The sequence below is a fragment of the Populus alba genome, chromosome 4 (assembly GCF_005239225.2).
Source record: "Populus alba chromosome 4, ASM523922v2, whole genome shotgun sequence".
Taxonomy (NCBI): domain Eukaryota; kingdom Viridiplantae; phylum Streptophyta; class Magnoliopsida; order Malpighiales; family Salicaceae; genus Populus; species Populus alba.
The window spans coordinates 6,693,590-6,802,746 of record NC_133287.1 but is presented as its reverse complement, the minus strand read 5'-3'; the positions used below and the strand labels follow the sequence as shown (position 1 = coordinate 6,802,746).

Here is a 109,157-nt window from a genome sequence, read left to right as displayed (position 1 = left end):
TAGTTAGCGGGAAAAAAAAAAAAGAAAAAAGGAAAAGTTTGGGAAATGAGAAATGAGCTGGGATGCTGCACATATATTATACATATTATTTATTATATTAAGATACAAGTCAACAATAATAAGTGTATATCAACCCCTCATCATATTATTATATTAATATTTTAATATAAAAAATATTTTTTAAAAAAATTAAGAAGGCAATTGCCTCCTTTTACTCTTACGTGGCTCCGCCACTGGTTGAGAGAGATGAGGGAAGAGACGGGACGGCTGGTGGGAGAGACTGAGAGTTTGTGTTGATGGCCAACTATGTGACCAGAAAATGGATATGGCTGATTTGGGTTTGTTTTAGGGCTGAGGGGAAGGGGAAGCCTTGGCTGACGAGAGGGGAAAATGAAACCGAAGGGAAAAGGCTAGAATCGGGGAGAAGGGAGTGTAGGTGCTGTGGTCGGGTGTCTATGGGGGCACAATGGCTGAGATGGAGAAATGGAGGGGCTCACTAGTGGCTGACGTAGGAGAAGAAGATGGGGGGAACGGGCGGCGACTATCTTTTTTTATTTTTTTAAGAGAGAAGGGGGTCGTGGCTCAAGAAGAGAAAAGGGTTTACGATTTTTTATCTTTAGAGTTTTTTTTTAGCTCCATTTTTTCTAAAAAATTACCCCTTCTTGTGAATATTTTTTCCCCTCTCTTAGAGGTTCACTTATATAAAAGATCTTTACGCGTGTTCTTTAAAGAAAAATTACAATAATTATTGTAAAGATTATCTTTTATAACTAGTATTAAGAAATCCTATACAAATAATATTTTATATTACAATGATTTATTTTCATAATCAGCACGAATCAAATTATATATCCATGATATTTTTATATTGCAATAATTATATATGATTCAATAATTATCTTCCTTAACATATTGGTTTTTTAATATTAGCCATGATGTTCTATGTTATCGCCACATGTAAACCTTTATTTTATTCTATTTTTTATTTTTAAATTTTTTTTTAAAAATATAAGTTAAAAATTAGGTAGCAATACAAACTATCCATAAATCAGCAGTTTATGTACACAGTGCTATCACTGAACATGGAAAAGAACTGCGAGCTGAGGCAAGAGAAAAAAATGGCAATGTTTCATTAATGGAAGTTGTAAATGCTACCGCCACTATTCCCAGGGCAGTAGCTTCATTGTTCAAACTTTTTATTTTATAATTATTCATTAACAAATTCCTATAGAATATTATCACTCAAATCAGAGTCCAGCGAAAAAGAACTTTGAAAACCAAAAAGCCTTTGCTGAGCAAGTTTTAGTTTGTCCCTAGATAAATGCTGGGTCCAATGTGAAACAGATTGCACGAGGCGTTTGATGGGGGATGAAGGACAACGATGGGAATTAATATTTACTAGTTACATGCCCCGCGCGATGCCGCGGGTCAATTATTTTTTGCATTTTAAAAATAGTCAAGATTTAAAAGTGTTAGGCTTTTTAGTAAAGTTATACCAAAAAATCTCAGTTTTGGTTTCATCGCTTGATCCAAGAATAATGTTTATAATATTAATAATAACATTAAACTTGGGTTAACCCTTAGCATAAAAGTGTCTGGACTACAATACCAGATCCAATAGCATTGGACGTGAGTCTGGTTGCAAGGCCATGTCATAAAAGTGTGATAATTAAATAGATTAGTTAAAAAAAAAACCAACATGAAAAAAAAAACTAATGAAAAAAAAAGAAAAAAAAATGAATTAATTGGGTTAACCCTTCAAATCAGGTTAACCCGTCATACCTTGAATTCACATTATGAAAGTTTGATAATTAAAAAAAAAAACAAATTAATGGGTTAACCTAGAATTAACTGGGCTAACTCGTCAAACCAGGTTAACCTGTCAAACCCGGAATCCGTGTAATGAAAGTTTGATAACTAAATAGAAAAAAATTTAACATTAACAATTTAAATTAAAAAAAAATTAATTAAAAAAACAAAAGGCATCAGCCTTTTCACTGTGGACTGCACTTTGCAGTCCACAGTCAAAAGGCATAAAAAAAAAACTAAAGGTATTGGCCAAAAACTACTTAGAAAAAAATTTAATATTAATAACATAAATTAATTAAATAAAATTAATTAAAAGAAAAAATAAAAGAAATAAAAACCTCTAAGAATAAAAAAAATACTAAAATAGAAAGATATTTAATATTAACAAATTAAACGAAACGAAAAAAAAAATTAAAAAAAAAATTCAAGTTAACTCATCAAACCAAGTTAACCCGTTAAACCCGGGATCCGTGTCATGAATGTTTGGTAACTAAATAAAAAAAAAGTGAACATTAACAAACTAAACTAAATAAAAAAAATTAATTAAAAAGAAAAAAAATCTGGGTTAACTCATCAAACCATGCTAACCCGTTAAACTCAGGATCTGTGTCATGAAAGTCTAATAACGAAAAAAAAAATTAACATTAACAAACTAAATTAAACAAAAACATTTATGAAAATAATAATAAAAAAATTGACGGGTCAACCCGGAATTAACTGGGTTCACCCGTGAAACAGTTAACCCGTGAAACTCGGGATATATGTCATGAAAGTCTAATAACTAAATAGAAATAAATTTAACATTAAACAAACTAAACTAAACGAAAAAAAATTAATTAAAAAAAGAATAAAAAGCAAAAAAATAACTTGTCAAACCAAGTTAACCCGTTAAATCCGGTAAACGTGTCATGAAAGTCTGATAACTAAATAAAAAAATTAAACATTAATAAACTAAATTAAACAAAAAAAAATTTGTTAAAAAAAAAACAAAGGAAGAAGCAAAAAAAAATCCCAAAAAACATAAAAAAATACAGCTAAAAAAAACTAAGACAACTTAAAAAAAAAAAAACGCCTAAGGAATCGGTGTTTTTACTATGGAAATGAAAAAATTAATTAAAAAGAAAAAATCAGAAAAAAAAAAATCTGAGTTAACCCATTAAACCTGGAATGCGTGTTATAAAAAAGTTTTAGATGGAAAAAAAATTTATCATTAATAAAAATTTTTATTTTTAAAATATCCATTAAAAAAAAACAAAGAAAAAAATGAAGAAAAAGAAAAGCAAAAAGTAAAAAAAAAAATCTAAATTAATTGGGTTAACCCTCAAACCAAGTTAACCCGTCAAACCAGGAATTCGCGTCATGAAAGTTTGATAACTGCATAGAAAAAAAAAATTGACGGGGTTAGCCCATAATTAATTTGGTTAACCTATGAAACCAGGAAAAAAAATCTGGGTTAACCCGTTAAAACCTGGAATGCGTGTTATAAAAGTTTGAGATACAAAAAAATTTAACATTAACAAAATTTTTTTTTAAAAAATATCCATTAAAAAAAAAAGAAAAAATGAAGAAAAAAAACAAAAAGTAAAAAGTAAAAAGTAAAAAAGTTTAAAAAAAAAAACAAAAAAAAAGACAACTCAATTAAAAAAAAAAACAATGAAAAAAAAGACTTAAAAAAAAAAACTAAAAACTAAAAAAAAAAAAAAAAAACAGCAGGGATCAGTGTTTTACTGTGGACTGCACTGCAGTCCACAGTAAAACACAGATCTGTTTTAGTATATTTTACAATCTATTGAGGAATTTTATAATTGTGTCATTATTATATTTTTTATTACTTGGAATATTAGTATTTCTTATTTATTAGTTAAAGTTAAATTAGGATTTTAGCTTCCAAATTTGTTTGGCGTGTTGCATATCAATAATCTCCTAGACGTTAGTCATTCAAAGCATATTATTATTATTATTATTGAAATAAAGACTTTGAATATTCTTCAAGATTGAGTGCCTGTCTTGTCTTGAGTTTCCAACATCAACTGTGTCTCTCTTGGTTTGGTCTTTCAAGAACAAACGTGTCTCTCTTGGATTTGAAGGTTATTTACCTACTTGCTTTTCTAAAAGATCCGACATCTAATGTGAGCTAGTCAAAATTTGCAATAAATAACGCTAAAAATAATGTTAAACACGCAACAATAGAAATAGAAATAGCTGTTCTGGTGGGTTAATTTGGAGTAAACGGCACCATCCTGTGGTGCCGTGAAGAAGACAATCGTGTGCATCACAAGACCCACCATTGCAAGATTTGATACAAGAGAAAACAAAGCCAGCCCAACCATCAAAATCTGCATCACATGCAGGATCATATCATAAAATGAATAATAACAAATTTTTTTTTTTATAAAAAAAACTGTTACTAAAAAACTCAAGCAAAGTGCATTATAGATGATTAATGCAATGCTTAACTTGAAGGCAATTTTATGTACATTTAATTCATGGGGTTATTTTAATTCATGGGGTTAAAGATTATTAATTTATACTTCTCTCATCTCTAATTAATTCAATGAAAATGAGAAAATAAATATGAGAGTGTTTTCCAAGTGCATGTCTCCTTCACTTTCAACCCAAAACTCACCAACAAGACACCAAGATTACATCACACAAAAAACTCAAAACAATATTGGCCGAACAGTTGAGATGAGAAAGAGATCACAAAGGCTTGATTTTTGTACAAAGCCTAGTGATATTGGAGGATTATAAGAAAAAAAAACGTTTTTTTTAATAATTATATATTATGTTTACTTAATTTAGGATAATTTGTTTCTTTTATGATTTTTTCTTTTATTTAGTTTAGAAATCAAGTATTGATGAAATTGTTAATTTTATTTTTCGTTGTTTATTTATAATTTTTTTTTGGATTTTCTAGTTTGTTTAAGTTGGTTTTTAAATTTATTTAAGATATTTTAAATTTTTTTAAAAATTAAATTGTAATAAAGTTTTCATTTCATGACCTCAGGTTCTTATGTTTTTACCCAATTTCAACAATTTTAATCTATTATTATTATTACTTGCAGCAAGTAAATTATTGGTACATTTCTTTAAAAGTAAGTAAATAAATAATAAACGCTTGCCTTACCTTACAATACTTTGTAGCCTGCTTCATTCTCTCCCACGGTACATCCTCTACTTATATAGTGCTTGTTTTTGTTCTCTCTCTCAAGAGGGAGAGAGCAATGGAGGAGGCAGTAGTTCTGTACCTATCACCACATCGATTGGCTTGAGTCGGTTTTATTTATTTATTTATTGTTAATTTATTTTTTATCATTGCATTTTTTATTTGTATTATTAAAATTATATTAACTAATTAAATCCAATTAAATTAATGACTGGGTCTCGATTTTTTTCTTCTCCCAGAACACTTATGAAGTGGTAGTCCGCGGCACATTGCATATATACCACCTATGAAGTAGTAGCTACGTGTCAAGGAAAGATAAATGCAATTGTCTTCTTTTGCCTTGAAAATTTAGAAGATGTATCTTGCGTACTAAAACAAATGGATTCTGACGTCCTGCTATATTTTGTCCTGCTCTAAGAAATTTAGGTTTAACTGGTAGGTTGCTGCGATTTTATTGTTCTGGCAGAGCACGTGTTCACCAAGATGAAGACTTTGAGTGCGATTATGAACAAATCATTGAAAACTTTGGTGGAACAACATGAATCTGACCCTATATCAAGCTCAGATGCTGTTTGTGACCTTATACCTTACTTTTTGAAACTGCTCCGCACAGATTGCTTTCTCTCTCTCTCCCTCCCTCCCTCCTAGTACACACAAAGGTATAGGAAAGGCCACGAGCAGCCATGGAGGAGGCCATAGTTCTGTACCCATCACCCCCTATTGGGCATTTGATATCTATGGTGGAGCTAGGGAAACTCTTATTGACCCAAAAACCTTCCCTTTCTATTCACATACTCATCACTACTGTGCCCTATGATTCTGGCTCCACTGCCCCATACATTGCCAACGTTGCTGCCACCATTCCCTCTATCAAATTCCACCATCTTCCTACTGTAACCCTCCCTTCTACAAAAACCACCCATCATGAAGAACTCACTTTTGAGGTCCTTCGCCTCAGCAATCCTCACGTTCGTGAAGAACTAGTGTCCATTTCAAAAAACTACACCATTCATGGACTTGTTGTGGACTTCTTTTGCTGTGCTGCTCTCTCTGTTGCCAAGGAACTCAATATCCCTGGCTACCACTTCTCCTCTTCTGGTGCTGGTGTTCTCGCTGTTTTCCATTATTTCCCAACCATTCATAACACCACCACAAAAAGCCTTAAAGATCTAAAGTCCCTTCTTCATATTCCGGGTGTGCCACCAATTCCATCGTCTGACATGCCAATACCGGTACTTCATCGCGACGATAAGTCCTATGAGAACTTCTTAGATTCCTCAAGAAGCTTTCCCGAATCAGCAGGTATTGTTGTAAACACTTTTGAATCACTTGAAGCCAGAGCTGTGAAAACATTATCAGAGGGATTCTGTGTACCCAATAACCGCACACCGCCAATTTACTGTATCGGACCATTGATAGCCACTGAAGGTCCTAAAGAGGATGCAGGCACTCGCAATGGTACTACGCTGGAGTGTCTAACATGGCTGGACTCGCAACCAGTTGGAAGTGTTGTTTTTCTATGTTTTGGTAGTTTGGGGCTGTTCTCCAAGGAACAGTTAAGAGAAATAGCTTTCGGGTTGGAGAGAAGTGGCCACAGGTTCTTGTGGGTGGTTCGTGTTGAATAAACTCAATCCAGAAGCTCCTAGATGGTCAAGGAAGGCAACCAGCCACCAGCCACCGACCACCGACCAGCCGTCAGCCACCAGCCGCAGCCGCCAGCCGCCAGCCGCCTCCACACCCACAGCCGCCAGCCGCCTTCACACTTGAAGAAAGTTTGAATTTTCGTATTCTGTTTTTGTGTATAAATAGAGTGCCCAGCTTATGTTATATGTGTGGAGAGAATTGAGAGGAACACTAGTAAGAGAAAGAGAGAGAGAGAGGGCGTGTAATTGTATTAAGCTTTTGTGTTGTAATTGTAAGCTTCGGTTTTGTAATAAAACAGTGTGTTTTTTATCTCCCTCTGAGTGTCTCAAAGCCACCACCCAGTGGTTCTCCCACCAACAATTGGTATCAGAGCCCCGTTCGTCGGAAAACAGAAGAGTTTTGGGGTATATCCGAATTTTCAAAGTTGTCAAAACCAAGTTTTGATCATTCCACAGTGTAGAGCTCATCAAGACGAACTCACTTCCGCAAGAATCAGCCTGATCGGAGGATGAGGTAGCTCACACGCGCCTCCTGAAGATTCTGCCCAGAAGACCACGCGCAGCCACGCGCGCCAGAGGTTGAAGACGACTGACGTGCACGCGCGCCATATTCAAGCCGCGCCGAGCCGTTCACGCTGAGTCCTAGCCGAGCCACAAGCCGCGCCGCACTCCGAGCCGAGCCGAGCCGCGTTCCAGTCTGAGCCAAGCCGCGAGAATATTCCACAGAATATTCCCGGTTCAACCCAGCGAACCGCCCGCCGTACAGAAGTGGTTTTTTGACCGGTTCACCCATTTTCTGACCCGATTTCAACAAAGTCAGACCGGTTCCCTACTATTTGGACCATTCCGGATCGATCTACAGTGTCCGTTTGGCCAAATTCGGCTCCCAAAAAGGCGATATAGTCATTAAAAGAGCAAAATGACTACAGAAGGTACACATACACTCATTCCAAAGCTGACCAAAGACAACTATGATAGTTGGTGCATCAGATTGAAAGCATTCCTTGGGTCACAAGAGTGTTTGGATATTGTACAAACTGGTTATGATGAACCAGAGTCCAAAGAAAGAGAAGATGCTTTACAAGAGGCTCAGAAACAAGCCTTGAAAGTCAACAGAAAGAAAGACAACAAAGCCAAGACCATCATCTACCAAGGTCTTGATGAAGATACATTCGAGATCATAGCTTCCGCTGAAACATCACATGATATATGGGAGGCTCTCCAACAGAAATACAAAGGTGCTGACAGAATCAAGAAGATTCGTCTTCAATCTTTGCGAGGTGAATTTGAGTTATTGCAAATGAAGTCCTCGGAGTCTATTTCTGATTATCACACAAGGATTATGGTGATAGTCAACCAGATGAGGAGAAATGGAGAAGCCATCATCGATGCTCGAATTACTGAGAAAATTTTGAGATCCCTAGATCCAAAATTTGATTTTGTTGTTGTCGCAATTGAAGAATCCAAAGATGTGGACAAGTTGACGGTTGATGAGCTTATGAGTTCTTTGCAAGCTCATGAGCAGAAGATTGTAAAGCGAAATGGAGATAAGGCAATTGAGCATGCCTTACAAGCAAAACTGTCTCTCAAGGACAGATATGAGCAAGGGGAGACTTCATCAAGTGGATACACCACTCAAGCAGGAAGTCAACAATCCAGAGGAGGATTCCAGCAATTCCAAAGAAGAGGTTCTTGGAATACAAGTTTTAGAGGAAGAGGTGACAAAAACACCACCAGAGGAGGCCGAGGACAACAAGCATTCACTCCCAGAGGAAGAGGAGGCGGTTACAATAACCGTGACAAGAGGAATATCAAATGTTATAGTTGCAATCAGTTTGGGCACTATAGCGCTGAATGCCGATGGAAAGCTCCGTTGGAGATACGTGAGCAAGCTAACTATGTAGAGAAGGATGACAGAGAAGAAACTGCATTTCTTGTCCAACAAGGACTTGATAAGAAAAAGGAGGACATATGGTATCTAGATACTGGAGCCAGCAATCACATGTGCGGCTACCGAGAGTTATTTTAGTAATCTAGATGAGACCAAGCAAGGTCTAGTTACTTTGGAGATACCACAAAGGTTCCATTCAAAGGTAAAGGCAACATCCCAGTCAAGATGAAGAATGGCGATTCCAGCTACATCGCCGATGTATATTATGTCCCAGCCATAAAACAGAACCTAATCAGCTTAGGTCAACTTTTGGAGAGAGGCTATACTTTTTACTCGGAGAATTGTCATCTAGCAATTAGAGACAACAATTGGAGATTAATGGCCTACGTGAAAATGTACAAGAATAGGATGTTTCCTTTAAACATCCAGTATGATGCAACAAGGTGTTTGAGCGCCATCACCAACAGTGAAGAATGGCTTTGGCACCTGAGGTTTGGACATCTGAATTTCACGAGTTTGAAGATGCTAGCAAGCAAGAAGATGGTTAAAGGTTTGCCTCACATTGATCATCCAGAAGAAGTCTGTGAGAGTTGTGTCCTCAGCAAACATCACAGATCCAGTTTTGCCAAAGAAGTCAACTGGAGAGCAAAGAGGCCACTGGAGTTAGTACACACAGATGTGTGTGGCCCAATAACGCCTATGTCGACTGGACAAAATAGGTACTTCCTCACTTTTACTGATGATTTTAGTAGAAAGACGTGGATATACTTTCTGAAGAGGAAGTCAGAAGTATTCAATTGTTTTAAAGATTTTAAAGCAATTGTGGAGAAGCAAAGTGGTTACATGATCAGAACCGTAAGATCTGATCAAGGTGGAGAATATACAGCCAACGACTTTGAAGCCTATTGTACACAACAAGGCATCAGACATCAAACGACACCAGCTTATACACCACAGCTGAATGGTGTAGCAGAAAGGAAGAATCGCACGATTCTTGACATGGCCAGAAGTTTGCTCAAAGCAAAGAAGCTGCCCAAGCAATACTGGGCTGAAGCTGTATCATGTGCAGTGTATCTGTTGAATCGCTGCCCAACCAGAAGTTTGCAAGGAGTCATTCCAGAAGAAGCATGGAGTGGTCACAAACCAAGTGTTACTCATCTACGAGTCTTTGGTTGTGTGGCATATGCAAAGATCCCAGATGCAAGAAGGAGAAAGCTCGATGATAAGAGCGAGAAATGCATCTTTGTCGGATATGGTGAAAGAAGGATGGGATACAGACTGTATAATCCCATCACGAAGAAGGTGATTACGAGTAGAGATGTTATCTTTGAAGAAGATAAATCTTGGGAATGGAATGGTGATCAAGAAGCAGTCAGATGGATCAACACTGATTTGATCCTTGAAGGAGAAGAAGTACCAACAGTACTTGTCGAAGAACCGATTGTGCCAGCAGCTGAACCACAAAGTCCAGTGTTTATACCAGCAGCTGAACCACAAAGTCCGGTACACAGTTTCCCTGTATTCAACAGGAGGAACACACCAGGAGCATCATCATCAACACCACCATCAGCATCCTCGTCAGAAGGACCAAGAAAGATGCGGAATCTTGAAGAGTTGTACGATACCACTCAGGTTATGGAAGATACAACTCTATTTTGTTTCCATGCAGATAATGATCCACCAGAAAAGAAGAAAGCAATAGGTGTCAAATGGGTCTACAAGAAGAAAGCCAAATTAGTGGATAAAGGCTACAAGCAGAGAGAAGGCATTAAAGGAAGAAGTATTCATGCTTGGCATGACATCCCTCGATTGAGTTTAAAGGGGAGATTTGTTGAATAAACTCAATCCAGAAGCTCCTAGATGGTCAAGGAAGGCAACCAGCCACCAGCCACCGACCACCGACCAGCCGTCAGCCACCAGCCGCAGCCGCCAGCCGCCAGCCGCCTCCACACCCACAGCCGCCAGCCGCCTTCACACTTGAAGAAAGTTTGAATTTTCGTATTCTGTTTTTGTGTATAAATAGAGTGCCCAGCTTATGTTATATGTGTGGAGAGAATTGAGAGGAACACTAGTAAGAGAAAGAGAGAGAGAGAGGGCGTGTAATTGTATTAAGCTTTTGTGTTGTAATTGTAAGCTTCGGTTTTGTGTAATAAAACAGTGTGTTTTATCCCCTCTGAGTGTCTCAAAGCCACCACCAGTGGTTTCTCCCACCAACAGTTCGGAACCCACCTTCTGATAACAAAAGCGTGGCACTATCGGCACATCCAAACATTGATTTAGACTCATTGCTCCCTGAAGGTTTCTTGGATCGAACCAAGGAAAGGGGACTCGTGCTGAAGTCGTGGGCTCCGCAAGTAGCGGTGCTGAACCATCCATCGGTAGGCGGGTTCGTAAGTCATTGTGGATGGAACTCGGTGCTGGAAGCAGTTTGCGCAGGCGTGCCATTGGTGGCTTGGCCACTATACGCAGAGCAGAGGATCAATAGGATCTTGTTGGTGGAGGAAATGAAACTTGCATTGCCGATGAATGAATCTGACAACGGATTTGTGAGTTCGTCCGAGGTGGAGGAGCGAGTTCTAGGGTTGATGGAGTCGGAGGAAGGTAAGGTGATTAGGGTGAGAGCCATAGCCATGAAAATTGCAGCACAGGCCGCATTGAATGAGGGCGGTTCTTCTCGGGTGGCTTTGTCTCAACTTGTTGAGTCATGGAAACACAAATGATTTTATTTTTCCACATGTTTAGAGGCTGGAATCCACTAAGAAACACGAAGCACCGTAAGGAAATCACCACAACTCCCGCTCATGCGCGGTAGCTGTGAAGATGGTGTTTATCCTGTGAAACTATATCCTTCCTTATCTCAAGCTCATGCCATCACCTTGGCTGGCACTCGTGCCTCCTTTGATCGTTGGCACCATAGGCTGGGTCACCCCAGTTCCAAACTATATTGTCTTCTCTTTTTCGTAGTTATAACTTAATTGTGTCCCCCTCTAAGTCTTTATTGTCCTGCGTTTCTTTTCAGTGCAATAAGTCGCATAAATAGTTTTTAAGCGTCACTTTCCTTACGAGTCATGCTTCTCGCATAAATATTTTTTCTTTAAAAAATATTAAAGATTTATATAATCATTCATTTTAAGATTTATAAAATTTATCGAGGAATGTGCAAGTTTTCTGAATACTATGTTAATCTAAAAAAAACATCAGATAACAATGCACACATGATGTATGTCTTTAATAGGATTGGAGTTTGTTTGCTTTATAGAGAATGGAACCATCCTCTTCACACTCTTAATCCTCTGCAAGATCATAAGCTCATGTTTGGTTTGCTTCTCTCTCTCAAATCCTTGAATGCCAAGGTGGGTTCCACAAGGCTTTCGCTTTTTTATTTTTTTCTTTTGTTGTTTAACTTTTTCTTGCTGTTTTGTTTCTGGGGTTGCTGAATTTTGATCAAAGATTCGATTTTTAGAAATGTAGAATGGTCACTGAATATGATCCCACTAGGTTTTGTTTGTTAATTTACTCATTTTTGTGATGTTATGTAATATTTGGTTGTTTTTTTTTAAGCTGTAAATTTGAGCAAGGGCTCTATTTTAGGAACCGTGGAGTGGTGATCGACTGTGATTTTGGTGCATGTTGATCACTAGGATATGTGACATTTGCAAGCTCTTTTGTTACTTGGGTGGCTCTAATTTTAAGAAACATGGTGTGGTGATGTTGCAAAAGTGGAGTTGTTGCTTGTTAGGACATGTAATATTTAGGATGCTCTTTTTGCTCGTCCGAATTTTTCTTAATTTTTTTTTCTAGTTAAATTCTTTTTTAAATTTCATCCATCAATATTTGATTTTGATTTATTTTTAACTTAAATTTAATCCCTATTCTTTTTATTAATATTTTATTTTTTACAATTTCATCCCTTAACATTTTATGATTGAGAATTTTACTCTATTATTTTATTAAGGTTTGTTTTCTATGAAGTTAGTTAGTTTTAGGCTTATAACAAGGATCATGAGTTGTAGATATTAATACGGGTTGACTTTGATTTATTTAGTTTTTTTTTTTAATTTTATTTTTTTTAATTTTATCTATTAAATATTTTATTTATTAGAAATGGCTGTCCTGTCATAGGAAATTCCACAAAATAGCTGAGGCAAGAGAAAAAAATGGCAATGTTTCATTAATGGAAGTTGGAAATGCTACTGCCACTATGCCAAGGGCAGTGACGTCATTGTTCAAACTTTTTATTTTATAATTATTCATTAACAAATTCCTATAGATTATTATCACTCAAATCAGAGTCTAGCCAAAAAGAACTTTGAAAACCAAAAAGCCTTTGCTGAGCAAGTTTTATTTTGTCCATAGCTAAATGCTGGGTCCAATGTGAAAACAGAGTGCACGAGGTGTTTGATGGCCATGGGGGATGAAGGACAACGATGGGAATTAATATTTATTTATTTATTGAGGAATTTTATAATTGTGTCATTATTTTTTTTATTACTTGGAATATATTATTTCTTATTTATTAGTTAAAGTTAAATTAGGATTTTAGCTTCCAAATTTGTTTGGCGTGTTGCATATAAATAATCTCCTAGACATTATAAGTTATTCAAAGCATATTATTATTATTATTGTTATTATTATGATTATTGAAATAAAGACTTTGAATATTCTTCAAGATTGAGTGTCTCTCTTGGATTTGAAGGTTCACCTACTTGCTTTCTAAAAGATCCGACATCTAATGTGAGCTAGTCAAATTTTGAATAACGCTAAAAATAACGTTAAACACGCAACAATAGAAATAGAAATAGCTGTTCTGGTGGGTTAATTTGGAGTAAACGGCACCATCCTGTGGTGCAATGAAGAAGACAATCGTGTGCATCACAAGACCCATCATTGCAAGATTTGATACAAGAGAAAACAAAGCCAGCTGCCCAGCCATCAAAATCTACATCACATGCAGGATCATATCATAAAATGAAAATTAAAAAAAAAAAAAAAAAAAACTGTGACTAAAAACTCAAGCAAAGTGCATTATAGATGATTAATGCAATGCTTAACTTGAAGGCAATTTTATGTACATTTAATTTTTGGGGCTATTTTAATTCATGGGGTTAAAGATTATTTATATTTCTTCTCTCATCTCTAATTAATTCAATGAAAATGAGAAAATAAATATGAGAGTGTTTTCCAAGTGCATGTCTCCTTCACTTTCAACCCAAAACTCACCAACAAGACACCAAGTAAATTATTGGTACATTTCTTTAAAAGTAAGTAAATAAATAAATAATAAACGCTTGCCTTACCTTACAAAACTTTGGAGCCTGCTTAATTCTCTCCCACGCTCCATCCTCTACTTATACAGTGCTTGTTTTTGTTCTCTCTCTCAAGAGGGAGAGAGCAATGGAGGACGCAGGAGTTCTGTACCCATCACCACATCGATGGGCTCGAATCGGTTTTCTTTATCTTTCTTTGTTAATTTTTTTATTAATTTTTTTTATTATCATTGCATTTATTATTTGTATTATTAAAATTATACTAACTAATTAAATCCAATTAAATTAATGACTTGGTCTCGATTTTTTTCTTCTCCCAGAACACTTATGAAGTGGTAGTCCGCGGCATGTTGCATACCAATGAAGTAGTAGCTACGTGTCAAGGAAAGATAAACGCAAATTGTCTTTTTTTGCCTTGAAAATTTAGAAGATGTATCTTGCGTACTAAAACACATGGATTCTGACGTCCTACTATATCTTGCTTACATTATTATTTTCACTGTCCTTGATTTTCTCCTGCTCTAAGAAATTTAGGTTTAACTGGTAGGTTGCTACGATTTTATTGTTCTGGCAGAGCACGTGTTCACCAAGATGAAAGACTTTGAGAGCGATTATATAGTAGGTAGATGAACAAATCATTGAAAACTTTGGTGGAACAACATGTATCTGACCCTATATATTTCATGCTCAGATGCTGTTTGTGACCTCATACCTTTCTTTTTGAAACTGCTCCGCACAGATTGCTGGCTCTCTCTCTCTCCCTCCCTCCCTCCCTCCTAGTACACAGAGGTATAGGAAAGGCCACGAGCAGCCATGGAGGAGGCCATAGTTCTGTACCCATCACCACCTATTGGCCATTTGATATCTATGGTGGAGCTAGGGAAACTCTTATTGACCCAAAAACCTTCCCTTTCTATTCACATACTCATCACTTCTGTACCCTATGATTCTGGCTCCACTGCCCCTTACATTGCCAACGTTGCTGCCACCATTCCCTCGATCAAATTCCACCATCTTCCTACTGTAACCCTCCCTTCTACAAAAACCACCAATTATGAAGAACTCACTTTTGAGGTCCTTCGCCTCAGCAATCCTCACGTTCGTGAACAACTATTGTCCATTTCAAAAAACTACACCATTCATGGACTTGTTGTGGACTTCTTTTGCTGTGCTGCTCTCAATGTTGCCAAGGAACTCAATATCCCTGGCTACCACTTCTCCACTTCTGGTGCTGGTATTCTCGCTGTTTTCCATTATTTCCCAACCATTCATAACACCACCACAAAAAGCCTTAAAGATCTAAAGTCCCTTCTTCATATTCCGGGTGTGCCACCAATTCCATCGTCTGACATGCCAATACCGGTACTTCATCGCGACGATAAGTCCTATGAGAACTTCTTAGATTCCTCAAGAAGCTTTCCCGAATCAGCAGGTATTGTTGTAAACACTTTTGAATCACTTGAAGCCAGAGCTGTGAAAACATTATCAGAGGGATTATGTGTACCCAATAACCGCACACCGCCAATTTACTGTATCGGACCATTGATAGCCACTGAAGGTCCTAAAGATGATGCAGGCACTCGCAATGGTACGACGCTGGAGTGTCTAACATGGCTGGACTCGCAACCAGTTGGAAGTGTTGTTTTTCTATGTTTTGGTAGTTTGGGGCTGTTCTCCAAGGAACAGTTAAGAGAAATAGCTTTCGGGTTGGAGAGAAGTGGCCACAGGTTCTTGTGGGTGGTTCGGAACCCACCTTCTGATAACAAAAGCGTGGCACTCTCGGCACATCCAAACATTGATTTAGACTCATTGCTCCCTGAAGGTTTCCTGGATCGAACCAAGGAGAGGGGACTCGTGCTGAAGTCGTGGGCTCCGCAAGTAGCGGTGCTGAACCATCCATCGGTAGGCGGGTTCGTAAGTCATTGTGGATGGAACTCGGTGCTGGAAGCAGTTTGCGCAGGCGTGCCATTGGTGGCTTGGCCACTATACGCAGAGCAGAGGCTCAATAGGATCTTCTTGGTCGAGGAAATGAAACTTGCATTGCCGATGAATGAATCTGACGACGGATTTGTGAGTTCGGCCGAGGTGGAGAAGCGAGTTCTAGGGTTGATGGAGTCGGAGGAAGGTAAGTTGATTAGGGAGAGAACCATAGCCATGAAAATTGCAGCACAGGCCGCATTGAATGAGGGCGGTTCTTCTCGGGTGGCTTTGTCTCAACTTGTTGAGTCATGGAAACACAAATAAGTTTATTATTCCACATGTTTAGAGGCGGGAATCCACTAGGAAACACGATGCACCGTAAGGAAATCACCACAACTCCCGCTCATGCGCGGTAGCTGTGAAGATGGTGTCTATCCTGTGAAACTATATCCTTCCTCATCTCAAGCTCATGCCATCACCTTCGCTGGCACTCGTGCCTCCTTTGATCGTTGGCACCATAGGCTGGGTCACCCCAGTTCCAAACTATTGTCTTCTCTTTTCCGTAGTTATAACTTAGTTCTGTCCCCCTCTAAGTCTTTATTGTCCTGCGTTTCTATTCAGTGCAATAAGTCGCATAAATTGTTTTTTAGTGTCACTTTCCTTATCAGTCATGCTTCTCTTGAATATTTGTATGTTGGGACCATCCCTGGTTCCTTTTATCGATGGCTACCGCTATTATGTACTTTTTATTTATCATTTTACCAAGTACTGCTAGTTTTTTCCTATGCATAACAAGTTATGGAAATATTCTGACAACCTTTCTAATAATGGTAAGAAAAGAAAAACTTAAAATTACATGACAAATCATATACTAAATTTACTTTACTAGTTGTCTAGGATTTTAAAAAATCTCTTATTTATTGTAAAATGGGTCCCTAATACAAGAATTTTTGGCAAGATACATTGCAAGTGGTGTAACTTGGCTGAGGAGCCAGCATACCATTTACCTCAATTGATATATATTTTTTTGTGTCAATTCTTTTTTCTTATTTTTTTAAGAACACTTTACTTTTTTATTAGCAAAAATAAAAATAATAAAAAAATAAATTAGAAAGAGATATGTATCCTCCGTAAAATCCGACAACAACAAATTATATGAAAATGATTACTTTGTAAAATTGCCATGATCATCGACAATTTCTGTCAAGATACAATATATGTAAGAATCATATACACATGTTTTTAATCCTGCTTGATTTTGCGTTTTTAAAAGTGTTTTAAAAAAAAAATATATTTTTTAAAAATTAATATTTTTTTGGTATTTTGAGCTCATTTTGATTTATTATATCTGTCGCATGTCACTCGCGCGACGTTGGCTAGGAATTTTTCGTTTTGTTTTGCTTTGATTGGTTCGTTGGGAGTTGCCACCAACTATTTCATTGAGGGTTACTAGGAAACCCGCATGTACTGGTCTTGTTAGAGATTTACGAGTAAAGGACTGGTTGTGACCAAGAAAGGTATTAGGACCTACCTGTGGTAAGCTGCTTCGCGATTTGATATAATTTAAAAGGTTTTGAAAGTTGTCTTGCCAATGATTTCTTAAAAAAGAAGAAGAAAAATTCTCATTGGTAAGGAGATCCTTATCTTATCAGTTAAAAGAACTTAATTGCTCTAGCATCAATAAAAACAAAAACAAACTTTTCTATTTAATATCAAGAATACATCTTACCTATAAGATTATAATCCCGAATACCAAAAGAAAAATATTTTTTAAAATATGAACCAAATTCAATGCAAATTAAAACATTTAATTTTTTCATTCTTTTTGTCTTTTTAGTTTTTTGTCATTTAAAAACATACATAAAACGAAAATACAAACACACACACATCACCCTTTTTTACTATATTTTCTCCCACATCCACAATTACATGTTCACAATGTAAATGTGCGTCATCAGAGTAAATATCTAAGTTGTAACTTGTTGTACGCCAACCAAAACCTCTCCAAAAAGCCATGGCCAACCAACATCAACATGAACATCCCTCAAACAACCAAAACACCCAAATCCTTCCACCTCCACATCCCTTGTCCCACACACACCACCCTCAACCACATAAGTTCTACTTGGAGAGATATCCAAGTTACCTTTCCTATCATGATCTTTGAGCTCGTCTTCTCCAAATTGGATCTGTTCAAAGCCTTTTTATGGTAAGAAAACCAAACAAAGCTGGAAGATGATTTGGGTTTTGTACCCTTTCCTCTAAAGACTCAACTGATGATCTACTTCGCAACTTAAATAATATTTGGTTTGACTCTTACAAGTTGCGGGTCAACTTATCAAGATTTGAAACAAGACACACCCAAGGCAAAATCCCACAAAATCCCCTTAAACTTGTAGCTAGACTGAAAAACCCACGTTTTAGAACAAGAGATCACTGAACCTATGCAACAGTTCTGCAAACTATGGATACCCCGCACCATCTAATGTCTGCGCAAGAAACTTGTCTTCCTCAAAAGCCACCTAAACTTGATTCGATGAAAGGAACTGTCATTTACTCTCCAAAACCACAAGACATATCATGGTTGAACAATTGTTTGCTTGCATCTATATCTGTAGGTGCAGACTATGGAAAGATTCAAGATGACCTTATTAGTTGTGATATTCAATCAACAGGAATGAGGTTTCTCGGTGCTTCACAAGTTCTACTCCTATTTGAAGATCATCCCTCCATGATGCATGCTTTTGAGGCTGACTTGCCTTATTGGGACAAATATTTTGATGATATAAGACCATGTCTTTCTACGGATTGTGCCATTGATAGGTTAGCATGGATCTCCATACAAGGATTGCCAATAGTTGGATGGAACATAAATTGTCTAGCAACTTTTCTCACATCCACAGGAGATATTATTGGCTTTGACCGTTTAGGTCTTAGACGCTCAGCCCTTGTATCTTTACGTTTATTGCTTGGTACAAGAAGTGATGAAGATACAAGGAAGACAATCATCTTGCACATTGATGGGGAAGATCATACCATTCGTATTGACGAAATCGACAATCTTCAGTATCCTATGGTTGACTCAATTTGCTACTCCATGGACACCTTCCATAGTAACTTAGTTTTAGAAGATGGGTACACAACCTGTGGCTCTGAATCTAGTTCGGACGGAACTATAGCAAAATTTTCAGTTGAATCTACTCATAACGTGGGGCTTGATATGGGGGAGAGAATGAAATCTTTTTCAAATTGTGAAGAGGCGACAACTGACAAACCACACCTAGCTGGTGATACAGCTTATAGGGAGGCTTCCTATTCGGCTCCAACTAGGCTCCAAGACCATAGCTCTCTTGTCATCATAAATGCACTACAACAACTAGGGGGTAAGCCCACTTCCCAATAATGTCTATTGATCTTTTCCCTGAAATTTTAGGATATACTCAAAACTTAAATCACCATGTCAGCACCACTAGCAAGAATGCTGCAGATGTTAGTAAGGTGCAAGACTCTAATGTTCAAGCTCATCATTTGGTGGACCTTGGTCATGCTACTTTGGGCCACCCCTTTACGTTAGAAGCCCAGCTTAGTTTGGGTATTTACTGCTCTGACTCCCTTGACAGTACCTCCTCATTTTCTTGCTCCAATTATGACTTGGCCCATGAGCCAATTGAAGATACATGGCCCCAAATGGATGAAGCAAGCCAACCCCTAAAGTTGGGTTCTACTATGTATGCCAACTGCAGAGATCTTACTCAACAGGACAACAGTCAAGTGAAATTTTGCTCAAGACAAAGAAAGACAAAACTTTTAACAATTCATGGGACTTTAAGAGACACACAGACGACATAGAATAATCTACAAATGACTCAGATATTAACATGGGGAATAGATGCCATTTTTAAAATTTTAGGGATTCTCATAAACATCTTTGTATAACAAGATTTGTGCAATCAAGAGATGAAGAAGCTACTGTGAGTTCAGAAGATCGAGAAGTTCAGGGTATGGTCCAGATTAGGGAAACTTTTCTCATTGGGAACAATTCCAACCTTTATGCTTTTGAAGGAGATATTCGAAAACAACTTCAACAAGAGGAGGCTGACTGGAGGGCTATCCAGTAAGTCCTTTGTTTCCTTTATTTTGGTTAGGATTTTTTTTCTGTTTTCTTTATAAAGGTTCTCTCTTGGAACTTATGTGGACTAGGTAGGGCTGGAAAATTACAGGCTGTGGGTAAGCTTATTGATATTCATAATATTGATGTGTGCTTTCTTTTAAAAACAAAAATTAAGACTTGCATAGACTCTTTCATTTTTCGTGTTTGGAACAATAGCAATGTTAATTGGGCTTGTAACGAGGCTGAAGGAAGTAGAGGAGGTATGATTGCTCTTTAGGATGATACTAAATTTTAGGTTTCATCTGTTGAATATGGTTATGGGTGGATTGGTCTATACGGTCAGCATATGCAAAGTGGTTTTATCTGTGCTATTGTTGGTGTTTATGCCCCTTGTTCTATGTTAGAAAAATGGGATCTATGAAAGAACTTGTGTATCCTTAGACATGCCTTCCCTATCCCGTGGTTGATGGTGGGAGATTTTAATGAGACTTTAAATCAGATTGATAGAAGCAGTGGCTATCTTTATATCAGGGGCTCTTCAGCTTTTAGGAATTTTTTGGATTCTTGTCACCTTATTGAGTATCAACTGGCTGGAGGTTACTTCAGTTGGTTTAGAAATTGCTTGATGAGCAAACTAGACCGTGCTTTCTCATATGAATCCTTTCTTCTTCAATTCTCCAATGTAATGCTCCATTGATTACCCAGAGAAATGTCAGACCATTGCCCCTTGCTTGTGTCTGACTGCCTCCTAGAGAGTGGTTATCGGCCTTTTAAATTTTTGGACTGTTGGCTTCAATTTCCTAACTTCAAAAAAATTATTAGAGGCTTTTGGTTTGATGGGTGTACTGCATTCCCAGGACGCTTCAGATTTATTAAGAAGCTTAGCTTTGTAGTAGCTTCACTTCGGTAATGGAACAAAGATGATTTTGGTGATCAGGAGTACAAGCTTTAGGTTGTGATTTCCCAAATTGATGATCTAGAGAGAAAATAGGAGGCTGATCCTCTATGTCCCTCAAATCACCTCAAGCTTGAATCTCTTATAAAGGATAAATAGATCTACAATAATAGAGTTGAATGCAAGTGGAGGCAGAGATCTAGACAATTGTGTTGCAAACTAAGGGGTCGTAATACCAGGTTTTTCCATTTGATATCTAGCTTTTGAAGAGCCAAATCTCACATTATGATGATCAATCATAAGGGGGCTGAACTCCGGTCTATACCAGAAATCAAATCTGTTGCTGTTGATTATTTTTATAATTTGTATAAAGCTCCAATGGGGAAGAAAGCAGAGATGGGTCTTGTAGGTTTTAATATTTTAAATTCAAAGTTATCTCTTTGGCTAGAGCGAGATGTGACATTGTATGAAATTAAAAGATGTGTGTGGGATTGTGATGGTTCTAAAAGTCCTGGTCTAGACAGTTTCAATTTTAAATTTTATAAGCTTGCTTGGGATTTTATTGCAGAAGACTTATTGGACCTGATCACTGAATTCTTTAGAACAGGGTCTATGCCGAAAGGGGTTAACCTCTCCTATATCATATTGGTGCCGAAAAAAAAGGTTACCTTGGAATTCAAAAAGTACTGCCCCATTAGTTTGATCCATGGTATTTACAAGATTATTGCGAAGATTTTGTCCAGCAGACTAAAGGAAGTAATAGGCAGCTTGATTAGTGACAATCAGACTGGTTTTATAGCAGACAGACAAATTATTGATGGTTTTATGGTAGCTAATAAAGTGGTTTATGATCTAAAAAGAAGTCGAAGATCGGGTCTCATATTCAAGGTTGATTTCCAAAAAGCTTTTGATTCAGTTTTATGGGATTACATTGATGAGGTGATGACTTACATGGGTTTTGGTGCTAAATAGAGAGGGTGGATTTCCTCTTGCCTGTCTACTAGTCAGGTTTCAGTCTTAGTCAATGGCTCTCCTTCCCTAGAATTCAAAGTGGGGCGAGGTATTAGGCAAGGTGATCCCCTATCTCCTTTTCTTTTTAATATTGCTGCTGAAGGTCTATCTATTCCCTTTCAATGTGCGGCAACCTCAAACATCTTTCAGGGTATTGATTTTGGCTCTAATAACTTCTTAAGTCACCTACAATATGCAGATGACACTCTTGTCTTTATGCCAACTAGTTTGCATGCCCTTTAGTCAATTAAAAGAGTCTTAAGGTGGTTTGCTCTATGCTCAGGCTTACATATTAATTTTTTTAAGAGTTCTCTTATAGGAATCAGTGTTAATGACTCTTGCTTGGATGAGTTTGCAAAATCAGTTTACTGCAGGCATGATTCTCTTCCATGTAATTACCTGGGAATGCCTTTGGGGTCTAATCCTAGAAGGATTTCAACACGGAAACCCGTCATTGATAAGTTTTGAAAGAAACTCACTTCATGGAAAGGGAGAATGTTAAGCATGGCTGGTCGCATTTGCCTTATCAAAAGTGTGTTGAACTCCCTTCCTTTGTACTTCATGTCCATCTTTCTTATGCCAAAAGGTGTGTGTCGTTTACTTACTTCCATCCAATGAAAATTCTTATGGTCGGGAACTGTCAAAATGAGAAAAATTTGCAAAGTCCAATAGAGTGTGGTTGTTAGAGATAACGATATGGGTGGCCTTGGGATTGGGTCATTGATAGCCAAGAATAAAGCAATGCTTTTCAAGTGGATTTGGAGGCTCTCTCTTCTTTGTAATGAGCTATGGAAGAAGATGATATTCATAAATTCAAGCCGGTGTTTGAAAATGGTTTCCCTTTTTTTAGTAGAAGATTCTATTGTATCTGGAGGGATATCACATCCCTTATGACCTTAACAAACTCTATCTCTTCAGCTTTGGCCAATAATTGTAGATTTATAGTGGGAAATGGCTCTCTAACTCGATTCTGGTCTGATGTTTGGTTTGATAGCTCTCCATTGAAAGTCATTTACCCACGACTCTACATTCTTTCCACTAAACCAAATGCCATAATTGTTGATATGGGAAATTGGGAGCAAGGGGAATGGAAGTGGGAGTTAGCTTGGAGGAGACAATTGTTCCTCTTTGAAACTGAGCAGGTGGTCTACCTTCTCTCATCTCTAGAAAGCTTTCGACTAAAGGCAACAACTTCATATAAGAAAGTTTGGTCCTCTTCAACAGATGGAGGTTATACAATTAAAACTTGTTCTTTACTTATTGATAGAATTGTGAATCCAGGGCTTAGAACTTTTAAGGCTTTGATATGGCAAAAAAGGGTCCCTCTTAAGGTTCAATCTTTTCTTTGGCTAGCTGTTCATAATAGACTATGCACTAAGGATTTCTTACTTTGCCGTAATATAATCCCAGTTGATCAAGCCTTTTGTATCTTTTGTGAAAATGAGATTGAGACTTCAAATTATCTTCTCCTCCATTGTAGACCAGTGTGGAAATTATGGATGAAGTTCTTGGATTGGTGGGGTATTAGTGGTTGCCTTTCCTGCTGTGTGGATGATCTTTTACATCAATGGCCCAACCTAGTGTTTGAAAAATTCCAACGTAAGGCTTGGTGTATGCTTTCTTGTTGTGTTAGCTGGAGTATATGGCTTATGAGGAACAAGGTAATCTTCAATGATGGAACTGCGACCTTCGAAGACAGTTTCTCCTTAATTCTTTATCACCTCTCAAATTGGCTCAAGTCTACAGATAAGTTCTTCATGGCTACTGGCACTACTTTAATTATAGGACCTGAAGGTATTATAGATTGGTCTAACACCAAATCAAGGCTTTAAGCATGGCGTATTAGCTTCTTCAATCTTGATGTTCTTTTTTGGTTATGTATTTGTTGACTTTCTTTTCCTTTCTTTTTGTGTTGGCTTTTTGTTTTTGTGATTCTTTTTTCTTTTCTTTTATGCTTTTCTTTCATTTATCTTGTTTTTGGCTACTTTCTAGTTAGCCCTTTTAATATATCAACTTATTCCAAAAAAAACATGTTCACAATGTAATAAAATATAAAATGCTATCAATAATTTAAATACACGTTTCAACATCTAAAAAAAAAAAAAAAGGACTCTAAAACATAGCTGGAAGATTTCTTGGGAAAAGCTAGTTCGTGGGAGACGGAGCAACCAAAGGGAAACAGCTAGGGGGGCCTTAGTCTGTGGGTGTTGTGGTCGGGTGAGGCTAGCTTCGGGTTTGTTGAGTGGAGAAGTTAGGAGACGGTTGCTGTGGTTGGTTGAGGGAGAAGAAGATGGGGCTACGGTGTGGAGGAGTTTGACGTCTGTGTTTAGGAGGCGTTTGACTGGGGAAATGGGGAAGAAGATGGTGAGCGGCGGCTGGAAGAGTAGGGTTGAGGGTGAGATAGCCAGGCTTTGGTGGAGAAGAAGATGGGGCGGCTTGGGGGAGAAAAATCCAGCCGGGTTGGGGGGCAGCTGTTTGGTTAGAGATAGATTTAGGTTTTAGGGTTTTTTTTTTGTTTTTTCTAATGTTTCAAAATTTCCCTCTTCTGTGTGTGTTGTGTAAACCAGTATTTATAGGTAAAAATATTACTAGGTTTTCAAACTTGGTCCCTCAACTTCTTCTTCTTTTTTTTTTTTTTATAAATTTGATTTTTCTTATTAACATCGACTCGAATGAGAAAAATCAGTGATTTTAAAACTAATGCGTTAAAAGTCAAACACGCTCCAAAGATCTTTAAAAATTTAAATTCTTTTGATACAATGCTGAAAATGCTAAAAACGATACAAATATATTAAAAAAACATATTTTTTTGGGTTTTCATTGTTTTTCGCTATTTTTTGAAAATTTTATAAAAAATATGGGTCAAAAATTGTGTAATAACAATATCAAAAAACAATTTAAAAAAAAATATATATATATATTTTTGAAGCAAAATGTTTTTTTTAAACAATTACTACCATTTTCAGACATCCTCTTAATCATTGAACATTCATGGCATGGAGAGTTCCACACTGCCTTGCTTGCTCGTCTCTTTCTTATCTGCCACATCAATGGTTGAACATTTGAGATTAGAAAGAGGGGAAGGCTTGATTTTTGTACAAAGCCTAGTGAGGAAGGCTTGCTTTTTGTACAAAGCCTAAGTGATATTGGAGGATTATAAGAAAAAAAAGTTTTTAATTATTATTATTATTACTACTTAATTTAGGATAATTTGTTTCTTTTATGATTTTTTCTTCTATTTGGTTAGAAAATCAAGTATTGACGAAATTAATAATTTTATTTGTCTTAGTTTATTTATAAATTTTATTATTTTATTATTTTTTTTGGATTTTCTAGTTTGTTTTAAATTGATTTAAGATATTGTAAATTTGTTTTTTGAAGTAAATTGTAATAAAGTGTTCACTTCATGACCTAAGATTCTTATGTTCTATCCTATTTCAACCATTGTAATCTATTATTATTAATATTATTATTTGCTATTGTCGTGTTACTTGTGTTATCAGCAAGTAAATTATTGGTACATTTCTTTAAAAGTAAATAAATAAATAAATAATAAACACCTCCATCCTATACTTTTATAGTGCTTGTTTTTGTTCTATCTCTCAAGAGGGAGAGCAATGGAGGAGGCAGTAGTTCTGAACCCATGCCACACATGGATGGGCTTGAATCAGGTTTTTTTTTTTTTTTTTTTTTTTTTTTTTTTTTTAATTTTAGATAATTTTTTTATTAATTTATTCATTATCATTATATTTTTATTTGTATTATTAAAAGTATACTAACTAATTACATCCAATTAAATTAATGACTCGGTCTCGATTTTTTTCTTCTTCCAGAGCACTTATTAAGTGGTAGTCCGCGGCATATTGCATGTATACCACCTATGAAGTAGTAGCTACGTGTCAAGGAAAGATAAACGCAATTGTCTTCTTTTGCCTTGAAAATTTAGAAGATGTATCACATGGATTCTGACGTCCTACTATATTTTTCTTAAATTATGATTTTCACTGTCTTTGATTTTGTCCTGCTCTAAGAAATTTAGGTTTAACTGGTAGGTTGCTCCGATTTTATTGTTCTGGCAGAGTACGAGAAACGCAGATCAAAGACTTTGAGAACGATTATGTAGTAGGAATATAGACAAATCACTGAAAACTGCGTTAGTCAAGACAAAAGTCAGCAATCAATTAGAACACTTTGAAAGAAATTCAATCCAGGGAATGGTATTTTCGTTTCATTTGGGGCATCTGTATCAAATTTAGTCCCCTATAATTGACTTATATTTACTTTGGTCCTTGTATATAAATCGCTTACTCCCCCACGGTCTCATGGGAAGGGACATGAAGAAATAGAAGGAAAGAAAGTGTTTTGTTTTAAAAGTTTGTTGAAAAGACAATTTTTTTTGTTTGATTTACGTGGGTGTCCGGGCCAGCTTACGTGCACCACGACTAATCCCACGACCCATTGAATATCCTGTAAACCCAGTGAGCATGTAAGGCACCGTGGGGATGACAGGCGTACACAGTGAGATTTGAACTCTGATGCAGAAGAAGGGAACAAGCCCCTACCACCACTAGACCAAGACCTCAAGTGCAAAAAATATTGACAAATTTGCTACAGTAGCTACGTCCTACAATATTTTGCTTAAATTATTATTTTCAGTACTGTCTTTGATTTTTTCCTGCTCTAAGAAATTTAGGTTGAACTAGTAGGTTGCTACAATTTTATTGTTCTGGTAGAGTACGAGAAACTAAGACCCTGTTTATTTGTTGGAAAGTAATTTTTTTTTTAAAGTGAATTTTGGGGAAAGTGAATTTCAAGATAGTATTTTCCGATATTTGGTTATATCATGGAAAACGAGCTGGAAAATAACTTATTAATATTTTATTTTTCTCAAATTTATTAAAACAACGAAGAACAAATCTTACAAATTTAAAAGTTGAATGAGAATAAAATTGAAAAAAAATATAATTTCATAAATTATCTCAAATAAAATAAATAATAATAAAAATAATAGAGATCAAATCTAAAAAATAAAAAAATTAGAAGATGAAAAAATTAAAATAATAATAATTAACATTTCATAAATTATTTCAAATAAAATACGTAACAATCAAAAGAATGAGGACCAAATTTGATAGATAAAAAACTTCAATTAAAAAATGATAAGGGAAAATCAAATAGCAATTATAAAAATAAGGACAAAAGTTAATATAAAATTTAAATTCTAAGGGATGAAATTGAAAAACAAATATTCAAAACAAAATATATATAGCAATCAAAAGTTTAAGGACCAAATTTGATATAATAAGCAAATAATATGACATTTCTAAATTTTCCACAACTTTTGTAAAGTGTTTTCTGTCCAAAATAAAAAAAAAACACTTTCCTGGAAATCATGTCAAATTTTTCTTTGATTGGAAAGTGTTTTCTGTTAACCAGAAAGTATTTTTGGTTGACCACATTTTCTAATAACAAAAAATACATAAAAGTTTAAAAAATAATTTTTTAAAAATTACTTTTCCAGAAATAAACATAACCTAAGATGATGAAAGACTTTGGGCACGATTATGTAGTAGTAATATAGACAAATCATTGAAAACTTCGGTGCAACATCTTGTATCTGACCCTATTTCATGCTCAGATGCTGTTTGTGACCTTATACCTTTCTTTTTGCAAACTGCTCCGCACAGATTGCTTGATCTCTCTCTTTCTGTCTCTCCAAGTACACACAAAGGTATAGGAAAGAGTACGAGCAGCCATGGAGGAGGCCATAGTTCTCTACCCATCACCACCTATTGGCCATTTGATATCTATGGTGGAGCTAGGGAAACTCTTATTGACCCAAAAACCTTCCCTTTCTATTCACATACTCATCACTACTGTGCCCTATGATTCTGGCTCCACTGCCCCATACATTGCCAACGTTGCTGCCACCATTCCCTCGATCAAATTCCACCATCTTCCTACTGTAACCCTCCCTTCTACAAAAACCACCCATCATGAAGAACTCGCTTTTGAGGTCCTTCGCCTCAGCAATCCTCACGTTCGTGAAGAACTAGTGTCCATTTCAAAAAACTACACCATTCATGGACTTGTCGTGGACTTCTTTTGCTGTGCTGCTCTCTCTGTTGCCAAGGAACTCAATATCCCTGGCTACCACTTCTTCACTTCTGGTGCTGGTGTTCTCGCTGGTTTCCTTTATTTCCCAACCATTCATAACACCATCACAAAAAGTCTTAAAGATCTAAAGTCCCTTCTCCATATTCCCGGTGTTCCACCAATTCCATCGTCTGACATGCCAATACCGGTACTTCATCGCGACGATAAGGGCTATAAATACTTTTTAGATTCCTCAAGCAGCTTTCCCGAATCAACAGGTATTGTTGTAAACACTTTTGCATCACTTGAAGCCAGAGCTGTGAAAACATTATCAGAGGGATTATGTGTACCCAATAACCGCACACCGCCAATTTACTGTATCGGACCATTGATAGCCACTGAAGGTCCTAAAGATGATTCAGGCAGTCGCAATGGTACTACGCTGGAGTGTCTAACATGGCTGGACTCGCAACCAGTTGGAAGTGTTGTTTTTCTATGTTTTGGTAGTTTGGGGCTGTTCTCCAAGGAACAGTTAAGAGAAATAGCTTTCGGGTTGGAGAGAAGTGGCCACAGGTTCTTGTGGGTGGTTCGGAATCCACCTTCTGATAACAAAAGCGTGGCACTATCGGCAAATCCAAACATTGATTTAGACTCATTGCTCCCTGAAGGTTTCTTGGATCGAACCAAGGAGAGGGGACTCGTGCTGAAGTCGTGGGCTCCGCAAGTAGCGATGCTGAACCATCCATCGGTAGGCGGGTTCGTAAGTCATTGTGGATGGAACTCGGTGCTGGAAGCAGTTTGCGCAGGCGTGCCATTGGTGGCTTGGCCACTATACGCAGAGCAGAGGCTCAATAGGATCTTCTTGGTGGTGGAAATGAAACTTGCATTGCCGATGAATGAATCTGACGACGGATTTGTGAGTTCGGCCGAGGTGGATGAGCGAGTTCTAGGGTTGATGGAGTCGGAGGAAGGTAAGTTGATTAGGGAGAGAGCCATATATAGCCATGAAAATTGCAGCACAGGCCGCATTGAATGAGGGCGGTTCTTCTCGGGTGGCTTTGTCTCAACTTGTTGAGTCATGGAAACACAAATGATTTTATTATTCCACATGTTTAGAGGCTGGAATCCATTAGGAAACTATGTTTAGATGCACCGTAAGGAAATCACCACAACTCCCGCCCATGCGCGGTAGCTGTGAAGATGGTGTTTATCCTGTGAAACAATATCCTTCCTCATCTCAAGCTCAAGCCATCACCTTTGCTGGCACTCGTGCCTCCTTTGATCGTTGGCACCATACGCTGGGTCACCCCAGTTCCAAACTATTGTCTTCTCTTTTTCGTAGTTATAGTGTCCCCCACTAAGTCTTTATTGTCCTGCGTTTCATTTCAGTGCAATAAGTCGCATAAATTGTTTTTAGTGTCACTTTCCTTATGATTCATGCTTCTCTTGAAAATTTGTCTGTTGGGACCATCCCTGGATCCTTTCATTGATGGCTACCGCTATTATATACTTTTTATTTATCATTTCACCAAGTGCTGCTGGGTTTTTCCTATGTATAACAAGTTATGGAAATATTCTAAGAACCTTTCTAATAATGGTAAGAAAAAAAAACTTAAAATTACATGACAAATCATATACTAAATTTACTTTACTGGTTGTCGCATGTGTGCGGCGTCGCGACGAAAATCATAAGTTTTTCCATTTTTTTATCTACAATGTAAATCTATATATATCTATTTGGCAAATATGGGGAGACAAGAAAATATTATCTTTTGTTGGTGGAAAATGGAATGGGAGTCGCCACCTAGTATTTTGGTCATTAGGAACCCTAACTGGTCTCAGAGATCAGGTACGGGGACTAGTTGCGTAAAGGGAAGGTATTAGCACCCCAAATACGCCCTACCTAAGGTAAGCTGCATTGTTTTATTGTCTGATAAAATCTAAGGTCTTTTCGTGTTTTCCTAGTTGTTGGTATGGTTCAAGAAAAGTCCTCCTTGGTAAGGAGATTCTTATCTTAAATGGGTACTTATGACGTTAACAAAAGAATTTAATATTCGAAATACGTCTTATGTATAAGATCGTAACCCCAAATACTAAAAGAAAACACAATAATTTTTTTGGAATTTTTGAAATATTGGCCTAGTTCTCATGGCTTGAATAAACTGGTTATTAAAGCTAAAATGCATGCTAATATATATATTGTTTTGAAATTTCCTTTGTTGTGTGAAAATATGATGTTATAATATATATATTGGAGAGACTAGGCCGTATGCATGAAAACAAAACATTTTTTTTATAAACTTTTTTTTTTCTGGATGAAAATCGGGTATTTTAATACCAGATTTGTATCTTTACAGTATAAAAATACAAATTGGTAGTGATCAAAATACAGTAATAAAATTACAGAAAAATCACAAATTCTTTGAAGAAATTTTTTTCAAACGGGCCAGACTCGGCCCTAAAGGAAATTGAGCCAAAATCAACCCAAAATAAATTAGGGCCCGGTTTCTACAGGGCTGGACTCAGCCCAGCCCACACATGGGCTGGGCTGATATTCCAGCCCGAAATTAACATGGACTGGTTACTGTGCACCTGCACAGTAACCAACTAATTAATTTCTTACTTGCAGAATGTGCATAGTGCATGTTCTGCATGCAAGAAGACGAATACGGGATAAGGGGAAGAGTTACCTATGACGATGAGCTTGGGTAAAGGAGCTGACAGTGGTGTTGGTGGCCAGTTTGGCGGTGGCAGTGCAGGGAAGCTCAATGATAGGAGTTGTTGTCTCTTCCCCTCTGCAGAGACGTTGCTTCTTCTCTTGGTTTCCTTTGTTCCCTCTGTCAGCGCTGTTCTTCCCTCTGTACAGCAGCTTCATGGAGGTGCAGGTGGTAGCTGACTGTGATACTGGCCTGGATGGTGGTCGACCCTTCTTCCTCTTCTTCTCTGCGTTTTTCTCTTCAGCTCTGTTCTCCTCTGTTTTTGTTTCCTCCTGCTTTTCACGGGGCTATTGTCGATTGAGATGGCAATGGCAGCTAGTGGCGATGGAGAGGAAGTGCTCTGTTCCTGGTGGTGTTGGTGTCGCGGCTGCTGGTTGTGACGGTGGTCGGTGGATGAGGGAGTCCGATGACAACAGCTGTTCTTTCCTCTCTGCAGCGGTTCAGGGGAGGTGGGAAGGTGAAGGTAACAAATCAATGATGTTGGCAGTGTTGGTGTGTTTGTCTTTCCCTCCTGTTCGGTTTCAGAGTTCCCCCGTTTTCTCCCCTTCTTTTCCTATCTCGTTTCCTCTCTTCTTACCCTCTCACAGTAACTCTCTTTGTTTCAAAACTTCCCTCCCCTTTCAATTCCAAACGAGCCCTCTCTCGTCCAAAAAATCCCCCCCTTTGCTGGTGTCAAGAGCAATATTTATAGGCTAGAAAGGAGCGGGTTATTGTTGCGCGTGGGGAGCAGGGGAACGACCTATTGTTATGCCTGGGGAGCAGGGGAGCGGCCTGCTGTCGGGCGGCTGTGCTGTTTTGCAGTCATGTGGCGCGGGGCTCTACAGCATGAGGGAATACACTGTTCAATTTTTTTTTTAAAATTTACTTATTATTTATTTATTATTTTTGTGGGGACCCAAAAAATGGGTTACAACACTGGTTGTAAGAGATTTTAAAAAATCTCTTATTTATTGTAAAAAGGGTCACTAATACAAGAATTATTGGCAAGAGACATTGCAAGTGGCGTAACTTGGCTGAGCAGCCAACATACCATTTACCTCAATTGATATTTTTTTTGTGTCAAGTCTTCTTTCTTATCTTTTTAAGAACACTTTACTTTTTGATTAGCAAAAATAAAAATAAATAAATAAATAAATTAGAAAGAGATATGTATCCTCCCTAAAATCCAACAACAACAAATCATATGAAAATGATTACTTTGTAAAATTTCCACGATCATCGACAATTTCTGTCAAGATACAATATATGTAGAATCATACATAGGTTTTTTATCCTGTTTATTTTTGCGTTTTAAAAGTGTTTTAAAAAATTTATTATTTTTTTATTTTTTGAAAATTAATATTTTTTGTTTTTTTGAGCTCATTTTGATGTATTATATCTGTCGCATGTCACCCGCGCGGCATCGACTGAGTATTTTTCATTTTGTTTTGCTTTGATTGATTCGTTGGGAGTCGCCACCTAGTATTTCATTGAAGGTTACTAGGAAACTTAGATCTACTGGTCTTGTCAGAGATTCACGAGTAAGGGACTGGTTGTGGCCAAAAAAGGTATTAGTACCCTTAGCGCACCCTACCTGTGGTAAGCTGCTTCGCGATTTGATGTAATTTAAAAGGTTTTGAAAGTTGTCTTGTCAATGATTTCTTAAAAAGAAAAGAAAAGTTCTCCTCGGTAAGGAGATCCTTATCTTATCGGATAAAAGAACTTAATTGCTCTATCATCAATAAAAACAAAAACAAACTTTTCTATTTAATATCAAGAATACATCTTACGTATAAGATAATAATCCCGAGTACCAAAAGAAAAATGTTTTTTAATCTTTTTATTGAAATGTGAACCAAATTCAATGCAAATTAAAACATTTAATTTTTTTCATTCTTTTTGTCTTTTTAGTTTTTTATCATTTAAAAACATACATAAAACAAAAATACAAACACACACACATCACCCTTTTTTACTATATTTTCTCCCACATCCACAATTACAAGTTCACAATGTAACAAAATATAAAATGCTATCAATAATTTAAATACATGTTTCAATATCTAAAAAAAAAAAATGGACTTTGAAACACAGCTGGAAGATTTCTTGGGAAAAGCTGGTTCGTGGGAGACGAAGCAACCAAAGGGAAACGGCTGGGGGGGCCTTGGTCTGTGGGTGTTGTGGCCGGGCGAGGCTGGCTTCGGGTTTGTCCGGTGGAGAAGCTGGGAGACGGTTGCTGCGGTTGGTTGAGGGAGAAGAAGATGGGGCTATGGTGTGGAGGAGTTTGACATCTGTGTTTAGGAGGCGTTTGACTAGGGAAATGGGGAAGAAGATGGTGAGCGGCGACTGGAAGAGTAGGGCTGAGGGTGAGATAGCAGGGCTTTGGTGGAGAAGAAGATGGGGCGGCTTGGGCGAGAAAAATCGAGTCGGGGAGGGGGGCGGCTAATTGGTTAGAGATAGGTTTAGGTTTTAGGGTTTTTTTTTTTGTTTTTTCTAATGTTTCAAAATTGCCCTTTTCTGTGTGTTTTGTGTAGACCAGTATTTATAGGTAAAAATATTACTAGGTTTTCAAACTTGGTCCCTCAACTTTTTTTTTTTTTTTTTTGTAAATTTGATTTTTCTTATCAACATTTACTCGAATGAGAAAAATTGATGATTTTAAAACTAATGCGTTAAAAGTTAAACATGTTTCAAAGATCTTTGAAAATTTAAATTCTTTTGGTACGATGCTAAAAATGCTAAAAACGATGTAAATATATTAAAGAAACATATTTTTTGGATTTTCTTTGTTTTTCGCTATTTTTGAATTTTTTTTGAAAATTTTACCAAAAATACGGGTCAAAAATTAGGTTACAACAATATCAAAAAACAATTTTAAAAATAATAAAGTATATATTTTCTAGCAAAATGTTTTTTTAAAAACAATTACTACCATTTTCAGACATCCTCTTAATCATTGAACATTCATGGCATGGAGAGTTCCACACTGGCTTGCTTGCTCGTCTCTTGTTTACCTACCACATCAATGGTTGAACATTTGAGATTAGAAAGAGGGGAAGGCTTGATTTTTGTACAAAGCCTAGTGAGGAAGGCTTGCTTTTTGTACAAAGCCTAAGTGATATTGGAGGATTATAAGAAAAAAAAAGTTTTTTAATTATTATTATTATTACTATTTAATTTAGGATAATTTGTTTCTTTTATGATCTTTTCTTTTATTTGGTTTAGAAAATCAAGTATTGACGAAATTAATAATTTTATTTTTCTTAGTTTATTTATAAATTTCATTATTTTATTATTATTTTTTTGGATTTTCTAGTTTGTTTTAAATTGATTTTTAAATTTATTTAAGATATTGTAAATTTTTAAAAAAAGGTAAATTGTAATAAAGTGTTCACTTCATGACCTAAGATTCTTATGTTCTATCCTATTTCAACCATTGTAATCTATTATTATTAATATTATTATTTGCTATTGTCGTGTTACTTGTGTTATCAGCAAGTAAATTATTGGTACATTTCTTTAAAAGTAAATAAATAAATAAATAATAAACGCTCGCCTTACCTTACAAAACTTTGTAGCCTGCTTAATTCTCTCCCACACTCCATCCTCTACTTTTATAGTGCTTGTTTTTGTTCTATCTCTCAAGAGGGAGAGCAATGGAGGAGGCAATAGTTCTGAACCCATCACCACATGGATGGGCTTGAACCAGTTTTTTTTATTATTATTATTTTTTTAGATAATTTTTTTATTAATTTATTCATTATCATTATATTTTTATTTGTATTATTAAAATTATACTAACTAATTACATCCAATTAAATTAATGACTCGGTCTCAATTTTTTTCTTCTTCCAGAATATTTAATTTTTTTAATATAGTAATCGAGAATATTATAAATAAGATATCCCTATTAAAAAGATGAGGGTTGGTAATGAAGATTGCATGGGGTATTAAAAAACATAAAGAGAGCAAGGAAATTATAGGACCGGTTAGTTAATCCAATTCATGATACATTCAGGATTTTTATAAAGATGAGAACCTGTCTTTCAGAACACTTATTAAATGGTAGTTCGCGGCATATTGCATGTATACCACCTAAGAAGTAGTAGCTACGTGTCAAGGAAAGATATATAAACGCAATTGTCTTCCTTTGCCTTGAAAATTTAGAAGATGTATCACATGGATTCTGACGACGTCCTACTATATTTTGCTTAAATTATTATTTTCACTGTCTTTGATTTTGTTCTGCTCTAAGAAATTTAGGTTTAACTGGTAGGTTGCTCCGATTTTATTGTTCTGGCAGAGTACGAGAAACGAAGATGAAAGACTTTGAGAACGATTATGTAGTAGGAATATAGACAAATCACTGAAAACTGCGTTAGTCAAGACAAAAGTCAGCAATCAATTAGAAAACTTTGAAAGAAATTCAATCCATGTACAGGGAATGGTATATAAATCGCTTACTCCCCCACGGTTTGATGGGAAGAAACATGAAGAAATAGAAGGAAAGAAAGTTTGTGTTTTAAAAGTTTTTTGAAAAAATAATTTTTTTTATTTTAAATTGATGATGGTTGAAAAGTAAGTGATAACGGTTGAAAAATGTTGACAAATTTGCTACAGTAGCTACGTCCTCCTATATTTCGCTTGAATTATTATTTTCAGTACTATCTTTGATTTTGTCCTGCTCTAAGAAATTTAGGTTAAACTGGTAGGTTGCTACGATTTTATTGTTCTGGCAGAGTACGAGAAACTAAGATGAAAGACTTTGAGCACGATTATGTAGTAGTAATATAGACAAATCATTGAAAACTTCGGTGCAACATCTTGTATCTGACCCTATTTAATGCTCAGATGCTGTTTGTGACCTTATACCTTTCTTTTTGCAAACTGCTCCGCACAGATTGCTTGATCTCTCTCTTTCTGTCTCTCCAAGTACACACAAAGGTATAGGAAAGGGTACGAGCAGCCATGGAGGAGGCCATAGTTCTGTACCCATCACCACCTATTGGCCATTTGATATCTATGGTGGAGCTAGGGAAACTCTTATTGACCCAAAAACCTTCCCTTTCTATTCACATACTCATCACTACTGTGCCCTATGATTCTGGCTCCACTGCCCCATACATTGCCAACGTTGCTGCCACCATTCCCTCGATCAAATTCCACCATCTTCCTACTGTAACCCTCCCTTCTACAAAAACCACCCATCATGAAGAACTCGCTTTTGAGGTCCTTCGCCTCAGCAATCCTCACGTTCGTGAAGAACTATTGTCCATTTCAAAAAACTACACCATTCATGGACTTGTCGTGGACTTCTTTTGCTGTGCTGCTCTCTCTGTTGCCAAGGAACTCAATATCCCTGGCTACCACTTCTTCACTTCTGGTGCTGGTGTTCTCGCTGGTTTCCTTTATTTCCCAACCATTCATAACACCACCACAAAAAGTCTTAAAGATCTAAAGTCCCTTCTCCATATTCCCGGTGTTCCACCAATTCCATCGTCTGACATGCCAATACCGGTACTTCATCGCGACGATAAGGGCTATAAATACTTTTTAGATTCCTCAAGCAGCTTTCCCGAATCAACAGGTATTGTTGTAAACACTTTTGCATCACTTGAAGCCAGAGCTGTGAAAACATTATCAGAGGGATTATGTGTACCCAATAACCGCACACCGCCAATTTACTGTATCGGACCATTGATAGCCACTGAAGGTCCTAAAGATGATTCAGGCAGTCGCAATGGTACTACGCTGGAGTGTCTAACATGGCTGGACTCGCAACCAGTTGGAAGTGTTGTTTTTCTATGTTTTGGTAGTTTGGGGCTGTTCTCCAAGGAACAGTTAAGAGAAATAGCTTTCGGGTTGGAGAGAAGTGGCCACAGGTTCTTGTGGGTGGTTCGGAATCCACCTTCTGATAACAAAAGCGTGGCACTATCGGCAAATCCAAACATTGATTTAGACTCATTGCTCCCTGAAGGTTTCTTGGATCGAACCAAGGAGAGGGGACTCGTGCTGAAGTCGTGGGCTCCGCAAGTAGCGGTGCTGAACCATCCATCGGTAGGCGGGTTCGTAAGTCATTGTGGATGGAACTCGGTGCTGGAAGCAGTTTGCGCAGGCGTGCCATTGGTGGCTTGGCCACTATACGCAGAGCAGAGGCTCAATAGGATCTTCTTGGTGGAGGAAATGAAACTTGCATTGCCGATGAATGAATCTGACGACGGATTTGTGTGTTCGGCCGAGGTGGAGGAGCGAGTTCTAGGGTTGATGGAGTCGGAGGAAGGTAAGTTGATTAGGGAGAGAGCCATAGCCATGAAAATTGCAGCACAGGCCGCATTGAATGAGGGCGGTTCTTCTCGGGTGGCTTTGTCTCAACTTGTTGAGTCATGGAAACACAAATGATTTTATTATTCCACATGTTTAGAGGCTGGAATCCACTAGGAAACTATGTTTAGATGCACCGTAAGGAAATCACCACAACTCCCGCCCATGCGCGGTAGCTGTGAAGATGGTGTTTATCCTGTGAAACAATATCCTTCCTCATCTCAAGCTCACGCCATCACCTTCGCTGGCACTCGTGCCTCCTTTGATCGTTGGCACTATAGGCTGGGTCACCCCAGTTCCAAAGTATTGTCTTCTCTTTTTCGTAGTTATAACTTAGTTGTGGCCCCCTCTAAGTCTTTATTGTCCTGCGTTTCTTTTCAGTGCAATAAGTCGCATAAATTGTTTTTTAGTGTCACTTTCCTTATGAGTCATGCTTCTCTTGAATATTTGTATGTTGGGACCATCCCTGGTTCCTTTCATCGATGGCTACCGCTAATATGTACTTTTTATTTATCATTTCACCAAGTGCTGCTGGTTTTTTCCTATGCATAAGAAGTTATGGAAATATTCTGACAACCTTTCTAATAATGGTAAGAAAAAAAAAAAACTTAAAATTACATGACAAATCATATACTAAATTTACTTTACTGGTTGTCTAGGATTCTAAAAAATCTCTTATTTACTGTAAAAAGGGTCCCTAATACAAGAATTATTGGCAAGAGACATGTCAAGTGGCGTAACTCACTACAAGATTTAACAATTTTATTGATGAAATTTTTCTGTTGGCATAAGACACATATTCCATCAGTAATTAATTTACCGATGAAATCACCAACGAAAATTCTCCATCAGTAAATCTTTCGTTGGTAATAAAAAAATAGTATTACTGATGGATTTACTGGCGGAACAGACGCGTCGGTAAAAGTATTTTTTTATTACCAGCGGATTTACCGACGGAAATTTCCGTCGGTAATTATTTAAAAACATTTTAAAAAAAATTCATTTTATAAAATTATAAAATAATTAAATTAACATAAATCAACATTGTATAATATATACTCAAAATGCTTGGAAAAAAGAATAAGAAAATCAACTCAAACAAATTTGCAATAAATAAAGAAAACAAAAAAAATTAATTTAACTAAAAAAATTCATATGAAAAAAATGAAGTTGCAATTGCTAAAAATTTAAAAAATCCTATAAATAAATCAACTAAAAATTGATCTCACATGAAAAAAAAAATCTCACAACAACATATCTGCAATTATTAAGAACAAAATCAATTAAAAATAAAATAAAAAACAAATATAGTGAAAAAAATCATGAAAAAAAAAAGAAAAAAGAAAAATCTTGCCTTAATGTACTTGCAAGTGAAGCTAAGGAGAGAAAAAAAATTTCGTAAAGCATATTAATTAAAAAAAACTAAGAGGATAAAAGAAGAAAAAAGAAGAAGACACACCCAAGCATGGAGAAAAAAAGGAGATGAGAAGAGAAAAGAAGAGAAAAAAATAGATATTGATGTGTTATTACATATAGTGAAGAAGAAGGCTTGCTTTAAATCCAATTAAAGCAATGACTCGGTATCTATTTTTTTCTTCTCTTAGAACACTTACGACTTATGAAGTGGGAGTCCACGGCATATTGCATACCACCTATGCAGTGGTAGCTACTTGTGAAGGAAAGATAAATGCAATTGTTTTTTTTTGCCTTGAAAATTAAGAAGATGTATCACATGGATTCTGACGTCCTACTATATTTTGCTTAAATTATTATTTTCACTGTCTTTGATTTTGTCCTGCTATAAGAAATTTAGGTTTAACTGGTAGGTTGCTCCGATTTTATTGTTCTGGCAGCGTACGAGAAACGAAGATGAAAGACTTTGAGAACGATTATGTAGTAGGAATATAGACAAATCACTGAAAACTGCGTTAGTCAAGACAAAAGTCAGCAATCAATTAGAACACTTTGAAAGAAATTCAATCCAGGGAATGGTATTTTCGTTTCATTTGGGGCATCTGTTTCAAATTTAGTCCGCTATAATTGACTTATATTTACTTTGGTCTTTGTATATAAATCGCTTACTCCCCCACGGTTTCATGGGAAGAGACATGAAGAAATAGAAGGAAAGAAAGTGTTGTGTTTTAAAAGTTTTTTGAAAACATATTTTTTTTTATTTTAAATTAATATTTTTTAATATTTTCATATTATTTTGATGTGTTGATGTTAAAAATAATTTTTTAAAAAAATATATTATTTTAATATATTTCCGAGTAAAAAATATTTTACAAAACAACCGTAATTAAACTCTTAAATATCTCATTTGCTGATTGTAATTGTTGGATAGCCATGCCAAATACCTTCTTAATTTGCTGCAAAATGGGGATACATGACTGGATTAAAAAAAAAATAGAAACTTGGATTTGATTTTTTAAAGATCCTAAGGTGATTTACAATAAATTTTTGCTTGGAATTAACTTCGTTTTTCCCCTCAAATGTTGTTAGTTTTCAATGACCTAGTTTTCTGTCATAGGCTTGCCAGGGCCAGCCATGCGTCATTTGAATGCTAGCCTGGCTCTTTTTATTTTGTTTTTTAACTTGTTTAATTATTTTCATAAATATATCGATTTTTATGTATTCTTTTTATAAAATTATAAATTCATCATTTAATACTTAGTTTTCTCCCATTTTAGAGATTCACATCATTGAATTATATTGGGTTTTTATTCTAACATTTGAATATAATAGTGGACATCAAAATACTAGCACTACAAGATTTAACAATTTCATCGACAAAATTTTTTCGTCGGCATAAGACACATATTTCATCGGTAATTAATTTACCGATGAAATCACCAACGAAAATGCTCTATCGGTGAATCTTTCATCGGTTATTTTTTGTCCGTCGATAAATTCGTTGGTAATAAAAAAATAAATTACCTGCTTCATTTCGTCGGTATATCCCTCGGTAATAATATTTTTTTATTACCGACGGAAATTCTGTCAGTAATTATTTAAAAAACATTTAAAAAAAGTATTTTATAAAATAATTAAATTAACATAAATCAACACTGTATAATATATACTTAAAATGCTTGAAAAAAAGAATAAGAAATTCAAATCAAACAAATTTGCAACAAATAAATAAAAAGAACAAATAAATTCAACTAAAAAAATTCATATGAAAAAAAAAGAAGTTGCAATTGCTAAAAATTTAAAAATTCTATAAATAAATCAAATAAAAATTGATCTCATATGAAAAAAAAAAATCTCACAACAACATTTATACAATTATTGAGAACAAAAACAATTAAAAATAAAATAAAAAAAATATAGTGAAAAAATTAATGAAAAACGAAGAAAAAAATAAAAAATATACCTTAATGTACTTGCAAATGAAGCTAAGGAGAGAAATTTTTTTTCGTAAAGCATATTAATTAAAAAAAACTAAGAGAATAAAAGAAGAAAAAAGAAGAAGACACACCCAAGCATGGAGGAAAAAAGGAGATGAGGAGAGAAAAGAAGAGAAAAAAATAGATATTGATGTGTTATTACATATAGTGAAGAAGAAGAATAATAATAATAAGAAATGAGTATGTCTCTTATGAAATAAGGGGATTCAAGCTTTTTATTGGGGCGCGTTAGCAATGAATTTATCAACGGATAATTGAATATTAATATTTTTTAATTATTCAATCAATAATTCCATCGGTAATATTTAATTTAAATTTTCAATTTCGTAAAAATTTTTCAGAAACCGCCAATAATTACCAATGATTTTTCAATCCATCAGTGATTCCGTCTGTAATATTTAAATAAAAATTTTAAATCAATTGAATTTTTTTAGAATACCGCCAAATAACACTGATGAATTTTCAATCCGTCGATGATTTTGTCCGTAAAGAACAATAATTAACAGTGCAATTAGAAAGTGAACAGTTCTGAAGCTCTCTAGAAAATACCGATGGAAAATTTCATTGGTGATTCCCTTTGTAATTGACATGATGAACAATATTCACAGTTATCCAGCGGATTTACCGATATATTTTACCGACGGAATTCCGTTGGTAAAAATGACACGTCACTATTTTTTTATTTTTTTTATTTTTTTTCTTCCATTGTAATTCCCTTAGTATATGCCGAGGGAATATTTTCATCGGTAAAATCCCTCAAAAATTTACCAACGGAAATATTCCCTTAGTATTTCTATTTGTATTTATCGATTTTCTGGTAGTATTCCACCAACTTATATATATCTCTATTAATTTTATGGGTTCTAAAATTAATGATCATATAAGCATCCAGTTATCTTGAAATTTATGAGACTTGAATTAATAATTTCTATAAAATAAATATAAATAGTTGACTTATATTTATATTTGTATGTGATATTGTCTTGTTACTTGTGTTATCACCAAGTAAATTAATAAATAATAAACGATCTTGCCTCACATTACAAAACTTTGTAGCCTGCTTAATTCTCTCCTACACTCCATCCTCTACTTGTATAGAGCTTGTTTTTGTTCTACCCATCACCACATGTTGGCCACTTGGTGTCTATGGTGGAGCTAGGCAAACTATTGCTCACTCATAGACCTGCCCTTTCCATCCACATTCTCATTGCTGCAGCACCCTATATTGCAGGAAGAACCGATAAATACATTTCCACAGTTTCTGCCAGTGTTCCCTCCATCAAATTCCGTCATCTCCCCATTGTTACCCCAGCTTCCACAGCTGCAACCCCCCTTGAAGTACTCACTTTAGAGGTCCTTCACTTCATCAAACCTCGTGTTCATTAAGAACTCATCAACATATCCAAAACGTTTAAAATTCATGGTCTTATTATGGACTTCTTTTGCACTTCTGGTCTTTCTGTGGCCGATGAACTTCACATTCCTAGTTACTTTTTTACCACTTCCGGTGCTTGCTTTCTTGCTTTATATCTTCACCTCCCTACCCTTCACCAAAACACCACCAAAAGTTTCAAAGATATGAAAGAGCACTTTCTTAATGTTCCTGGCTTGTTACCAGTTCTTGCTATTGACATGCCATAGCCTTTTCTTGAGCGGGACAATAAGGCCTATCAATACTTCCTTGATTTTGCCACTCAAGTCCCTCAAGCAGCTGGGATTATAATCAACACATTGGAATTCCTCGAGTCCGAAGTTGTAAGGGCAATATCAGATGGGCTCTGTGTGCCTGATAACCCCACGCCACTGATTTATTGCATAGGTCCATTGATTGTAGCTGATGATAAAAGAGGTGGTAGCAGCAAGACCAGTCCTGAAGATGCACATAAGTGTATTACTTGGTTGTTTTTAGTTTTTTTAAAAAGAGTTTGTAGAAGAAGAGTTTTGCAAAGAAGATGCGAAGAATTTGTGTATTTTGTTCAACTAAATTTATCAGTGCAAGAATCCTGCTTTTATATATGTTACATGCAATTAATAACAGATTCCTAGAATTTAGGAATCAAATCATCTCTAACCATCCAATGATTAAGGGCTACGATTCTTATACCTATACAAGAAACAGTTATAACAGAAATTAATAGAAAAAACCGATTGTAATTGCTGTAACTGCTTTAACTGTTTTTAACAGAAATATTCTTCCATTTTTCATTCTTCATTCTTCTCATTATAGCCTACAAGATTTACTTACAAGGTTTAAAGACCAAGCAATCAACTTAACTTTCAACAGCCTCTTCTAAGCTGGTTACTGGTTTAACTTCAAGTTTCAATCTTAGTTGCTTGAATCTGTTTTTTATTTTTAGGCAATCCTTTCGTGAAGATATTTGCTAGTTGTTCTTCACTTCTATAGAATTGCATATTTATCACTCCTTCTTGTGGAGTTTTTTTTTTTATGAAATGATACTTTCTATTATGTATCTGGTTCTTTGATGAAAAATAGGATTCTTAGCCATTGAAATTGCTAACATGTTATCACAAAACAGAGGTGCTGCTTCAGCTTGCATTTCACCAAACTCATCAAGAATAAATCTTAACCAAATGGCCTGAGTTGTTGCTTCAGATGCTGAGACATACTCAGCTTCTGTAGCTTATAATGTCATTGTGTTCTGTTTCACAAAGACCCAAGAGAATGCTCCACTTCCAAAGCTAAATGTATAGCCAGAGGTGCTCCTGCTATCATCTTCACTTCTTGCCTAATTTGCACAATAAAATCCAATAAGAGTTGTTGATTGATCTCTCACATACTCAATGCCATAGCAGAGAGTCCCTTGCACATATCTTAATTATTGATTTATTTCTTACAAAAATTTTATGCACAAAAAAAATTCAAGTGGGATAGCACAAATACTAATGTTGTGAGGAGGATTTGGGAGAATCACGCTGCAACTAGGTAACATCGAAAACAATACCATATTTTAAAAAACATTATATAATAAATCTCATTTGTTATTAACTCATATAAAATATATTTGTATCATATAGGTTGCGTGACTTTTGATATGAGGCATGAAAAAAAGCTAAAAAATATGCCAGGGATGACGCTCTACCAAGCTGGAATGACGTGATAGTTTGAAAGGATTTCAGGCTGCCATACATCCTGAAGGATATATAGGCGCAATATATTCAACACGTGAAGTCCAAACGGTTCACACGACGCTCCCAGTCTGGTGCCAAGAACCAGAACCAGCAAATTCATGGTTTGTTAACAATGCACACCGGTGGCTCCGTTCTGTTTATTGCACATACAAAACGGATAATAAGATTAATTTTAATGACATCTATCTAATTAATTTGCTGTTATTTATAAATATATTTAATTTGTAACATTTTTTTTCTTATAGACTACGGCTCTTGGACGTGAGTCAAGCCCAATAGAGATTTTTGTGGAGATACACGTGCTGAGTGAAGATCACCAAAAAAGAGTGCAACAGTTCGTTGACAACCGCACTCAACACTTTATGGTATGTTCGTTAAACCATTTTTCTTTTTCAAGTTATTATTTTTTTTAATTGAATTTAAATATTTTTTTATGATTTTTTTACCCCATCACCATATGAATGGTCTTCAATCGGTTTTTTTTATTTTTTTATCAATTTAATTATTATCATTATATTTTTTATTTATATTATCAAAATTATTATAACTTATTAAATGAGTCGGTCTCGATTTTTTCCTTCTCTGAGAACACTTATGAAGCGGGAGTCCACGTAACTTTTTCTTTTTTTGGATTCGAGGAAATCCCACCTTTCGGAAAGCGCACTTTGTGGGCCCAGGTAAGTGAGTAAAACCCTGACTATCCCAGACTCTTACAAGAGATGCACACCCTGATTCAAACTTGAGACCTGCTGTGTAGATTTTAAGCCCTTTGCCACCATGTTACGCCGCCTGGAACGGAGTCCACGCTTAACGCAGACCACATATGAAGGAAAGATAAATGCAATTGTCTTCTTTTGCCTTCAAAATTTAGAAGATGGATCTTGGCTACTAAAAGTCTAAAAGACACGGATTCTGACGTCAGTGCTGACTACTATATTTTGCTTAAATTATTATTTTCACTGTCCTGGATTTTGTCCTGCTATAAGAATTTTAGGTTTGACTGGTAGGTTGCTACGATATTATTGTTCTGGCAGAGCACGTGATCTACCAAGATGAAAGACTTTGAGAACGATTGTCTAGTACGAATATAAATAGATCATTGAAACTGCTGAGATGCTGTATATGACCCTATTTCATGCTCAGATGCTGTTTGTGACCTTATTCCTTTCTTTTTGAAACTGCTCCACACAGATTGCTTGCTCTCTCTCTTTGTGTCTCTCCAAGTACACAGAGGTATAGGAAAGGGCTCTAGCAGCCATGGAAGAGGCCATAGTTCTGTACCCATCACCACCTATTGGTCATTTGATATCTATGGTGGAGCTAGGTAAACTCTTATTGACCCAAAAACCTTCCCTTTCTATTCACATACTCATCACTACTGTGCCCTATGATTCTGGCTCCACTGCCCCATACATTGCCAACGTTGCTGCCACCATTCCCTCGATCAAATTCCACCATCTTCCTACTGTAACCCTCCCTTCTACAAAAACCACCCATCATGAAGAACTCGCTTTTGAGGTCCTTCGCCTCAGCAATCCTCACGTTCGTGAACAACTACTGTTCATTTCCAAAAACTACACCATTCATGGACTTGTCGTGGACTTCTTTTGCTGTGCTGCTCTCTCTGTTGCCAAGGAACTCAATATCCCTGGCTACCACTTCTTCACTTCTGGTGCTGGTGTTCTCGCTATTTTCCTTTATTTCCCAACCATTCATAACACCACCACAAAAAGCCTTAAAGATCTAAAGTCCCTTCTCCATATTCCCGGTGTTCCACCAATTCCATCGTCTGACATGCCAATACCGGTACTTCATCGCGACGATAAGGCCTATAAATACTTTTTAGATTCCTCAAGCAGCTTTCCCGAATCGGCAGGAATCGTTGTAAACACTTTTGCATCACTTGAAGCCAGAGCTGTGAAAACAACATCCGAGGGATTGTGTGTACCCAATAACCGCACACCGCCAATTTACTGTATCGGACCATTGATAGCCACTGAAGGTCCTAAAGATGATGCAGGCACTCGCAATGGTACGACGCTGGAGTGTCTAACATGGCTGGACTCGCAACCAGTTGGAAGTGTTGTTTTTCTATGTTTTGGTAGTTTGGGGCTGTTCTCCAAGGAACAGTTAAGAGAAATAGCTTTCGGGTTGGAGAGAAGTGGCCACAGGTTCTTGTGGGTGGTTCGGAATCCACCTTCTGATAACAAAAGCGTGGAACTCTCGGCACATCCAAACATTGATTTAGACTCATTGCTACCTGAAGGTTTCTTGGATCGAACCAAGGAGAGGGGACTCGTGCTGAAGTCGTGGGCTCCGCAAGTAGCGGTGCTGAACCATCCATCGGTAGGCGGGTTCGTAAGTCATTGTGGATGGAACTCGGTGCTGGAAGCAGTTTGCGCAGGTGTGCCATTGGTGGCTTGGCCACTATACGCAGAGCAGAGGCTCAATAGGATCTTCTTGGTGGAGGAAATGAAACTTGCGTTGCCGATGAATGAATCTGACAACGGATTTGTGAGCTCGGCCGAGGTGGAGGAGCGAGTTCTAGGGTTGATGGAGTCCGAGGAAGGTAAGTTGATTAGGGAGCGAACCATAGCCATGAAAATTGCAGCAGAGGCTGCATTGAACGAGGGTGGTTCTTCTCGGGTGGCTTTGTCTAAACTTGTTGAGTCATGGAAAGACAAATGAATTGGGTCGATGTATCGTCGTTATGTGCATAATTTATAAAATAATTTTTAATCATTGTTTATTATTAAAAACGATCCAGCACAATATAAATTTAAGGTGTGTGACGTCTTTCATGTATCGATTTCAATATATGGAAATATTCTGAGAACCTTTCTAATGATGGTAAGCAAAAAAAATCAAAATTACATGACAAATCATATAATAAATTTTCTTTACTGATAAAATCTCTTATTTATTGTAGAAAGGGTCTCTAATATAAGAATTATTAGTAAGAGACATGACAAATGGAGCAACTTAGTTGAGCAGCCAGCATAGCATAGCATAGCATTTAGCTCAATTGACATTTATGTTTTTTTTTTTCCATAGTTTGTGTCGATTCTTCTTTCTATTTTTTTTTTTTTTAAGAATACTTTACTTTTAACAAAGAAAAACGAAAGATTAGGAAGAGATATGTATTCTTACTAAAATCCGACAACAACAAATCATATGAAAATGATTCCTTAAGAAGTTTGCTACGATAACTGATCATATATCTGACTTCTTATATAATTTCTGTCAAGATATAGAATATGAAGAATCATACACAGCTTTCATCATTGAACATTTATGGCATGGAGTTTGACACGTCTTCTTATTTTTTTTTATTATTAACATATTTATTCGGGCTAACTTGCATATATCTCGACTTATCCCACAGGCTCTAAAGTTAATGATCATATGTAAATCTTTAATGACCCTGAGGTTTATAGGACTTGAACTGGTGACCTCTAAAAAGTAAACCCAATGTCTTACCAGTTAAGCTATACTCTTCAAGATTATGAGTTTCACGCTCCTTTGCTTGCATTTTTCTTCGCTACGTATTATTAATATTATTAAAAAAAATGATTATTATTATTTTATTTCATTGAGCATAATTTTTTTATTTTATAATTTTATTTTTTTCCTATTTAGTTTAGATAATCAAGTATTGACAAAATTGATAATTTTATTTTTCTTAGTTTATTTATAATTTTTTATTTTTTTATAATTTTTTGGATTTTTTTAATTTGTCTAAGTTGGTTTTTAAATTTATTTAAGATATTGTAATTTTTTAAAATAAGTCAATCGTAATAAAGCTTTCTCTTCATGGCCTTAGATTTTTATGTTCCACCCTATTTCAACCATTGTAATCTATTATTATATGTCATTGTCATTGTCGCACGTCACTCGCGCGATATTGGCTGGCTATTTTTGTTTTTGTTTGCTTGATTGATTAGGAGTCGCCACCTAGTATTTTATTGAGGACGCTACTAGGAGACCCGGATATACTTGTCTTGTCAGAGATTCATGGGCAAAAGACTGGTTGTAATTAGAGAAGGTATTAGCACGCTTAACACACCCTACCTGAGGTAAGCTACTTCGTGGCTTTGATGTGTTAAGGAAGTTTTAATAATTATATTTTCATGGATATTAGAAATACAACTTACGTATAAATTCATTATTCTTGGCCGTGAGCAAATCAAAATATTAAATTCTTCTTTATTCTTTGCAATTTTATCATAAATAAATAAAAAATCCATAAAACAAATACAACACAAACACTCATAGACTTTTACTATTTTTTTTTCTTACACACTACAAATTATAAAAAAAAAATTCAAAAACTAAACAAAAATTACATTAAACACTTAAAAAATTACAAAACAACCCCTAAAACTCCAAAATTGCGAGAAAGGGTTATGTGAAGCCCCAACGACAGCAGGAACAGTGGCGGCACATCTCCTCCACGCGCCACAGCCACTAGCGGTGTGTGGGTTCACGAACCGCCACCAGAAGACCAAGTAAGCAGGGGTCTGTAACGACTTCTTCCCGGTTTCTTTTCCTCGCCGACGGTGACCTGCACAAACGACAAAATCGCAACCAGTTGATTCTACTTTCTCTTTCCTTTTTAGATCTGTACGCGATCTTCTTTCTTCCTCTCGATTTGCTGTGAGAGGGTGCTGTTGTTGGGGAGGAAAGCAGACAAATCTGAGTCTGTGGGCGTTGTTGTGCTCTAGCTGCTATTGGAGGCTTTGATTCGGCCTTGGCAAGCTAGCTGGTTGGCAGTTAAGGAGATTGGCTGCTACTATGGTGGGCTTCGTTTATTAGCCGGTTGTTGTTGATGAGACCAGAGGAGAAGAAGACGCCACTAACGGAAAGGTTTCGGTGTTGATGGTGGGTTTCTTTCGGGTTGTAAGATGAAGAGATCGGGAAGTGAGGCTGTTCTGTGGGGGAAGAACTGCTGGTAAAGGGGAAGGGAGAGTGAGGCGGTCTCTTATGGGTGCTGAAGGAGTGGCCGGTTCTAGTTTGTCTGGCAAGGGGGCAAGGAAGGAGGAGATGGTGGAACCGACTGTGAAACTGTTGGATAGGGGCGCTGGGTCTGCTCAAGTTAGATGAAAATAAAGAAAGGGCTGGTGTTCGGCAGTCTTTTGTGGTGAAGGAAAATCAAAAGCTTGGGGGGGCAACGACTTCTTTTTTTGGTAGAGATCGGGAGTAGGTGGCGGCTTTAGTGAGGGAAAAGAAAGGGTTCTAATTTTTAGGGTTTTTTGTGTTTTTTTTTCAATTATGTAAAATTGCCCCCCTTTACACAAGTGTTGGAAACTCCTATTTATAGGCAAATATGTTGCTAGGTCTCCAAACTTGGTGTCGCGGGGCGACGACGGAGGCTTTTTGTCGTGCCTCCTGTGTGAGGTGTTGTGTGTTGGGAAGGGTTTTTGGATTTAATCATAAAATTATGATTACTGTTTAGAAGTTGCCACCAAGTATTATGGTCACTAAGAACCTATGGTCTGCAATAGTCTAAGTAAATGATTGGTTGTGCAATGAGAAAACACATCACCCCTAGTACACCCTACCTAAGGTAAGCTGCATTGTTGTTTGATTGTTTTTTCTAAGTCGAGTTTCTATTTGTTGGTCTTTTCTAAGGCTCAAAAAAGATCTCTCTTCATAAGAGAGTCTCTACCTTATCAGATTAAATCCTAACCATTCTAAAATCTAAATTTTAGTATCGTATTTTTACAGCTTGTATATTTAATACTTGGGGGTGTACTTTATCATGTAATTTTACACCTCACAAATATTAAAGTCTACATTTAGATCCTAAAAAAAATTGGAAAAAGATTTTTGACATGTTGGCCAAATTCTAATGGATAATCACAAACTGGTTATGATATCCATTTTTTAATTTTTTTGAAAAAAAATATATGGAAAAGATGCAATTTTTTTTTAGCTTTTTATATATATATAAAAAAAATATGCCTGGAAAATTTTAGGATTTGGCCGTATGCATGAATTTTATTTTTTTGGAAATGTTTTGAAATATTTTTGAACAAAAACAGGTATTTTAATACCAGATTTGTATTTTACAATGTAAATATACAACCCAATATTATGAAAAATTGATAGAAAAATATTTTTGAAAATCACAATTTTTTAAAGGATTTTTGAAATTTTTTGTTTTTTTTTTATAACATCATATATACATATTGATTAATTAAATATTATTTAAACATGTGGGATAGGCCAAGCACAGACCTAGAAGCAGATGGGCTGATATCGACCAAAAATGGTTGGGTCGAACTCGGCCTAACATATTCCTTTTTTAAAATTTAGGGACGGGCTGGGCTGGGACAGGTCTAACCCGAAGCAACTTAGTCACTGGCAACCCAGTGACTAAGTTGTATGAGATAGTGCAAGGTGAATTATAATTCACGTTGCACTATTCTCATGAAGTAATAGCAAAGAGGAGGAAGAAGAAGAAGAAGAAGAAGAAGAGAGGAGGGAGGCTTACCTGGCGTTGAGGGAGCTGATGGCCTAACTGGTGGCACACAGTGTGGCTGGAGGTGGTGAGGTCGGTGGTTGGCTCTAGTTGTCACTAGAAGAAGAAGAAGAAGCAAAGGCCTATAAAAGAGAAGGGAAGCTCGCGATTGGAGCTGTTGGAGTGGCTGAGGAGAGAGTTGTTTCCCTGGTTGCCTTTGGGAAGGAAAAGAGCTTCTGGGCAAGGTGGTGGCCGCTGCTGCCGGGGTTAAAGTGGCAGAGAAGAAGAGTTTTACACAGGAGAGAGAGCGAAGTGGTGCAACCACCAAGTGAGATGGTTTGATGGTGAGAAGACGGATGATGAAGGTGGTGGTAGCTAAAAGCCACGGTGGAGAGAGAAAGCAGAGAAAGGACCAGTTGCAGGAAAAATGAGCAGGAAAGGCTGGTTTTCGGCCAACTTTGAGTTCAATTTTCTTCCTCCTCCCGGACGTGAAATGTGCTCCTATTTACAAGGGTGGAAGAGGGTAATCTTGTCTTTACAAAGGAACAATTTTCAGCCCTTGATTCGGTTAGGAAGGGTCCCAGCCGTTGGCTCAAAGTAGGCATGGTGCACTGTCAAATCTGCACCTGCAGGCTGCCTGAGGTGGCCTCTTTGGGGTGGTGCCACATCCGTTTATATGCCATTGAGCCGGTGAAGACCATACCCAGATGTAGAGGGATGTCTGGTGAGTAGTTTCGTGCAAGTTTTGGCAAATTTAGTGGACGTTAGGTACATTAAATGCACCTGTAAAGGAGGTGACTGAACCAGTTTTTTCAAGGAAAAAATATGAGGAAGTTAATGAATAGTGACCAGACAACGCGTCATCTGGCCCTCTTTTTTTTTTTTTACGCAAAACAACTCTGTTTTGGGTTTAAATTAGGGATTTCTCCAAATTCCAAAGCAGTCCTCCCGCCTTCAATTTGTTGCAATTGTACCCTTAATTGACCTTAAACTTTTGATTTAATGTAATTACACCCTTGTTGAACTTCAATTGGAACCCTGGATTTACGCGCCTTTTGCACATTGGTCCTTGATCTTGGATTTATGCAATTTAACCCCTAATTGACCATTATACTTTGAATTTCTTTAATTTAATCCCCAGTTTTTGTCAATTAGGCCCCTATAGTCCGGTGCCTTTTACAGATCGGTCCTTGGCTGTGGATTTTTTTAATTTAACCCCTAATTGACCCAAAAACTTCAATTTTCTTGCAATTTGGCCCTTGATTTCAATCAATTAACTTGGTAAAATTTAAATTTGGTCTTTTAAAGTTCAAATCCTCTCAATTAAGCCCAAATTAGGCCCCCAAACTTAATTTTTCACCAATTAAGCCCCAAATAAAATTAATTTGACCCTTTTAAAGTATAATTAAGTCCTTGCACTTAATTAAATCCTTCAATTGGACCCAAATTAATTCTTAAACATAATTAAAATTCAATTTGGTCCATGATTAAATCAAATTGGCCTATTAAAAATTTAATTATGTCCTTGGACATAATTTTTATACAAACTCATCCAATAATCATTTAATTTGACCTTAAATTTGTATTTTTTTTCAATCTATTCTTAGGCATAATGGGGTACAATTAGGCCTTGAATTTCCTCCAAAAATTACAGCTTGATTTTTTTTTTCCTATTTTTTTAGTCCTCTTTGATCTGCTTTCTCCACATTGTTGGTATTTATTTTATTTTATTATTTTTATTTTGAAAAAAAAATTGATTTTTTTTAAGGAATAACCCAGAATTGGGTTATGACACTTGGTCCCTCAACTTTTTTTTTTCTTTAAATTATTTTTGTCTTATTTTTTTAGATTTTTCTTATCAACACTGACTCGAATGAGAAAAATTGATGATTTTAAAAGATCGAGTAAAAAGTCAAACGCGTTTTAAAGATCTTTAAAAATTTAAATTCTTTTGATATAATGCTAAAAATACTAAAAATGACACAAATATATTAAAAAACATATTTTTTTGGATTTTCATTATTTTTCTCTATTTTTGGATTTTTCTGAAAATTTATTAAAACATGGGTCAAAAATTAGATAGCAACAGTCATGCTACATGTGATTCCTTTATTGATCTAATATTGTAACCAAGTAAATTATTGGTACATTTTTTAATAAATAAATAAATAAACAATAAATGCTCTTGCCTTACCTTACAAAACTTTGTAGCCTGCTTAATTCTCTCCCACACTCCATCCTTTACTTGTTTTTGTTCTATCTCTCAAGAGGGAGAGCAATGGAGGAGACAGTAGTTCTGTACCCATCACCACATGTTGGCCACCTGGTGTCTATGGTGGAGCTAGGCAAACTATTGCTCACTCATAGACCTGCCCTTTCCATCCACATTTTCATTGCTGCAGCACCCTATATTGCAGGAAGAACCGATAAATACATTTCCACAGTTTCTGCCAGTGTTCCCTCCATCAAATTCCGTCATCTCCCCATTGTTACCCCAGCTTCCACAGCTGCAACCCCCCTTGAAGTACTCACTTTAGAGATCCTTCACTTCATCAAACCTCGTGTTCATGAAGAACTCATCAACATATCCAAAACGTTTAAAATTCATGGTCTTATTATGGACTTCTTTTGCACTTCTGGTCTTTCTGTGGCCGATGAAATTCACATCCCTAGTTACTTTTTTATCACTTCCGGTGCTTGCTTTCTTGCTTTATATCTTCACCTCCCTACCCTTCACCAAAACACCACCAAAAGTTTCAAAGATATGAAAGAGCATTTTCTTAATGTTCCTGGCTTGTTACCAGTTCTTGCTACTGACATGCCAAAGCCTTTTCTTGAGCGGGACAATAAGGCCTATCAATACTTCCTTGATTTTTCCACTCAAGTCCCTCAAGCAGCTGGGATTATGATCAACACATTTGAATTCCTCGAGTCCAAAGTTGTAAGGGCAATCTCAGATGGGCTCTGTGTGCCTGATAACCCCACGCCACCGATTTATTGCATAGGTCCCTTGATTTTAGCTGATGATAAAAGAGGTGGTAGCAGCAAGACCAGTCCTGAAGATGCATATAAGTGTATTACTTGGCTTGATTCCCAACCAAACCAAAGTGTTGTGTTTCTTTGTTTTGGTAGCTTAGGGCTATTCACCAAGGAGCAGTTAAGGGAGATAGCTACTGGGTTGGAAAAAAGTGGTCAAAGGTTCCTGTGGGTTGTTCGGGATCCACCTTCTCATAATCTAAGTGTAGCCATCAAAGCAAATGGATACCCTGATTTGGATTCTTTGCTTCCTGATGGATTCTTGGAACGAACTAAAGAGAGGGGACTAGTGATGAAATTATGGGCTCCACAAGTGGAAATCTTGAACCACAGTTCAGTAGGTGGATTTGTTACTCACTGCGGGTGGAATTCTATACTTGAAGCAGTTTGTGCTGGTGTGCCATTGGTGGCTTGGCCATTGTATGCAGAGCAAAGGCTGAATAGGGCAGTGCTAGTGGAGGAAATGAAGCTTGCTTTGTCAATGAACGAGTCTGAAGATGGATTTGTAAGTGCTGATGAGGTGGAGAAGAATCTTAGAGGATTTATGGAGTCTGATGAAGGTAAATTGATTAGGGAGAGAGCGATTGCTATGAAAAATGCAGCCAAGGCTGCAATGATTGAAGGTGGCTCTTCTCATGTGGCGCCATTGTCCAAGCTTGTTGAGTCCTGGAACTAAGCAGGAAAAATGAGTGAAGTCTGCTGGCCTGTGTTAGTTTACTGTAGTTGTTTAATTTGTTACTGGGTCATATTTACTTGGTAAATAAAACAAAGAAAAAATCGCAGCAGCAGCAATATCAGCAGCATAAGATTATTATTCCCAATGGGTGGATTATAATTATTAATCTTATTATTATCTGTACTGTAACCTTTGGAGATGTATCAGTGATGTTTGATAATAAATTAATAGTTACTAGAGGTGGATTTGATTTGAATTTTTTTTAATAATATAGTCTTATATGAAGTTTTTAATCCATCTATCTACTAAAATACTTGGTCTTTGGCAAACTGAATCATGATCCCAAACAATTGTTTTTTAAATGCATGGTTGTTAAATTTTTTCTGGATTAGTTGGTTTACAGAACTGGACATGGTTGGTAAGTAAATTTGTTTTGTTTATTATAGTTGGGATATAATGCTATTCGTATGAATAATATGTTTAACACGCTTAATTATAAACACACATTATTTTTATGGTCATAATCGCCATTGACAATGATTTTTTCTTTCTATATCAGAATTAATATTACAGTGTATTCCAAGACCCGAATACAACTAGAGATACAGTTTTGAAAAAAAGTCAGTACTGCCTACTTTCATTTTAATTGATGAACTTAGGCATACAGTTAGAATGTTGTTTTTTCATTATTAAGGAATTGATTTTTGTGTCAAAATCAATTTTTAAAACCATGGGGTAGCAGGGGTGTTCTGGATATAAATGTGAGAATTGATTTGTTTGAGTGAAAGCTGCTTTGTTGTGTTTTAGATAAAACTTCTGATGGGGTTGACTATCACTAAATCCAAACAAGTCTTAAGGAGCTGAAGGATTTGTTTGTTCCAGAAAATTATTTTTAAAATTTTTTTATGTTTGTTTACATATAAGTTGATTAATAGAAAATATTTTCTAGTTAAAGAAATATTTAACTTAATTTAAAATAAATATTTTTCATTTATTTTAGATGAAATACACATTTTTAGAAGTTGTTAAAAATTAAAAAATATTTATTATTTGTTAATTATATCAAAATTTGATCCTTAATTTTTTTATTTTTATATAATTTGTTTTGAATTATTTTTTATTTTAATTACATCCTTTAAAATTTGATTTTTTTTATTTTTATATCAATTTTGATCCCTACTTTTTTTAATTGTTATTTGTTTTTCTCTTTTTTTTTAATTGAAATTTTTTTATTTATCAGATTTTGTCTTTATTCTTATTATATATTGATATTTATTTTATTTGAAATATTTTATAAATTTACTTTTAAAAATTTTATTTTTTTTTAATTTTTTTATACTCCAAATTTAAATGCTCACTACATACTACATCTGAAGGAAAGATAAATGCAATTGGCTTCCATTGCCATGAAAATTTCGAAGACGTATCTTGGCTCCAAACAGTCATGGATTCTGACGTCAGTGCTGACTACTATATCTTGCTTACATTATTATATTCACTTGTCCTGATTTTTGTCCAGCTTTAAGAATTTTAGGTTTGAATGGTAGATTGCTACGATTTTATTGTTTTGGCAAAGTACGAGAAACCAAGATAAAAGACTTTGAGAACGATTATGTAGTAGGTATGTAAACAAATTATTGAAAACTTTAGTGGAAAAACATGTATCTGGCCACTTTGAGAACGATTATGTAGTAGGTATATAAACAAATCATTGAAAACTTACGTTGAACAACTTGTATCTGGCCCTATTTCATGCTCTTATGCTAAGGATGTGTTCCAGAAGACGGGGTAAACCATGTTGCCTTAACTTTTAAATTTGTTTTTGCTTAAAAATAATGTTTTTTATATATATATATTTTCAATCATTTTGATATGCTGATGTTAAAAATAATTTTTAAGAATAAAAAAAATTTTATTTTGATATATTTTCTACTTGAAAAATACTTTGAACCGCTACCGCTACCACAATCCCAAACACAGATATTGTTTGTGACCTTATTACTTTCTTTTTAAAACTGCTCCACAGAGATTACTTGATCTGAAGTGTGACATCAATTAAATTCCAATAGTCATTTTATTCATTCCATTTAAATTCTAGCAATAAATTTCCTTGCATCTAAATCTAACAAAAATATAGTTCCTATAAGATTTATTATTTAGTTTATTAATCTAACATTTGATTAATAAAGTAAGAAATTTTCAAATTTTAACAAATTTGGACAGAATTTTCTCAATTTTAGAAACTATACCCAAAACTTTGTTCCGCTTAAAAAGACTTGCAAAGAACCACAATAGTCAAACACAATAAATTCTCACACTACTAGAAATTCAATGAATACAAATAGAATTATCGACGGGTTTTTTTCCATCGCTAACACCATTGGTATATATCGAAAGAAACATTCTATCGATATATACCGAGTGAATCACAGACGGAATACAAAGAATTTAAAAAAAAAAACAAACAGTGCAATGATGTGTAAGTGTTTATGGACACTTTTATTGACAGAATTATAGTTGGATCAAACTAGGATGTCCATACAGTAACATGTCTAGTGCACCAACAGAATTGCCGATGAAGTTACAGATGGTATTCCTTCGGTAATTCCATCGGTAATATTTAATATATGACTTGTCTATCGACCCTCCCCTCCCCTATTTCACCTTCTTATTCCCCCTGCATCTGAACAACCCCCCCCCAATTATAAACAACCAAAACCCCCTCCCCCAAACCTCCCCCATCATATCAACACAACTCATCCTTCTTTAACTTTTAAATTTGTTTTTGCTTAAAATAATGTTTTTTTTTTTATGTTTTCAATCATTTTGATATGCTGATGTTAAAAATAATTTTTAAGAATAAAAAAATTTTATTTTGATATATTTCTACTCGAAAAACACTTTGAACCGCTACCACTACCACAATCCCAAACACAGATATTGTTTGTGACCTTATTCCTTTCTTTTTAAAACTGCTCCACAGAGATTACTTGATCTGAAATGTGACATCAATTAAATTCCAATAGTCATTTTATTCATTCCATTTAAATTCTAGTAATAAATTTCCTTGCATCTAAATCTAACAAAAATATAGTTCTTATAAGATTTATTATTTAGTTTATTAATCTAACATTTGATTAATAAAGTAAGAAAATTTCAAATTTTAACAAATTTGGACAGAATTTTCTCTATTTTAGAAACTATACCCAAAACTTTGTTCCGTTTAAAAAGACTTGCAAAGAACCACAATAGTCAAACACAATAAATTCTCACACTACTAGAAATTCAATGAATACAAATAGAATTATCGACGGGTTTTTTTTCCATCGCTAACACCATTGGTATATATACCGAAAGAAACATTCTATCGATATATACCGAGTGAATCACAGACGGAATACAAAGAATTTAAAAAAAAAAACCAAACAGTGCAATGATGTGTAAGTGTTTATGGACACTTTTATTGACAGAATTATAGTTGGATCAAACTAGGATGTCCATACAGTAACATGTCTAGTGCACCAACAGAATTGCCGATGAAGTTACAGATGGTATTCCTTCGGTAATTCCATCGGTAATATTTAATATATGACTTGTCTATCGACCCTCCCCTCCCCTATTTCACCTTCTTATTCCCCCTGCATCTGAACAACCCCCCCCCCCAATTATAAACAACCAAACCCCCTCCCCCAAACCTCCCCCATCATATCAACACAACTCATCCTTCTTTAACTTTTAAATTTGTTTTTGCTTAAAATAATGTTTTTTTTTTTATGTTTTCAATCATTTTGATATGCTGATGTTAAAAATAATTTTTAAGAATAAAAAAATTTTATTTTGATATATTTCTACTCGAAAAACACTTTGAACCGCTACCACTACCACAATCCCAAACACAGATATTGTTTGTGACCTTATTCCTTTCTTTTGAAAACTGCTCCACAGAGATTACTTGATCTGAAGTGTGACATCAATTAAATTCCAATAGTCATTTTATTCATTCCATTTAAATTCTAGTAATAAATTTCCTTGCATCTAAATCTAACAAAAATATAGTTCTTATAAGATTTATTATTTAGTTTATTAATCTAACATTTGATTAATAAAGTAAGAAAATTTCAAATTTTAACAAATTTGGACAGAATTTTCTCTATTTTAGAAACTATACCCAAAACTTTGTTCCGTTTAAAAAGACTTGCAAAGAACCACAATAGTCAAACACAATAAATTCTCACACTACTAGAAATTCAATGAATACAAATAGAATTATCGACGAGTTTTTTTCCATCGCTAACACCATTGGTATATACCGAAAGAAACATTCTATCGATATATACCGAGTGAATCACAGACGGAATACAAAGAATTTAAAAAAAAAACCAAACAGTGCAATGATGTGTAAGTGTTTATGGACACTTTTATTGACAGAATTATAGTTGGATCAAACTAGGATGTCCATACAGTAACATGTCTAGTGCACCAACAGAATTGCCGATGAAGTTACAGATGGTATTCCTTCGGTAATTCCATCGGTAATATTTAATATATGACTTGTCTATCGACCCTCCCCTCCCCTCCCCTATTTCACCTTCTTATTCCCCCTGCATCTGAACAACCCCCCCCCCCCAATTATAAACAACCAAACCCCCTCCCCCAACCTCCCCCATCATATCAACACAACTCATCCTTCTTTAACTTTTCTAGTTATAGTATCTGTGTTCAGATTTACTGCGGATTTTTCATTTTAAGTATTTCTATCCTTTTTTTTAATTTTAACATAATTTTAAAATGTCAATTTTATTATTGAATATTTTTTTACTATTTGTATTTTGTTTGGGTGTTTACTTAGCTTATTGTTTTTTCTCAAACAAACTTGTAGTATGGATTTATAATTCTGTACTTGTTGTGGTTTATTTTAGATTTTGTAAAATTATATTTTTTTTTATAAATTATTGAAACTTATGTCGAATTATCAACTTAGGTTTGTTGTGAAAAAATAAATAATGGCTTGTTTAACATGTCCATTTTAATTTTTATCAATTTTATTGCCAAGTTGTAATTTCTGTAAATTAATGTGCATAAATTTGTATGTAAGTAGATAATTGATAATGAATATGTAAGAGAAGTTTAAGAGTAAGTCGGATAATCTTGAGCTAAACCAATATTTTTACAAATTTATTTACTTAACGTAATTAATTAATACATGTTGTCATCATTATTTTATATAGGTTCGATAGAAGTTATGAATGTATCGAGATTCACCTCAAGGATTGTGGAGGATGGATTATTATAATAAGATTCAAATTTTTATTAATTTCTATTCTAAGAAATATTAGTGGAGCTGGTATTAGGTGTACATTCAAGAGGTGTAAAAATAAAAAGTTTCTTCATCCAAATATTGTAATGATGCATCTTCTACATAAAAGATTCATGAATGATACTTGTATTGCTATACACACGGAAAACTATTTATGCTTAACAAAAACATGGTAAAAATAATAGTTGGGTCAACTTAATTCTCTCCCACACTCCATCCTCTACTTATATGGTGCTTGTTTTTGTTCTATCTCTCGAGAGGGAGAGCAATGGAGGAGGCAGTAGTTTTGTACCCCATCACCACATGGATGGTCTCGAATCGGTTTTCTTGATCTTTTTTGGTTATTTTTTTTAATCAACTTATTTATTATCATTATATTTTTTATTTATATTATCAAAATTATTCTAATTTATTAAATCCAATTAAATTAATGAGTCAATCTCGATTTTTTCCTTCTCTGAGAACACTTAGAGTATCTCCAATAGCAAATGCTATATTAAAGAGCCAAATGAAGAAAATAGCTTTTTGAATAGTGTAAATATAGCTTTTTTTATTACGTGCATTCCAATGGTAAAAAGCTATTTAGAAAAGCCAATTATATTTTAATATATTTCATGGTAAATTAATTTTAATATAATTATATAACTAATTTAGATATTTTATATATAATATAATTATGATGTTATTAATTATATAATTAATATGAGTAATTTATAAAAGTAATATAAAATTAATGAAGTAATATGAAAGTTTAAAGATATAATTTAAAATTAAATTTAAAATTTATTTATATGAATATTTTTAGTTTTAAGTTTTATATGTTATTGTTAAAATTTTAATTTTTTAAAAGTAAATTCAAATTCAAACTTTGAAAAAAAACCGACAACATTTTAAATTTTGATTTTTTATTTTAAAAAAAAATTCAAGCTTTGAAAAAAATGACCGCCAAACATTTTAAATTTTAAAATTTCAAATTTTGAAAAAATAACCACTCACATTTCAAATTTTAAAATTTCAAATTTTGAAAAAATTACCGCCAACATTCCAAGATTTTACAATTTGAAAAAATAATCCATCTATAAATATTCTCATATACCTTAACATTTTTTCTCGTCATTTTCTTCTCTCCAATCTTTGTTATATTTCATTAAAATTCATCATGAATCATTCTAATTTTAATTTTTATGATGCTTTTGATTTTGATGATGACACTCCTGTGTTTGCTTTTCAAGTTGCTACTGATGTGGTTGCTGAAGAAGAATCGAATAATCAAGGGCGGAGAACAGGGCATCGTGGCTCTATTCCTGGTCATAATATTGTCAATCGTAATAAAAAGAAAGGTGAGTTAAGGTTATATAATGATTATTTTGCTGAAAATCCTAAATTCACTGAAAGTCAATTTCGAAGAAGATTTAGGATGAGTCGTCGTCTTTTTCTTCGGATCGCAAATGCAGTGGAAACTCATAATCCATATTTCAAACAAAGGACAGATGCTCTTGGTGTTCTTGGTTTATCTTGCCTTCAAAAGGTAACTACAGCTCATAAAATACTTGCATATGGTATTTCTACATATCTTACTGATGAATATCTTCGAATTGAAGAAACCACTGTGATAGAAAGTCTTAGAGCTTTCGTCAAAGAAATCGTAGAAGTTTTTGGTGATTGGTATCTAAGGGCACCAAACGAGGCCGATATTTGTCGATTATTATCAATTGGAGAGCATTGTGGATTTTCAGGGATGTTAGGGAGCATTGATTGTATGCATTGGAAATGGGAGAAATGCCCAATTGCATGACATGGGATGTATACTAGTCAGTGTCGTGAACCAACTATAATTCTAGAAGCAGTAGCTTCACAAGATCTTTGGATATGGCATGCCTTTTTTGGAATGCCTGGATCATTAAATGATATTAATGTTCTTGATCGGTCACCTATCTTTGTTGCACTTGCTGAAGGTCGTACTGCTCCTGTCAATTATACAATTAGTGGGCATGAATACACAATGGGATACTATTTAGCAGATGAAATTTATCCTAATTGGTCAACCTTTGTTAAGACAATCCCAAGACCATTAGGAGCAAAGAGAAAATATTTTGCAAGCCGAAGTGGAGGGGGTATTTGGGGTGCTACAATCTCGTTTTGCAATTGTACGTGGACCTGTTCGATACTGGGATGAAGAAACGCTTGCATATATTATGAAAGCTTGCATAATAATGCATAATATGATTATTGAGGATGAATGAGCAATGAACCTTGGTAGAGGAACTTCTTGCATTTGGGAATTTCTTGCTTCAGGTGCTGCCGTAGAAGAGTGTGTAGAATTGGATGATGGAATGGTGATAACAGGTGGAATCCATATGTCAACTGAAGTGGATATGCATGGAGGCTCCGGTTTGTGTAAATCATGGTATGGAAAAATATGCTCGATGAAGGACACATGCCTAGACACAATGATTTTTTAAGACTCGAGTTCAAAGCATAAATAAGCACTTTGTGAAAGAGAATATCCTAGAAAAATGCAAGGTTTGGAACGAGGATCTAATTTATGAACAGTGTATGGTCGTAGCCAAGGATAACATAAACATCCAAAACTACGAAGTTTTTCATAGTTCGAGGAATGTTGAAAAATAACTATATAAGGCGAAAGATTTTTTAACGTGGTAGTTGGCATGCGATTGATAAGATAGACCGTGGTAAAAAAAGCATATGACCAAAAAATACATGGTAAAGATGCATGAGTTAAAAGTGAGAGGCCTATTTCCACAATATGCCAATGACGATGTTCAGCAAAACCATTGTGTTCAGGGGTATGTAGGGGTGATGTCAGATGAGATATTCCATGCATAACAAGGAATTCCTTTAACGTAATATATTCACCCCTATTGTCAGAATACAAAGTCACAATGTTTGTCTTGAAATAATTTTCTACTACTGCTTTAAAGCGAATGAAGGTGGTTTTGACATCAGATTTTTTTTTTAGCGGATAAAACCATATGTATTTAATGAAGTGATCCACAAAAATAACATAATACTTAAAACCATTAATAGACAAAATAGGGGATGTCCATACATCAGAAAATATTATTTCAAGCGGTTTATGAGAGGTCAAGGTGGAGACAGAAAAAGGTAGTTTGTGACTTTTTATTACAGCGACATGCATTGCAGACAAAGTCTTTTGATACTGAAGACGAATTCAAATTATGCTTAGTTAAAATTGTTTTTAAAATAGAAACAACTGGATGACCTAATACAAAATGCCAATTTATGGAAGCTATTTTAAGACTGGAAAAGGCATAAGGGGTGACAACGCATGGCCATTTGTACACACCTTTTTTGGTTTTACCCTTTGCGCGAATTTCCCTAGTCAATAAGTCCTTCACAAAAAAAAAAAAAACAGGGTAAGAACTCAACAGATACATTATTATCAACGCAAAATTGATATATAGAGAGTAAATTGCGTTTAATATCAGGCACACATAATATATTGTTAAGCTTAAAGGAGTGAGCGGATGAATGAAGAGTAGAGGAACCCAAGTGTGTAATTCACAGACTTTTACCATCCCCTATCATAACATCATCTATGCTGGTGTAAGGCAAGTGGTGAGCCAAATTTTGAAGATCTGTTGTGAAGTGGTGGGACGCCCCACTATCCAAAAGCCATGGAGAACTAGTCAAGGAACTGGTCTTTATAAGGTTGACCTGCGGTTGCCATGGAGAAGGACTGGAATTTTGGTTGCTATGGAGGGGAACAAGACGAAAAGAGGGACATTTTTTTTTGCTGTGTGTCCTTGAATGCCACAAATTTGACAATACCCCAGATATGGCCTTGGCTGAGAGCGGTTGTTGTTGGTGGTGTCGTGAGTGGTTGAACCTTGTCTTGTGTAGCGATGGTGTTGGTAGGTAGAGGGGCGTCAATGTCCACCTGATTTGTTGGATGTTGATTGGCCAACATTGTTGAAGGGATACTTGCTCTAGGTTCGACTGGAGAGATGTGTTGTGGGGGAGAAATCGATACCTTTATGGGCTGCTTGAAGTGAGACTTCGAACATTAATAATTTTTCATGTAGTTCATCAAAGCTGATGGCATTGTCTCTGGCTTACACTGCTCTCACCAATTCTTTGTAGTCATCACCTAGTTCTTCTAGGATTTTGTCCGTCAAGTCTTCATTGTCTACAGGTGCCCTAAGACTGCAAGTTCATCAGCTCTAGCCTTTACTGATTGCAGGAAGTCTGTGATGTTGAGAGTGCCTTTAGTTAGTGATTTGAGATTGACTTTTACCTATTTGATGCGACCTCAAGATGGAGTGGCATATGTGGCTGCAAGAATATTCCATGCTTCGTGAGCTGTTGTGGCGCGAGCAATAAAAGGAATAATGGTTGGTGTAATGGATCCTATGATGGTGTTCAAAATTAGTTGATCTTGACGTATCCAGGTATGATATTCTGAATTTAAGGTTTGAGTGGTGGGGTTGTCTGTATTGGTGGTATGATATCGTGGTGGGCATGGCTTTGTGCCATCTATGTAGCCTTGCAAATCATAAACAATGAAGTGTCTGAAACTGAAGTTGTCATGACAGATAGTTGGTGTTGTTGAGTTTTATCGGAGCTTGAGCTGTAACATTAATGGTAACAAGGGTTGTGTTTGGGGAATCACTCATGGTGATTTAGATTGAATAGAAGAAGGGAAGAAAAGGGTAAAGAGACGAAGAAAAAAACAGTGCAATTTAGTGCAACTACTCTGATACCATGTAGAGATGAAATCTGATTATGGAATGTAGAAACCCTTGCTTTATTCATTGAAACGAAGGTTATATATATATATATATATATATATATATATATATATATATATATATATATATATATATATATATATATATATATATATAGTAGAGATAATGTTGCAGAGTTCTAATCAAACATAATAATTAGAGTTTCATTCTATACAAATCTTATCACTAGCTTAAATCCTATTCTTCAGGAGGATTAGCTGGAGTTCATTACATACTTGGACACTTGCTTACACGGAATCCACCTTCTAATAAGAAAAGCGTGGCAATATCGGCACATCCAAACATTGATTTAGACTCATTGCTCCCTGAAGGTTTCTTGGATCGAACCAAGGAGAGGGGACTCGTGCTGAAGTCCTTGGCTCCGCAAGTAGCAGTGCTGAACCATCCATCGGTAGGCGGGTTCGTAAGTCATTGTGGATGGAACTTGGTGCTAGAAGCAGTTTGCGCAGGTGTGCCATTGGTGGCTTGGCCACTATACGCAGAGCAGAGGGTCAATAGGATCTTCTTGGTAGAGGAAATGAAACTTGCATTGCCGATGAATGAATCTGACGACAGATTTGTGAGTTCGGCCGAGGTGGAGGAGCGAGTTCTAGGGTTGATGGAGTCGGAGGAAGGTAAGTTGATTAGGGAGCGAACCATAGCCATGAAAATTGCAGCAGAGGCTGCATTGAACGAGGGTGGTTCTTCTCGGGTGGCTTTGTCTAAACTTGTTTAGTCATGGAAAGACAAATGAATTGGGCCGATGTATCGTCGTTATGTACATAATTTATAAAATAATTTTTAATCATTGTTTATATATTATTAAAAACGATCCAGCCCAATATAAATTTAAGGTGTGTGACGTCTTTCATGCATGTATCGATTTCAATATATATATATATATATATATATGGAAATATTTTGAGAACCATTCTAATAATGGTAAGACATTGCATTCCTGTTTGTTGGCCATCATTTTGAATAAAAATTCATTATACAATGGCTGGTTAGTGAGTAAGAGCTACCCCTACCCTTTTTTTTATTATTATTTGTTAATTGTGAAAATCCAGATTACCTTACACATATTTTAATTAAAATTTTTTAAGATTTTAAAGTTAATAATTATATAAATTTTAAGTAACCTTAAAATTTATAACATCAAACTTATGACTTAAAAAAAAAATTTAATATCTAATCAGTTGAGCTACTTCCCTTAAATTTATTTATAATCATATATTAAATGGCTTATAGGTGGTGGTGGGTATAGAACTGCCGCCTCCTCTATCGCTCCGCCTCCCTTCTTCCGAGACAGAATAAGATGAGCATTACAGAGGTGGACGACAAAGTTTGCATTGTAATAATTTACCTCGGGACAATATTAGGTTATAAGTTCCTATCAAGCCTTTCTTTTTCTTTAAATCTTGAAATCTTACACTCTCACAAGTGAAATGCTAGGTTTACGGATTAGAATAAGGATGTATTCTAAAGCCTTACATTTAAAAAAAAAAAAAAATGTTTTTGATTCTAGGTTTGGACCTGACTTGCCTTCAATTTCCTTTTTCATATCTAAACTCGGCGTATTAATTAGTAAATGAGCTAAAGCCTCTATTGAGCTTCCACTTAGTTTTTGGGACATTTGCTTACCCGAAGAACAATATTTCCCATTGCATATCTATGGTTAAATATTCCTCTAATTATTAAAATAACTAAACCGAATGAAATAAGTTTCACTGTAGTGAAACATGTTGATATAGTTTTTAAATTCTTTGGTTGCAAGTTTTATGTCGTAGCTCAGCAAACTCACAAAAATAATGTGATGTCCGGGCTTGCCTTTGAGGCGTCATAAATTATTATTTTTTTCTAAAAAGTTGATAAAAATAATAGATTTTTTTTAATCATTTAGATATAAGTTTCATGTTGTAGCTTTTTTTTTTAAGAAGAAAAAGAATGAAATACATGCGTCAGGCCGGCTCAACCCAGCCAAGTTCTTTTTCATTTGTTTTATTGGTACTTTTTCTTTTATTTTTTTGGATATTTTTTTAATTTTATTATTTAGTTTGTGGTTTTTATATATGAAATTTTATTCTTCAATTAGTCTATGGTTGATGTAAATTAATTTTCATAGTTTTTATTATATAATAATAAAAAAATTAATTCGATCTGATAAAATTTATAACTTAAGGTGTAAATTTAATTGATTAATTAAATATTAATTAAAGAGTTAGATAAGTATTTTTCAAGCCTAAAAAATTATACTAAGCCTGAATTTTTTTTTATAATACTATTATTCATAACTTTTTTTTTATCAAATTTTCTCTTATTTGTTTTCATGCCAAATCGGCAATTACATGTCACTAAAAGCCAATTTGATTAAAAAATATATGCATTCAATAGACAATAGAAGAAGTAGTTCACCTATAAGCCATTTCTATATGTAGCTTCATATCCAAAAAATAGATTTTCAATTCAATAGCGATGAGAAAAAGTTTTTGCTAAACCTCATAAATTTAAATCCTTAAATTTTAAAATCTAACCATCTCTTACATAGTTTTTAGTTACGGTATCAGTGATAAAATAAATAAAAATAATTGAGGTAGAGAAATCATGTTTTTTTTTTTGTACTTTTTTATTTTAAAAAATATAAAAATTCATTCCAAAACTATTGTACATATAAATTTATTTATATCTATCTATACACTTTTTAATATCTTCTACTAGATGCAATGCCTGCTCAATGCCATGGTCTTGTGACATGCTTGTGTGTTGTTGTGGTTTGTGGAAAAAATAAAATACCAATATTAAGCTTAATATTAAAAAAAATAAAATAAAAAAAGAAAATTTTAAAAAAAATCATAAAAAAAAACAAAAGGAAAAAAAAAAACCATGCAGGGAAAACACTATACTAATCTATAGTGTTTTATGAGAAAATTTGCAATTGTAATTCTTAATTAATTCAATATTAAAAATAATAAAATCGATAAAGATAATTTTGAAAAAATTATAACAAAAACAAAATTCATGTAGGGGAACACTGTAGCGATTCACATTGTTTTTTTTTTAAAAAAAAAAAACTACAAAGCTAAATTCTCAACCAACTCAATATAAAAAAACAAAATTAATAAAGACAATTTAAAAAAAAAACAAAAAAAATCATAAAAAAAACATGTGGGGAAATATTGTAGCAATCCATACTATTTTATAGAAAAATAACTATAAAACTAAATTCTCAACCAACTTTAAATTAAAAAAAAAATAAAATGAACAAAACAATTCTAAAAAACAAAACACAAAAAAATAAAAACAGATGAAAAAAAAAACATGTGGGGAAAGTTAAAGCTAAATTCTCAATTAACTCAATATTTTAAAAAAATTCGATAACGATAATTTTTGAAAAAATAAAAACATTAAGGAATCATTATAGTAAAATAAAAATTATATAGGGAAATATTATAACAATTCCACAGTATTTTTAAGAAAAAAAAACTACGAAGCAAAATTCTTAACCAGCTCAATATGAAAAAAAAAAATTAAAATTGAAAAAGATCATTTAAAAAAAAAAAAAGTAAAAAATTCATAAAAAAAAAACATGTAGGTAAACACTGTAGTAATTCATAATGTTTTAAAGAAAAAAAACTATAGAACTAAATTCTCAACCAGTTCAATATTAAAAAAAAAATTGATAAAGATAATTTTGAAAAAAAACTCAACAAAAAAAAAATAAAATAAAAAAACAAAAAGAAGAAGAAGAAAACAACCTTGGGAAAAAAAAAGAAAAAAAAACATGTAAAACCAAAAAAAAGGGAAAAACGAAAAAAATGTGAGAAAAAAAGAAGAAGAAAAAACAAAAGAAAGACAAAACTAAAAAAAAAAAAACATATAGAAGAAAGCTAAAGTACTTTCCCACGCATTTTAGAGTATTAGTTAATTTTGAAAACAAACATGTGAGGAAACACTGTAATAAAATAAAAACCACGTGGAAAAACATTGTAGCAATTCACAGTTTTTTTAAGAAAAAACTATGAAGCAAAATTTTCAATTAGCTCAATATAAAAAAAAAAATTGATAAAGACTATTTTGAAAAAAAAAACATTCATAAAAAAAAAAAAACCATGTAGGATAAACATTGTATTAATCCATAATATTTTAAAGAAAAAACTACAAATTAAATTCTCAACCAGTTTAATATTAAAAAAAAATTAACAAAGATAATTTTGAAAAAAAAAGTACAACATAAAAAAAAAAAAGACAATCTTGGGGAAAAAAGAAGAAAAAATGTAAAACAAAAAAAAAAAGGTAGAAAAGGAAAAAAATATTGGGAAAAAAAAGAAAAAAAAAAAAAAAAAACTACAATACTTTTCCTAAGCTTTTTAGAGTATTAGTTAATATTTTATGTTTTCTAAAACTTTGTGTTAACAATGTATGACAACCTGATTAAAAAATATATTATAAAATTCATCCAATCAGTTGAATTTTTTTTTTAATAAAACCATAATATTTATTCACGACTCATGAGCTAATCCCATTGTTTTCTCGAGCTTTGGGCCAATTTGAAGCCAGACTTCAATGTTCAAATCCTACCTTAGCCCAGAACAAAAGCCACCAGCAGAAGCCCTCAATCTCCAGCAGCTTGCAGCCGAAAAAGGAGGCTAAATTCTCAGCTTCCCGCCTCCCAAATGCAAGAAAAAGAAACCCTATTGTGAGAAACCCAGAGATCTTCATCGTCGAAGAAAAGGGAAAAAAATGGTGAAATCCAAGAAGACAGTAGCCAGCAATTCTAACAGAGAAAACCCGGACGTGTTAGAGAGAACAAGATTGAAAAAACTTGCCATAACCAACAACATAGTATCAGACGCACAAGTCAAGGCTCCATATTTATTGAACCCATCAAAAATTGTTGCAAAACACCATGGTAAAGATATTATTAGGAAATCTCAAAGAAAGAACAGGTTTTTGTTTTCATTTCCTGGTCTTCTTGCTCCTGTTAATGGAGGTGGCAAGATTGGCGAGCTCAAAGACTTGTCCTCTAAAAACCCTGTTCTTTACCTCGATTTTCCTCAGGTTCTTAAAAATACTTCTGGGTTTTGTTTGTTTTTGTGCTTCCATTTGTGGGTCATTGTGATTTTGGTTTTTGTTGGTGGTGGAATGGGGTTTGTGAATGAATTAACATGTTGTTTGTGTGTTTGTTTTGCAGGGACAGATGAAGCTGTTTGGGACTATTTTGCATCCAAAGAATAGATATTTGACATTGCAATTCTCTAGGAGTGGAAAGAATGTTATGTGTGAGGATTATTTTGATCACATGGTATGTTTCTTTCTGTCTTCTTTTAAGTTAGCTAACCTGTTGTTTGTTTGCAAAATTTACTCATTGTCTTGTAAGTGTGATAAGTAATTTGTCCATTTGGTGATGAGCCCAGATTATATTTTCTGAGGCATGGTGGATTGGAACGAAAGAAGAGAACCCGGAAGAATTGAAACTTGATTTTCCCAATGAACTGTTTGAGGTTGTTTCTTTTTATTTATGTCTGTCCTTTTTTTCTTTTTTGTTATATTTTTGAAAGAAAGGGTTATGGAAGATATACTTGGTAATCTATTTTTTCTTATTTGATTGTTGGTTTCAGGGAAAAGGTGTTGAATGTGATTTTAAAGGTGGGGCAGGAGCAGGATCTGTCAATAAGCAAGTAGTTCAAAAGAGTGGTGGAACCAAATATGTAAAAGAAGAGTCTCCTGAAACTGAGCTTGATGATGATTTATCGGATGATAACAATGATTTTAAAGATTTGAAGGAAACTACACCAATTCGGCAATCTGCTAGAACTTCTGGGAAAAAATTCAAGTAATGGCTTTGCTTTTGCTTAATACATACGTACATACACTGCTTAGATTGTGTAAAGATGAGGTGGTTGCTGGATTTTCTCTTTGTTCTAAATTCCGAGTTTGTTTCTCTAATGAAGCAATTGTCTGGATTCTTATTGATGGTTACTATTTCATTTTCCTTTTGTGATCTTGTTAAACAAAGGTTAATCTTGATTACCTCTCTAGAAGGGAAAAATAAAATAAAAATCATTTTGCAGAGTTCGGTATAGCAACGGTCACTGATTGTCCTAAGTAGCAATATCAATTTTCCCTAATGATAAATTGGTGCAGTTTCTGTGACACATTTGTTTGCCATTTCTTAGTTATCTGCTGTTCAAGTTTCTATTTCAGTAAATCTCCTGTTAACCTTGCATTTTAGGAATATGGTAGTGTGATTAATCTTAAGCCTATTGCTGAATCAGGTTTACTGAAGTTTCCTCGGGAGATGATTCTGCTGAAAGAAGTCCTGATGCCATGGGGGTGGAGGAGGAGGAGGAGGAGGAAGAGGAGGTAAGCATAATGCTTGATATTTTATTAAGAAATCATAAGGTTGATACTATCATAGTTTCATGTAATTTGATCAGTCAGGATGGCATTCCATATGCTTCTGCTATTGCAAGCTTTCAGTTTAACATTTTTGTCTAATTTCTTTGCTTCTGCTGCTGCCGTAGGAATTTTTTTTTATTGGTCTTTCATTTACTTGTTGAAGCATTCCTTACTGATCATTTTGATTCCCTGATCTATCTTCCATTTCCCAGGTGAAAACTAACACGTCCTCTGGTATAATTCTTGAAATTGAAAGTGAAAGTTCTAGAGAAGGGAATCATCTTTCTGAGCAAATTCAAGCATCTATAACCAAATCTAAAAAGCTTTCTGAGTCTGCTGCTTCAGTGACGATACCTAAGGAAAACTCCTATAATAGTCATGGTTCACTTGTTCAGTCAACCATATCCACATTGTTCAAGAAAGTGCAGGAAAAGAAGAAAGTGGTGGAAAAGGTTAGGTTGGACAACTTTGAGGCTAATAGCTAAATATGCTGTCTAGTCAGAACTTCTTGAGAGGCTATAATCTGTAGTATTTTGCTGCAGTCACTGAATAGAACCATATAGGTGCGACATGCTAGAGTTTAGAGTTGTATGAATGCACTTATCTTGGTAAACTTATCCCTTTTCAATAAGGTCTATATAAAGCAACAGCAGCAGTTTTATCATTTCTGGGTGTGCCGTCTTATGGGTAGAGCATACATGGAGCACATGTATGCTATTTATGCATGGTACTATGCATACATTCAAATCTGTGTGTAAGATTTCTTGTTTGAATTTAAGCTTCGTGTTTATCAATTACTAGCAATCGTTAGCATAATATAAGGGACTGATAGTTCAGAGGGAGTCATAACTGCTAAACCCTCCATCCAGCCTTATCCAATTGTATGCTTATTTCATATCAAAATTTTATCATTCATGTCCACTTTCCCCACAATTTTCTTCACTGCTAACAATATCTTATTACTAGGATGAATTTGAATAAAATTAAGTCTGTTAAATTTTTTTAACAAGAATTATTACTTTTTATGACCAGGAGGCACCAAGAAATTCAAGGAAATCCTCATCATCAAAAGGTTTCTACCTTTCCTGTTTTCTTTTCTTGGTATGCAATATTCAAAGTTGAAGATTCAGAAGATATGTACTTTTGGTATTTCACAGTTTCTGATCAGAAGTTGCAGAAAACTGATTTGAAAAGGAAGATCGATCTGGTGAGAGCTAGCTTTGAATTCTGATCTTCTTCCCTCTCTTCTCCAATTTCAGTTTTGGATCTTCTTTTCCTTGCATAGTTAGAACTGCTTGTCATGGAGCAATTCGGACTCAACTTGTGCAATGTATGCGTTTCATGTTGCAGGTTGAAGCACCTAGGAAAAGAGGAACAGTGACTGAAGGGAAAAAAGCTGGTTACTCTCTTGCTCTGATTGTTTAACAGTTTTACAATTACAGGTGTTGTCTTGATGGGGATTTTATTTTTGTTTTAAAAAACATATTTCAAAAAGGATTTACTGTGTTATTTTTTTGAAGTTTCCTAGTCCATTTTGTATGGTGCGTGGATCAGTGCATCAAAAGATTTTACTGTTCATAATACTTGGGAAAGGCACACATTTTTTGCCCTGTGAGCTTTTGCGGCATTATGTTTTTTTAAAAAGAAACCAATGAGTTTGCTCGTGCAGACATGTGCATGTATGCACAAATGTCCTGTGCCTATAATGAAGTTACTCAATTTAAAATATTTTACCCTTGTTGACGTCTTGGTGATTCTTCATTCTAAACCTTAGTATGCTTAGCCTAGGTTGATATTCCTAAATAATGAGGCAGCTTCAGCAAATTTATCTAACCATTGATTCTGATGTTATCATAGGGACGGGATCCAAGGCAAAGAAGAAAGTGAATGAGGTATGAATTGTTTTATATTTAAAAATGATTGTGTAGAAGAAAACAAGAGTGTTTCTGTTTTTTTTTTTTTTCCTTCTGATTAGATTCCTCAACTCTCGGGAATGCCTCTCTTAATTTGACAAATAGCCAGTAGGCATGTATCCATATGCTGAAAGGAATTCTCAGTCCTAAAAGTGCTAGAGTATCAATTTCTTTCTTTGTTTTGTTTTTGTTTTTTTTTTTAAATTGGCATCCTTGTTTTATTATTTTTCACAATGGAATGAATCTTTATCATTACTTACATGAAATTGTTTTGGGACTTCACTGTGTGATCGTTTTCCTTTTTCTTCACCTTTTTCTTCTCAATTTCGGCAAACCTCAACCTGTTGGCTAATGCTCTAGAAGTTAATGCCTTCATTTAGAAAGCTCACTGTTCAGGGATCCTGTTTGAGGATCTATGTTTTCCTTTTCTTTGTATATTGATGTGTTGACTAATGATTACAAAAACCATGCAGGTTGAAGATGATGACATTGAAGAATTCTCAAGCTCATCACAGGTGACATCCCATCAAGTTCATGTACTTTTATATTGTTTTGCAAACTTCAGAGTTCAAATTTATGTGACATGAAAATGTGCAGAAATTTGATGTTTCAATTACTGCAATCTTGTTAATTGAAGCTAAATTGTCAATATTATCCCTTGACACTTGTTGGTGAGTGTGCATTCTCGTATATGTTGGCATTTATAGGGTTGGTTGTCCTAAGTTCGTTGTACTATACATTTTCTCAGGGTGCTGAAGGAAGTGATGAAGATTGGGAAGCCTGAGATTGTACTCAACTTGAGTGGATGGAAATACCAAAGGAAACCTTGAACTTGCATGTAGGCATTTGAACATCCTCGTCTGTAGGGAAGGCATGACGCAATATGTCTGGATAGTATTTCTTGGTTCTGTTCCAGATGCAAATTTATTCACCCATTTCTGATATGGGCTTTGGGACTGGCAAACATAAGGTTCAAATCAATATTAGAAGAAGAATCAGTCAGTATGCAGCTTTGCTCAGCACATACGATGAGTCAAATTCAGGAACAAATTTCATGAATGGGGTTTTCTTCGTTGTACGATTCAAAAGCCAAGGACTTCTCATTTGCCAATTTCCTTAATTATACTATAGTCATTTGCAATGAGGGCAAGGACCCTGTGATTGGGGTTCGGTTGAGTTAAATTTGTTGTGTTCTATCGTTAGTCACTAACTCACTATTGCTAGTTGGCTCTTGAGACAACTGCTGATATTGCTTCTTCCTTGTCAATGTCCTTTTACAGATTTTATTAAGAAACCTCAATAAACTCCACAAATCTACTCAACATTGTTGCTGCCTTGCTGTAATGAATGAATTTTTTTCTACCTCGTTTTAGTGCGATTTAGGCAGCCATTTTGGGGATTGAGAATTAAGGATATGGATACATATATATTGAACAGAGGTGTTACTGATAAGGTGGAAAATGTTAATTTACAGATCACTTAAAGTATTTTACAACACGGGAGGAAGAGGGAAAGCAGGAATAAAATAATGTGGAAGTATATTTAAATGTCCATTGATGCGCCAACAAGCATGTCCATGTATGAGGCTCTTATGACTAGGATCCTACGAAGTTATCAATCCTGGTGTTGGTTGCCCTAGAGAAGAACCTCATACAAATTGGTGCTTTAACCCCAGCCAGAGCAAGTATTGAGCTCGGCAAAGTCCATATTCCGTCCCCACAAATTAAACCAGAAGCTACAGCTGGTGCAAAAGCATCTGCCTTGGCCTTGTTTATCCTTCCCCAAACGTACAAAATCAAGCTCCCAACACACATATCAATGGCAAAATATGGCCCGATATAGAACGGTATCGCCATTGCCATTGGAAGTGGAATGAACTTTGCAAATTTCTTGCATTTCCTCTCCATTACATCCTTGAATATGTTGATGAGAATAGCTCCACAGAAGAAGATGTAACAAAGCTTAAGGCAATTCTTTGGTAGACTTGAGAAACCCTCTACCCCCAATATAGCCATGTTACGGTACACAACAGCATAGGGAGCGGGATATTGACTGCCAGGAAGGCCGAGGTCATCAAAAGCCTTGTAGAAGAGCCAAAAGACGCATGGAGAGATTACACAACCCATTGCTGTACCGATGACTTGACTGACAAACATGGATTTAGGTGAAGCCAGGGTTAGATAGCCTGTCTTGAAATCTTGCATCAGGTCTGAGGCTGTTGAGACAATGTTCATCATGACTCCACATGCTGCTAACCCTGCTAAGACTCCACCATGTGCGGCTCCAGCCCATGCCCCAATTGTGAAAATGGCAAGTTTTCCATATGTGGATGCGAGGGACCAATCCGTTAATCCACATCCGTAAGCATTACAGAAGGCTAAAGTTGGTGCAAAAGCATAGATGACCAATATGTAGTACCACTTCAGTTGGGGAAAGATGTGTGGAAGAGTAGCTGTAGAGACGGAAGCAATAACAACGTAACCTGCAACAGGAAACCATGCCGGAATTTGATCTTTTAGAAATAGTTGGGTGCGACGCTGGTCATCGTAGGAGGCCGTCAAGGTATTGGGAGGAAGACTTCCATCAACTGGAAGAGCCATTTTAGGGTCTTTGCCTTGGAGTTGAATGTATAAGCCAATGAGGGTTCGGCTTAGTACCTTGCAGAAGTTGTACAGACCATCCCCCAGGATCATGGCAATGGATATAAATACCTGAAATCAGAATTTAAGCCTTACGGTAATTTCCATGAAGGGTGAAAGCTTTCAGGAAGCAAGAAGCATATCAGAAAATGTGCATACCTTGTAACCTTGAAGACCATGTAAACTTTTCGGGCTAAGTTCTGCAGAATACCAATCATTCTTTCTAGTTTCTATCAGAGGCCACATTAGACCCCATGAAAGAATCCCTCCAAGCAAGACAGATGCATTAATAATGTATGGACAAATCATTCCTACTCCGACATATGTTGCTGAGAAATCGAAGAAAAACCTGTAGAAAAGACCATGACAATGAATTAGCCAAAGCATTCAAGAAATTATATGGAAGCACAACGTACCCTTGGTAATGAAGACAACTTTTTCATGACCAGTACATGTTTCTTAATTCAAAACGAAGAATAAGAAAAGAAATCAAGAAATGTACTGACATGTTGTCATATGCTTTGAGTCCAAATGTAGGAAAGTTAGCAAATCCACAGTTGTCTTCAGCCTTGAAAAACCACTGGAAGAAACCCCATAAAAAGCTGAAGGAGAAGAACTTTCCGAGAGCTCTTACTTGTTTCCTACGAAAGTGTAGAACAGACAAAATCAAGATGATAAAATGTCCAAATTTTCATGTCATCTTCACAAAAACCAAGCAATACAAGCTCAGTACTCAGTGCTCTTACTTAGCTAGCTTGGCTCCTTCAGGGGTGTGGAAGCTATTGATAAGATGAGCAGTCGCAGTCCCACTCGGATATGTTAATTTGAAGTCTATGACCATTATCTGAAACCAATTGGGTTACGAGATTTGCAGATCAAGAATGGAAAGACAAGCCAACAATTTGTTTCAAACATTTGTGCAATATTCATATTACAGATCAAGAAAGATAAGTCTTCGTTGCGTTAATTAGTACCTTCCGTAAAGGCACAACCGAGAAGAGACCGAGAAAGCTAACAACAAAGAGAAAACCAATAATCCATCCCAAAGCTGGATCTTTGATATCTTTGGCGCTAGGTTGATCAGCTGATTCCTGGGCAATGCGTCCACTCATTCCGAACAGGTAACTTCCAAATCCTCCTATTTGTATATTAAAGAATAGAATGATGAGGCTATAACATGAAAGATAAAAGCATACATATCAATTTTAGTAAATGATATTAACATCAAAATTGCTACCGCTAAAGGCGATGCCAGAGGAGGCCACAACACATGTCTGGATGACAGTGTTCTCTTGTCTGGTAAATGGTTGCTTCAAGAGGCCACAATTTTCCAGGAACTTTGTCCATGTCTTCACAAAGAAAAACCCCAAGAGGCCAGCAGAGACATTAAGGGAAGGAATGATTCCTGCTGTGAGGTTCAGCTTCATCACTATAAAGCTGAACAATACGCTCAGTACAAAGCTCACCCCAAAGGCCCTCCCTGTCAGCTGAGTTCTCCATGATGGCACTTCTTGTTTTGCAAATATCCTCTCCACTGATTCCTCTCCTTCTAGTTTCTTGTGTTTGTTGTTATCACCATCTGCAATTTCCATATCTAAACCATTCTCTACTCTCTCTTCCCTTCCATTTTGATCCATTTTTCTTATCACTATGACTATGCCTTTTGTTTTCCACTACACGAGAAAAACGCAGGATCTTGCCTTTTAAATTACGAGATTGGAAGATAAGTTAAACAAGTAATAATCACAGCAAGCCGAAAATTGAGGATTCTATGATAAACTATGAACATATTTGCATGGGGCCGAACGTATGATCCAAATGACAACCTATTAATTTATGATGTTGACCTCCTCTGGTCTTTTCTCCTGGGGCTTAGATGCCGTTATGAAGACGGCTATATTTGTCTATTTTTTAACTTCTCATTTTCATAGGACAAACCTAGAGAAAAATAAGACAACGCTTGTACAAGCAATCACTTCCAGCTTATTTGTTCAGCTACGGAGATTGCTATAGGGTTCATCGCTGAAGCTTTTATCGTCATTTTTGTTCTACTTAGCCGTTCCAGACAGGCAGACTGGACCATCTAGTATCACAGCAAAAGGAGCAAACCTGACACCAAATATAGCAACTCTTCAGAACCTGACCAGATCGAGTAAAATCCAGGATATTGCATAGTGGTGCAAAACTATATTAACATTAACCAGAAACACGACAGCTTTAAAGAATTGAACCCACGATAGCAGCTGTATTTGCAACAACATAATAGCATCTACAGAAGGCATCACCAGCAGAGAATAGTATAATGATTACTTTGCCTTTCTTAAAAAAACTTGTATGCTTAGTTTTGGGGACGATATTATAATTGTACAAGGACTCTAATATTTATTGAGGTAAAGAAGCCTTTTTACTTTTTAATTGTATCTTGTAATGGCTAGAATATCCTTAAAATTAAAATAAATCCACCTTTGATGGAGGGATAACTTTTTGTTTAAAAATATATAGATAATTTTTTCGGTTATCCCTTAAATCAGAATTTTTTAAACTTGGATCTAAATGCTTCTTCAACATGGTCTTTTTGTAATTTTGGGTCAATATAGGGGCAACTTATATTAAAAAAAATAGTAAATGCACATTGAATTTAATTGGTTACCCCTATAATCAATAGGAATTTTTTAAACTTGTGTGCAAGGCTTCTTTGTCTTTCCATTGTGGTATTTCTGTAATTATAGGGTCAAAACATGGATAATTTCAAATTTTAAAAATAATAATTTATATTTTTCAAAGAATATTTGTTGGTGTGTACAGTGCACGCACCAATGCTTGAGACCGCTTCATACACTTCAAGTGACACATGTGATGGTGTTAGGAGGTGGAAATACTGTAACCATAGCAGCATTTAAAAGCCAACGTCGTCTCTATCTAGATTAAGTGGCATGTATAGTTATGCGTACGGTGGTTTGACTTTAATAGCTCTTTCTTTTTTTTTCTTTTTTTTCTCTCTTTTGACCTTGAAAAACACATTATTTAATAAAAAAAATCCATGTTGTCTTCTTATTTTTTTAGATATTTTATTTAGTACTTGTAATATGTTTTTGTTGTATGAATTTCATCTTGATTCCTTTTATAAATTTTAATTTTTTTTTATTTCACCCTTGATTGAAATTGTAATATTTTGAAAGAAAAAGAAATATTGTAATAGCAAAATTACTTTAAACTCAATCACTATCACAATTCCAAACACACTCAATTTCATTTCATTTATTTTTATATTAAATAATATTTTCGAAGATCCAAATTCCTTACCTTTTCTATTCAAATTTATATTTAATTTAAATAGTATTTTCTATTCAAAATTTACTTTTTCTATGCAAAAAAAGGGAATTAAAAAAATAAATTATTTTTAAATTTATATGAAAATTTTTGTATCAGTTTTTATTAACGAGAAATGAGATTAGATGTAATAATTACTGCTCGGATAATAATAATAATAATAATAATAATAAAATCATTGCATCATGTGATATGCTAACCAAATAAACAAGATTTAACTCCTTGGAGACCGCAGACTCCATTTAATTTGGGTTTAAGAAATTGTTCCTCCCACAATCCTTTGTTTTAATTTGTTCAAGGTGATGGATGTGGCTCTTCAAGATTATCTTTTGGCCTTGCTTGGCTCTTCCTTATTTATAAAAACCAAAACTTGGCAACGATTCTAATAATAAAAATAAAAATAAAAAACTTGGGGGTGGAATGAAGCAGGCTTACTCAAGCATGACTTGTCCTAAATTTGTAGGCCATATATATACAATTTTGAATTCGAAAGCATTTTCTCCTCTAATACTAGAGGCAGGCACTTCAAATATTTATTCCATATATAGCATTATTATGCTTTCCTTCCCGCATCTACGCCATTCAAAATTGTATGTATTATAGTGTAATGACTATTATAACAAAATATATGTAGCCCCCTCACATTTTCCTATTTAATATTATAGTGTAATGACTATTATTATTTGCCTTTAAACCAAGGATATTTTAGTATTTTTACATGGCACATTAGTCATTATTAATTTATTTAGGGTATTTTTTTTTATCTATTTAATAAATAAACAGTAAAATAAATAAAACACTTTCAAGAGTAAACAAACATAAATAGTTTTGAGTAGAAGTATTTATGTATTTTTATTTTTTATACAAAATAGAATTACACACTCTTGAATCCAAGAAATTGAATTCATTAAGATTAGGGATATTATGAGTTTTTAACCTCAATTTTTTTGTTCATTGTTACTTTAGTTGAGGATAATAATATAATTTAACATTAATATAATATTTTTTATTTAAAAATATTATTGACCAGTGCATCAGAGTTGTCATGTACTTTTGTCAATTTCCTAGTAGTGTGTTGGATTTAGCTTTTGTCATTAAGTTTATTTCCCTAGAAAAATTAACAATTTTTTTTAAAAAAAAAAAACTTGATTTAAGGTGTGAATTATTCGATTATATAATAATAATAATAATAAAAGAAGGATGTTTTTTTTTTTTTTATCAATCCAACGATTGGGTTGCTTATATGTATACTAGGGAGATTAATGGTCATATTTTATTGGTCGACAATTTATTAAAGAAATAAAAACTTGGAAATCATGGTTTTGTATTGTTTCACCATCACAAAGAGAACATTTGACCCATGGATTTTGGAAGGTCTGAATCAGAACACCGGGAATCGTGCAGTCATTATAGGAGATTTATATTTTTTGTTCTCATCCCCACCCCCCACGTCACAACAACCTCTATAAAATAAGGTTTTAAATTAGAAAAATCAATGAAAAAACTTTATCATCTATTAATTATCACAAGAGCTAAAATCACAAAACATAAAATGAGATCATTGAATAACATTATTAATTTATTTTTAGACGCGGTTTGGGATTGCATTTTAAATAGTGTTTTTTGAAGATTTAATTTTTTAATATATTAATGTTAAAAATAAATTTTTAAAAATAAAAATAATTATTTTAATATATATATATATATATATATATATTAAAACAACTATTATTATATTTCTTAGCATCCCTTAATCTCATTGTATGGAAAATCTAAAATACTAAATGACATGATTCCAAAACCCTAAAAATCTAAAATAATATTCATTTAGAAACCTTTGTTTATTTAATTACAAGAACAAAGCAAACCAAAGCAAGCGTGAATGTACATGGAATATTGTGTTACCAATGGAAACAAAACTTGCAAGTTGACTCCATAGTTACAGAGATAGCGGACCGCAAAGTCCTTAAACTTGGCCGGCGGTTCAAGATCCGAATTATGGACGGCAAGAGTTCAGGTTATGAACTGTACAGGTCTTAATTATTAATTGAGTATATTAAATTTTTTAAAATTAAAATAATATTATTTTTTAAAAAAGTCAAGTTTAGACAGGAGTACCGAGTTATAGAATTATTTACATGATTTTTAATTTTAATTGTATGTTTAAAATTATAGTAGTGATTGTGATTTAAATTGTTTTTTATTTAAAAATATATTAAAATTATATATTTTTTTAAAATTATTTTTGATATCGTTATATCAAAATAATATATAAACTATTTTTTAAAAATTAAAAAAATATAGTTTATACTACATTATTAAAAAAATTCTAATTGAATCGATTTTTACATTTAATTTAAAATTTAATCCAAATTATATTTTAAATTGATGGACTCATTGTTCAAACCATAGTTTTGAAACCCGACCCGGTCATTGACCCGGTCAAGTGATTAGGTCACGGGTCAGATGGGTTGACCCGGGTTAACCCGGATCAACCCAAAAAAACTATATAAAAACTCTTCTCAGGAACTTGTAGCCCTCATAGCTCTTATGCCTATCTTTTCCCTTTCATCTACATGGACTCTCCTCGGGAAATACAAAGCTCCACTCACTTCCCGTGGAAACAACTTACGATGAACCTAGGTTCTCGAGGACGCGGTTAATTAAAATCAAACTTTTAGCAGCCCTATATCCTGCCTAGTAAAGGGCAAACAATACCATAAATCATATCCCAGCTCTGGCTTCTCCTTGTTTGGCAGCTCTCTCTCAAGCAAAGTCGTGACCAGGCCCGTCAACAGAAAACCCATATTCATCTATAACAAATAAGAAACCTGAAGAAGAAAAGCTCACAACTGCATCCATGAAAATGCAACTAGGCTCCTAACTTGGTGTTGAGCATTTCTCCACACGATTGCACCAAATCCAGATCTATCAGTGAGACTGGCACCTTTCCTTGCCACAAAAGTCACTGTGTATCTAAGCTTGTCCCCAACGTTTTTAAAAGGCAAGCTTAGAAGGCTTCACCGTCACCTGCACTGCTTGCGGCCCAGTCACGACTACTTCATAAATGGAGCCAGCAGCGCCCACATTTGTCAATTCTCGGGTGTACCTTACAACCCTATTGTTGGTAAACACCACCGAGAACGACGGATAGTTGAGATCACCAGGGTTGTTGAATTTCCTCAAAATTGTCTTCTGTTCAGGCTTCAAAGTTTGAGATTCGGTTGTTTTCTTGTGAAGCAAAAGTGACCGGGTCTTCAGTGTTCAGCGTTTTAGGATTTTAGTCTTCAGATGTCATTAAACGACGTCGTTTAATGACAGGAAAAATAAAAAAAAATTGATCGGGACTCACCCGGGTCTGGCCGGGTCAACTGGGTCTCGGGTCGACCCTTCGGGTCGACCGGGTCTGGCTGGGCCAATTCCCAAGCGGGTTTTGGCCTCCACCCAGACCGGTCCCATGCCTGGGTCGGCCGGGTTCCGGGTTGACCCGTCGGGCCGGTCCGGGTTTTAAAACACTGGTTCAAACTAAGCTTAACAACTCTCATGATTTTACTTTGAAGAAAATTTATATCTCTAAATAAAAACTTAGGTAAATTTATAAATATAGTTAATAATAAGATATAAATATATAGTTTTTTAAAAGAACTAAAAACAAATTTTGAACTTAAAAAGCATTAGAATCAAGATTGTTAATTCTGTTCTGTTTCACCCGAAATAGCCGAAACATTCCATACCAATTCAAAAAACAGAACAAAACGGAACAAATTTCATCTCATTTTAAATCTCGATCCGTTCCGAATTTTTCAGCTAAATTTCGCCTGAAACGTTTCGGTTTCATTCTACATGTTCCGTTCCACTCTTGAAAAGTCATTGAATCAAATTGAACTTGCTTAATTTCATTAATTAAATCACCCGATTATAAAAAAAGCTCTTTTTCATTACTACTTTCAATAGCAATGATATTAATAATAATATTGAAAATTATTATTACTATTTTCATTAATAATGATATTAATTTTTTTAAATTAGATTTATCACTAATATATATGGTTTATATTCATGTTGTTTTTTTTCATGTTTATGCTTTGTAGGATTTTAAGCAAAACAAGAGATGCTTTAAATTCCATTAGACACTTGATAACATTGAATTAACTTTATATTTAAAATATTTTTGTTAAAACATTTTACTTTCATAATATTTTGATATTTTGTTTAAGTTAAATTACTTTAAGTTAAATATCTATTTAATATTAACTATTTAGAAATATTTTAAAATTTAAAATTATATTTATTTGATATTGTGTTTGTATTGCATAATTTATCTTGAATTTGAATTATATTTGTTGAATATATATATATATATATATATATATATATATATATATATATATATATATATATATAACAATACAATCATGAAACAACACATCAAAATATTTTAAAATTAAAATATTTTATTTTAATTAAAAAAATAAAATATCTATCGAAACGAAATTGAAAACTTAATTAGAATGGACGATTCTCCTTGCCCCGATAAAGGGATTGCAAGTTGACCTCTTACCCGTAAGTGAAGTGAAGGGGACAACATGAGTCAAATCATTTTTGGATCACCGTCATCATCCCCAGCTGCTTGCACACTTCCTAACGTATCGTTAATAATCTCAACAACCTTGACTTACTTAGCATAGTCCCATCTATCCAGCCTTTTTAGAGATTCACTAAAACAAAGTATCATTTTTTTTTTTCAAGAAAAGAAAATGGATCACAATGGAAGAGATGATGATCGCAAAAAGGAGGACAAGAAAGAGGAAGAAAATGGGTTGTCAGTGGAAAGGGTATTTGAGAATCAAGAAGTGCCTTCATGGAGGAATCAGCTGACATTGAGGGCCTTTGTGGTCAGCTTTGTGTTGAGTATTTTGTTCAGCTTCATAGTTATGAAGCTCAATCTTACAACTGGTATCATACCTTCCCTCAATGTCTCTGCTGGCCTTTTGGGGTTCTTTTTCACCAAGACCTGGACAAAGTTTCTTGAAAGTTCTGGCCATTTGAAGCAACCCTTTACCAGGCAAGAGAACACTGTTATCCAGACTTGCGTGGTTGCCTCCTCTGGCATTGCCTTTAGTGGTATACTTTCTGCACTCGTTAAGTATTTTTAATTCAAGATTTTCCTTTTTGTTTTGATGACATAACTAGACTTCTTTGATCAAGTGATTAGTTACTCAAATACATTGTCAAGATTTCCTTTTACTAGTTGCTAGATTACATGATAAGGCAGCCCTTTTTCTCTCTAGATCCCTTTTTCTCTCAGATACGATTAGATGTAGATGATCCTTGAACATAATAAGATTTTACTGCCTAAAGTAGCCGAGAGACGCATCAAAATTAAGATTTCATTAGATGTTCAGTGATTTTTTTTCTTTCATTAATTTAAAGAGATTTTTCCCCAACCTAAAAACTAAATTTTAAGAGATGTTTTAGCTGAGTGACATGAACAAATCTACTTTCTTTAAAAAGTTTGATGGAAATCTTCTCTAATAATTTACTTTACCAGATTTTCCCTTTTTCGTGGAGTGTGATAATGGTGGTGGTGGGTGGGAGTTTGGGGAGGGGGGGGGGTTTACTTTTTATTAGCTCTTCTAGCTTTTTCTTAGGTTTCGAGTGCTCCACCAGGCATAAAGTGCGGCCGGCAGTAAAGGCACGCAACCTTTTTGGTCCACAGTCTCACCAGATAAGATTTTTGGTATACAATTCAATATATAGGAGCCGGATTTGGATGACTTACATAGTTCAAAGTGGTATTAGATGGAAAAAGAAGACGTCTCCGTTAGTAATAAAAAGAAAGAAAATGTGATTAATTGATCTCTTTCTAGAATGCTAGTAGTGAGCTTGAGCTTTATTAAAATTAAACCTTCAGTGTAGATTTTACTCTATTGAGCTTCTTCATTGACTGAGAATCATCAACTTTATTTTGAGATGAATACGCTGTTATTTCTAATTTGTTATCTTAATAATCAATATAAGCATGGCTGCGTGCGTTCCAAACTTGTTTTGAACCTGAAACCTTTGTAATGAAACAGCTAATTTGTGATTACGCTTATGACGATTTTAAGCTTGTTGAATTTCATACAAGTAATGGTTTTCATTCAATAATTTGTATTCTGTTTCTGTTTAATAGGAGGCTTTGGGAGCTACCTGTTTGGAATGAGTGAAGCTGTGGCCAAACAATCTACAGAACATACTGATGCCTTTAAAAATCCATCCCTTTCTTGGATGATTGGCTTTCTGTTTGTTGTCAGCTTTCTTGGACTCTTTTCAGTGGTGCCTCTCCGGAAGGTACACTTTCCAACATATATTACCATTCAACTTTGTCATGTGATTATAGGAAATTGAAAACTTTCCTCTGCATTTTATGTTTTGTTGAATTTATTAATTTTGCCAAAAACTAATATTCTTTGTTACCTGGGTTGCTTCCAGGTCATGATTGTTGACTTCAAATTGACATATCCAAGTGGCACTGCGACTGCTCATCTCATCAACAGCTTTCACACTCCTGCAGGAGCCAAGCTAGCAAAGTAAGGCATTGTCAGACCTAATGCACTTGTAGTTAAATGATCATCCGGCATGTGAAAGTATCCAACTTTATTTTTCTACCATTGCAGGAAACAAGTGAAGGTCTTGGGCAAGTTCTTCTCATTCAGCTTCTTGTGGGGTGTCTTTCAATGGTTCTATACTGCAGGAGATGGTTGTGGATTTGCTAGCTTTCCCTCACTTGGGCTTAAAGCATATGAAAACCAGTAAATGCGTTATTTTAAAAAAAAATTCATGTCTTTTTGAATGTAGATACATTTATTAGGGCGCTTTGTTTCAAATTAGTTGTGGTCTCTTTTAATAATATTGTCCTTGCTATATGTACAGATTCTTCTTTGATTTCTCAGCAACATATGTTGGAGTTGGAATGATTTGCCCATACATCATAAACGTATCAGTATTGCTTGGAGGAATTCTTTCGTGGGGTCTCATGTGGCCTCTGATAGATACAAAAAAGGGTGATTGGTATCCAGCAGACCTCAAAGCATCCAGCCTGCATGGCCTCCAAGGTTACAAGGTAAGTGTCTAATAAGGTTAAGATGACAAGAGTGCCATGTTTTAACATACTTCTTGAAGGCTTTGTATGTACCAACACCTTATGTGATGGACCAGGTATTTATTGCCATTGCCTTGATCTTGGGTGATGGTCTGTACAACTTCTTCAAGGTGCTAAGCCGAACGCTTGCTGCCTTGTTTTTTCAACTTCGAGTGAGAAAAGCAACCAGTAATCTCCCTGTTGCTGACCGTTCCTCTCCTGAGAGCTCCAAGATCTCCTATGATGAGCAACAACGAACCCGACTCTTTCTGAAAGATCAAATCCCAACATGGTTTTCTATTGCAGGCTATGTTGCGATTGCTGCCATCTCTACCGCCACACTTCCACATATTTTTCATGAACTCAAATGGTATTACATACTGGTCATCTACATCTTTGCCCCAGCCCTGGCATTTTGTAATGCTTATGGATGTGGCCTCACTGATTGGTCCCTTGCATCAACCTATGGGAAGCTAGCTATTTTTGTAATTGGGGCATGGGCTGGTGCCTCATATGGTGGAGTTCTTGCAGGTCTAGCTGCCTGTGGAGTCATGATGAATATAGTCTCCACGGCTTCTGACCTCTCTCAAGATTTCAAGACTGGTTATCTAACCTTGTCCTCACCACGGTCTATGTTTGTGAGCCAACTGATTGGCACTGCAATGGGTTGCGTAATTTCCCCTAGCGTCTTTTGGCTCTTTTTCAAGGCCTTCAAGGATCTTGGGACTACTGGAAGTCAATACCCTGCTCCTTATGCTACTGTGTATCGAAACATGGCCATATTGGGGGTAGAAGGCTTCTCAGCTCTACCAAAGAATTGCCTCTATCTTTGTTATGGATTCTTTGGTGCAGCTATTCTGATAAATTTGATCAAGGATGCATTGGGTAAGAAATGGGCTAGGTTCATTCCCAATCCAATGGCAATGGCTATACCTTTCTATATTGGCTCATACTTTGCCATCGACATGTGTCTGGGAAGCTTGATTCTTTTTATTTGGGAAAAGATTGACAAGGTGAAGGCAGATGCTTTTGGGCCAGCAGTGGCTTCTGGTTTGATTTGTGGGGATGGGATATGGACTTTGCCTAGTTCAATACTTGCTCTAGCAGGTGTAAAACCACCCATTTGCATGAAGTTTTTGTCAAGGGGAACAAATAGCAAGGTTGATGCATTCTTAGGGTCATAAATCCAAGATCTGATCAACTTGAATAGAAGATGTGAAGTAAGCTGAACTGCTTCCTAGACTAAGGTTATGAAGTTTACATGTCAAGTTCGACTCTTCCAATACTGTGAACAGTAACCTGCCATTTTGTGGAGCCAATAGCCTTTTTCTCTGTAGTCATTCTGGAGAAGAAAAAACAATGTTCATTTGCTTATACATGCTTGGTAGTCAATCCTTGGAAATATGCTTGTAGTTTTTTTTCTTTGTCAAGTTTGAAGAAGATAGTGGAGCAGATGAATCAAACAATGTGAAAATGGAAAATTACCGTTTCCTTTGTAAACTTTAATCATAATATCAAAAGTGAGTGTGGAAATGTTACAGGTTAAAGTCATGTCGATTTTGAACAGATTGCGGTTGTATTTGTTGATTTCTTCTTCCTTATTCATACATGATCCTCCAAAATCACACCCGAGACCTCTTTGCAAATATCTGTAAAACCAAGTCAATTCAGAATCAGTTATGTCCAGAGTCCATACTGGCTGTGATTGCTTTCACTGCTCTATTTTTTTGCTTCTGCTTCTGATATTTTTTGATGTTTGCTTGGATGTTGAGCTGGGAATGAATTCAAACAATTCAAGTGCTGTGGTGGGTGGTCATTGTTGAACACTCTAGGTTGCTATATATTCCTGTTATTTCTTCCATCTGTGAATCATTTCCCAACAGCATATGCTATTAGCTCTGCATCTCGCTGCACGTCGATTCATGCAGAGTTTATTTTGTGACCAATATGTATTTACCGTTCATGAACTCTTGTTTTTCTGTAATCTTCCCTTCTGCTACCAAATTTATGGTAGGTAAAGTCTCAGCTACTTATTTTTTTTTCATTGTTTTCTACTATAATTTATCAATTTTCTTTCACAGATAACTGAAGGGGAGAGACTTGCACTTACACTTTGGTTTAGCCATGATAGTGCTCATGGCGAGGATGCGAAACTCGTTCCCCTTGTATCGAAAAACATGCTTACATAGGTCAATAAATGTGCTTGAATTGAAGCCACACATGCTGGCATCCAGCAAAATGTTCTGGTGTTCTTCAGATCTAGCATCTCATCAACAGTTAGGATTTGATATATGCTTCGCAAGAATGCATGTGCTTGGGTTTGATATTTGTTCTTGTCGAGGAAACAGCTTGTTTTCAGATTCCACAGAACACTTAGTAAGGGGAAACGAGTTGTTTAAGGAGGAGTTTGTCAACATTTTGCATGCACTTCATGTATTTTCACTGCTCCTGATACATGATAATCTCAATCAATATCAGTGAGTACACAATACGATCACTTCTCCACTCAAGTGCCTGTTATGTGCCTGTTATGTACAGCGTGTGTTTTGATGTATTTGGCTCGAAAAAACATCAAATTAATATTATTTTTAGTGTTTTCTAATGATTTTTTAATGTGTTCATCTTAAAAATAAAAAAAAAATTTTAATCTATTTTTTAAAAAACATCTTCCATCGTAATACCAAACTCACACTCCCAATAACTAATTTAATGAGTTTGGCCTAATTATCTTGCTGCAGTCAAATTATATGTAATTGTAAATAGGTGGTACAATTTCACCGTTGGAAAGCTGCAGGCTTGCTAAATGCTCAATCCGAAGTAGAAACTGGGGATGCGGTACAATCATCAAAATCACAGCAGGAAATGTAACAAATCCCATTTCTTAAAGGATCACCAACTGGTAAAAATTATCCTCTGTAGCGTGGCTAACATAAAAATTATCCAATATAGTTGTCAAGACTCGAGAGAACATTCAAGAGGAACACTACATGCAAGTCCGTGAGCTCTCCAGAATGGAAAGCTACGAACAAGATCAAACGCCAAATGAACCCATTACCATGTTTGTCTTTCTTATCCTTGACCCTGACTACTTCATAACCTCCTTGATTAATTTAGAATGTAACAGTATGTAAATATTTTGACAGTGGGTGCTATTTAGTATATTTTCATTTATTTTATCTTCGAGATTAATTATCATTGCTAATAACAAAAGATTTTTGTTTCTATAAAGAAATAGAACTAACTTAAATAAAATATAAGAGAAACAAATTAGGGGTAAATTAAATTAATCTGTTCTAATCATTAACAAGAAGTGGCCGAGGAGGGAAAATCATTGTTCCCCTCCTCGCATGTTATTGTTCATCGGAACAATAACATGTATTTTTTTTTCTTATTTTGTTTTTTCATTTTTAAACGTTAATATTAAATTTATTAGGAATTGAACTTTTTAATTTATTAGAATTTTTAAACGTTAACAATAACCAGTGGCCCGGCTGAGTTAATGAAGCACGCGTGAAATAAATCACGCGTGCATGAGCAGGCAAAGAAAGTGAATTAAAATGAAAAGCGGGGAAAGAGAAGCTTACTTACCTGGTTCTGGAAACACCGAAGGCAGCAGCAACACTGGTTCTGGTCATGGTGGCTTTCCTCTGCTTATGTTTTTCCCTTCTGCTTGTCTCCTTCTGTGCTCACTTTTCTACGTTGCCTCTTCGTTTTTCTCAGCGACTTTTGAAACCAAGAAGACGATGGAGAGACCGGTCCGCCGTGAATTGGTTGTTGATTTTAGGTTTTTCTGCAGGGAAGAAAACAATGGCTCTGTGTTGCTCTTTGATTTCTCTTTTCTTTCGGTTTTTTTTTTGTTTTGTTCTGTGCTCTGTTCGGTTTCTCTCTGCTCTCTGGGTTTCTATTTTCTGCTCCTCGATTTTTCTCAGTTCTTCCTTTCCCAGTTTTTTTTTCTCTCGTCCTCTGTCTCCTGTTTTTTTTTTTTCCCGCCAGTTCCCTGTCTTTCTCGGTTCTTCTCTCTCTGTATGTCCTCCTTTTTAGTCCTGGTTTAGGTGCTGCGGCGAAGACGATGATTGGCCAATGTTCCCTGCTTCTGTTTCTCGTTAGCCTATCCTCTCTGTTTATCTTCTCTGTTCTCTTGACTCTCTTTTCAGGTTTCGGTCCTCTGCTTCTTCTTCTTCTTCATCTTCCGTCCTCTGTCTCTGGTTCTACCACGTTCTCGGTGTCGTCCCCTTCCTTTTTTCATTCTTTGTTCTGCTGCCTCTGGTTCTGGAGGCTGGTTGCTGAAGACTGTGAAGACGATGGTCAACGCCGGTTCTCGTCTCTGCGCTTTCGTCCGATGGGTTGAGTTTGCGTCTCCTTTGCTCCTCGGTTCTGCCCTGTTTTTTAGTCTCCTGCGTCTTCTCCCCTGTGTTCTTTGTTTTCCATTGTTCGTGGCTCCTTTTTTTTCTCTTCTCAGCCCCTTGGTTCTCCCTCCCCCCCTCCAGCCGTTTTTTTTTCTGGTTTTATCCTCCCTTAGAATGCCATGCGGTCCATGCTCTCTGTTTTTAATGCATGAGTAAAGGCAGCAGTTTTCTTTTTATCGGGTGAAGAAGATGAACAGTGTTGGGGTTATTTTGCGTTTTGGGCCTTGATGTTTTGTAATCAAGCCCTTGGATAAACTTTAATTGGACCCCTGCATTTCAGAGAATGGTACAAAACAGTCCCTGGATGTTAATTTCCTGGAAAATTTACCAGAATCAGCCATATACTTTGAAAAGTTTTCAATTAAGCCCCTGATTTCATTAATTAAATTAATACCAATCTCAATTAAGTCTCAAAACGTATCAATTCTCCAATTAAGCCCTTGATTGGATTAATTAAATTAATTCTATGCTTAATTAAGTCTCAAAACTTATCATTTCTCCAATTAAACCTTTGATTGGATTAATGAAATTGATTTCAATCTTAATTAAGTCTCAAAACTTATCAACTCTCCAATTAAACCCTTGACTTGGTGAATTAAACTAGTAAAAAATTTAATTAAATCTTTAAACTTCCAATCATGTTGCCCATAACCCAAATTTTAATTTATTCTTTATTTATTTTATTTTTATTTGTTTTTCATCATTTTTTTCAGTAAATAAATTAATTAAAATAAAAAGGTAAAAAATTGGGTTATGAGAGTTACCCTTCTTTATAATATTTTATTTACTATGCAAAGATATTAGAAAATTTTATTTTCTTTTAGTTTTACGTAGTAAATTTATAAAAAAAAAATAGGTACAGACAAAACTTTTGCTTCCTTTTTAAGTCTTGAAAACCTGGTCACAAGGCAAGGCCATAATGAGAAAAAGCTGCTTGAAAGTTATCCATTATCCAAGATGTTATTGCAAGGCCAAATAGTTCAACCCAAGAGAAACAATCAACAACAATCAAAAAATTTTGATCTAGCAGGGTTCATATTCTCTATGCTTTTGTTTAAGAATATCAATACCGTCGAAGGTGAAAAGAGCCTAATTTGAAGCACCCAAAAATCTTAGCTTCACAAAAGGTATTCCACTAATGGCTTAGATTAGCATAATTCACTCCATCAAGAATATTACCAAGCGAGCTACAACTCAGCCACTTCATGGATTCATCGTCTGAATCAATCACATTGATTATCCGAATCAAATCTCGTTTAGTGATTTCAACTCAGCATCAATATGCTTATCAGCTGCCATCCTGACGAAACCAAAGCGCCAGCCTCTCCTGTTTCTCTTATGCGCAATATAGATTTTAAGTTTCAAGATTTAGGATTTGCCCATTAATTTTTAGGAATTGAGGTTAAACCTACTTTTATGTATCTTGCTTAGTCAACAAAAATATGCTCTGAATATTCTCCACCAACCAATTATGTCTTATTGTAAACTAGTGGATCCTTTTTCATCTTCCTCATTGAAGTTGGCCATGGTGTCTAGTGCTTTGTACGTACACTGATTCCACACAATATAGATATATTGTTGGTGCTTTACAATATTTTTTAGGATTTGTCAATTATTTCTTGGGCATTAAGGTGAAGTCTACTTCTATGGGTAACTTGCTTAGTCAACAAAAGAATGCTCTGGATATCCTCCATCAAGCAATTATATCTTATTGTAAACCACTTGATCCTTTTTCATCTTCCTCATCAAAGTTAATCATGGTGTCTAGTGCTTCGTGCTCTAATTCCACATAGTATAGATATATTGTTGGTGCTCTACAGTATCTTAATTTTACCGGACTTGGCCTTTTATGCCTTGAATAAGTTTCCTCATTGGCGATTGTTAAAAACATCTTACATTATCTAAAAGCTATGACTTCGTATGGTTTACACATCTCTTATGGTTCATCTTTGTCCTTTCATAGCTTCACTAATATTGATTAAGCTGATAGTATTGATAGTAGTAAGTTTACTGGTTGTTATGTTGTATATCTAAGTAATACTCCTATAATTTCATGAAAGTTTAAGAAGCAACAAAATTATTGCTCGATCCTTTATGAAAACTGAATAAAAGGTTTTATCTGATGCTACTGCTATAATTTTATGCATTTGTTTTTTATTGTCAAAATTTGGCTTCCATGAAAATTTAAGTGCTATCTATGTATTTGTTAATCTAATTTTTCATGCTCATAATAAATATATTGAGGTTGATTATCTTTTTGTTTGTGATAGAGTTGTTAAGAAGGGTATTCAAATTTGGTTCTTCTCTTCCCTAGTTGATATTCTTACTAAATCACTTTCTCATATTAGCTTTAATTGCCGGGAGCAGAGGTAGGGGTGGCTGATAGAGGCCCCAGCCCTTGCAAAAATTATATTTTTCGCCTGTCTCCCCCTTGAATAATTAAAATTTTTAGCTCTAAAATTAGTAAATTTTAACTTTTACCCCCTCTAAATTTTTGTTTCTAATTTGGCCCTTCTAAACCTAATGTCTTGGCTCCGCCCCTGTTAACTGACCCAATCTTTGGTTTTGCCAGACAAATAAATATAGTAGGATGCATGTAAGTCGGCAAGAAACAATTCTAGACACATCCTGTTGCTCAATTTGATGTATCATATATAAAAGAATTTGCTAAAGTGTTTTTTTTGATATACCGGAACTTATGTACATCATCTAATAAATTCATTATTATTCATATTACATCTTTAACAGACTGAGTTATTGGATTTCCCTGAATCCAAAATGCCATTTATTAAATAAAATTTAGAACTCGTTTATTTTTTGTATTTTTAATATATTTTTTAAAAAAATTAATTTTTTTTTTATTTTAATTTTTTTATGATGTTAGATCATTTTTATATGCTGACGTCAAAAATAATTTTTAAAAAATAACCGCTATCAAATTAACAAACATATACACACACCACTAAAACAAGATCCAAAAAAATAAGTAACTCAAACCAGCAGAAGACACAGAAATAATTAGCATTCCTCAAAGGCAAAAGAAAGCTAAAACCATGGGTAAAAACAGTAAAACATTGGGAAGTACAAGGGAAAACCTCCCTGGATTATTCATTCATCATTTTACGACGTCAAACTGGAGGTACACCAATTCTGCATCTACCAAGTCTTCTGGGTACATATAGGCATGAGTTACAAGGCCCGTTGTCATGATTACCAGCATAATCTCCAAGCTGATGATCATCACTCCCTGATGGCCTCGCTGCCATTATTGGGTTGGAACATGATACAAAAATAATGGTAAGAAAGAGTATTATTGTCAAGTATTGATTATATTTTCTTTTAGAATCCATTTATGACACGAAAAAAAAGCTGGGACTTTTAAGAAAGAGTATTTTTGGGTTCGATGCCATGTTACACGTTAATTTACTTTGAACCTCATGGACATTCTCTTGAGGCAATTCAAACGTAGTGGAGTTAGTGTGTGTGTGGAGTGGAGCTTAATGATGTTCGTTGATGAACAGAATAAAATTTGTCAGAATCCATCTTAAGAATCCCATTCATTCCTTTCCTATATATAGCTGTATCAATGGAGGATCACTCCAAGCCATTTCGTCACTACTTGAATCTCTAAGACAGACCCCCATTGAAAATTGAACTGCCAAGCATGAGTTCATGCATCCTGTGGTTTCTTTTACTGCAAATAATTCAATACTCTTTCTCTTTCTCATTACCTAGAGGAGGACTTGAGACAGACAGACTCTCGCTACTAGCTTTCAAGGCTCACCTTTCAGATCCCACTAACAAACTGAGCTCATGGAATGAATCCTTACACTTCTGCCAGTGGTCAGGAGTCACATGCGGGAAACGACATCAAAGAGTCATAGAGCTTGACCTACGCTCCAGCCAACTAGTGGGCCGCCTATCTCCACACATTGGGAACTTGAGTTTTCTTAGGCTAATAAGCCTGGAAAACAACAGTTTCAGCAATACGATCCCCCAAGAAGTAGGTCGTTTGGTTCGGCTAGAGAAGTTGGTCCTTGGGAACAACTCTTTCAGTGGCGAAGTCCCTGTTAATATTTCTCGTTGTTCGAATCTCATGAACCTTAATTTCGAGGGAAACAATCTTTCTGGCAACCTTCCTCCAGGACTTGGATTGTTATCAAAGTTGCAGGTATTTATTTTTAGAAATAACAATTTAGATGGCAAGATACCACTTTCTTTTGAGAATCTTTCATCTATTGTTAAAATTGTTGGAACAAAGAATAACTTGCAAGGGGGTGTTCCCAATATTATTGGGAAATTGAAAAGATTGAACTTCTTTGCCCTCGGCTCAAATCATCTGAGTGGTACAATCCCTCCCTCCCTGTATAATTTATCTTCGCTCATTCGTTTCTCTCTGCCTTATAACCAATTTCATGGTACACTTCCTCCAAACATAGGCCTAACTCTTCCAAATCTTGAATTTCTTGCCGTTCACGGCAATCTACTCAGTGGATTGATTCCACAAACGCTCTTAAATGCTTCAAAAATTACTCATATTTATCTATCATCCAACAAATTCACCGGAAAAGTTCCTACATTAGCAAACATGCCTGATCTAAGGGTGCTTTCAGTACAAGAAAATGATCTTGGAAACGATGAGGATGATGATTTGTCCTTTCTCTATACCCTCTCAAACACCAGCAAGCTGGAATCTCTAGCCATAAACGACAATAATTTTGGAGGGGTGCTGCCTGCTATAATTAGCAACTTCTCAACAAAGCTCAAGGAGATGACTTTTGGAAGCAATCTAATACGAGGAAGTATTCCTGACGGCATTGGATATCTCATAAGCTTGGAAGCTCTGGGTTTTGAGGCAAATCAATTGACTGGCAGTGTACCAAATTCTATTGGTAAATTACAAAATTTAGGTGATTTGTTTCTTAATGAAAACAAATTGTCAGGGAGCATACCTTCATCTTTAGGGAACATTACCTCATTGATGCAAATTGATTTCGATCAAAATAATTTACAAGGAAGCATCCCGCCAAGTCTTGGAAACTGCCGGAACTTGGTGCTCTTGGTTCTCTCCCAAAATAGTCTGAGTGGTCCCATACCGAAAGAGGTCATTAGCATTTCATCCCTGTCAACCTATCTCGTCCTCTCTGAAAATCAATTGACGGGTTCCTTGCCCTCTGAAGTTGGTGAGTTAGCGAATCTTGGATACGTGGACATCTCCAAAAACAGGCTATCAGGGGAAATTCCCGCAAGTCTTGGCAGGTGTACGAGTTTGGAACATTTGTATTTGGATGGAAACTTCTTCCAAGGCCTCATTTCTGAGTCTTTGAGTTCCTTGAGAGCACTTCAAGATCTTAATCTCTCTTACAACAACTTGACTTGCCAAATTCCCAAGTTTTTGGGAGCCTTGATGCTGTTGAAGAGTTTGGATCTGTCATTTAATGACCTTGAAGGAGAGGTGCCTGTGCATGGTGTCTTTCAGAATGCAAGTGCTGTTTCAGTTTCAGGGAACAAGAATCTTTGTGGAGGAATACTTGAGTTGAATCTGTCCACATGCACTTCCAAGTCAAAGCCAAAATCTTCTACCAAGCTAATATTGGGAGTCACTATTTCTTTTGGCTTTATCGGATTAATCTTGATGACCTCTTTTTTGTTTTTGTGTCGCTTGAAAAAAAAAAAAATGAGCTCACTTCAAATTTGTCATGTGAGGCGCCATTCCGAAGGGTAACCTATGAAGACCTTCGTCAAGCAACTAATGGATTCTCTTTTGACAATTTAATCGGTTCCGGTAGTTCTGGGTCTGTGTATAAAGGAGTTCTCGCATTGGATGGAGTTGTTGTTGCTGTGAAAGTGTTCAATTTAATCGGTTCCGGTAGTTCTGGGTCTGTGTATCAATGGAGGATCACTCCAAGCCATTTCGTCACTACTTAAATCTCTAAGATAGACCCCATTGAAAATTGAACTGCCAAGCATGAGTTCATGCATGCTGTGGTTTCTTTTACTGCAAATAATTCAAGACTCATCGACAGACGATGCGAATTTCAAAAGAGAAAATCCTCAATGCTTCATTATGTTTAACTTTTTTTTTTTTTTAAATAACATATCTTCATAAATCTTTTTGACTTAATTTGTTTCTTTTCTTGCAAGTTTCTTACTTTCTCATATCTTAAATATTAAAAGTTTTTCGAAGATCCTTAAAATAATTTTATTAATGTTTTATTTTTTTTTAAATACAAATTGTGTAAGAAATTCATCTGACTTTGTATTTTCTATTCTTACCTGTGACATGCAGCGGTTATACTATATATATAGCCTCAGTTGGGCTTCAATACAATGACTCTTGCACCATAAAAAATATTCAATCTGGACTTATCTAGTGGGAATATAAATGTAGTATAAAGTTATTCTTTTTCTTGTGCAGAATGATATATGTAGTTGAGGTTAATTATTAGAAGTAAGGGCTAAAACTTTCGACTATTTCTTGATTATATACTAGGAAGATAAAAAAAACTTGAATGTCCAAGTTATGAATTTGTCATGAAACGACTCGCAAATTGATTTGAAACTAAAGTAAGTGTGTAATAATAATAATAATAAAATGCTTTTAAATCGTAGAAGACTGGAGGGAGATAAGAAGAGAGTTGGCAGGAGAGTGAGAGGATGGATTTATTTTATGGTTGTCCTGAAAAGATAGGGAGCTTAGAGAGGTTTATTATTTTTAAGGAAACATGTCCTATATAGAATTAATAATTCAAATAATACTAAACTATCAAATTGAGAAAAAGTCATCTTCTTCTTCTTCTTCACTATTCCACAATACATATCTACAAAGCCCAAACGATCAATTAGAAACAAGAAACCTAAAGAAAAGGCTGAGCTTGTCGATTTGGTTACCTGCATGAAGATTATAAAAAAAAAAAAAAAAAAAACATGGCTATGAAAGCATCATATATATATCATCAACAGCGTATTCATGGGGTCAAAAGGGAAGCCTTATATATATTGCTAATATTAAATTTATGTCAACTAATGAGGGATCGAGCTGTATGCTTGATTAAGCTGAAAATTGACATTTTCTATCTGGCTACTGTCTGGAATTTCCTTTCCTTCTACGGTCTTGCTACTCTTTATTCATACATGGGCGTTGGTTTCAGGATCATGATTACCTCTCTTCCTTTATCTTTTCATCTTTCCTTTTTCCTTTTTCTTCTCTCATCACCTTCCCATTTGTTATTTTGAATGGAATTAAAACAGCACTAAAACTCGAATTTAGATTTCAAGATTTAATTTAAAGAGAAAGGGAGCCTTTTTAAGGGAGAGAATAGACAACCAAAACAAGAACATGGTCAAAATAAGCAACCACTACGAGCAACAAACCATGGATAAAAAAAAAAAGAAAAAAAAAGTCAACACTAAGGGCAGCTATGCATTCCAAGTTACTTGCTGGCAAGTATAAGGAAAACCGACCCTAGATTATTCATCCATAATTTAACTATAGCTCAAACCACCCCACTCCTCCCAAGTCATATCATAGGAGGACCGCCACCATGGCAACACTTGCGCCCATATTCACATACAGAACCGCAAGGTTTCCCTATTAATAGCCTCGCTGCCAGAATTCGCTGGGAACAGGATAGGAAAAAAAAGGTAACAAAGAGTATCATTGTCAAGTATTGATTATTTCTTTGAGACCCCATTTATGACACGAAAAGAAACTGGGAATTTTAGGGAATAAAATGTTTTGGTATGTATGGAGAGTTAACTAGTTACAAGATGCAGGGCGGCGGTTATAAAGATGGAGAGGATTAGCTGGCTGGTGTTATAACGAAAATGGAGGAGGAGGTGTGGGTCTATATATATATAAACGTGAAACACGGTAACGAGGCACAATATAATGTTGCGATCATGGTTTTCCTTATCATGGGTAACGAGGCACAATATAATGTTGCGATCATGGTTTTCTTTATCATGGTTTTTTTTTTTAAAGTTTAACATGGATGTCCGGGCCAGCTTGCGCGTACCCCGACTAATCCCACAGGCCATGAAGTTAACGACCATGTAAGCCTCCAGTCAGGGGCGGAACTAGGATTATTTGTTAGGGGGGGCCAAAAAATATAATATATATTTTTAATTTATTATATATAAGAAGTAAAAATAAAATAAAAACTACTTGATTTAGTTTTATTTAAAGAACGTATTACAAAATATATAATAATCTTTGTACCTATTAAATACAAACATACAAAATATATAAGAAGCATTAACTAAAACGAAACATTATTTATGTTTAATAAACTTTGAAATAAAATAGTAAATGTGTCTGATCCTGGCTTTTCAGATGGTTTACTTGAAAATAAATAGCAAGGGAAACAAAATGCAGTATTTTTCTCTGAATATTCAAGCCACGGATAACTTTTGAACCAATGAGACTGAAATCGACGAGGATGTTTATTACCAGTTAGCGGATATTCAGACATCAAAGGTTGATATGGCCCCAAATTAATGTATGCCCTTCGAATTTCATCTTGTTGATTAACCGGGTATTCCCAAATTTGAGGACGATTGCTTGGATCTCTAATTAAATGAGCAATATCAATTCTAGTAAGAGGCTGCTCATCAATCAGCGCAGGTTCTTTGTAAACTGAAGTACATAGAGGCTGCTCAACCATAACTTCAACATTACTTGGAGTTGGTTCACTAGGCTGTGAGCTATCAATATTTTTCCTTTTTTTTTTTCAAAAAAAGAATCAATTCTTGTTATTTTGTTCATGGTTCAACCTAAAATCAAAACATATATAGTGAGAAAAAATTGATAATTTTGATGGCTCTGCTAAAAACAAAACATAAGAAAAAAATCCATGCATAATCAAAACAAACCAATAAAATATATCTAATTAATTAGAATAAAAAATCACTATAACAAGAATTCAAAAAACAATTGTTAGAACTAGCAAATTTGAAAAAAAAAGCAAAAATTATAAAAAAAAATCTTATTAAATTCTTAATAAACATAAAACAAAATAAAAATATATTTTAAATTTGAGTTATCGATATCCAATTACATACCTTGTTTTGTTTACTGAGAGATAAATCAAATAGTACTCTGCTTCAATTTTTCCGCACAAAAATTCTATTTAGGATTTTTACTCTTGTTTTTGTTTTGGTGGCTGCGTTGGAATTGTAACAATTTATATTAGGGTTGTATTTTGTAGTCTATAAGAAGAGAAAAGACAAGAAAGACATTGATCCCTTTATATATTTTTTTCTTTTCCCGGTAGGCATTACTTTCCATATAGGTTTTTTTTGGTTCACAATCCATTAATTAATTACACGGCTATGGGACCATTTTTTTCACCTTTTGTTTTTCAACTCTTCACTGCCTCACATAGGCGCAGAGAGCCAGAGACTGCATGTTTCAAAATGATTTACCTCTGAAAAAAAAAAAAGTCTTGCAGGGGCCCGGGCCCCTGCTTGCCTCCCCTTCACTTCGCCCCTGCCTCTAGTGGCCATCATATGAGCAACCTAGGGTTCGAATCTAAGACCACAGAGAGAGCAAACCTCTTGGTCCCAAACTCTTACCACTGGGCCACCACCTAGATGGTTATCATGGTTTTTTTATTGTATTGGTGGTGATGTAGCTGTCATTGTGGTGTGACGACAACAATTGGTCTGTCATAGATGATGGTTGGATGATATGATATGTTTTTTATATATATAAATACAAGAGATTTATTAATCAACTGTTATATTTTTTAAAACTATCATAACAAAGAAGAAAGAAGAGAGAAGAGAAGAGTTAAAAGAAAAACAATACTAAGAAGATGTTAAAGAATCAATATACCATATTAAGTGAAAGTCCTTTAAATTTAAAATTTATATAGGTTCATACTATCTTATACTTAATTTTTATCAAATAAATAAAAATAGTGAGATTTGAATTCATAACCACTTTGTTATTAAGACTTTAATATTATATCAAAAAATTAATTTAACCTAATAGGTTAAGTTATTACTAACAAAACTAAACTTATAATTTGATGAACTATAAACAAACAACCATTTTGTTTGGTCAAATGATTCGCAATATAATTATTCTTTTTATGATCATGTTCAAAAAAACAAAAATCCTATATTGAAAATATAATTAAATTCGCTTTGCAAGTGTCAAGGCCGTGATAACATTATTTTCTTTAATTCAAGTAATGATATTGTAAGAATTTGACTCTACAACCCATTGATTTGTAGCAGTAATCAATATTCAAAAGCATAACTTTATGAAGACCTCGAGGTTTCATTAGATTCCATATTACATATGGAAAAAGAAAAAAATACAAAGAAATTTCTCTTCATGATTGGTATCCAAGTTTGTCATTTGAAGAAATTTAAACATGTTTTTTTGAATAAAAACTAAAAGGTGTATCTTTAAACAAAACTTCCTTTTCTTATTCATGTATTTCTTTTTTATTGTTTTGATAAAAATATTTTTCTTATATCAGAAACATTGTTTTTAAATTAAAACATATCATGATTTAAAAAGCAAGTTTTAATTAAGAAATCATGACTCAAGAATTTTTAAATAGTTGTCTAAGAACTAAAAAATAATAATTTAATAAAATCATATAAAAATTAGCCATAATAATAATAATAATAATAATAAATATTTTATTCTTATGAATATTCATGAGCAAAGTTTTTTTAAAAAATCTGCATATTAAAATTATATATATTATTCATAAAATAATTAAATAGTAAAAAACATAAGGCATGTCTAACTAAAAAACCGACATGCGCCCCTAGCTTTTAAAAAAAAAAAAAAACTAGGCATGCTTGTTTATCCACTAAATTTAATATATTGTTTTGAAAAAAAATGACACTTACCGGACACGAAGAAATTTCATACAAAGAAACTATTAATGGGACATATGACTACTTTGTTATTATTTAATTTATAACTCCTTTTTCGTATAATTAATTAGCCGGTTGACCTTGACTTTGAAAAAGAATCACGGTAGGTATACTTGAACATGCGTTTTTGGAATATTAATCTTGTCCATTCGCAGGGTGCATGAACATGATGAAAATATAAATATTTAATTTGATATTTAAATATAAATATTCGTTACAGGGGAAATTTGTTTTTTAGTTGATAATTAAAATAAATATTTATAAAAAAAGAATGATTTAATTTCTGAAAAAAAGTGTACTACTTTTTTAGCCAAAATTCCTTTTTTCTTATTCATGTATTTTTTAACAAAATATTCTTTTTTATTAGTAACATGTTTATTGAATAAAAACTAAAAGGTGTAATATTCCTTATTCATGTATTTTTATTGTTTTGATAAAACTATTAATTTTTTTTATATCAGATACATTGCTTTTAAATTAGAACATATAATGATTTAAAAAGCAAGTTTTAATTAAAAATTCATGACTGAAGAACTTTTAAACAGTTGTATAAAAAATAAAAATAAAATTAACTCTGGCATATTGTACACAATGAAAAGTCAATTCTTAATTGTACAAGATTTTTTTTATGAAAGAATACAGCTTTTATTCGCTTCTCTTCAAAGAAAGTTTTGTCTTCCAAAATGTATCCTCATTTTTTAACTAAATTATTGTTTTGATAATAGATCTAACCTCTGATAAAAAAACATCTTCTTGATTATACGACGAACGAAAAAAAAAGATGGACTTTTATACACTCTTTGTATAAAATATGACGTCCATGTTACATTATTTTTTTAAATAAAAAAACCCTACTATATCTATATCTAGACTAAAACTAATTGTTTTAATTATTTAGTAGGTGTTATAGTTGTAAGAATTTGAAATAAAAAAAGTTTACTTCCCAAATAGTCTCGGATTCAAGTTATATGATTGCTAATATAATGGTTAATAAAGACTTAAATGATTATTAATTTCAGGATTTATAGAATTAATCGAGATGTGTGCAAGCTAGACCGAACATCTATTTTAATAAAAAAAACAAAAAAAAAAAACCAAATTAAAGAAGAATATAATGAAGAAAATATTCTCATGTATCGGGCTTTGCTTTCCACAATGACAGAGAAATGCTTAAATCAGAGGCTTTCCTTTCCACAACGCATGGGAGAAAAAAGATGTCCTTATAAGGAAAAACATTTGGAGGACCATCTAATCAACTTGGAATATTGAAGGACCCTATCGTAGGGCCTTGACTTTCCATCAGATATTTGTAGACGATCATGATAACCAAGCCATTTTAACAGTACAGAAAGAAAGCAAGAAAGATAAGATAAGATAAGAAGAGGAGGAAAGAAATAAACATTGGCAGACAAATAATGAAAGCGAAAAAGAGAAGAAAGAAAACAAATAAACATTTGCGTACATAATAATTAAAGCAGGAAAGAAAAGAAAAGAAATAAACGTTGGCAGACATAATAATGTCTCCCACTGGCCTCTCCATAAGGGAAATGCAACGGGCACGTAATTCAGTTTTTTTAAAAAACGACACAATTTGAAGAAAGTAATTAGAAAATGATACAATTTTGAAAAAATTCCAGGAAATAATATAGCTTCAAAATCAATGTTGTTTTGTATCATTGTTGTTAAATAGTAGCTATTCAAAATAGCAATTTAAATCAAAATAGAGACTTTGAATCACGGTTTAATGTGATTATAAATAATAATTTTTTAACAATCACGATTCAAAATAATGGTTACATGATAAAATTATGGTTCTAAATTGCGATTACAATGTATATATAATCTCCCCCACTTTTTTTCTATGGCCGAAAACCCTAGAAACACTCTTGAGGGTCGTGCTCCAGCGGTGTGTGGGGGCTTGTCTCTTACTGCCGTCTCAGGTTCGACTCTCTATGCATACGCATGTCACCCCCGCGGTGCCTTACCTGCTTACTGGGCTTGCAGGGTGTTCAGTGAGCTGTTGGGACTAGTTGTGGTGCACGCAAGTTGACCCAGACACCCCACGCTAATAAAAAAAAACCCTAGAAACCGAAAAAACCCCATAAAAAACAGCCTCCAATCACCCAAAACATTGTTTAATTCTCCACCAAAACACTAGGAACATCTTCCTCTTGTCTCCAGAAGTCTTTCTAATGTTTTTTTTATTATTATTGCAAACAGCCTCCTTGCTGCCACAACCGGTGAAACAACCAACTAGACATAAAAAAATCAAGGTAAAACATTTACATTGTATCTTAGTTTGATGAGTTTTATTATTAAATTGATAAATTTTATGTTTTGATTTAATTAGGTATTTGTGTTGTGTTTGATAATTAGATAATTTTAGGTTATGAATGTTGCAATTATGTGTTTGGATTAGAGAAATTAGGGTTTAAATTGATTATTGAGTTGCTTTTCATATTTAATTATATTGTTTGAATTGATATAAATTTTGTTTTAATTGATGTTATTAGATAGGCTTTTAATCAATTGATGTTATTAATAAAATTATGGTTGAAATCATAGATTCTAAAGTTTGCTTTGAATTTTTGTAAAAATTATCGTAATTGAAGATTTTATCAATTAAGATCATTTACTTTTTAATTGATGCAATTAATTATTATTTTTTATCACTATTATTATGGCCAAAGTAATAGCAATTAGGGTTTGCATTGAATTGTGAGATAAATTGTTTTTGGTGAAATGAGTATTTTTTATTTTATAAAATATACCTTCAAACTTCTTTATGTTTTGTCATTATGGTGGTATTATTGTTCTTGATATAAATAATAGTATTATTAATATTGTTATTTGTGTTAATGTTTAGTTTTTTATATTGGTAAATGATGAGAAATTATTGCATTATAATGTAGAAATTTTATGTTGTTGGTAAATGATGAGAAATAACTGCATATGTTGATGTTGATAAACAATGAAAAATAATTATATTGTTGATGTTTCTATAGGTTGTGTAGAATTCTTATTCAGAATATGATATGAAAGTTGCTCTTGTTATATGCACATTGACTATGGACATCAGTTGCTCCCTCTTATTTTTTGAGCTTGTTGAGATGCATTTCTCTGACCATGTGATGCAACAATTTGGCTTTAAATAACACATCCCGTCTGACATAGATATGAGCGATCAGTTGTATTTTATTAGTCATATGGGTAAGTGCTTTGATTGTAATTGGATGATCTACCATCTCTGGTATATATCAATATGTGATACATGAACAAATTCTATTTTTAGAGAGATGCATCTTGTAATTTTTTAGGAGGAATACATGGGTTGGCACCTAAGTATAACACGCTAAATAGGGGTGAGTAAAAAAACCGAGAAACCAAGAAAACTGAAAAAAAATAACCGGTTAAAATTTTGAAAAAACCGACTAGTTCGGTTTGGTATCGGTTTTATAAGCCTAAAACCAAAAAAACCGGAAAAAAAACCAAGCCAAATCGGGAAAACAAACCGAGCCAAAACTAAAAAAAACTGAGCTAAACCGATCCAAAACCAAAAAAACTGAGCCAAACAAAAAAAAACCGAGCCAAACCGGTTTGAACCGGCTTTTTTCTAAAAAACCAAATCGAAACCGGCCGGTTCGAACCAGTTTCGGTTTTAAAAAAAAATTCAGTTTAGTTACTTTTTTTGATAAAAACCAAACCGAATAAAAAATAATCACCCCTAATGCTAAATCATTACACCAAACCTAGTGCAAGTTCCTCCATGTAAGGAGATGGAGAATAAGCCACATACATGTTGGATTCAAAATGTTGTAAGTATTTGTTACTTTTTATAGACTTTGATAAAATCATTACATTTTATTTATGGATTAATAATTTCTATTTGCATCATATTAGGGTGGAAAGTTGTTACATGATGATCGACGTGTTGTGAGTGATCTTCAAATATTTCACCAGTGTAAAAGTTGTATTTTTGTCGGTATAAAAATCACCGATGAATTTATCTATGGAAAAGTGTCGTCAACAATTATCTCATCAAGGTTTTCAAATCCTTCAATAATTCAATTGATGGCTTCAATGCTAATAGATAGAGCGATATAATATTCACGTTGGGGATATAAATAGGCACCAACCATTTTTTAGTCAGTTTATTTGTCGGTAAATATTACCTAACGAAGCAGTGATGAACTAATTATTGGTAATATAACATATATTATTGATAGATTGTCTATGAATCCACTAGTCTATATCAAAATGGTTCAGAACTCCATGTAACTCTTAGAGGAAAATGGATCTCTTGTATCAATGAAATCATCAATAAAAGTTTTATGTTAGTCGATGATTCCATCTGTATTTTAGTAATTTCTTTAAATACATGCTTATTTGGATCAAACAATTTGACATTAAACAACTGATTTAAATTGAACACTTTTTATATTATTAATTTAGCTATAAAAATATATTGTAAATATATATATAGACACACGCACACACACACACACATTAAAAAGAAGTTGGAGTTACATGTGGGTGTGGGGGTGGGGGTGGGGGGGGTGGAAAATCTCATGGAGGTTTATAAAAGGAAGGATAATGACTAGATAGGTATGCCATCTTTTCTTCTCATTGCTTTCTACTTTGTTCTTCATACTTCGCCTCTATTTTGGCCCTCGGGACAATCATCACAACAGCAACATGTTCCTCAAGCAACTCTTGAATAGTTGGTGATGGCTACCTTAGGCTGAATTATAGGGTGTTTATAGTTGAGACATTACAACCCGACCTTATATAACGAGTTGTAGATATAGAGATACCATAAATTTAGTTTTTATTAGGTCCATCGGTTGCTCTAGCCTCCAACCACAACTTCGGTTTGGCATGCATGCTAGTGTTATATTGCTCTTAAAAAAAAGAGTAAAAAATGTTGACAAACAAAAAAAAAAACATTAGTCTAAAAGTATACAAAAGGTCTTGAAGCTTACTTACAATAAACGCCCTAGCTTGGTTGTCCACGAACTGTTGCATTCTTTTTTGTCCATACTCCCTTCACATGTGTTTTTATATATAATTTAATTAGAGTTGGCTCACGTTCAAGTTATGTAACCTACAAAATAAGTCAATAGTTAAACAATGTCATAAATAATCACTAACATTTTAATAAAAATACTTAAAAATAAAAAAGGCTCTTACTAGGTGTTTTGCATGGTTAATAAAAGAAAGTGACTTGTCAATATGTTTACTAATGGAACCATGAGTATCCTTATTTTTGTCAATGATTCACTCCATGATTGCCTCCTAAAAACCCTCAAAAATCAAAAACTCTAGATTTCTCTCCAAATTATTCTCAGCAATGTGGGGAGGTTTAAAATACTTTCATACCTCAAAGTCATCTGACTCGGCTTTTCTATTAGCATAAATGTGTGTTGTACCAAAAATCGTGCAACTTGGTTCAAAAGTTTGTTAAACTAAAACAATATAAAGATAAAAAAAATATTATAATTTTATAAAAGAAAACACTTGTGCTATAATTTTTCCAAACTCTATTGGCAACTCTAAAGTTTGAAGTATCCTATTAAAAAAATTTCTTTTAGTCATTTGAATAAAATAATTAATTTCTAAATTTAAAAAACTTGTATTATAACTAAAATTATTGATTATATATGTACTAACCTTAAATTTTCCCACCAAGCATCAACCAAAATCATCCATTTTAGATGATCTCTAGGTTGGCTTCATTGAAACAAAGACGTTTACATCAATATTTTCATCATTGATGTTACTATTCGTTTAGCTTTCATATTTGTGAACCTGAAAATCAATTAATTAACTCCAAACTATATAAAAATTTAATAATTAATTTAATTTTATCTCTTAGAAAATAATTTTTTTACATCCTTAAATCTAGCTTTCATTACGCTATTAACTTACCAGAATATGGATATCTAGCAGAGGAGATGCTAGATCTACAGACTTATAATCAATGATCTTGTATCACTATCATGTGCGTCTTTATTAACATCATTTAAATGCATCACATGCTCAAGAACAATACTACTTGAAAAAGAAAAACACTTCATTTTAACTCTGAATTTTTTTTCAGCATCTAAACAATATAACTAAATAATTAAGCATATTAAATTAAATTCTCAATCTATGGTTTATGAGTTTTTATTTTAATGCATCTATCTACTTTCAACAAGATTTTGGAAGCACCTCTTCTATACAAGACCCTAACCAATTTTTGAAAGAAAATACAAAAAACCACATGCAAAGAAGCAAATCATTTTCTATAAGCACCACCCACGAGCATAAGCATAAGCGTAATTATCAACATTTATCTTAATCAACTGAACATTTAAATCTATTTCTGAAATTTCCCAAAAGTTACAAGTAATCAATCAATGAACTTGAAATGAACTTGAAACAACATTTATAATTTTTCATAACTTCCTGAACCCATTCTAAAGCATATTTGTTTCAAATAATAAAACACCATACACAATCCCCTTTCACAGTTTCGCATACAATTATAAACAATTTCTAAGTTTTTCTTTTTAATCCATAAGCATTCATATCACTAACTCACATAAAATCAAATTCAAATTAAAACACACATACAATATGTAAATCACATCATGTATACAAATTAAAATTCCTTTATAAACAAAATTTACCCATACCTATAATTTTAATAACCATACAATACTATAAATTTAAACAATTTTTTCATTTTTCCCTAATGCTTCCCTATGGCTAGCCCAAAATAAACAAGCTTCCATCCTTTCCAAATCACAAAACATGCATTTTAACTCAAAACAAACATGAAAAAACCAATAATTCTAGGAAAAAAACATCAAACAATCAAGATCAAACCTTAAGAAGTGGAGAGAGAGAGAGAGAGAGAGAGAGAGATGATATGTTGCCGCCATCTAAGAGAGAGAGAGGATTGCCGCCACCAATCCTAAAAAGAGAATGCCTACCACTGGTTAAAGAGTGAGGGAGAGAGAGGAGGGAGGGGGAAGGAGGGAAATGGGAGAAAATTAGGAATTGCCCTAATATATTTTGGTTTAAATTCACCAACATAATTTTCAATTTGTGAGTCCATTAGTGATTTATCTTGTCAACACATCATTGGCTAGCTCATTACCAGATTTTTTTTAAATTCATTCGCGATTCCATCAATTGTTTCAAGAATTTATAAAATTTCTTGAAAAATCCTAAATTCACCAATGAATTTTCATCCATCAGTATTTTCGTCGGTCAATTCAATTTCATGAATTCTTTCCAAACTCTTTACAATTCTCTAACTATTTTATAGTATATTGGTGGTTTCATCGGTAAGTATAAATTTCAACAATAGATGTTAATCCATTGGTCACTCCATCAATTGGTTTTAATTTCATGCATTTCTTGCTAAACTCTTTGTAATTATCTAACCAATTAACATCCATTGGTGAGTTCGTCGATAATTTATCATTATTATAAGTCACCAATGAATTCATTGATGATTATTTAATAATTTATAATTTTTACTTTATTTTTGTCAGTGATTTCATCTGTGAAGTTAAAAAATTTATTTTCTTATATATTAGTTGTAATCCATATCCAACCTAATTAAACAACAACAATAACAACAACATTCATAACTCATTCAACAACATTCATAACTTATTCAACAACAACTCATTAAAACCACAACCACAAAAATAAATGCTTGATAAATGTAAAAATGCAATGCATTATAAAGCAATTGCAAATATCTTAATTACATCATGATGTTTTACATCTAAAATTATTTTTAATTTGGGTCCTCATCTTCATGTTCAATATCATCTTCTTTGTTGAACTGAACTTGTTCAATCTCTTCATCGTCATTTACTTTTATATGTTTATTGGTACTAAATATATCATTTAACTCGTCAACATCAACATAAACATAAGTATTCTTAGTGAAATAGAAATTTGATTATTTTTTCTTCAACTTGATATTGATCAATTAACTCACTTGTTGTTATTGTTTGGAAAATACAAAAATATCATTGGTGTTGTTAAGTCTATCTTTTTTATTAATTTTAATCAAACCATGATGAAGATCTGCTTTAATTTCTCTGTTGGTATCATGTCAATAGCATTTGAATAAAAAGATAGTATTTTATGCCTTTTATTATTGCAATTCAATCACCTCTTCTAATTTTCTATAATAATCAACTTCAAATTCATTGAAAGTTGATCTCTTAACACAAACCTCATTATTACAAGTATTTATACCCTCTCCATACTCTTTAGTATGAAGACATATTCATTGATAAAATATTCATTATAACATTGGACTTTTGTTTTTCAGGATCTAAAGTAACTAATTTAAAAATGTCAGCATTACCTTTTATGTTATACACTTGGTTAAGGATAACAACTATTAATGATTGACAAAAAAAAAAGTTTAGTAAATGTATTTAGTCAATCTGAGTTAACTTACTAAACTCGTGACTAGGGTGATAACAATGGGATATGCTCATAGAAAACAAACCTATATAAAACATAAAACTTAATTCTCAATCAATAAAATATTAAATGAAGAAATTAGAAAAAAAAAGTCAATTAAAAAAAAACTTGAATCAATAAGGTTAACCCGTTAAATCCATCACCCAAGTCAAAAGACTGAAATAATCCCATAAAAAACAAATCAAAACAAATCATGAAGTCTAATTTCTTGAAGTATGAAATCAAAATTGAAAAAGAAGCATAGATTTGTTTTTTTAAAAAAAAAAAAAAACACTATTGAAGAGAATAGTTCT

General features: G+C 34.5%; 9 protein-coding genes and 2 pseudogenes across 9 annotated transcripts; 10 read left to right on the top strand and 1 right to left on the bottom strand.

Annotated features, from left to right (window-relative positions):
- The first annotated feature begins 5,501 nt into the window (after positions 1-5,501).
- On the top strand, positions 5,502-11,659 carry LOC118030395 (UDP-glycosyltransferase 88A1). The gene is made up of 2 exons (XM_073408433.1): positions 5,502-6,589; positions 10,727-11,659. Exons 1-2 carry the CDS (start codon positions 5,659-5,661, stop codon positions 11,227-11,229), a joined length of 1,434 nt encoding a protein of 477 aa, XP_073264534.1. The 5' UTR covers positions 5,502-5,658; the 3' UTR covers positions 11,230-11,659.
- Positions 11,660-14,442: 2,783 nt separating this feature from the next.
- LOC118030396 (UDP-glycosyltransferase 88A1) lies at positions 14,443-16,481 on the top strand. The gene has a single exon (XM_035034478.2). It carries the CDS (start codon positions 14,590-14,592, stop codon positions 16,018-16,020), a length of 1,431 nt encoding a protein of 476 aa, XP_034890369.1. The 5' UTR covers positions 14,443-14,589; the 3' UTR covers positions 16,021-16,481.
- A 10,975-nt stretch (positions 16,482-27,456) lies between these two features.
- Positions 27,457-28,918, top strand: LOC118030394 (UDP-glycosyltransferase 88A1-like). Its single transcript, XM_073408946.1, has 2 exons — positions 27,457-28,780; positions 28,812-28,918. The coding sequence occupies exons 1-2, from the start codon at positions 27,469-27,471 to the stop codon at positions 28,901-28,903; spliced, it is 1,404 nt and encodes a 467-aa protein (XP_073265047.1). The 5' UTR covers positions 27,457-27,468; the 3' UTR covers positions 28,904-28,918.
- Positions 28,919-35,382: 6,464 nt separating this feature from the next.
- LOC118030397 (UDP-glycosyltransferase 88A1) lies at positions 35,383-37,235 on the top strand. The gene has a single exon (XM_035034479.2). The coding sequence runs from the start codon at positions 35,474-35,476 to the stop codon at positions 36,902-36,904; it is 1,431 nt and encodes a 476-aa protein (XP_034890370.1). The 5' UTR covers positions 35,383-35,473; the 3' UTR covers positions 36,905-37,235.
- On the top strand, positions 36,992-42,490 carry LOC118030308 (UDP-glycosyltransferase 88A1-like; annotated as a pseudogene).
- Positions 42,491-44,493: 2,003 nt separating this feature from the next.
- LOC118030393 (UDP-glycosyltransferase 88A1) lies at positions 44,494-46,128 on the top strand. Its single transcript, XM_035034476.2, has one exon. The coding sequence runs from the start codon at positions 44,644-44,646 to the stop codon at positions 46,072-46,074; it is 1,431 nt and encodes a 476-aa protein (XP_034890367.1). The 5' UTR covers positions 44,494-44,643; the 3' UTR covers positions 46,075-46,128.
- A 5,942-nt stretch (positions 46,129-52,070) lies between these two features.
- On the top strand, positions 52,071-53,720 carry LOC118030392 (UDP-glycosyltransferase 88A1). Its single transcript, XM_035034475.1, has one exon. It carries the CDS (start codon positions 52,128-52,130, stop codon positions 53,559-53,561), a length of 1,434 nt encoding a protein of 477 aa, XP_034890366.1. The 5' UTR covers positions 52,071-52,127; the 3' UTR covers positions 53,562-53,720.
- Positions 53,721-68,219: 14,499 nt separating this feature from the next.
- Positions 68,220-73,284, top strand: LOC118030391 (DNA-binding protein RHL1). Its single transcript, XM_035034472.2, has 12 exons — positions 68,220-68,708; positions 68,842-68,952; positions 69,065-69,151; positions 69,269-69,483; positions 69,926-70,013; positions 70,262-70,501; positions 71,082-71,121; positions 71,207-71,256; positions 71,400-71,448; positions 71,907-71,941; positions 72,436-72,477; positions 72,711-73,284. The coding sequence occupies exons 1-12, from the start codon at positions 68,391-68,393 to the stop codon at positions 72,744-72,746; spliced, it is 1,311 nt and encodes a 436-aa protein (XP_034890363.1). The 5' UTR covers positions 68,220-68,390; the 3' UTR covers positions 72,747-73,284.
- Positions 73,285-73,431: 147 nt separating this feature from the next.
- LOC118030390 (probable metal-nicotianamine transporter YSL7) lies at positions 73,432-76,302 on the bottom strand. Its single transcript, XM_035034471.2, has 6 exons — positions 75,839-76,302; positions 75,576-75,739; positions 75,348-75,445; positions 75,108-75,242; positions 74,761-74,950; positions 73,432-74,673 (listed from the first exon to the last, which is right to left on the bottom strand). The coding sequence occupies exons 1-6, from the start codon at positions 76,236-76,238 to the stop codon at positions 73,558-73,560; spliced, it is 2,103 nt and encodes a 700-aa protein (XP_034890362.1). The 5' UTR covers positions 76,239-76,302; the 3' UTR covers positions 73,432-73,557.
- Positions 76,303-82,494: 6,192 nt separating this feature from the next.
- LOC118030387 (probable metal-nicotianamine transporter YSL7) lies at positions 82,495-86,601 on the top strand. Its single transcript, XM_035034470.2, has 6 exons — positions 82,495-83,055; positions 84,107-84,264; positions 84,406-84,503; positions 84,591-84,725; positions 84,847-85,036; positions 85,132-86,601. Exons 1-6 carry the CDS (start codon positions 82,689-82,691, stop codon positions 86,236-86,238), a joined length of 2,055 nt encoding a protein of 684 aa, XP_034890361.1. The 5' UTR covers positions 82,495-82,688; the 3' UTR covers positions 86,239-86,601.
- Positions 86,602-92,606: 6,005 nt separating this feature from the next.
- Positions 92,607-95,388, top strand: LOC118030307 (uncharacterized; annotated as a pseudogene).
- Positions 95,389-109,157: the final 13,769 nt, after the last annotated feature.

Coding starts and splice junctions, on each gene's coding strand:
- LOC118030395 (XM_073408433.1), top strand. CDS start 5,659: ATGGAGGAGGCCATAGTTCTGTACCCATCACCCCCTATTGGGCATTTG. Junction 6,590..10,726: donor CAGGTTCTTGTGGGTGGTTC/GTGTTGAATAAA, acceptor TCCCACCAACAG/TTCGGAACCCACCTTCTGAT.
- LOC118030396 (XM_035034478.2), top strand. CDS start 14,590: ATGGAGGAGGCCATAGTTCTGTACCCATCACCACCTATTGGCCATTTG.
- LOC118030394 (XM_073408946.1), top strand. CDS start 27,469: ATGGAGGAGGCCATAGTTCTCTACCCATCACCACCTATTGGCCATTTG. Junction 28,781..28,811: donor GTTGATGGAGTCGGAGGAAG/GTAAGTTGATTA, acceptor AGCCATATATAG/CCATGAAAATTGCAGCACAG.
- LOC118030397 (XM_035034479.2), top strand. CDS start 35,474: ATGGAGGAGGCCATAGTTCTGTACCCATCACCACCTATTGGCCATTTG.
- LOC118030393 (XM_035034476.2), top strand. CDS start 44,644: ATGGAAGAGGCCATAGTTCTGTACCCATCACCACCTATTGGTCATTTG.
- LOC118030392 (XM_035034475.1), top strand. CDS start 52,128: ATGGAGGAGACAGTAGTTCTGTACCCATCACCACATGTTGGCCACCTG.
- LOC118030391 (XM_035034472.2), top strand. CDS start 68,391: ATGGTGAAATCCAAGAAGACAGTAGCCAGCAATTCTAACAGAGAAAAC. Junction 69,152..69,268: donor TTCCCAATGAACTGTTTGAG/GTTGTTTCTTTT, acceptor TGTTGGTTTCAG/GGAAAAGGTGTTGAATGTGA. Junction 71,122..71,206: donor GAAATCCTCATCATCAAAAG/GTTTCTACCTTT, acceptor GGTATTTCACAG/TTTCTGATCAGAAGTTGCAG.
- LOC118030390 (XM_035034471.2), bottom strand. CDS start 76,238: ATGGATCAAAATGGAAGGGAAGAGAGAGTAGAGAATGGTTTAGATATG. Junction 75,740..75,838: donor CTCTGGCATCGCCTTTAGCG/GTAGCAATTTTG, acceptor ATATACAAATAG/GAGGATTTGGAAGTTACCTG. Junction 75,446..75,575: donor CGGTTGTGCCTTTACGGAAG/GTACTAATTAAC, acceptor AATTGGTTTCAG/ATAATGGTCATAGACTTCAA.
- LOC118030387 (XM_035034470.2), top strand. CDS start 82,689: ATGGATCACAATGGAAGAGATGATGATCGCAAAAAGGAGGACAAGAAA. Junction 84,265..84,405: donor CAGTGGTGCCTCTCCGGAAG/GTACACTTTCCA, acceptor GGTTGCTTCCAG/GTCATGATTGTTGACTTCAA. Junction 84,726..84,846: donor CTTAAAGCATATGAAAACCA/GTAAATGCGTTA, acceptor CTATATGTACAG/ATTCTTCTTTGATTTCTCAG.